The sequence below is a fragment of the Myotis nattereri genome (assembly GCF_964212035.1).
Source record: "Myotis nattereri genome assembly, chromosome: X".
In the NCBI taxonomy this organism is placed as follows: domain Eukaryota; kingdom Metazoa; phylum Chordata; class Mammalia; order Chiroptera; family Vespertilionidae; genus Myotis; species Myotis nattereri.
In genome coordinates this window covers 30,356,825-30,501,003 of record NC_138078.1, presented here as the reverse complement: position 1 = coordinate 30,501,003, position 144,179 = coordinate 30,356,825, and the positions used below count along the sequence as shown (strand labels likewise).

Sequence of the window (144,179 nt, the reverse complement as noted above, 5' to 3'; positions counted from 1 at the left end):
TCTCCATAGCTCCTTCTGGGTAGCCTCAGGAAAAGGCTAAATTAGCACCTCCTTAGAGATCCAAGAGCCAGTGTACCCAGTGGTCAGAGTGGGACCATCCAGATTACAACTCCTCAGATCCATAAGGGACACATTCAGGAGGCAGACTCAGTGAGCACCAAAGCCCCACTGCAGCAAGTCTTGCCCCATAAGGGTGTCTTCAGCACAGAAGTTCTCCCACTGTAGACAAAGCTGATTCTCACAGCAAATCAGTCTGGAGGTCAATTCCTCCCAGGGATACCTACAACAATCAAGGCCTAACTACAACAAGACTGTGCACAAAGCCCACAAAGGGTGCACCAAGAGTGTCCACCTCAGGTAATTGGGGAGGCTAAGCCACTGGGCCCTATAGGACACCTAACACAGAAAGCCACTCTATCAACAGAGGGAAGCAGCCAAAATGTGGAGACAAAGAAGAAAGTGACAAATGACAAAAATGGAGGAAAACAAACTACTGGATATAGAGTTCAAAACCACAGTTATAAGGTTTTTCAAGAATTTTCTAGAAACTGCTGATAAATTTAGTGAGACCCTCGATAAATCTAGTGAGACCCTCAAGGATATGAAAAAGGACCAACTAGAAATTAAGCATACACGGACTGAAATAAAGAATATTATACAGAGATCCAACAGCAGACTAGAGGATCGAAAGAATCAAGTCAAAGATTTGAAATACAAAAAAGCAGAAAACACCCAACTGTAAAAGCAAAAAGAAAAACGAATCCAAAAATATGAAGATAGTGTAAGAAGCCTTTGGGACAACTTCAAGCGTACCAACATCCGAATTATGGGGGTGCCAGAAGAAGAGAGGAATCAAGATATTTAAAACCTATTTGAAGAAATAATGACAGAAAACTTCCCCTACCTGGTGAAAGAAATAGACTTATAAGTCCAGGATGCACAGAGAACCCCAAATAAAAAGAACCCAAAGAGGACCACACCAAGACACATCATAATTAAAATGCCAAGAGCAAAAGACAAAGAGAGAATCTTAAAAGCAGCAAGAGAAAAATAGTTAGTTACTTACAAGGGAGTACCCATACGACTGTCAGTTGACTTCTCAATAGAAACAATGCAGGCCAGAAGGGAGTGGCAAGAAATATTCAAAATTATGAATAGCAAGAACCTACAACCAAGATTACTTTATCCAGCAAAGCTATCATTCAGAATTGACAGTCAGATAAAGAGTTTCACAGATAAGAAAAAGCTAAAGGAGTTCATCACCATCAAACCAGTATTATATGAAATGCTGAAAGATATCCTTTAAGAAGAGGAAGAAGAAGGAAAAGGTGAAGATAAAAATTATGAACAACAAATATATATCTATCAACAAGTGACTCTAAAAATCAAGTGAATAAATAATCTGATGAACAGAATAAACTGGTGAATATAATAGAATAAGGGCCATAGAAGGGGAGTGGACTGACAATTCTTGGGGGGAAAGGGGTGTGGGGGTGCGGGAAGAGACTGGAAGAAAATTGTACACCTATGGATGAGGACAGTGGTGGGGGTAAGGGCAGAGGGTGGGGTGGGAACCGGGTAGAGGAGAGCTATGGGGGGGGGGGAAGAGGAACAACTGTAATAATCTGAACAATAAAGATTTAATTTAAAAAAATAGTTCACTTTCTAAATTCAGGTCTATCTGCTCTCTCCTCTATTCTCCTTTTCAAAAATGAAATAAATATATAAATAAAATTTTAATTTTTATTTTTTAGTTTTATCCACTCATTCTCTTTCTCTCTCCTCTATACTAAACCTTGGTCCTTAACCTATTCACCCAGTTCCTTAACCTTATTTTATGTGTTAAGCTCTGCCTCTATATATTCTGTCCTTTTTCTGGGTGTTTTTTGTTTGTGTTTTTGGTTTAGTTTTTTTCCCCTCAAATTATTTTTTCTTTTTTTCTTTTTCTTCTTTTCTTCCTATCTTTTCTCACTATCATTTTTGCACTCTTTTCTCTCCTAATTCTCTTTTCTCAGTGGTCACTTTTATTGGGGTTATAGGTGTTTTGTGTACATTCTTGTTTTGCTCCTTTTGTGTCCTGTCTTATTGGGTTGTATTTTGTGCTGTTTGAGTCCACCTCCACAATGGTTGACACGATGAGATAGAGAGCAAGCCACATAACAAGACACTCTGAGAGGAGACACCTTCCACAAACAGGACAATAACATTCAAGACACAACTACATCAAGAGAACTCAAATATCTCAAGTAGGGGTCATCCCTAGAATACCCAGCCCAGAAGACCTGATGACTGCACCACTGAGTCCCACTGAACATCTACTACATAAGAGCAATTAAAAAAATCTGGGTTGCATAGCAGTTTGATCTATTACATAGAAACAAACACAAAGGAATAGCAAGTATGGGGAGACAAAGAAACAACCCCCATATGTTGGCTTCATAAAAATAGCTTGGAAGTGATCCTTCCTCTTGGATTTTTTGGAATAGTTTGAGGAGGCTAGGTATTAGTTCTTTGAATGTTTGGTAAAACTCCCCTGTGGAGCCATCCACATCAGGGCTTTTGTTTGCAGGAAGTTTTTTCATTATTGCTTCAATTTCATCAGAAACTAGAGGCCTATTCAGGTTTTCTGATTCTTCCAGATTGAGTTTTAGAAGACTGTATTTTTCCAGGAATATGTCCATTTCATCCATGTTGCCCACCTTTTTGAAATAGTTGTCCATAGTATTCTTTTTACAATCTTTTATATTTCTATGGGGTCAGTTGTTACTTCACCTCTTTCATTTCTGATTTTATTTATTTGGGTCCTCTCTCTTTGTTTCTTGGTGAGTCTGGCTAAAGGTTCATAAATCTTGTTTAACTTTTCAAAGAACCAGCTCTTGGTTTTATTGATCTTTTGTAAGTTTTTTTAGTCTCTGTGCCATTTATTTCCACTCTGATCTTTATTATTTTATTCCTTCTACTTACTCTGGGCTTTTCTTGTTGTTCTCTTTCTAATTCTTTAAGTTATAGGGTTAGATAGTTTCTTAGAAGTTTTTCTGTTTTTTTGATGTAGGCCTGTAGTGCTATGAACTTGCCTCTCAGGACTGCTTTCTCTGTGGCCCATAGTTTTTGGATTGTTGTACATTCATTTTCATTTGTTTTTAGGAATTTTTAAATTTCTTTATTAATCTTTGTTAAACCATTCATTGTTTAATAACATGCTATTTAGCTACCATGTGTCTGAATGTTTCTGAGTGTTTTTATTATAGCTGATTTCTAATTTCAGGCCATTATGACCTGAAAATATGCTTAATATAATTTCAATCTTCTTGAAATTATAGAGACTTAGTTTATGTCCTAACATGTGGTCTATCATTGAAAATATCCCATGTGCATTTGAGTAGAATCTATATTCTGTAGCTTTGGGCTGAAGTGTTCTGAAATGATCGATTCCTTTTGATCAAGCGTGTCATTTAGGATCTCTGTTTCCTTGTTGATTTTTTCTCTAGAAAATCTATCCATTGATCTCAGTGGGGTGTTAACATTCCCTACTATTATTTTATTGTTGTCTATCTCCCCATTAAAATAATCCAGAAGTTTTTTTTTAAATACATATATTTGGATGCTCCTGTATTGTGTTCATATAGGTTTATTAGAGTTATATTCTCTTGTTGTATTGATACCTTTAGTATTATTACATGGCATTCCTTATCTCTTGTGATGGCTTTCATTTTGAAGTCTATTTTGTCAGATATTAGTATTTCTATCCCATCTTTTTTTTGTTATTATTTACATTTACTTGGAAAGAATTTTCCCTATCCCTTCATTTTCATTCTGTGTGAGTCCTTTCTTCTGAGGTGGGTCTCTTATAGATAACCTATACATAGATCATGATTTCTTATCCATTCAGCTTCTCTATGTCTTTTGTTTGGAGCTATAATGCCATTTGTATGTAATGTTATTATTAGTAGGTACTTATTTGTTGCCATTCTTACTCTTTATGCCTATGTTCTCTTTCTATTTCTTCTTCTTACTCCAGTCCCTTTAGCATTTCTTGCATTGCTGGTTTGGTGGTAATAAATTCTTTTAGACTCTTTTGGTTTGTGAAGATCTTTATTTCACCATTGAATTTTAATGATAGCTGTGCTGGATTGAGTAATCTTGGATTCAGTCCCTTGGTTTTCATTACTTCTTATACTTCATGCCACATCCTACTGGCTGAAATGTTTCTATTGAGAAATCAGCTATGAATCTAATGGTAGCTCCCTTGTTGTTAACTTTCTGTCTTGCTCTTGCATCATGTAAGATTTTTTCTTTGCCTTTAATGTTTGCCATTTTAATTATTATGTGCCTAGGTGTGGGTACTTTGGGGTTCATCTTGATTTGGACTTTCTGTTTCCTGACCTTGAGTGACCTTTTCCTTCACCCGGTTAAGGAACTTTTCTGCCATTATTTCTTCATTCTGGTTCTCTTTTCCTTGCTTGGATTCTTCTCCTTCTGGCATCCTTACAATGCAAATGTTGTTATGTACCATGCTGTCCCAAAGCTCCCTTAATTTCTTCTCCTGCTTTTTATTTTTTTCCCATTTGCTGCTGTGGATGGGTGTCTTTTCTACTTTGTCTTATATTTGCTGATTTGGTCCTCAGCTTTTTCTAGTCAACTGCTAAATCCTTCCAGAGTATTCTTTTTTTAAGCTATGTCATTCCTCATTTCTAATTGATATTTATTTTCTCAACCTGTTTTTTTTTCAAGTTGTTGTAGATCTCATTAAGTCCCTTTATAATTTTTCATAAGTTCCTTATAACTCCCATTCAGTTGCTTGTAGTTCTCACTGAATTATTTGAGCACCTTTATTACCATTACTCTGAATTCTTTATTTGATAAATCACTTGCCTCCATTTCACTTATGTCCTTTGTGGGTGAATTCTCCTTTTCTCTCATTCGGGAGTTGTATCTTTGTCTCCCCATTTTTTATGTCCCTTTATATTTATTTCTATGTATTAGATCAAACTGCTTTGCCTCCCAGATTTTTTGGAGTGGTCTTATGTAGTAGGAGTTTTGTGGGACCCAGTGGTGCAGTCTCTTAAATCTCCTGAGCTGAGTGCTCTAGGAAATTCTGTTGCTTGACTTATTTGTGTTCTCCTGTTGTAGTTGGGTCTTGAATGTTATTGTCTAACTTGTTGATGGAATCTCCTCTTCTTCTGGCTGACTATGTGGCTCACCCCCAACCATGTCAGGTGAGCTGTTGTGGAGGTGGTGACAGAGCAGAATAAAGCATAAAACAACAAAATTTGACATAAAAGAAGCAAAACTAAAACATACAAAAGACCCCTTCAGCAACAACAAAAGTAACCACAAAAGAAGAGAGAATTAGGAAAGCAAAAAGAGAGCAAGAATGATAGAAGAAAAGAAAGAAAAAAAAATATGAGAAGAAATTAACAGAACAACCAAACAAACAAAAGGAACCCACACAAAGAAACAAAACAAAACGAAACAAAATAAAAAGTCAATAAACAAACAAACAAAATGCAAAAAAAGGGGTGTATAAAATGAAATATGTAGGTGGAGAGCTGAAAAAAAAGAAATGAAAATAAATAATTAGTGGAATAGGGGAAAGAAAACAGTTTAAAATAGAGGAAGAAGAAAATAAATTAAAAAAATTAAAAGGAAAATAGAGAAAGCATATAGACTCAAATAAGAAAGAAGAAGAAGAAGAAAAGCTAAGATAGCAGGGTAAAGGAAAAGAGAAAAATATAAATGGGGGGAAAAGGATTGTGTAGGAAAAGGAAAGAGGAAAAATAAATACATGAACAAAACTATAGAGACTAGAATTATAACAAAGCCATAAATCAGATAGATAAATAAGATAAACTGAAAAAATCGAAAAAAGGGAAGAGTTAAAAATAACAAAGGAAAAGAAAAAAAAAGAGAAGAAAAAGAAAAAAGGGAAGTTGCATTCTTTTCTGCTGAGTTTAGTGTCCCATGGGAACTCCCTTTGGAACCTATTTTTCTGATGACTGTGGCTGATTCTGTGTCTACCAATTCTGGGCTTTCCGTAAGATATTTAGGTGCTAACCAGTATCAGAAACTGTTCTCCTTTGGCTTTCAGCAACTGCTGGGAGCGCCAACTGATCCACAGTTTGTGTCTGCCTCCCCAGGATCTGACTGCCAGCAGGAGGGGCAATCTGCCCTCTAAAGCAGGTTTGTTAGCAGCATGAGGCCCAGAGCTGGGTCAGCAAACTTCCCCTGGTTCTCTGGGCTCCTCCTCTGCCCACCTTTGCCTGCTAATCAGCTGTCAATTTTAGTTAATCAAAAGTCTGTTTCTAGCCCTAACCGGTTTGGCTCAGTGGATAGAGCGTCGGCCTGCGGACTGAAAGGTCCCAGGTTCGATTCCGGTCAAGGGCATGTACCTGGGTTGCAGGCACATCCCCAGTGGGGAGTGTGCAGGAGGCAGCTGATCGATGTTTCTCTCTCATCGATGTTTCTAACTCTCTATCCCTCTCCCTTCCTCTCTGTAAAAAAATCAATAAAATATTAAAAAAAAAAAGTCTGTTTCTAAAAGGGCTTCAGGTGGGGGAGGTGTTGTTTAGATTCCAGGGAATGTGGTGGGTGTGTTTCCCTGTTACAGAGCTACTCCTATGCAAGTGGCCCAAAATATTACTCTGCCCTTGGCTGGGCAGAGATCCTTGTATGCAATCCAGTGGGATCAGCTGGAAACCTGGAGTTTCTAACAGCTCTCCTTTGCTGGGAATGTACCATTCAGGTTCGTGGGATAGGAGGGCAGACAACCGGTCTCCTAATCCAGTTACTGAGGACTCCTGCAGCTATTCAAACCCACAGGCTTGGTCTCTGCTTTGTTTCCTCCGAAAAGGTCAAAATGCATGGTGTGGCAATCAGTGCTCCTGAGGGTGGGGTGGGCTGCATCACCTAGGGCAGGCTTTTCTTTTTCTTTACCTACACTGTGGCTACTGGGCGCAGCTAGCTCCTCTCAGCAAAAATGGCCTTTTTGGTTTGGGGGCCTTTGACCAAATGCTCCTGGCTGCTGATTTTCCACGTCTCCCTGCTATGCTTCCCTCCCCACTGTCTCCTTAGGCACCTCAATTCTGCGCCTCCCTCCCTGCATCAAAGCCTCAAGTGAATAGCTAAAAATGAAAACTCCTATGCTCCGGGTTTAAAGAGGAAAAAACAAACAAACAAACAAACAAAAACAAAAACAAAAAAACAGAAAAAGAAACTGCAGCTTTCTCTCCAACCAGCTCTGGTCTCCTGGCTCCAGATTCCGCTGCAGCCAGCAGTCCTGCTGCCTTTCATGGCTGGATTTTAGTGGGTCTCAGCTATGGTGCTCAGGGCTATGGAGCCTAGACTGGGTTCCAGGCCTCTATCTTCTGAGGGAGCGGACTCTCCCTTAGCCCAGAGCTTCCACCTCACTCTCAGCCTGCAGGCTTGCCAGCTCTGGAGCTGGGTCAGCTCCTCTCATTACCTCGCCCTTTCTACAAATTTGAGATGTTTTTCTGTCCTTCCTTGATATGTCTCCTCCTCAGCTGGACCTCAGTTGGTAAGTAATTAGGTGAAAGTTCTCCAATTCAGTCTGGCCCTTAGAGGAGGTGCACAAAAGGTCTGTCTATTGGGCCGCTATTTTTCCTCTCTCTGACTGCTCTGACATTTCATTTCAAATCACCCCTTATACTATATATAGTTAGAGCTTTGGAAAAAAATCTAAAGCTAGTGAATTTCCAGGGTCTGCTTTCTGTTGTTGTCCATGCAAATATTCGCTCCAGAATGTTGCAAGGATTAGCTCTGGAACCCTGTCTCCCTTCAGATAGGTTCTATCCTTGATATGCACTTAAAATGTATCACCTTTTCTGACTAATGGACCAGTCCGGGCTTCGAGGTTGCCTTATCTTTACAGCCCTGTGTTTCTTCTTGCAACATGTCTTCTAGTTCCCAAGGGTCTGTATGAAAATCATTTTTCTATTTCATGTCCCTTCCCTGTCAGTTTCACAAAAATAAGGTACATGTAACAAATAAGCAGAAACTTCGAGTTAGAAAATAGGCCACCATTAGGCAACAGAGACTGCTCCAGAACTTTTTAAAAAAAATGGTGATGATTAATAGATAGCACATTTTCACTGAGGAGTTATAATGATCCACACAGTTCTGTGTGTCCATTGATGTTCTGCAGGGGTAGAGCAATGCTTCCTAAGAAGTTATTCTATTCTTGGTTTTATGAATGAATCAAAGCAGTGGTCTACATATCATGTGTATAGGCATAAAGGTATACTAAAACTGATTATTTGATAATATCAAAACCATAAAATCCTTTTTAAAATTTCCAAACACATTGCTTTGTCCTATGTCTTTGTATAGAGGCAGTCTCAGAGAAAGTATTCTTGTTTACAGTTATATGTAGGTTACCAGATATAGTTCATAGTTTTCTTCTCCAACCCCACATAGTCACAGTTTGGAGAAAGGAAAAGAGTAAGAGAAGGAGGAGGGAAGTTTTTTCACTTTACCAAGCACATGGTAGGTAATTTGAATATCTGGAAATTTTCCTCCACACATTTTTTCTTGAATTAAGACTAATGCCTCTGAATATTAAAGCTTGTTATTGAGATTCCTTAATGTATGTTATTTGTCATTTTTATGGGAATTAAAAATATTTGTTTAATGCTCTCATTTTGCCAACATTTAATAAAGTTGAAGATGTACATACCCAATACCCCTGGGATTCCACTTCCTAATATATGACCAAGAGAAACTGTCACACATGTCCATGAGAAGGCATGTACCAAAATATTCCTTACAAAATTATATTCAATAGAATAAAATTAGAACAAAAACAAAATTTTATTGATGGAACAGGAAAAGGTTTGATATACAACAAAACACTACTCAAAAGGAAGCTAAACAAAGTGATAAAAATCATTACAGAGATAAATTTAAAATTATAATAAAAGGAGAATAATGTGCTTATTCACAATAAAGTGTGTACAAATTTAATGCACTGGGAAGAATTTTCCTTTAAGACAGCACAGTGACTGTGATACAGTACGATTTTTGAGAGCCAGAGAGGGAGGACAAGACTGGACAGTGAGATATGAAGGTTACATTTATTAAGACTTACCACCATAGCTGTATAAAGCAGGAAAAATTTGTGTGTGTCTCATAAACACACACACACAAACAAAGGTTTAATGAAATGCTGATTCAACTCTAGCAAAGATTTTTGTAAACATAAACATATTTCTTGTAAAATTTAAAAGGAAAATCACATCCCCTATAATAGCTATTATGGACTGAATGTTTATGTCTCCCCAAATCAAGTGTAGAATCTCTAGCCTCCCATGTGATTATATTTGGAGGTGAAGCCTTTGGAAAGTAATTAAGTTTAGGTCTGGTAATGAAAAATTTGTACTCTAGAAGAGGAAGACGTACCAGTGCCCCCTCTTTCTCCACAATGTGAAGACACAGTGAAAATATTTTCTGTATGCCAGGAAGAGTGCTGTCACCAAAACCTGACCTTGCTGGCAAACTAATATTAGACTTCCTGGACTCCTGAACTTTGAGAAATAAATGTCTGTTGTTTAAACCACTAATTTTGCAGTATGCATTTTGTTATAGCAGCCCACACAGATTAACACATAGCTAAAATAATCTTGAAGAAGAATCATACTACCCAATACCAGATAGTGAAGTCTTCTATAAAGCTATAGCAATCAAGATTTTGTGGTATTGGCAGAGAGAGAGCTATACATAAATCAGTGAAACAAAATATATCACATAGAAGTAGACACGCAAAACCATGCCCAACTGATTATTGACAAAGTTGCATAAGCAGTTAAATGAGGAAAGGATAATTCTTTCAACAAATAGTGTGAGAGCAACTAGACACCCATAGTTTATAAAAAAAGAAACCGTGACCTAAATCTCAAATCTCACAGCTTATACACAAAGTAACTAAAAATAAATCATGGACTTAAATATATAATGTAAAACTATAGAAGTTTTAGGAAAAAAAACATAGAAGAAATTTTGAGATCTAGTGTTAGATAGAGTTTTTAGATTTGACACTAAAAGCTTGATCTATAAAAGGAAAATTTTATGAACTACACTTGGTGGAAGTTACAAATTTCTGTTGTGAAAGAAACTATTAAGAAGATGGAAGAACAACCTACAGAGAAAATATTTAAAACCAAATATCTGACAAAGGATTAGAACCTATATAAATAACTCAACCATATAAAAACAAAAAAGCAATTAAAAATGGAAAGAAAACATTAACATACATTTCAATAAAATAGATATAAATATGTCAAATAAAAATAATGAAAAAGATGTTTAATATAATTAGCCACTGGGAAAATTCAATTTAAGAGATATGACTACACACCTATCAAAATGTCAAAATGACTAAAATAAGAAATAGTAACAACACCAAGAAAGAAGATCACTCATATACAGCTTGTGGGAATGCAAAAATGGTATGGCTGTCCTGGAAAACAATTTGAGAGTTTCTTGTAAAACAAAATATGTGACTATCATATTATGCACCAATTTCACTACTAGTCATTTTCCCAGAGAAAATAAAACTTATTTTCACACAAAACTGTACACACATATTTAGGAAAGATTTATTTATAATGGCCTAAAACTGAAAACAACCAAGATATATTTTAACAGGTGAATGGTTAAACTTACTGTGAAATATCCATACCATGGAATTCTACTCAGCAACAAAGGTACTGAATTACCGATACACACAACTTGGTTGAATCTCAAGGGAATTGTGGTGAGTATAAAAAGCCACTCCCAAAAGGTTACATAATGCATCATTATATTTATACTAGAGGCCCAGTGCACAAAATTTGTGCACTGGGGCAGGGGGTGTCCCTCAGCCCAGCCTGCACCCTCTCCAATCTGGGACCTGTCTGGGGATGTCCAACTACCGGTATTCTGCCCCCACCCTCTTTACTGGGTATTTGGTGTTTGTATGTTTTGGTTTATCTATTTGTTCTCTGGTGTTTTCTCCACCTTTTTCTTCCTTTTTCTTCTTTTTCCTTTCTCTCACACTATTTTTTTCTCTCTTCCATATCATTTGTGCTCTCTTTTCTCTCCCCTAATTCTCTTTTCTCTGGTGGTCACTTTTATTGGGGTTATTGGTGTCATGAGTACATTTGTGTTTTATTCCCTTTAGGTTGTGTCTTGTCGAGGTGAGTTTTATCCTGTTTGGCCAATGTGGTAGAGAGTGAGCCACATACCAGACATCCGGAGAGGAGACTCCATCCACAAATGGGTTAATAACACTCCAGACCCAACTACAGAGGCAGGAAGAAGGCAGCAGTGAGGGAGGGAGCAAAAGAGTGTGTGGACATGTAGTGTGTGTGTGTGTGTGTGTGTGTGTGTGTGTGTGTGTGTGTGTGAGAGAGAGAGAGAGAGAGAGAGAGAGAGAGAGAGAGAGACAGAGAGAGAGACAGAGAGAGAGACAGAGAGAGAGAGAGAGGCACAGTTAGATCCTGCAGGACCTTTGGGGGCAGGCTGATTGGGCTCTCCTAACCAGGCAGCCTCTGCTACCATTGCAAACAGTCCTGGGGCATCCGGCTCTTCCACAGAGACTGTGACTTTTTGAAGGGAAGAGCAGCTATGATTGGGAGCCTAGACTCACCTCCACCCAGGGTGACCTCAGATAATACCCAGTACTCTACAACCACCACCACCAGGAACCTGCTGCCTCATTTGTGGTCCCACGATCTCCAAGACTCTAGCCAACCCTGGAACAGGCTCCTGTGAGTTCTGAAGCATGCTTCCCTGTGGCTGGCACAACTCTTTAGCCCAGGCAATGCGACCATGTGAGCAGAAGTCATGTGAACAACCTGACCAATCTGAGGAGCAGCAGCCCCACAAGCAGCCCACCCTCATCTGAGGAGTAGCACCCGTGTGAACAGCTCACCCTATCCAAAAAGCAGCAGCACCATGAGCAGCCCGCCCCTGTCTGAGGAGCAGCAGCTGTGTGAGCAGCCCACCCTGGTCCAAGGCACAGCAGTCGTGCACAGCCCATCCACGCCCGAGGAGCAGCAGCCTTGTGAGCAGCCTGACTGACCCCTTACGAAAAGTAGCAGCTGCGAGAGCAGCCTCCCCTCACCATCCAGAGGAGCCACCACTGCTGCGAGCAGCGCCCACCAGAGGAGCCACCACCGAGGAGCAGCCACTGCCACAACTGCTCGAGGAGCAGCTGCTGCTTGAGTAGCTGCTGCTGCCCAAGGAGCAGCCCCTGCATGACTAGACACCTAAATGCTTCGGTGAAAGCAAAAATAGGGAGACAAAGAAACCCCCAAAGGAAAAAAAAAAAGAATCGAAAGAAAAGCAGCTAAGTGAAACAGAGGCATGCATTATGTCAGAAAAAGAATTCAGACTAAGGGTCATACAGTGCATAAATTAGATGGATGAAAAAAATCGACTTAGGTAAGAATCAAGAAGAAATAGTGATACAGCTGCAATAATAATAATAATAATAATAATAATAATAATAATAAAACACCAGGGAAATTTTCTACAGTAGATTAGGAGAAGCGGAGCACCAAATTAGCGAATTAGAAAACAGGGAAGCAAAAACTCCCAAACTGAACTGCAATTGGAGAAAAAAAATTAAGACAGGAGGAGAGCCTAAGGGAGCTTTGGGACAACATGAAACAAAGCAACATATGAATAAGAGAGTGCCATAATGACAGGAAGAGGAACAGGGTTAGAAAGCCTATTTGAAGAAATAATGTCAGAAAACTTCCCTGATGTGGGGAAGAAAAAAGTCACACAAGCACAGAGAGTCCAAAACAAGATGAACCCGAAAAGACCCACATCAAAACAAGTCATAATTATGATGGCAAATGTTCAGGACAAAGAGAGAATCTTAAAGGCTGCAAGAGACAGAAAGTTACGTACAAGGGATCTCCCATTAGATTATCAAATGATTTCACAACAGAAACACATTAGGCCAGAAAGGAATGGAAAAAAAATTTACAAAGTATTGCAAAGCAAGGGGCTGGATCCAAGAATACTCTATTGAGCAAGGCTATCATTCAAAATTGAAGGGGAAATAAGGAGCTTCACAGACAAAAAAAAAAAAAAAAAAAGCTAAGGGAGTTTATTGCTATCAAACCACCAATGCAAGAAATGCTAAATGGACTGGTGTAAAAGAAGAAATAAAAAGGGAAGAAAGGATACAGGAACAAAAAATAAATAAAAATAGCTACAAACAAGTCCCTATCAATAATAACTTTAAATGTAAATGGACTAAATGCTCCAATCAAAAGACATTGAGTAGCTGAATGGAGGAAAAAAAAACATGACCCATATATATGCTGTGTACAAGAGACTCACCTCAGAAGAAGGGACTCTCACAGACTGAAAGTGAAGGGATGGAAAAATATCTTTCAAGCAAATGGAAATGATTTTAAAAAAATGTTGGGGTAGCAATACTTATATCTGACAAAATAGACCTCAAAGTGAAGGCCATAACAAGATATAAGGAAGGCCACTTCGTAACACTAAAGGGATCAATACATCAAGAGGATATAATCCTGATAAACATATATGCACCTAATGCAGGAGCAAACAAATACATAAAAAAAACTCCTGGAAGATATCAAGAGAGAGATCGACAACAATGCAATCCTAGTAAGGAACTTTAATACCCCACTTACATCACTGGATAAATCCTCTAGATAATAAATTAGCAAAAAAAAAAAAAAGCAAAAAGCAATACTAAATGACTCACTAGATAAGATGGACTTCATTGTTATCTTCAGAATATTTCTCCCCAAAGCCATGGAATATATGTTCTTCTCAAGTGCACACAGGATATTTTCAAAGATAAACCACATATTGGGTCACAGGCAAAGTCTCTCCAAATTCAAAAAGATTGAAATCATATCAAGCATCATCTCAGACCATAATGGCATAATATTAGAAATAAACTAAAATAAAAACAATCAAAGAAATTCAAACACTTGGAAGCTGATACCATGCTATTAAACAATGACTGGATTACCAAAGAGATCAAAGAAGAAATGAAAAACACCCTGGAAATGAATGAAAAACCACAACAATCCAAAATCTATGGGACACAATGAAAGCAGTCCTGAGAGGGAAGTTTATAGGTCTACAGGCATACTTAAAAAAAAAAGAGAGAGAGAGAAAGAAAGACAAAGAAAAAAATGGTAGTAAATTATCTAACTCTGAAACTTAAAAAATTAGAAAGAGATCAACAAGAAAATCCCAGAGTGAGCAGAAGGAAGGAGATAATAAAGATCAGAGCAGAAATAAATTACATAGAGGCACCCCCCCAAAAAAAAATATAAAAGATCAATGAAATGAAGAGCTGGTTCTTTCAAGGGATAAACAAGATTGATGAACCTCTAGCCAGGCTCACCAAGAAGCAAAGAGAGAGGGTACAAATAAACAAAATCAGAAATGAAAGAGGCAAAATAACCACAAACCCCACAGAAATACAAAGATTGTTAAAAAAATATTTTGAACAACTCTATTCCAACAAACTAGACAACCTAGAGGAAATGGACATATTTCTAGAAAAATACAACCTTCCAAAACTCAGGAATAATCTAAAAATCTCAATAGTCCGATAACTATGGAAGAAATTGAAGCAGTCATCAAAAAGCTTCCAGCAAACAAAAGCCCAGGACTGGATGGCTTCACAGGGGAGTTTTACCAAACATTCAAGGAAGAACTAAAACCTATCTTCCTCAGACTATTCCATAATATTCAAGAGGAAGAAACACTTCCAAGATCATTCTATGAAATCAGCATCACCCTAATACCAAAACCAGATAAAGACAACACAATGAAAAAGAATTATAAGCCAATATCCCTCATGAACATAGATGCCAAAATACTCAACAAAATTCTAGCAAATCGGATCCAGCATCACATTAGAAAGGTCATACACCATGACCAAGTAGGATTTATCCCAGGGATTCAAGGATGGTACAATATCCGCAAATCAATAAACGTGATACATCACATAAACAAATTGAGAGAAAAATCACAGTCATATCAATTGATGTAAAAAAAATTGACAAAATCCAACATAGTTTCTTGATAAAAATCCGTCAGCAAAATGGGAATAGAGGGGTCATACCTCAACATAATAAAACTAAGGAGAAAACAAATAAATGGGGCTACATCAAAATCCAAAGCTTCTGTACAGCAAAAGAAACCATCAACAAAACAACAAGAAAACCCATTGCATGGGAGAACATATTTGCCAATGCTATTTTAGATAAGGGTTTAAACTCCAAAAAATAAAACATATTTTAAAAAACTTTAAACTTACTACAGTGTTACCAAAAAAAGCAGAAACTGAAGATAAGTCTATATTTTTGAAAAAGTATAGCACTAAGTGTTTTTTTTTTCTTTTTATGTCATTGATCCTGAGGCCAAGACACATATGTGGGATAGCTACAACTCAGATATAAACCTATAGTCTTATTGAAGAACCAGGGTATGTTCAGGGTTACTTCAAAAGGATAAGAAGGGAGAAAATCCCATCAAGAGAGAGTCAAAGATGGTCCCACACATTTTAAGTATAACTCTACCAATGTTTTTGCTGAATTATTCATGTATGTTGCTGATTACAGCAAACTTGCTAAGGCTAAAATTATTGAACGAAGATTTAAGTTGTTTACAACTGCAAGTGAGATAGAGTTTAAAGTTTGATTTCAGCCAATAATGACTATTAAACAAAAGGGGGAAATGGTACTCTCTGAAGGACTATAATAATCCAGAATCTATATGGATGTATAATCACAAGGTTCACGATAAATTCCAATTTACTAGTCATGAGTAAACAAGTAAATGTGATCCATATTGAAGTAAAAAGGTAGCCAATAATGATCCACCCCAACATGAAGTAGACATATAAACAATTAGCAGATAATAATTTTAAATAGATATTATAACTATGGGGGACGAGGAGAGAATGAGAGAAATAGAAGCCATAAAATAGAACTAAATGAAAAGTTTGGACCTGAAAACAATACAATATCTGAAATTCACAATTCACTAGATGGATTTAAAAACAGAAAAGGATAACAGAACAAACGGTTAGAGCCGTGGTCGGCAAACTGCGGCTCGCGAGCCACATGCAGCTCTTTGGCCCCTTGAGTGTGGCTCTTCCTAAGCCTTAGGAGTACCCTAATTAAGTTAATAACAATGTATCTACTTATATAGTTTAAGTTTAAAAAATTTGGCTCTCAAAAGAAATTTCAATCGTTGTACTGTTGATATTTGGCTCTGTTGATTAATGAGTTTGCCGACCACTGGTGAAGATAGAAATCTAAGAAGTGTCCAATCTAAAAAACTTAAAGCAGAAGGAATTGAAAAGAGCTACATTGATCTGTGTGACAATATGAAAATGTTTAGTATGTGTGTAATTAAAATCTTAGAAGAATAGAAGAGATTAAGTGGACCAACAGAAACATTGAAGAAACAATGTCAAAAATTTCCTAAAATTGATGAAAGACACTGTTACAGATTCAAGATCAGCAAACCTCAAAAACAAAGATAAATACAAAGATAACCACATTTTAAGCATATCATAATTAAATTTCTGAAAGTAGACAGAAAATCATGACCACTGAATTCTCATCAGGAAAAAAAAGTAGAGGCCCAAAGAAAATGGGATATTTAAAATGCTGGAAAAAGACAACATAGAAGTCTATATTTAGAGAAAATATCCTACCAGAATGAAGACCAGAAAAATATAGAGTATTGTTTATTCTCCAGTAGAACTGTACTACCAACAAACAAACAAACAAACAAATAAAAACTAGAGAACATCTCCTGGCTAAAGGAATATGATATCAGACAGGAGCTAAAATCTTCAGGAGGAATGAAGAGCAGCAAGAATGGTAAATATTTCAATTAAATTTAATAGCTCTATGTTACATATGACTGAAAAAAAACAATTCTATGTAACATTCTATTGTGGTATTTATAATGTATGTAGTGGCAAGATATATGACAACTATAAAATGGATGGGATTGGTAAATTAACATATATTGTTCAGGGTCTTTGTATTTTAATTAAAGTGGCAAGATTAACACAAACTAAGTGGTAAAAAAGTAAGGATATATATTACACTACCTAGAGAAACTACTAAAATTATCCTAAAAGTATAACTAAAACTTTAATAAATGTAGTAAAATTAATTTCTAAAAAAATATATGTTAGATTAACCCCAAACAAGAGAGGAGCAACAGAAGAACAAAGAGACAGAGAAGCATCGATCAGATGCTCAAAACTCAGAGGGAAGATAGGGGAAGGTGGGGGTGAGGGGGAGAGATCAACCAAAGGACTTGTATGCATGCATATAAGCATAAGCGATGGATGTGGACAACAGGGGGTGAAAGTGAGGGCAGGATTGGGGAGATGAGGGGACATTGGGGGGATAAGGACACATTTGTAATATCTTAATCAATAAAGGAAAAAAAAATAAAAAAGGGTAAAAATAAAGATAAAATGATCTAAATTCAATAATTTAAATAATTACTTTAGAGTAAATGTACTAAATATTCCAATGAAAAATAACTCTATGAGGTTGGTGACATCTTTCTTTTTTTGAGAAACTAAAGCATAGAAAGAATAATCATTTCTAAGTTCATACAAGTGGAAGAGCCAGGATTTAAATCCAGTTAGAACCCATGTTCTTTTTCAAAACCTTTTTATTTTTATTTTTTTTGAGAGGGAGAGAAAATCAATTTTCTGTTCCACTTGGTTGTACATTCATTGGTTGCTTCTTGTATGTGCCCTGACCAGAGATCAGAGCCCACATTCTTAATGTCAAAACGATGAAATGATGTCATTTAACATTTAAATGTTAAGTGACATTAACATTTAATGTCTAGCTCTGACCCACTACAAATTAATTTCCAAATAAAAATAGATTTTAGTTGTGAGATAATAATTGTAATGCAAGGCTAGTGAACTCAGTGCTATGATAAAAGTTAGGGATACAATACTTACATGAAATGTTTAGAGAAAGACAAAAGACAGAATACAAATATGCATTGAGTACTACAGTGCAGCCTAGAGATGGAAAAGAAGAGATTTCCCTTAAAAAAAGAACTGGGGATTGAAGTTTGGGGCTATTTAAGGATAACAAACTTTTTATAGATGATGAAGTTATTCCAAGCTAAGCAAATGGAATGTTCAATCACACCGTGCGGAAGGTACTGTCTTATGGAATACAATAAAGAGATTAGCCTGCTTAGTGGTATAACATGCACACTGTTAAATCAATAAAGCTGATAAGTAACTGTAACTAGTTGAGTAACTAGACCAAGAATTAATGTTGCAAGGCCTCACTAGAAGAATATATTTTATGGTGTGGCTAAGGGGTATCTTTTGCCCTATTCTGATTTATAGTTCTTGTGAAAGACTTCATTGGGGAAAAGGGTCATCCACATATGCAGTGGAGTTGAGAAGGTTGTCAAACACATTGTTTGATATATTTAACATGCCAAATTGTATTAATAGGCTGAAAAAGTAGCCAAATCTATCAAGAAGTGATTTAATAGGTAATTCAAATTGAGTAAGTACAACATATAATGAGATGTTTTATAAGTTAGTATGAAAATTACTTCAGGATTTTATTATAAACTTATTCTCTGAGTTCCAATTACTTCATCTACAAACTGATGCGATTAAATTAAACTATTTCAATGATTCTATGAAATTCTTGCCCAACCGGTGTGGCTCAGTGGTTGAGCATTGACCTATGAACCAGAAGGTCATGATTCAATTCCCAGTCAGGGCGTATGCCCAAGTTGTGGACTCAATCCCCAGTGTGGGGTGTGCAGGAGGCAGCCAATCAATGATTCTCTCTCATTATTGATGTTTCTATGTCTCTCTCCCTCTCCCTTCCTCTCTAAAATCAATAAAAATACATTTAAAACAACAACTCATAGACACAGACAATAGCATGATTACAAGAGAGAAAGGGTTTGGGGGGAGGTAGAAGAAGGTTAAAGGTGGATGAATGATGATGAAAGAAGACTTGACTTGGGGTGGTGAACACACAATATAATATACAGATGATGTATTATAGAATTGTTCACCTGGAAACATATATACTTTTATTAACTAATGTCACCCCAATGAATTCAATTAAAAAATACTTATTCAATGTAATAAGTATTTCTACTTAGTAGAATTAACTTTTTTCCATTTATTGAAAAAAAAATAAACTACATTTTTATTTGTTTCTTAATGTAATATATTTTTGCTTAAAATATCATATTGATTGCTTGGTCATAATTTCTGTAAAAAATACATATATAAATTGAATTTTCGTGTTTTAAATATTCTTTGACTGTAAATTTTTCAATGAGGGATCATTATAATTATTAGTATAGTAATTAAATAGAAGGACATTCACATTTTTTATTTGTAAAATATATTAAACAAATATTAACATGTTATTGAGAATTAGTTACTAGTAGAGTCATATGGGGCTGTTTTTGTACTAAGTTCATGTATTTACAATGAATATTAATTTTTGCTAGAATGAGACCGGAGTCAGCATCATTTATTTTTGTCCACTTGTTTTTGCAGAGGTGAGCAATGAAAAAAATCTATTCACTTAAATAAATGGATTCAAATGGAGGGAGTTTGGTTATAACACTGTCATTCAATTATTTGATATCCTTTGGCAGGATTCAGAAAACTTACCAAGGAAAATAGAGACTGACTCATAGAGAGCAGGTAGATAGCTCTGGCAGGGAGTGGGGAGATGGGAGTGGGCAGTGGTGTTGGGTGGGTGGAAGGATTGAGCAAAAAAAGAAAAATAAAGAAAACTTACTGGGGCTATGAATCAATGTTAATGTTTTTTTAACCTCTTTCATTTGGTAGTGATTTGGGGTGCAGTTACTTAGGACAAGGGTTGGTTTAAAGTCATCTGTTTAGTAGCCAAAAATCTCTAAATAAGATGCCGCCATACCTCGTTTTATTTTGCTTTGCTTTATTGTGCTTCATAGATATTGTGAATTTCACAAATTGAAGGTTTGTGGAAACTCTGTATTGAGCAAGTCTACTTGTGGCAGTTTTCCAAGAACTTTTGCTCACTTTGTGAATCTATGTCACATTTTGGTAATTCTCACAATTTTCAAACTTTTTTATTATTATTACTAGAGGCCGAGTGCATGAAATTCATGTATAGGACGGGGGTCCCTTCAGCCCAGCCTGAACCCTCTCCAGTCTGGGACCCCTCGGGGGATGTCCCACTGCCGGTTTAGGCAGTGGGACATCCCTCTCACAATCCTGGACCGCTGGCTCCTAATCACTCACCTGCCTGCCTGCCTGATCACCCCTAACTGCCCCCCCCCCTGCCTGCCTGGTTGCCCCTTACTGCCTCCCGCTCCCAGCCAGGTCACCCCCAACTGCCCACTCCCTGCCAGTCTGGTCACTCTTAACTGCCCCCCCCCAACGCCAGCTTGGTCACCCCTTACTGCCTCTTCTGCCAACCTTGTTGCCCCCAACTGCACCCCCCTGCTGGCCTGGTCACCCCTTACTTCCCCTCCTGCCAGCCTGTTTGCCCCCAACTGCCCCCCTCTGCTGGCCTGGTTGCCCTTAACTGCCCTCCCACCGGCCTAGTTGCCCCTCACTGGTCCCCCTGCCAGCCTAATCACCCCAACTGCCCCCCCCTGCTGGCCTGGTCACCCCCAACTTTCCCCCCACTGCTGACCTGGTCACCCCACGCAGCCTGCTTGTTCAGTTGTTTGGTTGTCCCTCACTAACCTCCCCACCAGCCTGGTCATAGGCAGCCATATTGTGAGGGCATGAGGGTTAATTTGCATATTACCTCTTTATTATATAGGATACTTAGCATGGTGATCTGTGATTATTATACTTGTCATGGTGATCTGTGATCAGTGAACTTTGATGTTACTATGTAATTGTTTCTGGCTGCCAACAACTATGCTCATATGACAGCGGATTTAATCAATATATGTTATGTGTGTTCTGACTGCTCCACTGAGGGCCAATCTCCCCATCTCTCTCACTCTCCTTAGGCTTCACTATTCCCTGAGATAAAACAATATTAAAATGAGACCAATTGATAACCCTACAATGGCCTCTAAATATTCAGTTGAAAGGAAGAGTTGCATGTCTCTGAATTTAAATCAAAAGCTGTAATTGATTTAGTGAGGAAGGCATGTCAAAAGCTGAGATAGGCCAAAAGCTAGGCTTCTTGTGTCAGTTAGCCATGTTGTAGCTGCAAAAGAAAGTTCTTAAAGGACATGAAAAGTGCTACTTCAGTGAACACACAAATGATAAGAAAATGAAACAGATATTGTTCATGTGGAAAAGGTTTTAGCAACCTGGATGAAATATCAAACTCTCCACAATATTACCATAAACCAATGTCCAATCCAGAGCCACATCCCGAAATCTGTTCAATTCTTTAAAGGTTCAGAAAGGGAAGGAAGCTGCAAAAGAAAAGCTTAAAGCCAGCAGAGGTTGGTTTTTGAGGTTTTAGGAAAGAAGTCATCTTCAGAACGTAATAAAAGTGCAACGTGAGGAAACAAGTGCTGATATAGAAGCTGCAGCAAGTTATTGAGAAGAACAAAATCCACAATATCTCTGAGGTATGCCTGTACTGCTTTTTTTAAAAAAAATAATTTTAGCGCTGCCCAATGTGGCTTGTGCCAAGTGACTAGTTCCATCTCCAGACTAGGATAAGTTATTGCTGTGCAGCTTTTAATGCACAGATGTCTATGACTGCATTATTTTTCTTTAAGTCATGTAATCAGATAATTATAGGGAAAAAAAGTATTCCTAGGTACATTTGAAAAATGTTAAATTTTGAGGTGTCCTTGTAGTGACTAATTTAATCTTCTGGTCAACATTTGACTCAGAATACATCAAGAGAACACACGGCTGCTAAGTTGCCAGGATTTTTCAACTGGTTTACAGGTTTGTTTCCCAATTGTATAATCATTAATTATCTAGAAGGGCATTTTAGCCCATAACCATTTTGCAGTTTCATTTAAAAATAGAAATAGACTCATAAATACAGAGAACAAACTAATGGTTACTGAATAATAGGGTAGTGGGAGGATGCGTGAAAAAGGTAAAGGGAAATGAGAGGTACACACTTTCAGTTATAAAATAAATTACAAGGATGTAATGTACAGCATATGAAAAATAGTCAATAATATCATAATAACTTTGTATGGTGACATATGTTGGTTACTAGACTTTTTGTGGTTATAATATAGTAAGTTATACAAATGTCAAATCATTATGTTGTACACCTGAAACTAATATAATTTTATGTCCATTGTACTTTAATAAAAAATGTAAAAAAAATCCTAGCACATATTGAGACAATAAACTTATGTGACAATAAATTCTTTTAGAATTTGTTATTCATTAATTCTACATATATTAGTTACTTGATTTCAAGTAGATAATAAGGTAAAGGAAAAGAAAAGATAAATAAGATATTGTTCTACCCACACAGACACCGTCTTTATTTCTGTTTGAATATGTTTGAATCTTTTTTTCATAGACAAAAATTTAAGAGAAACCCTTATGCTTCATAAAATATTATTCTCTTCAATAATTTTCTAGATATATATACTTTCTTAGTCACTCCACAATTCTGTGTCCAAGATCCAAGAAAATGTCCATAACATGGATATTTTTATGTTTTTTATTTTTATTTTTAAGTTATTTTTATTGATTTCAAAGAGGAAGGGAGAGGGAGAGAGAGATAGAAACATCAATGATGACAGAATCATTGATTGATTGCCTCTTGCATGCCCCCTACTGGGGATTGAGCCCACAACCCGGGCATGTGCCCTGACTGAGAATCAAACCCTGATCTCCTGGTCCATAGGTCAATGCTCAATCACTGAGCCACGGGAGCTTGGCCATAATCTGCATATTTTTAAAAAGCACATTCTCGATAGAATCATATATTGTTCTATCGATGTTTAGATAATGACAAGTGTCAGTTACCATTCATCTTACTGTAAAAGGTACACAGGGAAATACGCAATTTTATCTCAATCATAATAATCTCAGGGAAATGTAATAGAAAAATAATTCAGACTCTTGGTGGCCCAGAATATATTATTTTGAGCTACTTAGATGGCCAATTTAGTTATTATGCTTGTGCCTAGGACACATTATTTTCAATCTATTATAACATTGCATTTATTCCGACTGCTCGCAGTTTGCTTACTCAATGGCCAACACTGTGTTTTGGGCACAGTGGGAACACAAACGTCTAAAACACAGATATGAACTTCAAGGAGTTTACTTGGAATCTTCCCTCCCCAGATAATAGAAAGGCAATTGATGTTTTGTTATCAGGACTCATTGATATGCCTGGGGCTCATCAATTTGAGAACTATTTGAGATCCTTTCCAATTATTTACAAGCTAAATACTATGAAGGGAAAACACACTCACCAAGAAATGATGATAATAGATGCTAACACTGAGGCTTAAGAAACCTGTTGGTAAATAGGTTGGAAAGTTGGAGATGACAATAAATTGTTTGCAAGTGGTATAAAAATCAACTATATGTTTATCAACGTTTATTAATTTTTAGTACTAGAAAAAACCTACTGTATCAGTGAGGGTCCTCCAGGGAAATAGAAACAATAGGATGTGTGTGTAGTGTAGAGAGCGAGAGGAAAGAAAGAGATTGTTTTATTATAGTGAATTGGATCACATAATTATGGAGGCGGGCAAGTCTCATGATCTGCTATCAGCGAGTTGAAGACCTAGAAGAGCTGATGGTATAATTCAACTCCAAAAGCCAGGAGGCTTGAAACCCAGGAAGAACCAATATTTCGATTAGAGTCTGAAGTCAGGAAAAAAAAAGATGATATCTCAGATTGAAGGTAATCAGGCAGGAAGAATTCCCTCTTATTGGGAGAGGGGTCAGCCTTCTGTTTATTCAAGCCTTCAATTGCTTGGCTAAGGCCTACCCACACTAGGGAGGACTATCTACTTTACTCAGTCTATTTATTGAGATGTTAAATGCATCCAAAAACACTCACACAGAAACAACCAAAATAATGTTTGATCAAATATCTGAACACCCGTAGCCCAGTCATGTTGGTTGACATATTAATTTTCCATTACACCTACAAAACAAGTGGGGATATAAGAGAAAGATATAATTGCATTTATAGAAACCTGCAGGTAAAACACCTACCAATATAGAAAAAGATACTCATTTCATTCTCTATTTCCAAGTTTTAAAAATGCATTGCAAGTTAACACTTTGGAAATCTATTCAGGCTCTCCATATTATGTATGAAGGAACTGTGATGCAATGAAGTAAGTGACTTGTCCAAGATTATACATCTCATTAACCCTAAAGCCAGAATTAAAACCAAAACCGTATAGCTTCAATATTCTTTCTAAGGATACACTGATATAATTGCCCCATTAGCACCTGCATGCAAGACGGGAAATCTGGATAAAATTCAAACTAAATTTCAAGATGGGATTGATGCATTTCATGTTGTAAAACATCTACCTCTGTGCTACTAGTAATTCTGATTCAGATCTCAAAGTACTTTGTGCACAGCTATTACTGAGTTATGTGTCAATTTGGAGTTAATTCAAAACATGTTGTTTTGCATCCTCTCATAAGAACTTAAAAAAATAGACCTTTAACACTGCCTATGAAAATGAACACCGTGATAAGGAGATGTTTTTTACAGGCATGGAATCAGAATGGACTATTTATTTTCAAGTTTTGGTCACTGAGAAAATACATCTCTTCTAAGATAACAAGATTAGAAAACACTTTCTTATATTTTTAAAACTCTTCAGGTTTTCAAGCAAATATTTATGTAAAGATATTCACATTTTCAGGTGCATTGTAAAAATAATGGCAAACCTGAATGAGGGGACTGATGGCAAGATACTTTCCCTTAATAAACCACCTTCAAAATTTCTGTAAGATCCCCAAAATAGATCATAATGAATTCGCTGTTACAAATTCTCCCAGGACAAAGTGGCACAGTTTTAGAAGTGAGCTACTGGGAAAAGAATCTGGCAGGGGGTGGGGTGAGTGAAGGGACTCTAGAAGGAAGTGAGTTTAAACACTTTGCTTTTGCTCACATGCTTGGTTTTAAGCCTCGGCTACTGTAACTCGGGAAGGAAGAAGCTGGGTTCAATATTTGCAAGTCCAGGAGGGAAGGGCTGTGAGTGAGCATGCACATTAGCAGCTGGAGTGTGTTGTGGTAGCTGCTTTCCTGTGCTAAGCTGATTTACTTGTTTAAGGTCTGACCTCATCATCCTGTCAGTATGGGTTCCCACCTACACTGTTAGCTGCAGCTTTGCAGCTAGAAAGCTAGAAGTATTCTCTGTGTAGCACAGGCAGCAGGCAGCGGGGGAGGAGGGGAAACAAGAAAAGGCTGCTCTAGGCACTTGTGCTTTTGTTAGTTCAACAGAAGAGGCAGAGAAACCAGAGATAACAAAGGCTCCGTTTCCTTTCTGTGAGAGAAGGCTTTTGTCTTTCCTCCTGCAACAATGTCAATGTCTGGCAAGAAAGAGTTTGATGTGAAACAGATCCTACGGCTACGCTGGAGGTGGTTTAGTCATCCTTCTCAAGGTTCTTCCAACCCTGGAAACTGCCTTCAGCAGGAAGGATATGAGCATAGAGGGACCCAGGTTCAGGGCAGGTTGAAGAACCACTCTCGGGACAGAAACGGACTGAAGAAAAGCAATAGTCCTGTCCACCACAACATATTGCCACCAGTGCCAGGACTGGCCCCTGCCCATCAAAGAGTGCTTCAGAATTGGCACCCACAGAACCTGATAGAACATCTTCGAGCAAATGAAGATACTCCTAAAGCAGTTCCAGAGGAGAATTTGTTCAAAAGAGCTTGTGAGAAACACTCACAAGATTTGGAGATGATGGCTGATGAAAGTACAGGCGAGTCTACTGCCAGGTAGGAGTTTTCGTTAGCGTAATTGAAAGTCCTAGCCTAGGTTATCTTATCCTCTAAAATTCTCACTTAGTGTTTCAATAAAAGGGTTATAATAATCTCTGATTTATATATAGTCAATCAGGATCTCCAAGAAACATCCCCCCTTCTAAGTCTATGAAGAAAACAGTAATAACACCTTTTCACAATTGATAAGGGAATATATTTTAGGGTTGTGATTTTACTTCTGCTATGTTGTTCTGATTCCATTAAGAATTCTGTTTCAGTTCTAAGAGATGTTTACTATAAGTATTAATTTTTTGAAAATATCCTTTGCAGCTTGGATGTTCAAATAGTGATTATTTACAAAAGTGTAGTGAATCACATAGAACTCTTTTTACTTTGTGAGTTAAGCCAACTCTGACAAAATAAAACCTCATACTGCTCAGCACATTCTTATCGGCTCTGTAGTGCATAGTTGCTACATTGACGATTTATAAATGTTATCTATGTGAGAACACGGGACAGCTTCCTTTGGCATTTGAGATTTACCTCAAGTTGTATTAGTTTCATAGCTAGTTTGTAACCATAAAAAACATTTTACATAAAGCAGGTAATAAAATGTTGCTCAGAGCAGAGAGATGTTAAAGTAGGAAATGCAATTATGTTATTTCAGGACACTGAATGGAACAGGAAATGATTTTAAAAAGTATAATTTCAGGATAAGTTACAAAATATTTAACTTTATCTTTACTGTTTGAGTGGGAGAAAATTGTTCCCTCTTCATCTTGGCAACATAATGAAATTGTAAAAGAGCTTTCGAAAAATAAGTTTTTGGGGTATGTTTTAATATGTATAACAGTTTGGCATGAAACTATATTTATTTGGAAATCTGGATATTTGATAAATGTGTCTCTACATAAGTATATAAGAAATGGCTTATTTGCTTCTAGATATAATTTTTTCCAATATATCTGCCTGACAATTTCTTTCTTTTATAAATTCAAAACATAACACCGATAGAAAAAGCAACACTGCAATATATGGCAAAGGACAAATCAAGTGAGTGAAATGATGCCTTTATAGGAACTCGGTCTTCTTGTTGAAATGTAAACATGCAAATGACAAAGTGTGAAATGACAAAGTGTGTATTAACGAATTGTCCTAAATATTTTTGTGATTACCCCCCAAAATGCTATATAATTGTTGGGGTTGCAGATTGTATTGAGTACAACTAATTGGACTTTCAAAGTAAGATATAATCCACATTTTTAGATTCAGCAGATCTTCAAATTATCTCTCCTCACCATGAATATCCATTTTAAAAACTGCAGAATTTGGAGGTTAATATTTAATACATTTGACTCTCTTGTAGAAAAATTTAAATTATCCACTCTGGTCTAACAAAATTTTTTGAGGATTCCTGATTTCATTTTCCAGCATGAAAATATATTTATAATAAATGAGTTGCTAAAATTAAATGCTGGATAAAATATCAAATATAAAGTGTTACCAAATAATAATTTTAAAAATATTTCTTTTTATTTTATTTCTGATAGTTTCCATGTTCTAAATAAATGTCTGTTAATTATCCTATGGTTAAAGTGGAAAGTTAATATTTTCTTAAAATAAACAGGAAGTGCTTTTACTGATGTGCCAGGTATATTTTAAGCAGAAGAGAAGGGTAAATTGAGTATCTTATTAACTGAAATATAATGGCTTATTAATTTATCATTGGCCATTCTAAATTATGTCTTGGTTAAGGAAGATTTGAAAAGGAGTTCTCTTATGTCCAGCTTTTCTAATGCCTGTCTTCAACAAGATACGGGCGCAGGAGGAAAGGATTCTGATTAGTTGGCAACAGCCTTCCATCCCCAAAATAGAACTCTTGTAGTAGTTAAAAACAAACAAACAAACAAAAATGGCAGTCAGTGTGAATTACCACACTGGTACAATATGGGCTCTGAAACTCAGGGCAAAGTGATGGTCTTTAAGCCATCCTGCTTTCTACAAATATTGCATGAAATAGAGAATGGACTAAATTTATAACATGCAATATAACTGGATAATCTGCAGTTATTCCTAAAATAGATATTAAAGCCATGTTATTACAGTTATATTAATATACAAGTTTAGAGATTTAAAAACCCAAATACATTCTTATGTAATTGAATTATAAGTATATGTACTTCATTTAAGAACATCTCTCTATCATGACCCCACACTGTGAGTATGCATATATCAGTATCCCTGGAATCAGAGACCTGAACTCAATTGTCATTTTCTTTGTGTCTTTCTCATCTACTAACTACATTTTTGCTTCCCCCTAACTAACCTTACTCAGTGTCCTTTGTTTTATTTTTTTACTATATGCATACTTTATGTATTAATGTGTTTTACTCAACACTCTTTAAAGACCATTCCATATTACTCTTTGTGTGTGTATATATATTTTTTATTTTGGCATTCCAAAACCTTCCCTAAATTTTACAACCATTCATTTTTATAAAAGAGAAAGCCTTAATTTTATAACATAAAATTCAACAATTTTCACTTTTAATTTTAATATTGTTTTCTTGCAAAAAAACCCCATGAATTTTATACAGTTTGTGGTACAGAGGGAACAATATGCAAAACAGTAGAACAGTTTGTGCTGCTTGCCCATAACCTGGATATGCCCATTTCTGTCCTCCAAAGGGTAGAAAAAAACAGGAACCCTGCCTGGCAGGGCCTGACTTAGTGACAGACCCTTGGGTTGGGCCAAGACCTTAGAAGTCAAGTCTCTCTCTCTCTCTCTCTCTCTCTCTCTCTCTCTCTCTCTCTCTTTCTCTCTCTCTCTCTCTCTCTCTCTCTCTCTCCATATACGTGTGTGTGTGTGTGTGTGTGTATATATATATATATATATATATATATATATATATATATATATATATGTGTGTGTGTGTGTGTATCCCACGTTCAAAGGCTGTTAAATCGCATTGTTTACCCGTATCTTCAGAAAAAAAATCACTTCTGTCGTGGTAAACAACCTGCTTCCCTATTTATAATGGTCTGGCCCTCTAGCAACTTCAGCCCGAAATTATAGCTAATTTGCCTACAAACATCAGGTGGTCGTAATAATCTGGCCACTCAGTGTATACTATATATAATACTTAAAACAATAAAGAATTAAAAAAAAGAAAAAGTAGAAAAATAAAGTCTAGCAACAGTGACACAAAAAAAACCAAAGAAGTCAAGTCTTGTGCATGGAGAATGGGGGACCAACCCCCCATAGTGCATTTCTAAATAAGATTCTAGAGCTTTTAATATGGGAATTTAGTTTAAGAAATAATTTCTTGCTAGTAGGTCATAAAGGTATCTTTATATATTATATGCTACTAACTTTTAGTATTAACTTTTGCATTCAGGACTTTATTCTGTTGTAAATAAACTTTTGCTCTCTTAAAAATGTTTTAGAGATATGTAAATATTTATGTAATATTTTTAAAAGTTTACTAATTTTCTCCAAAAATCCACCTGAATTTCATTAGAAATATATGGAAGTTATAGAATAATTTAAAGAGACGTGCTTTTATAATAACTCCTCTCATAAAATCCAATTAATAAAAATACTTTTGTAATTTTTAATAGTTTTTATAATTTCTTTATAGAATTCTTATATATTCTTTCTTTTGCTAATTTTTAGTGATTTTATAGATTTATTGCTATTACATATGATGTCTTTTTATTTAGTTTGTTTCTTGTATAAAAAAAGTGACTCAGTTGGATTTGTGTCCTCCTGTGCATTAAAAAGTTGCCATTTGAATTCCCTGACAGGGAACATGGCCAGGTTGCAGACTTGATCCCCAGTGGGGGGCGTGCACTAGGCAGCCATCTATGTTTCACTCTCAGATCTCTCTCTCTCTCTCTCTCTCTCTCTCTCTCTCTCTCTCTCTCTCTCTTTCTCTCTCTCTTTCCCTCTCTTCGTTCCTCTCTCTCTCTCAACTAATTCAGATTAAAGAAAAAAAGTGTTGTTGACTTTGGTTGCAGGTTCTATCCCAGGTCAGGTCAGGGCACATACCTAAGTTGTGGGTTTGATCCCCTGTCGCAGTGCATATGGGAGACAACTGGTCCATGTTTCTCTCACATTGATGTATCTATCTCTCTCTCTCCCTTCTTTTATGTCAAAAAATCAATGGACATTTCCTTGCTCGAGGACTAAGAAAAAGAAATTAAAAAAAAAATCCAAAATATTATAGTTAAGTAGTAGTGAGAAGGAAAAAAAAAAAAAACAGAGGGAAGAGAGTTAAGAAGGGATACTCCTTCAGATAGGGAAGGTCTTTCTGATGAGATAACATTTGAGCACAGATCTAAATGAAGGGGAAAGACATAAGGATGTCTGACTCAATTCGAAGCAAGTGAGAAGTTAATACTGCTGTGCCAAAAAGAAGCCCAAGACCACCATCCATTTTTTCTTTGCAAATCAATGCTGCATGCCCCCCACCCTCCCACAGTCCATTTATTAATGTCTAAAACATCCTAAACTGGTGAACTAAAATATATGCCATTATAGTGATTTTAAAATCACATGCAGGTCCCATGGCCATTCAGTAACCACAGTACCATTTTGTCCTTTCAGGATCTGGCTATTCATCAAAGAGACCATATGCCTCAGGTACAGAAGCCTGTGCCTTTTCTGAAAACAGACACTTGATGGTGTATTTGCTTTCTTAACAACACTGTTTAGACAGGGCCAAATGTATTGTGCTTCTTTATCCTCCACACAAATCTATGATATGGAATATGATTGAGAAATATTTACGCATAAGGGAAATCCTAGATTTTAAACCGTGAAACTTATTGTAAGCATTATTTCTCACAGAATAGGAAGTAAGCTGAGTGGGTATTTACAGGAAGAGTTTTCCAGAAGGACACAAGAGCAATTTCAAGAGTCCTGAGATAGAAGGGTGTTTGATATTTTCAAATGCAAAGCCAGTGCAGCTGGAGTAGAGTCCTCAATGGGAAGAGAGGTAGGAAATGATTTTAGAAAGGTAACAATAATAAAACAATAGTAATACAACAGTGAATATATTCCTAGAAGTGAGATCACTGGGTCAAATGGTAGCTCCATTTTTAATTTTTTGAGGAATCTCCAAACTGTTTTTCACAGTGGCTGCACTAGTTTGCATTCCCATCAGGGTTCCCTTTTCTCCACACCCTCGCCAGGACTGGTTTATGGATTTGTTAATGATAGCCATTCTAACAGGTGTGAGGTGGTACCTCACTGTTCTTTTGATTTGCATCTCCTGGGTGATTAGTGACTTTGAGCATTTTTTCATATGCCTTTTGGCCTTCTGTATGTCCATTTTGGAGAAGTGTCTGTTTAGGTCCTTTGCCCATTTTAAATTAGATTGTTTATCTTCTTTTTGTTAAGTTGTATGAGTTCCTTATAAATTTTGGAGGTTAATCCCTTATTGGATGTGTCATAGGCAAATAAGTTCTCCCATGGAGTGGGCTCTCTTGTTATTTTGTTGATGGTTTCTTTTGCTGAGTAGAAGCTCTTTATTTTAATGTAGTCCCCTTTGTTTATTTTCTCCTTAATTTCCATTATCCTAAGAGATGTATCTATAAATATATTGCTATGAGAGATGTCTGAGATTTTGATGCCAATGGTTTCTTCTAAGATTTTTATGGTTTCACATCTTACATTTAAGTCTTTTATCCATTTTGAGTTTATTTTTGTGTATGGTGTAAGTTGGTGGTCCAATTTCATTTTTTTTTGCACGTATCTGTCCAATTTTTCCAACGCCATTTATTGAAGAGACTGTGTTGACTCCATTATATGTTCTTTCCTCCTTTGTCAAATATTAATTAAGCATAATGGGTTGGGTCGATTTCTGGGTTCTCTGTTCTGTTCCATTGGTCTATATGTCTGTTCTTGTGCCAGTACCAGACCGTTTTGAAAACAGTGACTTTGTAGTATAGCTTGATATCTGGTACTGTGATCCTTCCAACTTTGTTCTTCTTTCTGAAGATTGCTGCAGCTATTTGAGGTCTTTTTTATTCCAGATGAATTTTTGGAGAGTTTGTTCTAGGCGTTTGAAGTATGCTGTTGGTATTTTAATGGGGAGTGCATTGAGTCTATCGATTGCTTTGGGTAGTATGACCATTTTAATGATGTTGATTCTACCAATCCATAAACATGGTCTATTCTTCCACTTGCGTATATCTTCCTCTATCTCTTTTTTCAATGTCATGTAGCTTTCCATGTAGTGATCCCACTTCTAGGAATATATCATAAGAATACAGAAACAGCCATTAGAAAGAATATATGCACCCCAATGTTCATAGCAATGCAATTTACAATAGCTAAGATTTGGAAACAGCCTAAGTGCCCATCAACAGATGAATGAATTAAAAAACTGTGGTACATCTATTCAATGGAATACTATGCAGCTGTAAAAAAGGAAAGAACTCTGACCATTTGCAATAGCATGGATAGACCTGGAGAGCATTATGCTAAACAAAATAGCCAGTCAGAGAATAAGTATCACATGATCTCACTCATATGTGGAATCTAATGAACAACATAAACTGATGAACAAAAATAGACCCAGAGACATACAAACATGGAATAGACTATCAAACCTCAGAAGGAAGGCAGGGAAAGCAGGGGGTGGGGAAGAAATCAACCAATGAACTTATATGTGTATATGCATATCCCATAGACACAGACAATTGAGTGGGAAGGCTTGGGGGGGGGGCGTTGAAGGGGTGGGAGAGGGCAATGGGGGAAAAAGGGCTATATGTAATACTTTCAACAATAAAGATTTATTAAAAAAATACAACAGTGAAAATAATGTTTTTTTGTAGGCACTATGTGCTTGCTAAATACCTTACATATATTTTCTCATATTTATAAGAAAAATATTTTGAATGTGAATATAGTGTTCATATATATAAATGATATTTCTCTGGGTATTATTTTATAGGATTTCTGTTGTTGTTGCTTATCTTCATACAGGGCAAAAATAATGTGCTTTTCTCACATTTATTGCTAGACCAGCTTTATTTAATTTTACACTGCATTATTCAGTAGAAACTATTAGTTCAAAGGAAAGAATAAAGAAGAATCTACAATTATATTGTTGTTTATAGAAGTTTAAGGTTAAATTCCTTTGCCTATACTTTAAAATATACCATATAAAAATACATAGGCTATTCAACTGCTTTACTAAGTTTAGAGCATTTGAACAAATAATTTAATCTTAATACGATGATTCCTTTTTAGTTTTTTTCTATATTACATGTTTTTTATTGAATTTATTGGGATGCCATTGGTTAATAAAATTTTTACCCTCTTCTACCTACCCCAAACCCCCTTTTCCTCTGGTATTCACCATCTTATTTTTGTCTGTGTCTATGAGTTTTGATTTTTTTGTTTAATCCCTTCACCTTTTTCATCCAGCCCCCCCAACTCTCCTCCCCTCTGACAGCTGTCAGTATGTTCTCTGAAGTTATGCGTCTGTTTTTATTTTGTTTGCTAGTCTATTTTGTTAATTAAATTCCACATATAAGTGAAATCACATGCTACTTATCTTTCTCTGACTGGATTATTTCACTTAACATAATACTCTCCAGGTCCATCCATGCTGTCACAAAAGGTAAGAGTTCTTTTCCTTTTTTTTAATCCCTCATTCAAGTATATGTTTTCATTATTTTTTTTTTTTGAGAGAGAGAGAGGAAAGGAGAGAGAGAGAAAGATACAGGGAAAGACAGACAGAAATGTGAGAGAGAAAGATTAATCAGTTGTCTCTCGTACATGCCCATACTAGGGATTGAACCCCATAGCCTTTTGCTGTTCAGGATGAGTCTCCAACCAGCTGAGCCACCCAGCCAGGGCAGATTTCCTTCTTTCTTATAGCTGAATAGTATTCCATTGTGTAAATGTACCACAACTTTTTTATCCACTCATCTAATGGGCTGTTTCCAGATCTTGACTACTGTAAATAATTCTGCAATGAACATAGGAGTGCATGTATTCTTTCCAATTAGTGTTTCAGGTTTTTTTCAAATATGTTCCCTGAAGTGGAATCGCTAAAGATGAAACTTCGATTGGTTGGTTTGAAACCCTTGTTAGTCAGAGCCTCAGTCCTGAAAGTGAGGTAGCATGGGCCTCGTGTCTCATTCCTCAAATATACCATACAAAAATTCACAGGTCATTCAACTGCTTTACTAAGTTTAGAGCATTTGAACAAATAATTAGTGTGACATTGCCTATATATTTAAGTGAATATTAATTAAAATATATTTATTATTTTTAAAATGTGTGACTTTTTTATCTAGGAATCTGGTAATATATTAGGGTCATATTCCTTTAAATGTTGTGATTAAGCATGTATAATTGTCATTTCCAATATTTGAAAGGCAAGTATCATTTTATTTCTGCATTTAGAAATAAAGGACTCAAAATGAATGGTACTATTTAATATGTGACTTCAAGAACATGTTAATTATATTGGCATATTACACATTGCGTAAGTGTTCAGTCACTTAGTACTTTAAGACTATTTCATAAACTTGTATGTCTTGTTTCTTGAAGACACAATGAATAAATGAGCTGTGGAACAGAAAAAGGACCTTAGGTAAAAACTAAAGAAATATGAATAAATATAATGGACTGTAGTTAGCAATAATGTATCAATATTGGTTAATTAATTGTAACAAATGTGCTGTGATAATATAAGATTCTAATAATAGATGAAACTAGTTGTGGGATTTATGAGGACTCTCTATACTATTGCTATACTATCACATTTTTTTTTCTGTAAAAAAGTACAATATTTTTAGCAAATGATATCCTAGTAAATAGATTTCATAAATCTATATTAAAAGACCATCCAGTTTTTTTAAAATATGTTCTTATTGATTTCAGAGAGAGGAAGGGAGGGGGAGAGAGAGATAGAAACATCAATGATGACAGAGAATCATCAACCAGCTGCCTCCTGCACCCCTGCCAGGGATTGAGCCCGAAGCCCAGGCATGTGCCCTGACTGGGAATCTAACCATGACCTCCTGGTTCATAGGTCATTGCTCAACCACTGAACCATATCAGCTGGGCAAGACCAATCAGTTTTAAAAACTGAGAACTTGCTGTTTGTTTCTTTTGTTTATATTTGTTCTTTGGCAATTGATTTAAAGGATACTAAATCAAAATCAGTGATTATTACATTCTCCATGCAAAAATCTTACATATTGGCAACAAGATAATATCCTACAGGCAATTCACAGGAAAGTCAACTACAATTCAGACAACATCTGAAAATTACATGCAATTTCAAGTCTTGTCACACTGATATCGATTGTGGTTGTCATTTAGTATGGACCTACTTATAAGGGCATAGCAACTAATAAGATCATAAATGGGTATAATAAAAAATCATTCTATTTAATCACTGAAAACACCTTGGATACTAATGAAGTGGCATATATTTATTGGTGTTTTCAAATGAAAACATGCCCTAACACTTCTTTCTATGTATTTACATTGCGAATTATGGCTTACGTTTCAGGAGGAAAGTAATGACACATATAAATCAATCAAGATTCCTTATATATGCCGAAACCGGTTTGACTCAGTGGATGGAGCGTCGGCTTGCGGACTGAAAGGTCCCAGGTTCGATTCCGGTCAAGGGCATGTACCTGGGTTGCGGGCACATCCCCAGTGGGAGATGTGCAGGAGGCAGCTGATCGATGTTTCTCTCTCATCGATGTTTCTAACTCTCTATCTTTCTCCCTTCCTCTCTGTAAAAAATCAATAAAATATATATATATATTAAAAAAAGATTCCTTATATACAAATCTTTATCTTTCTATGCTAAAATGAAAAATATAGTCATTGGGTATATTTTATTATTGGTGACCTTAGTCAGATTATAATTTCACTAAAGAGAATGGAAACTGTGCAGCCCTAGTGGTTGACAAATACTATTTTGTGAACATATTTAAATAGAAATAGCTAGCCCAGAGGCAAGGCTCAGTGATTGAGCATCAACCTCTGAAACAGGAAGTCATGGTTCCATTCCTGGTCAGAACACATGCCTGGGTTGCAGGCTCAACCCCTAATGTGGGGCATGCAGGAGGCAGACCAGTCAATGATTCTCTCTCATCATTGATGTTTCTATCTCTCCTTCTCTCTTCCTCTCTGAAATCAATATAGATATATTTTTAAAAATAAAATAAAAAGAACTGGCTAAAAAAAGATAACTAAAAGTGAGAAAATTGAAATCAAATAGTTCCCAGTTATATAATGTTTTAGGATGGGACAAGTATTACTGAAATTTTAAATAAAAATCACTACATAAGTTTTTATTCTGAGATATGGATTTCCCAAAACAACATATAAATATAATACTTATATATCACTAGCATTTGCTCTGGAAGAAAACAATACCAATGATGATGTTTACTTGAACTACCAGAAGTGAATTCGTTGTTACTGCTGGCAAGCTTTTCTTAGCCTGTTAATATTGGAACTTGTCGCCCTAACAGGTTTGGCTCAGTGGATAGAGCACCGGCCTGTGGACTGAGGGATCCCAGGTTTGATTTCTGCCAAGGGCATGTACCTTGGTTGCGGGCACATCCCCAGTAGGGGGTGTGCAAGAGGCAGCTGATCAATGTTTCTCTCTCATTGATGTTTCTAACTCTCTATCCCTCTCCCTTCCTCTCTGTAAAAAATCAATAAAATATATTTTAAAAAAATATTGGAACTTGTCTCTTGCATGAATTAGATGTTACTGTATATAATGGAGACCTCTTGACCTCTTCACACCCTATCTATTGCTGCTGCTTCTTCAGTAACTGCACTAAACACCTTGCAATTTTTTTCAGTAGGTCTTTAATATAAATGATTACTTTCTGGTCATTCTGCTGCTGGCTCACTCAATAGAAGCCATCTGTTAAATCTTTTGACTACTGTTACTGTTTTTCTGTAAAACTATTCTGTATTCTGCTGTCAGCATTTAGTTTTCCTTTTCTGGCTAATGTTGATTACGCTAGCTATTACAGCAATAAGCAACTGTATGTGTAAAAAACTGTCACAACTTTCTGAAGTCTGTTGTAACATCCACCAAGCCAGTTGCTTAACTCAGAAGTTGCTATTAATGTTGGATTTCACCTTTCACCAAGTGTTTATTGAACTCCTACTGTGTGCATTGTGTTTTCTTAGGCATTCTAAAGATGAAAAGATAATAATACATACTGATTCTCACTGGAGGTTTGCAATATTATTGGGGAGGTAAAGTGCATTCACTTGAAAGGTTTCATGGCAATAAGAATTAGTATATTACAAGAACAGTTTAAGTTGCTTGGTCATGGAGCCCTACAGGCATTCAAAGATAAATCATTCTGAACAGAGCAACCTTAGAATGTTTCATGGAGGAAATATGCTTTAAGATGAATCTTAAGTATTGCATAGCAGTTTTATCTTTACTTTTCTTGTTGACACTATTACACATGTCTCAACTTTCCCTTTGACCACCTCTACCCAGCCCTAGGGCCCCTTCCCTCTGGCCATCACCACGTTACTGTCTGTGTCCATGGGCTATGCATACATGCTCTTTAGCTAATTTCTATACTTTGATACAGCTATGGGGAAGAATAAATTCTGGATAGGAGGAAAAGCACAGAGTGCCTTTAAAAATACACTAAGGAATGGATAAAGTAGATATATTGCTCATCAATAAAAAAGAATGAAATCTTGCTATTTGAAACAGCATAGATGGACCTAGAGAATATTATACTAAGTTAAATAAGTCAGAAAGACATGTATTATATGGTTTCACTTATAGGTGGACTCTAAAAACGCACACAAATGAAAAAACGAAACACAACAAAAACAGATTCATAGAAACAGATCAAATTGATGGTTTCCAGAGGGGAAGAAAACAAGGGGATAGGTAAAAAAGGCAAAGGGGACTATGTATAGTCAATAATATTGTGATAAGCTTGCATGGTGACTGATGCTTCCTAAACTTAATGTGGTGATCACATTATGAGGTATATAAATTTTGAATCACTTTCCTGTACACCTGAAATTAATAAGATATCATATAACAACTATACTTAAATGAAAAATAAATGCACTGAAGCGTGGAATTTTAAAGTCTGTTCAGATGGCAGATTTAAGTTTGGTTGTACTAAATAATATACATTGGAGAATAGTACAAAATTAAGCAAGAAAAAAATGTTAGTCATAAGTTAAGGAGGGTTTAAAAACACAAGATAAGGACTGTTTAGACTTTATCTTACAGGTCAAAGCTTAATAATCCCCAAGAATTTGCTGAAATATTTTTTGTGCCTGTGGATAATTTTAGGGAGAAGTTCCTCTTGAATAGCTAACATTCTCAAACAGTTTCATTCCACAGGATGAACAAAGTATGAATGCATGAATGAAGTGTAAAAGTATGTTAATCTATATAGTAGTATATTAAAGTAACAAAAATGAAGTGAGGAAAATAGAAAACACAGGACATAACACAAGGAATATTCATTCATAATATTTGTATCTATAAAAAGTATGATATATAATCATATCAATAGATACAGAAAAAACATTCGACAAAATCCAACACCCATTTTTGATTAAAAAAAAAAAAACAACTCTCAGCAAAGTGGGAATAGAGGGATCATAGCTCAACATAATAAAAGCCATATATAACAAACCTACAGCCAACATCATACTCATTGGGAAAAACTAAAACTATTTCTCCTAAGAACAGGAATAAGATGTCTGCTTTCACCACTCCTATTCAACATAGCAGTGGAAGTCCTAGCCACAACAATCAGACAAGAAGAACACATAAAAGGCATCCAAATTGGAAAAGAGGAAGTAAAATTGTCATTATTTGCCAATGACATAATATTATACATAGAAAATCCTAAAGACGCCATGAAAAACTACTAGATTTAGTAAATGAATTAGGCAATGTAGCAGGATAAAAGAATCACACCCAGAAATTGATGGCATTTTTATAAGCCGATAATGAGCTCTCAGAAAGAGAAACTAAAAAAAAATTCCCATTCAGCACTGCAACAAAAAAATTAAGATACTTAGGAATAAACTTAACCAAGGCGGTAAAAGATTTGTACTTGAAAAACTACAAGACATTGAAAAAAGAGATAGAGGAAAACATAAACAAGTGGAAGAATATACTGTGTTCATGGATTGGGAGAATCAACACCATAAAAAATGTCCATACTACCCAAAGCAATCTTTAGATTCAATGCAATCCATAGTAAAATACCAATACTCCAAAAATTTATATGGAACCAAAAAAGACCCCAAATTGCTATAACAATTTTCAGAAAAAAAGAACAAAGTTGGAGGAATCACAATACCAGATATCAAGTTATACTACAAAGCCACTGTACACCAAACAACCTGGTACTGGCACAAGAATAGGCATATAGATCAATGGAACAGAACAGAGACCCCAGAAATCAACCCAAGACATTATGCTCAATTAATATTTGACAAAGGATGCAAGGGCATACAATGGAGTCAAGACAGTCTCTTCAATAAATGGTGTTGGGGAAATTGGACAGATACACGCAAAATATGAAACTACACTGCACACACCATACACAAGAATAAACTCAAAGTGGATAAAATATTTAAATGTAAATCATGAAACCATAACAATCTTAGCAGAAACCATAAGCAGCAAAATCTCAGAAATCTCTCATTGCGATATGTCTGCAGATATATCCCTCCTAGGGCACGATAAACAAAAGAGAAAATAAAGAAATGGGACTACATTAAAAAAAAAAGGCTTTGCACAGAAAAGAAACCATCAACGAAATGAAAATGGAGCCCACTGTATAGAATATATTTGCCAATGATACATTTGATAAAGGATTAATATCCAAAATATATAATGAACTCATATGACTTAAAAAAAAAGGAAGACAAAAAACCCAATTTAAAAAGTGGGCAAAGGACCTAAATAGACAAGAAGGGACATACATACATATGGCCAAGAGACGTATGAAAAAATGCTCAAAGTCATTAGTCATCTGAGAGATGCAAATTAAAATGACAATGAGGTATCACCTCACACCTGTCAGAATGGCTACTGGCAAGGACGTGGAGAAAAGGGAACCCATGTACACTGCTAGTGGGAATGCAGACTGGTACAGCCACTGTGGAAAACAGTATGAAGTTTTCTCAAAAAATTAAATATGGAACTGCTATTTGACCCATTGATTCTACTTCCAGGAATATATCCTAAGAAACCCAAAACACCAGTAAGAAAGAATATATTCACTCCTATCTTCATAGCAGCACAATTTGCAATAGCTAAGATCTGGAAACAGCCCAAATGCCCATCAGTAGATGAGTGGATAAAGAAGCTGTGGTACATTTATAGTATGGAATACTATGCTGCAGTAAAAAATAAGTCTCTTACCCTTTGAGACAGCATTGAGGGACCTGGACAGTATTATTAAATGACATAAGCTAGTCAGAGGAAGACAAGTATCTCATTTTCTCACTCCTGTGTGGTATCTAATGAAGAAAATAAACTGGTGAACAAAATAGACCCAGAGACATAGAAACATGGAAAAGACTGTTGAATCTCAGAGGGAAGGTGAAGGTGAATAGGTGAGTGGGAAGAAATCAACTAAAGAACTTATATGTATAACCCATGGACACAGACAATAGTGTGCTGAAGGCCTAGGGCATGGGGCAGGGGTGGGATCAAGGGGAAAAAAGGGAACATATGTAATACTTGCAACAATAAAGATTTTTTAAAATTAAATGAAAATATGATATTTTCATCAAGATCTGGGTGAGTTGGATTCCAAGACTCTGGATTATTTAAATTAGTAATATTTAATTAAAAAAATTTCAGCTTTCATTATATTTTTATTGTGGTAAGAATTAATATGACATCTAACCAATCAACAAAATATTAAGTGCACAAAAGAATATTTTTAACTACAAGCTCAATTTTGTACCATTATGCTGCAGTGTAAAACACTTATCAGTTACAATATCTACAAATTACAATAGATTAATTTTTTAAAATGATTTTATCCCTGCCCGGTGTGGCTAAGTTGGTTGAGCATTGTCCAGTGCACTGAGAAGTTACTGGTAAAATTCCTGGTCAGGGCACATGCTTGATCCCCAGTAGGGAGCAGCTGATGCAGCTGATGCGTCTTTCTCATGGATGTTTTCCCCTCTCCCTTTCTCTCTCTCTCAAATCAATAAAAGCATATTTAAAAAAAATATTATTGCAGAGTAGAATTAGTTAACACTGTCAAAGGGTTAGTTAGAAAGAATACCAAATGCAAAGAGATTTCAGGCTCAAGTGCAGTATTGGAACAGAATGTAATAAAGTTCCAACACTACATTTAAATGCTCAGATTTCTTATTGTCTTTTTTTGGTTGACAAATATGTGCTCTACATTATAATAGCAGCAGAACAGCTAGATGGCCATACCAACCACAAAAGGAAGCAACAACACATGCTGTTAAGTGTCGTTCTGATTGCCTAGAAATGTCAGCCCATGCAGATTTATTTCCTGTTATAAATTAGAACAATTATTTCTCTAGAGTTTACATTTTCTTCACAAAAGAGTCAAAGTTCCTGCAGGTTGAAAAAGAGAACTTTCAAAAATGATATCTTCCCTTTCTTTGATGATCAGTTCATTCTGTCCTTCCCTGCCTGATCTTCTCCAGTGATTCCTGCTCAGCTTTGAATCTTTCTGTCTTTTCCTTTTCTTCACTTATCTGGCCACTTCTTTAAAGAAATTTGCAATGCATCTTTTGTCTACAGCCTTCATTGATGCACTCTTTATTCTTTCTTTGCAGAAATTCTGTTCATTTACAGAATCTTCTGCACCTTTTAAGTACTCAATGGAGATTAAAGCAGCAGTCACCCTGTAAGTCTTTTTTTTTTTAATATATTTTATTGATTTTTTACAGAGAGGAAGGGAGAGAGATAGAGAGTCAGAGACATCGATGAGAGAGAAACATCGACCAGCCGCCTCCTGCACATCCCCCACCGGGGATGCGCCCGCAACCCAGGTACATGCCCTTGACCGGAATCGAACCCGGGACCCTTCAGTACGCAGGGCGACGCTCTATCCACTGAGCCAAACCGGTTTCGGCTGCACCCTGTAAGTCTTAAGTTTAACATTAGCTTTCAGACTCATCAACCTGTGTCTAGCTCTGATATTTCCTTCTGTAGAAGTTCTTGGAACATAAACTATTGATTGTCCTTCATCAGAAAATCCCTGGCTCCACAATGCCTCAGTGCCCAGGCAGGAGGGGCCTGCCATGTTCACCCCAGGTCAATATAATTTAAATACCATAATCCTGAAACACTTTCTAGTCTAGGTTAATTAAGCAACCAGGATACTACATGAAAAATTTCACGAAGTATAAGCAAATAATTATCACAAGTGCCAGCCCAGTGTGATAATAATGATCTCCTTAAAAATCCAACTTAGAACGTAGAATTAATTTTCCTATTACTAGTGATAAACCCTTATTATTTTCATCTCCAAAATGTATCAGCAAAAGCTTTTCATGAGTGAAAGTAACTCAAGAGCTTTTTTTCATGAGTCACGATAAATTAATTAACTACAATCCGAATATAGTCAAAGGAATAAAAACATTAAAACCAGGTCATTAAATAAAGGAGTTTCAATTAGGAGCTATTGTCAGTGGAGGTCTGAGTCTGAAATAAAGGTGACACAAAACACAAGAATGTGAAGCCAAGATTAGAAATTTAACAGGAATAGGAGGAAAAATATCCTTGTTAAGTCACTAAGGTTATAAAGGTTGTTACAAAGTGAGGAAAGCAGATCGTTTTCAGATGTGCTAGTTGAATGAGCTACTCTTGGGGCAATTCTCTTTTCTGATAGTGATAAGTAAGATCTTGGACTTCAGTGTTCCCAAGAACCACCCAGAGAGCTTATTAAAAATGTCGTAATCTAGTACTCACCACTAGAGAATTTAATTCATTAGTTTTGAGGTGGGATTTACATATGTGAATTTTTAACAAACTTCTGAACCAAACTTTAAACGAGCAGTTGATCAACTTCCTCAAGCCTGATTTGTCAGGATCACTACAGGATCCCAATATTTGAAAAAGATATATTGGAAAAGATAAGCATGCAATAAATAAAATACCAAGACTGTATCCTATCTGATAAAAGAGAAACATGGTAATTAGCTACCCTTCCCATTGGCTAATCAGGGCGATATGCAAATTAACTCCCAGCCAAGATGGCTGCCGGCAGCCAGGCAGCTTGAAGAGAACATGAGGCTTGCTTGCTTCAGTGACGGAGGAAGCCAACGTTCCCCGCCGGCCGCTGCCGGCCTCTGAGCTTGCACTTTGAAACATTGTTACAAATATAGAAGCTAAACAAAACCCCAGAAACCTGCTTTCAGCCAGCCGGGATCGCAGAGCTGGAGTTGAAACAGTGTTTCAATTATAGAACCCAAACAAACCAGATACCTGATTTCAACAGCCGAGGCCTAAGAGCTGGAGCCAAGCCTCAGAGCTAAAGCTGACCCAGAATAAAAAAAAAGAAAAGAAAAAAAGGAGCGGTTGGGAGCTTCAGTCACCTGCCAGCCTGAAAACAACCCTCAGCCCCTCACCCAGACTGTCCAGGCACCCCATTGGGGACCCCCACACTGAAGGGTGTGTGACCAGCTGCAAACAGTCATCATCCCCTCATCCAGGCTGACCAGGCACCCCAGTGGGGACCCCAACCCTGATCCAGGACACCCTTCAGGGCAAACCAGACAGCCCCCACCCATGCACCAGGCCTCTATCCTATATAGTTAAAGGGTAATATGCCTCCCAGCACCAGGATCAGTGTGACAGGGTGCGGCGCCCAATCCCTCCCTCCCCACTGGCCCTGCTCTGTGTGTGACGGGGTAGAGCCATAACCTCCCCATCAGCCCTGCCCTGAGTGTGACAGCAGCGGCGCCCCAACCCCCTGATCCGCCCTGCTCTGTGTGTGACAGGGGGCGGTGCCCCAACTCCCCTATTCGCCCTACTCTGTGAGTGACAGGGGGGAGCTCCCCAACCCCCTGATGGGCCCTGCTCTGTGCGTGACGGGGGAGCTCCCCAACCCCCTGATTGCCCTGTGGCTCTGTGTGTTACAGGGGGCAGGGCCACTCCCTCCCTATTCGCCCTGCTCTGTTCGTGACAAGGGAAGGCGCCCCAACCCCCTGATCAGTCCTGCTTTGTGCCTGATAGGGGGGAGCTCCCCAACCCCCTGATCACCCTGCGGCTCTGTGTGTGACAGGGTGCTGTGCCCCAACCCCCTGATTGGCCTTGCTCTATGCATGACAGGGGGTGGCGCCCCAACCTTCCCTTCTACCCTGCCTTGAGTGTGACAGGGGGCGGTGCCCCAACCCCCAATCGGCCCTACCCTGAGCGTGACTGAGGGTGGCATCGCAACCTCCCTATCCGCCCTGCTCTGTGCATGACAGGGGGCAGTGCCCCAACTCCCCAATCAGCCCTGCTCTGAGCCCGACCAGGGGCTGCACCTAGGCATTGGGCCTGCCCTCTGCCACCCGGGAACAGGCCTAAGCTAGCAGGTCGTTATCTCCCCAGGGGTCCCAGACTGCGAGAGGGCACAGGCCGGGCTGAGGGACTCCGCTCGCCCCCGAGTGCACAAATTTTTGTGCACCGGGCCTCTAGTATAAAGAATAAGTGATAATAAAATATAATAACCGATTGTATTTTATATAAAGAGTTTAAAATACTTTTTAATCTGTTATTTAATTTAAGTTCTCAAATGTTGATAAGGAAAATTAATAAAAAACGTGTCAGTAGTAATTTAGTCTCATACTCCATCCCCATGTGTGAAAGTATGACAAGGGAATAAAAACACAGATCCTATCCTTAAGAAGCTCATAATTTTGTTGAAAAGAACAAACAACTCCAATAAAAAATTTAAGAGCAATTACAGGGGGGCAACTCAGTTCAGATCTCTTAGAGTTTAACATAGAACCATGGAACAGAATGAGGAATTTCAGAGGGAAGGTGGGAGTGGGGGATTCCTTTGCTAAGGGAGGATGAACAGGAGAAGGATAGATGTAGGGGGGGAATATCTGCTGTATTTTGCTTCAACAAAGTTACTTGAAAAAACACACAATACTGTATAGATAGTTGATTAACACATTCTTAAATAGCTTGGTCATCACATACTGTGATTTTATATTTACCTTTAGTTCTTTAATATTTAAGATGAAAATATTTTATTCTCTTTTAATTAAATTTATTGGGGTGACATTGGTTAATAAGATTATATCAATTTCAAGTGTACATTTCTATGATATATGATCTGTATATTGCATTGTGTGCCCACCACCCAAAGTCAAATCATCTTTAATTACTGTATATTTGGCTCTATTTACATCTTTACTAGTCCCTTACCCTCTTCCCTCTGGTAACCACCAATAACTGCTGTCTGTGTCTCCGAGTTTTAAAACATAATATACAGGTGTTTGTAAAAGTTCGAATTTAAACCTGTTTGTCTACTTTTTAAACATTACCCTAAATTAAAATACTTATTTATTAATAGATAAAATGAGTAGAATTGCTATTGTTTGTTGAATGTGAACTGCTTAATTCTGAAAGTGTACCTAAGAAGCATTTGTAAGCTAATGGACTATTAAGTATTTTCAATGATTACACCAATTTCATTGCTAGTATTTTTAAGTCTGTCCTTATTTTTCACTGATCCATGCAGTACCATGAGTGAAATACGCTGAGGGCTCTAAAGCACAGAATACATAAAATGGTTTATTAATAGTAGTGAGAGCAAATGCATTGAAACATTGGGACATAGCCTATTTAATTCAACCCTCTTATTTAATTTATAAAATATATTTATGTTGAAAACCATCTTAATCATTCATCTGTGTTACCACTATATTATAGTGCTTTTTTTGAAGCATGCTTTGACAGTTGTGTGTAATTGAAAAAATAAAACAATATAATTAAGTGACTATATGTGTAAAAGAGTAAACTGAAGATATCTAGATATGTCCCTAACTTTTTTTATTTTAGTTGATATGTGAGAACCAAGAGATCATTGACTTGAAGCAACGTATCCTTTAAAAACATCTTTCTTTGACTACATCAATGAGCTATAAGACACAAGATGGTTTTTGTTTATAATATTAATTTGAATTCTAAAGTGTTTTATTCAAATTATTTTATATCTTATGTGATTTTCTAGCTTTTCAACTCTAAATGGAAATTAAAAGCATGTCTCTATGACTTTCATCTTAAAGACTCCATAATGTTATATACCTACATACACACAGAGACACACACACACACTTCCTAGAAAAGGTCAAGTTTTCAAAAATCATGTCCTCTTAACTAAGTATGATTTGTTTTACTGATGAATAACTTAAAGATAACTAACTCGAATATCATGCATGCCCTTCAGATTTCACTTAAGTATTTTTTAATTGTTCAATATTTATATGATTATTTTTGTCAATAACTAAATTATTTTTGTCAATAATATTATTCTTGTCATTTAATGAAAACTAATAGCACATCCCAGAGAGAGACATGGGAAACCCTCATACTGATTGGGTTCTTGTAATAAATGTCAGGTATTCTAAAAATTGAATTGGAGACTACCCCGAATCAGTTATTTGATATTTCATTAAGAAATGTTGCCGAAACCGGTTTGGCTCAGTGGATAGAGCGTCAGCCTGCGGACTGAGAGGTCCCAGGTCCGATTCCGGTCGGGGGCATGTACCTGGGTTGCGGGCACAGGATGTGCAAGAGGCAGCTGATCGAAGTTTCTCTCTCATCGATGTTTCTAACTCTCTCTGTCTCTCTCCCTTCCTCTCTGTGAAAAATCAATAAAATATATTTTAAAAAAATGTTTATTGGGGAGACACTTAACTGTAGGTGAGTCTTGTGTGTTGTAAAGTCACAGTCCTGTACTTAACACCAAATAATAATATAGGAAATAAAAGGTTAGGAGTCTCACTACAGTTCTCCATTGTACATCAGTTATAGATTACATCTCAACTCTTGTGGTTTTCTAATGTTTGAGCTTTTCTCTTTCTTCCTTTTCTGTTTTCTTTTCCTTTCATTACTATTTTGATTCCTTTCCTAAAGGAGGATGAACAGAAGGATAGATATATGGAGAGTAATATCTGTGGTAGTTTGCTTCAATGAAGTTACTTGAGGTGCTACAGAAGTCAACACTAATTAAAATAAGATTCTAGCCCTAGCCTGTTTGGCTCAGTGGATAGAGTGTCAGCCTACTAACTGAAGGATCCTGGGTTCAATTTTGGTCAAGGGCATGTACCTCGGTTGCAGGCTCCTCCCCGGCCCAGGCCCTGGTCGAAGCTCATGCAGGAGGCAACCAATCAATGTGTTTCTCTCATATCAATATTTCTCTCTGTTTTGCCCTCTCTTCCACTCTCTCTAAAATTCAATGGAAAAATATCCTTGGGTGGAGGATTAAAAAATTAAACAAAATTAGATTCTAATCTCAGCACAAAACATGTTCTGGTTGATTATATTATAAGGTCAGATTTGCACAGGCACCAACTATGTCATAAAGATCATGCCAGCATAACTGGGTATGAAGATTATTGATATTTATATCTGGAAATATATATCACACTAACTTTGTGTGATTTAATGAGAAAAATCTTAAACTAAGATGACAATTAACCTCGACAAAAATGGCAACTAATTTTTTGGAGGACTATTATTATAGTTAGAATATAGAACACCTAATTAAAAGAGAAAATTATTTTTAAGGTTTCTATTTAATAAATTCAATTCATACTGATCACCTTTGAGGTCAAACTTTGAATGCACTTTATTTTATTTCTTTAAAGAAGAGGTTCATTTTGTGGTATCTTGCTGGAGACCCTTGGCAAAATAAATAAAAGGGAAACCCCAGATTCTGCCATAGTATATCACTCACATTGTTTTGAGTATGAGCTTCACCTAGTTCTACATCCTTCACCCCCATTCTTTTGTCTTTATCTTCTTAAATTACAAGGATTTGTGTGAGAAAACTTGGAAAGAAGAAAGACAACACCGCATACCTCAAAGCTGCATCTTATCTTGTTGAGTTGCTTCTCTTACTGTTTATTGTTGCCAAAAACTGACTTTCTGAGAGTTCATTAAAGAGCATAGGCACTTCAAGTGCTAAATTAAAACAAATCACATGAGATTTTTCATTTTATTTTTCTATTTTATAAATAATTATGGTTAAAATATACATTAACATTTGAGAAGAAAGTATTACCCAGTAGATACAAGAAATTGCTATTTTAATAAGATTAACATTAAAAACAAAAATATTCAGATTCATATATAGTAAAGTATATAGAATATATAAAATATACAGAATATATATACTACATAAGTATAGATATTCTTAGATACATATATTCATGTATATTCTTAGTGATACCACTACTTTGAGTCATTTTAGTCTTTTTTTTTAAATATATTTTTATTTATTTCAGAGAGGAAGGGAGAGAAACATCAATGATGAGAGAGAAACATTGATTGGCTGCCTCCTGTACGCCCTCTCCTGGGGATCAAGCTTACAACCGGGCATGTGCCCTTGACTGGAATTGACCTTGGGACCCTTCAGTTTGCAGGCTGATTGATGCTCTATCCATTGACCCAAACCAGCTAGGGCCATTTTAGTCATTTTTAATTTATGCTGGTTTCATACTTGTTTCTGTTGAATCTATTCCTGAGGGCTTCTCTTTATTGTCCAGTATCTGCTGCATTTAATGGAGTGTAGTAAGGAGGACATAAAAATGCAAACTTTTTATCATCATTTTTGTTTAAATATAACTATGCTTTGTTTCTGCTCCTCACCCCTCAGAGTCTCCAGTTTTTGTGTGTGTGTGTTTCTTGTCTATGTCTGTCTGGAAAGTAGCTTTATCTCTTCTGTCAAAATATTATATTCAGGGAAATTTCTTTATCTTTGTTTTGATGGCTGTATCTGATTTTTACACTCTTTTATTTTTTTTGGTTCAGCACTACTAGACGCTCTGATGTTAACATTTTTTGTAATTGAGCATTTATCTACAAAACACCTAAAATAACATGACATTAGGGAAATATCCCTAAGTGATTTTCAGAGTAAGTTGTGACCGCAAAGCAGCAATGGAAATTTGGCAATATTAATTTCATGAATCAATATTTATGAATTTTAAACAGGCATCCCTTAAAGGTCAGAATGGAGCTTGTACATAACAGTACTCTCTTGCTGTTGTTCCAAATACAAACCAGTTTTCCTCCTGTCCCTTGATCTGCTCTATGCTGCTGCCTGCAAACATAGAGAATAATTGGTAATTGTTATGGACAGCAGACAAAGTGTGATTGTAGATTATGTTTTCTTTTCCCCTAGAAAAATTATTATTTTCATATTCTATCTCAGTTTGTATTCAGTTTTCTTAAAATATCAGGCATCATATATTTTATAAAACTAATGGGAATGAAAAACATCCATACAGATGGATAATATGCTAAGAAAAAGTAATGAATAAATATGAGCAATATAATTTATCTTCCAGTCATGCTAACCACCTAAAATACCCATTGTGTTCTGGGGAGAGTGGGAAGCTACTTATGGCTCCTCAACCAACACAAGTAAAGTGTGTTTGTGTCTTGGGCATTTTTCTTCCACATCCTGTATAAAATGTCACAAGAGAGTGCACTCTGGAGTCAGATTATCAGAATTAAAGGTCAGTTATACTACTTACTTGTTTTATGACTTCAGGTGAGCTATTTAACCTCTTTGTGTCTCACTTTCTTTCTTTTTAATTAATTAACTTTTGATTGAAGTGACATTGGCTAATAACATTTTATAAATTTCAGGGGTACAACATTATAATTCAATATCTGCATACTATTGTATTCTCCCACCAAAAGTCTAGTTCAGCCGTGGGCAAACTACGGCCCGCGGGCCGGATCCGGCCCATTTGAAATGAATAAAACTAAAAAAAAAAAAAGACCGTACCCTTTTATGTAATGATGTTTACTTTGAATTTATATTAGTTCACACAAACACTCCATCCATGCTTTTGTTCGGGCCCTCCGGTCCAGTTTAAGAACCCATTGTGGCCCTCGAGTCAAAAAGTTTGCCCACCCCTGGTCTAGTTTCAATGTGTTACCATATATTTGACTCCCTTTACCCATTTCACCTTCCCCCTCATAGCCCTTCCCCTTTGGTAACCACCATTTTGTTGTCTGCATCTGAGTGGGTTTTTTTTTAATTGTTTTATTGCTTAAAGTATTACAAAGAGAATTATATATGTCTCCTTTTTTTTCTCCCCTTGACCTTCCCCTAGCCTCCCATACCCCCCAGTGTCTTGTGTCCATTGGTTATGCTTATATACATGCATACACGTCCTTCGGTTGATCTCTTATCCACCACCACAACCCTCCCAGCCTTCCTGCTGTAGTTTCAACAGTCTGTTCAATGTTGCTCTGCCTCTGTATCTAATTTTGTTCATCAGTTTATAATGGTCTTAATTATTTTTGTTTTGTTTTGTTTGTTTGTTTTGTATTCCACATATGAGTGAAATCATACAATTCTTGCCCTTTTCCATCTGACTTATTTCACCTAGCATAATATTCTCAAGATGCACCCATATTGTCGCAAATGGCAGTATTTCATATTTTACATGGACAAGTAGTATTGCATTGTGTGTGTGTGTGCATATGTATATGTACCACATCTTCTTTATCATTCATCAATTGATGGACACAAATTGTTTCCATATCTCTACATATTTGTGATGATTTTTCCCAGCTTGCTTTTTTGTAGTAGCGATTGGAAGTAGTGAACACTCTTTTTATTTTGGTATCATTTTGATTTTAACATTTCAGCAGGTTGATAAATAGGGGTCTTTCTTTTGTTTTCTGCTACATGGTGCTATAGCACAAGTTTTTCTTTCTCCTTACATGCACTACTCGTGTCTCCAGTGCCATGGTGTGGGAGGGTGGTTGTGGGCATCACTGTAGTTGTTCAAGTTGCTCCATCTTTATCAGATGGGTTGGGTCACAGCCACTGTGGTGAGGGGTTGTGACAGTTTGGGGAGAGAAGTGTTTGCAAGCATGCAGCACTGCTGCCTGATTTTCTATGGCTGCCCTGGGAGGCCATAGATATGTCTCTGTTGCTGCTACCAGGCTTCACAGCAATTGGAGGAGAAATCCAGATTCCGGGGTGCTATTGCTGCTTCTGTCCCTCTTTTCCTTCACCCGCCATGGTATGGGGGCTGAACTTCAACTCCTCCACTCCTAACATATTTTTGGGATTGCAGCCTCAGCCAGTGTCTGGAGAACCATGTCTGGGGCACTGTCTCTGTTCTTCACCCCATTCTGCCTCCTCAATGTGTTTCAATACGCTCACCTTCATTTGTATTGATGTTTGGATCTCTCAGGCATCCAAGGGTGTTGAGCTGAGGAATCTTTGTTGGGTTATAGTTGTCCAGCTAGTTGTAGATGTGTGGGGAGATTCCAAAGTGATATTTGTCTCCACCATGATGGTCAATAGGTCTTTTCCTCTTGTTTTTAAGAAAAGGAAAGTATATGCATCTATCTCATATGGCTGTGTGGAACAATAAAGGGAACAATAAATATAAAGTCACTTGGACCAGCGGTTCTCAACCTGTGGGTCGCGACCCCTATGGCAGTTGAACGACCCTTTCACAGGGGTTGCTTAAGACCATCCTGCATATCAGATATTTACATTATGATTCATAACAGTAGCAACATTACAGTTATGAAGTAACAACAAAAATAATTTTATGGCTGGGTCACAACATGAGGAACTGTATTTAAAGGGCCAGAAGGTTGAGAACCACTGAATCTTGGACAATACCTAACATGTAAGTGTTCAATAAATGTTAATATTTATGAACAATTGTTGTCATATACACTCATCATGTGGAATAAACTAGAGTTTCTGATAGGTCAGTGATAAAAATTGCCATCTAATTACCATTGCATAATCATTCAGTTAATTATTTTATAACTAGAAGCCCAGTGCACAGATTCATGCACCAGTGGGGTCCTTCAGCCTGGCCTGTGGGGATCAGGCCGAAACTGGCTCTCTGACATCCCCTGAGGGGTTCCAGATTGCAAGAAGGCACAGGCCAGGCCAAGGGACTCCACCAGTGCATGATGGGGGCCAGAGAGGGACCACAGGAGGGCTCCAGGGCATGTCCAGCCCATCTTGCCCAGTCCTGATCTTCTGGACTCCAACAGCAAGCTAACCTACTGGTCAGAGCGTCTGCCCCCTAGTGGTCAGTGTGCATCATAGCAACTGGTGGAATGGTAGAATGGTCAGACATTTAGCATATTAGGTTTTTATTATATAGGATAGGTATAAGTCATTGTTATTTTACCATTTCATTTACTTAATTTATTATTTGAGGAGATTTCCACATATCTTCATAATCTGGTCTATTACAAACATCCTTTCTATATTTTCTAAAGTGGATATCTAAAATGGTAATGTTTAGTAGGTAACATTTTCTAGTAATTCAAACAGAGATTTGAATGTGAGGAATTTAAGGACCCATTTTAATACATCATTATGTTATTTGGATTGTGGTGAAATCAAACTAATAAAATATAGCATCTAAAATAATACTAACATTTAAATCCTTGTTAAATGGTCTACAAGCACATTGTAGGACATGAATGCAATGAACATTTTAAAACAAAGGTAGGTTTATTTTTTCTTTAGAGGAACAGAGTAAGTATTTTAGGCTTTTCAAGCCGTCCAATTTCTGTAGCAACTACTCAACTCTGACTTCAGTGCTAAAACAGGTATAGATAATATGTAAATGAATGAGTCTTACGGTAGTCCAATAAGACCATATTTATGGATATTGATTTTTGGAATTTCAGATAATTTTACTTTCTCCTTTTGATTTTGTTAGCCATTTAAAAATTTAAAGTCCATTTTTAGCTCACTAACCATACAAAACAGATGGCTAGTTGGATTTTTCCCATGGGCAAAAATTTGTCAAATCTTGCCCTAGAAGCACTTTGTGAGGCATAAAGAGAATATTTTCTCCAACAGACAACCATAAAAATTCTGTGATGTTGATAGCCTTAGCTGAGATACTTTGAGCTCTAGACCTTCCCACTAGCTGAGTCTTGCTCATTTTTCAGAGGTGCTTTGATTTGACAATCTTTTTAAAATCAATTTTGCATGTCAAAATGCTCTTGCTACTGTTAAAAAAGCTAAAATAATTCTGACTGAATGTTTTTTACCTGATACAAAGCAGTAAATGAAAGTCAAGAAAATGTATTACTGTAGATTACTCCGATGTCTGGAAAAAAATCACAGAAAAGTGAAAATCCCCTAACACTACTATTTTATTCATACATTCAATAAATATTTAGAATGCATAACATATCCAAAGTAGCTTTATAGAGAAAACTAGAGGCCCAGTGCATGAAATTTATGTGGGGGGGGTCCCCTCAGCCCGACCTGCACCCTCTCGCAATTCAGGACTGCTGGCTCCTAACTGCTCTCCTGCCTGCCTGCCTGCCTGATCACCCCTAACCACTCTGCCTGCCTGCCTGATCGCCCCTAACTGCTCGCCTGCCTGCCTGATCACCCCTAACCACTCTGCCTGCCTGCCTGATCGCCCCTAACTGCTCGCCTGCCTGCCTGATCACCCCTAACCACTCTGCCTGCCTGCCTGATCGCCCCTAACTGCTCACCTGCCTGCATGATCACCCTTAAGTGCCTCTGCCTTGCCCCTGCCACCATGGCTTTGTCCAGAAGTTCCAGAAGGACTTCCAGAATGACGTCCGAAAGGTCGTTTGGCTGTCTGGTCTAATTAGCATATTACACTTTTATTATTATAGATGATGTATAAAACAGCTGCTTTCCAGTTGCTTATTCATACGAATAAAAGGGTAATATGCTAATTAGACCAGGAGACCTTCTGGGAGACCTTCCGGACATCCTTCTGGACAAAGCCGTCATGGTGGGGCCAAGGCAGAGGCGATTAGGGGCAATCAGGCAGGCAGGGGAAGGCAATTGGGGGTAAGCAGGCCAAAAGGGGTGCAGGGGAAGTTGGGGGCGAGCAAGCCAATGGAGGGGCAGTTGGAGGTGAGCAGGCCATCAGCAGGGGGCAGTTGGGGGCAATCAGGCCAGCAGGCAGAGTGATTAGGGGTGATCAAGCAGGCAGGCAGGTGAGTGGTTAGGAGCCAGTGGTCCTGGATTGTGAGAGGGTGCAGGCCGGGCTGAGGGCCTCTCCATGCACAAATTTCATGCACTGGGCCTCTAGTCATCCTATCTAATAAAAGTGAAACATGGTAATTACCTGGACCTCCACTACCCTTCCCATTGGATAATCAGGGAGGTATGCAAATTAACTGCCAGCCAAGATGGCAGCCGGCAGCCAGGCACCTTGAAGCAAACATGAGGCTTACTCGCTCCAGTGACGGAGGAAGCCAACATTCCCTGCCTGCCACTGCCAGCCTCTGAGCTTGCAGTTTGAAACATTACTACAAATATAGAAGCTAAACAAAACTCCAGAAACCTGCTTTCAGCCAGCCGGGATCTCAGAGCTGGAGTTGAAACAGTGTTTCGATTATAGAAACCAAACAAACCAGATACCTGATTTCAACAGCCGAGGCCTAAGAGCTGGAGCCAAGTCTCAGAGCTAAAGCTGTCCCAGAATAAAAGAAAAAAGAAAAAAAGGAGTGGCTGGGAGCTTCAGTCACCCGCGCCTGAAAACAGCCCTCAGCCCTTCACCCAGACTGTCCAGGCACCCCAGTGGGGACCCCCACCCTGAAGGGGGTGTGACCAGCTGCAAACAGCCATCATCCCCTCACCCAGGCTGGCCAGGCACCCCAGTGGGGACCCCCACCCTGATCCAGGACACCCTTCAGGGCAAACCAGCCAGCCCCCACCTGTGCACCAGGCCTCTCTCTTATATAGTAAAAGGGTAATATGCCTCCCAGCACCGGAATCAGTGGAGCAGCGAGGCCTCCCTGCACCGGGATCAGTGGAGCCACGAGGCCTCCCGCCACCGGGTTCAGCGTGACAGGGGGCAGCGCCCAAACACCCTGATCGCCCTGCGGCTCTGTGTGTGACGGGGTTGGGGCCACAACCTCCCTATCTGCCCTGCTCTGTTCATGACAGGGGAAGGTGCCCCAACCCCCTGCTCAGCCCTGCTCTGTGCCTGATAGGGGGGACTTCCCCAATCCCCTGATCGGCCTTGCTCTGTGTGTGACAGGGTGTGGTGCCCCAACCCCCCCCCACCCATGGGCCCTGCTCTGTGTGTGACGGGGTGGAGCCATAACCTCCCTATCGGCCCTGCCCTGAGTGTGACAGGGGGCGGTGCCCCAACCCCCTGATCCGCTCTGCTCTGTGTGTGACAGGGGGAGGTGCCCCAACTCCCCTATTGGCCCTACTCTGTGAGTGACGGGGGGAGCTCCCCGACCCCCTGATCGACCTTGCTCTGTGCATGACAGGGTACGGAGCCCCAACCCCCATGATGGGCCCTACTCTGTGAGTGACAGGGGGCAGCGCCCCAACCTCCTGATTGGCCCTGCTCTGTGCCTGACAGGGGGTGGCGCTGCAACCTCCCCATCGACCCTGCCTTGAGTGTGACAGGGGGCGGTGCCCCACCCCCCAATCGGCTCTATGCTGAGAGTGACTGAGGGTGGCATTGCAACCTCCCGATCTGCACTGCTCTGTGCATGACAGGGGGGGCCGCCCCAACTCCCCAATCAGCCCTGCTCTGAGCCCGACCAGGGGCTGCACCTAGGGATTGGGCCTGCCCTCTGCCACCCGGGAGCAGGCCTAAGCTAGCAGGTCGTTATCTCCTGAGGGGTCCCAGACTGCAAGAGGGCACAGGTTGGGCTGAGGACCCCCCCTTCTCCCCCATGTGCACAAATTTTTGTGCACCAGGCCTCTAGTATATAATAAAAGGACAGGGACCATAAGCGTAATGACTGGAACTACTGCTTGACCAGTCATCATGAGGTACATTGACCACCTCTTGGTCCCTCCACTCCCCTCCTTCCCCCACCCCCTCACCCCTGCCTGCAGGTGAACAGGGAACCACGGTGAAGCACGTGGGTGGTGGCGGGGACAGACTGGGGACTGGCGAGTGGGTGGAACGGCTGACCTCTTGGTCCCTCCCCCTGGCCTGCAGGCTCTGATGGTGAACGGGGTATCTGGAGTGGGTGGCTGGAGGACCGGGCTGGCTGTCAGGCTGTTGGGATCCCCAGCTCTTCCCCTGCTGCTTGTAGGCTCAGGTTGGAGGGAAAATGGGCACAGTGGACTTCACTTCCATGTACATGCGGATGTTCGGGGGCTCAGGCCAGTGGGAAAGTGGGCACCAGCGACTTCACCTCCATGCGCATGCACTGGGCCGGCCACTGATGGAATGTGCTGCCCACTCGGGGATGCTCATGTGGGAGCCACTGCCGCCGCCACCACCACTGCCATTGTTGCTGGGGCTTGCAGGGATGACAGAAGCTGTGGGGCATGCCCTCGACCTACCTGCCCCGGCGGTGGAGGAGATGTTCAGCCTGGGGACTGGCAAATGGGCAGAAGATGGCCCTAATCACAGGCTAGGCCTAGGGACCCTACCTGCACATTTCATGTGCTGGGCCTCTAGTAAGACATAAAATATATATATGAATAACTTTAATGCAAGATGGAATGCAATAGTAGTATATCAAATAGGCCATAGAAGTTGTTAGCATTTGGTGAATTAGAAGAAAAAATGCTTATAAAAACTGTACCCTTAGTATTAAAAAACTATACTCTTAATCCCAGTATGTCCACTACTGATTTTATATATATATACTAGAGGCCCAGTGCACAAAAATTAGTGCACTCAGGGGGGAGAGGGGGTCCCTCACCCCGGCCTGTGCCCTCTCACAGTCTGGGACCCCTCAGGAGATAACGACCTGCTGGCTTAGGCCCGCTCCCGGGTGGCAGAGGGCAGGCCCAATCCCTAGGTGCAGCCCCTGGCCTGACTCAGAGCAGGGCTGATTTGGGAGTTGGGGCGCCGCCCCCTGTCATGCACAGAGCAGGGCGGGTCAGGAAGTTGCGATGCGACCCTCAGTCACGCTCAGGGTAGGGCCGATTGAGGGGTTGGGGCACCGCCCCCTGTCACACGCAAGGCAGAGTCAATGGGGAGGTTGTGGCGCCACCCCCTGTCAGGCACAGAGCAGGGCCGATCAGGGGGTTGGGGAGCTCCCCCCTGTCACGCACAGAGCAGGGCCCATCAGGGGGTTGAGGAGCTCCCCCCTGTCACTCACAGAGTAGGGCCAATAGGGGAGTTGGCACACTGCCCCCTGTCACCCACAGAGCAAGGCCGATCAGGGGGTTGGGGCGCCGCCACTGTCACACTCAGGGCAGGGCCGATGGGGAGGTTATGGCTCTACCACATCACACACAGAGCAGAGCCCGTGGCGGGCAGGGGGGCGGGGGTTGGGGCACCACTCTCTATCACCCACAGAGCAGGGCCAATCAGGGGGTTGGGGCGCCTTCACCTGTCATGAACAGAACAGGGCGGATAGGGAGGTTGTGGGCCCGCCCCCTGTCACACACAGAGCCGCAGGGCAATCAGGGGGTTTGGCGCTGCCCCCTGTCACACTGATCCCGGTGCCGGGAGGCCTCTCAGCTCCGCTGATACCAGTGCTGGGAGGCATATTACCCTTTTACTATATAGGATAGAGGCCTGGTGCATGGGTGAGGGCCGACTGGTTTGCCCTGAAGGGTGTCCTGGATCAGGGTTGGGGTCCCCACTGGGGTGCCTGGCCAGCCTGGATGAGGGGATGATGGCTGTTTGCAGCTGGTCACACCCCCTTCAGGGTGGGGGTCCCCACTGGGGTACCTGGACAGTCTGGGTGAGGGGCTGAGGGCTGTTTTCAGGCTGGTGGGTGACGGAAGCTCCCAACCGCTCCTTTTTTTCTTTTTTTCTTTTTTATTCTGGGCCAGCTTTAGCTCTGAGGCTCCAGCTCTTAGGCCTCCGCTGCTGAAAGTAGGTAATCGAAACAATGTATAACTCCAGCTCTGACTCCAGCTCTGAGATCCCAGCTCGCTGAAAGCTGGTTTCTGGGAGTCTATATTTGTTACAATGTTTGAAACTGCAGGCTCAGAGACCTGCAGCAGCCAGCGGGGAACGTTGGAGTCCTCCGTCACTGAAGCAAGCAAGCCTCATGTTAGTTTCAAGCTGCCTGGCTGCCGGCCGCCATCTTGGCTGACAGTTAATTTGCATATCTCGCTGATTAGCCAATGGGAAGGGTAGCAGTCGTATGCCAATTACCATGTTTCTCTTTTATTAGTGTAGATATAAATATAGATAGATATAGATAGATATAGATATAGATATAGATATAATATATATATAAATGACATGTTCATTCCCTTGGTCAATAATTATGTGCCTCTTAGTTTCATAAACAGCTAGCTGTTTCTGTATGCCAAGGCATTTTTTTATGTTAAGATGAAGTCCAGATACCTAAAGGGAGTGTTGTTGACCAGCATTTGCTTTTAGAGCCCAGTGACAATATTGCTTCTAGACATCTCATAGTAGCCCTTAAAGTAAAAAAAATAAAAAAGTATAACTTGAGGAATACTAATAGAACACCTCATGGCCCAAATATTCCACCCTTATCCATCTAGCTAATTTTCACATTTATTTTTGGAAATTACTTCATTGTCCCCTGTTAAATTGTAAGTAGGCCTAGCTTCTAGAGGCTGTTGGTTTCAGTTAGGATGATGTTTATTTGCAGGCCTCTTATTCTACTTTTTATATGTTATGTTAATTTTATCATAATGCAAATAAAGCTAGGATGTATCAGAATAGGTTCCCAAATTTATCATAGTCCATCAAACAGCTTAAATTACTAGAATGTGTTATCAAATTTATTTAGTTGTAATTTATGGACAACCAAACTACACAGATATGAGTATACATATTTTTGTAGGATTATTATAACATAAGTTTTTGTAGCACATCATCAAAGTAAGACCAATTTGGTTTTTGGTTAAAACCCATGTAACTATCATATCATCTAGCAATCCAATCTTTGGGTATATATACTAGGAAAATTAAACCAGTATCTTGAAGAAATATCACACTCCCATGTTCATTGCAGTATTATCCATTAGCCGAGGCATGGAAACAACCTAAGTGTCCATTTATAGATGAATGGTTAAAGAAGGAATCCTACCATGTGTAAATATCGATGAACCTGAGGACATTATGCTAAGTGAAATAAGTCAGACAAAGTCAAATACTATATGATCTAACTTAAATGTGGAATCTTAAAAAGCCAACTCATAGATTCAGATAGTAGATTGATAGATTGACGGTTGCTGGTGAGAGAAACACATTGATTGGTTGCCTCTTGCACATGCCAGACCAGGGCCATGGATTGAGGGTGCCAGTGAAGTATGTGCCCATCACTGGAATCAAACCTGGGACCCTTTAGTTTGCAGACTGATACTCTAACCACTGAGAAAACTGGCTAGGGCTTCCAAGCTCCATTTTTTAAAAATGTTATCTTTATTGTTGAAAGTATTACAGATGTCCTCTCCCCCACCCCCCTCCCCTCCCCCCGCATTAATTCCCCCCCCCCCTCTATTCTGCTCCAAGAACCCTCAGGCCTTCACCACATTATTGTCTGTGCACATGGGTGATGCATATACCATATGTATATAAGTTCTTTGGTTAAGCTCTTCCCACCCCTGCCCCTTCCCCCTGAGATTCATCAATCTGTTCCATGCATCTATGTCTCTTGATCTATTTTGTTCATCAATTTATTTTGTTCATTAGATTCTACATATAAGTGAGATCATCTGATACTTGTCTTTCTTTGATGGGCTTATTTCGCTTAGCACAATACTCCCCAGGTCCCTCCATGCCGTCTCAAAGGGTAATATTTCTTTCTTTTTTACAGCTTAATAATATTCCATTGTGCAAATATACCACAACATTTTTATCCACTCACCAACTAATGGGCATTTGGGCTGTTTCCAGATCTTATCTATCTATATAAACTCCTAATATGCAAATTGTCCCCTTGAGCAAATTGTCTCAGTTTCCTGGGAGTTTGATTGCTCGCTATGACATGCGCTGACCAGTAGGGGGTGGCGCAGAACAAAGGAAGGCCCCAGCTGACAGCTGGAAGGCCCCAATCAGCCCTGACCACTGGCCAGGCCTAGGGACCCTACCCATGTATGAATTTTGTGCACCTGGCCTCTAATTGTAAATAACAATGCTGTGAACATATGGGTGCATGTATTCTTTCTGGTTCATGCTTCAGGATTCTTAGGATATATTTCTAGAAGAGGGACCAGTGGGTCAAATGGTAGTTCCACGTTTAATTTTTTGAGGAAACTCCATACTAATTTCCATAATGGCTGCACCAGTCTGCATTCCTAGCAGTAGTGTACTAGTGCAGGCCAACACTTTATCTGGTGAGCCAAACCAGCTAAGGCTCTAGTTCTTTATGATGTAATGTTAGGTTGTTTACTTGAGATTTTTCTTGTTTCTTGAGATAGGCCTGTAATGATATAAACTTGCTTCTTATTACTGTTTTTGCTATATCCAAGAAGTTTCTAAAAAAATATTTTTATTGATTTTAGAGAGGAAGGGAGAGGGAGAGCTAGAGATAGAAACATCAATGATAAGAGAGAATCATGACTGGCTGCCTCCTGCATGCCCCGCACTGGGGATTGAGCCCACAACCTGGGCATGTGCCCTGACCAGGAATCGAACAGTGACCTCCTGGTTTATAGGTCAATGCTCAACCACTGAGCAACACCGGCTGGGCATCAGAAGTTTTGATACGACCTATTGTAATTTATTCTATTCATTTGTCTCTATTTTATTTCTTCTTTGACTCACTCTTAGTAGTATATTATTTAATACCCACATGTTTGTAGGGTGTTTACTTCCTTTTTGCAGTCAATTTCTAATTCCAAAACATTGTGGTCAAAGAATTTGCTTGGCAGAATATAAATCTTTTTAAATTTGTTGAGGCTAGTTTTGTGATCCAACATATGGTCTATGCTTAAGAATGTTCCATGTGTACTGTGGAAGAATGTGTAATCTGATGTCCTGGGATAAAATGTTTCATAAATGTCAATTACGTTCATTTTCTCTAATGTGTCATTTAAGGTCGATATTTCTTCATTGACTTTCTATTTAAATGATCTATCTACAGCTGTCAATGGAGTATTTAGGTCCCCTATTATGAGTGTGTTTTGCCAGTTTCTCCCATTATTTCTGTTAGTAGTTATTTTATGTATTCCGGTGCTCCCTGATTGGGTGCATGTATATTGAGAAGTGTTATGTCTTCTTGATGTAGTGTTCCCTTTATCAATATAAAATGTCCATTTTTGTCTCTTTTTAACTTTGTTATCTTAAAATCTATTTTGTCAGATATAAGTATAGATACACCTGTTTTTCTATGGATGCTATTTGCCTGGAGAACCATTTTCCACCCTTTCACTTAGAATCTATGTCTGTCTCTGCAGGTCAGATGCATCTCCTAAAGGCAGCATGTGTTTGGATTTTATTTTGATCCAGTCTGCTACTCTGTGCCTTTTTATTGCTGAATTCAGTCCATTTAAATTTATGGTACTTATTAATGTATGAGGATATTCTATAGTCATTTTATCTTTTGTTTTCTGGAACACTGTGTCTCCATTGGTTATTTTCCTTGTGTTTCTGTCTGTTGTTTTTGTTTGGTGGTATTTCATACTTTTCTCCTCTCTTTCCTCTTTTTTAGTTATGTGTCTCAGTTTTTGTTTTTTTATGGGTGGTTGCCATTAGGTTTATGAAAAAGAAAGTTTCATATATACAGTCGTCCTTTTTCTTTTGAATGCATCTAATCTCAATCCTCCTTTGCAAATTCAGACCTTTATGCCTTACCCATTTATGTTTTTGTTGTCACAAAGTATCCCTGTTTATGCATTAAGTTTATTGGTGATCTTACTCACAGTTCTGTGACCCTTTGTTCTTGTTTCAGGTAACCTCCTTGAGTGTTTCCTGCAATGGTTCTTCTGGTGATAAATCCCTTTAGCTTCTGCACGTATGGAAAAGTCTTTATTTCTCCTCCATATCTAAAGCATAACTTTTTGAATTCATTATTATTGGCTGGTAATTTCTCCCTCAGTAGTTTGAATATTTGGTTCCCCTTTCTTCTAGCTTTTTGAGTTTCAGCTGAAAGTCTAATAATAGCCTAGTTGACTTTCCTATATAAGTTATTTTCTTCTTTTCTCTAGCTGCCTTAAGGATTCTTGTTTTTGTCATTGTTTTTTGACAGTTTTAATATAATGTGCATTGGCAAAGGCCTTTTTGAATTGAGGTAATTATGTGTTCTGTTTGCTTCTTGGACTTGAGGATGTAGCTCTTTTTATAGGTTTGGGAAGTTCTTGTCAATTAATTGTTTGAATAGCTCTTTGTTCCTTTCTTTCTCTTCTTACTCTGGTATGCCTATTTTACTTATATTACTCTTTCTGATTGAATGAGATAGTTCTTTTAGAATGCTTTCTTTTTTTTATGCTGAAGTCTCACTCTTCTTTCCTCTGCAGCATTTCTAGATTTCTATCTTTGACATCACTAATTCTATCCTCCACCTTGTTGGCTCTATTTTCTGTTTGTTAGTCATTTTTTTTTAATTTTTTTACAGAGAGAGAAGAAGAGAGAGAGAGAGAGAGAGGGAGAGAGAGAGAGAGAGAGAGAGATCAACCTACTGTTCCACCCACCTACGCAATTCGTAGGTGTATTTCTGCATCTTCCCTGACCAGGGATCAAACCTGAAACCCTGGCACATTGGGTCAATATTCCAATCAACTGAGATATCCAGACAGGGCTCATTCTTGATCTCTTTTAATGAGTTATTCATCTCCACAATTTACATTTGGGTTTTTTTCAGTTTCAGTCTCTTTGATTGTAGGGAGCAGCTCTAGAGTTAAGCCTCGGATTGACCTGTGGCAGAGCCATAAACAAGCCCCAGCTTAGAAGGCACAGCTTTCTTAGCATAATTAAGCTTGACCTTATGGCTGCCCCCTAGATCCTTCCTAGGTTAGCTAATGGGCTGTGCAAGGTGCAGCAAATGCTGCCAAAACAAGTGAAACGCACAAGAACATTGTAACTATGGTGATCACTACCTTGTTTACCTCTGGCTATAAAATAAAGTCTCAGCTTGCTGGCTGGATCCTTCTCTGTGGCCTCATCCAGGCATAGGAGATCCACTTAGCCATTCATGCTCTTTATTCTCTTTGTCTTTTCTTTAATCCTTCACCGCCCCTCCTCAGGCTCACCGAACCATTGGCTGTGCTGGCACGGCACATTTGATAAAGTACTTGTTCTGTTCATTGATTTTGTTTCTGAGTTCATTGAACTGCCTATTTGAGTTTTCTTGCATCTTGATTTTTTTTCAGAATTTCAATCTTGAATTCTCCATCATTTAAATCACATATTTACATGTTTCTAAGTTTATTTTCTAGATATTATTCATTTTCTCTTTGAGCTGCCTCATGGTATTTGATGGATTTGGTTTTTCATGGTATTTGATGGATTCCTTCTCTGCCTCGGCATCTGTGTATGAGTGCCATTTCTCTAGTAGATTGATAAGAAGTCTTTATGTTGTTTTCCAGTAGGAGGTGCTGAATCACAAGTTTTTAAATTATTTTTCACATCTTTGCGTAGTGATAGGAAATGGCCTCTGTTCCCTTAGAACAGTGGTTCTCAACCTTCCTAATGCTGCGACCCTTTAATACAGTTCCTCATGTTGTGGTGACCCCAATTTCATTGTTACAAATTGAACATAATTAAAGCATAGTGATTAATCACAAAAACAATATATAATTATATATGTGTTTTCCGATGGTCTTAGGCGACCCCTGTGAAAGGGTCATTCAACTCCAAAAGGTGTCTCGACCCACAGGTTGACAACCGCAGCGGTAGGAGGTGGGCGCTTCCCCTGTGATCTGCTCATCAGAGTCACAGAAGACCAACTGCTCAGGGTTCCAAACCCGTGAAATCCCAGTGCTGTCCTTTGCAGCCAGATGCCGCCAGAAGTTCAGCCTCAATGTGAGATGGGGATACCTGGTCACCTCCTTTGTTGCTTTGCCCTCACAACAATGGTAACCAGCAGATGCTGTTGCATCCCCCCCTTCATTTCCACCAGACCCTGGGAGAGTCTCAGAGTGTACCTTTCAACTCAGAGAAAAAGTGTTTCTGTAATACTAGTCCTGCAGTTTGCAGATAAGGTATTTGCCAACTGACCCTAAGGATGAGGGGAGGCTAGTTCTGGGAGATTAAGGAAGGCTGTCAGGCTCTGTGGATTCATTTCTCTGCCTGGAATGCTGATTGCCAGAAAACCATGGCCGCACCTCTGTTCTTCATCCCTGCCCAAGTCACTGGACTCAGCTGTAGCTCATACCGCCCATTCCCGCATGAATGTTTACTAAATCTCTTTGCTTCTCCTTTCTGAAGGTAGTGACAGCCATAACCTGATTTCTCCGCTCTTTGGGCTGAGCTCTGCAGTGAGCTATGGGCTTCAGGGATGAGTCCATGACTTCTTTGATCTCTTCTCCCTTCTCACCTCCCGGTTCACTCCCACTTGCCCAGGTTTAGATGTTTCACTGTGCGAATCTCTCAGATGTGTTTGTGCGCTGAACTGGGAATCATTTGTTGAATAATAGCTATTCAAATTGTTGAAACTTCAAGGGGAGAGACCAAGAGGATCTCTCACACTGGTGTCCCTCTCTCTCATGGCACTTAAAGCATAGTGTTCTGAATATTAATAACAGTTATAATTGCATAGATGGCCATATGCTTTTAATTCAATGAAAACATTGTATGCTCTTGCTTTATATTATTCATATATATTTCCTTTCAAATAACAATTTCAGTCTTTTAAAATAGCATCTTAAAATAAAATCACATCTGATATATTACAATAGTTATTTAACAAAAAGGGATGCATCAGTTATTTGGAGAAAATTATCTATTTACTGTAAGTTTAGAAAGGTTTAGAATAATGGCTTAATTTATGTCACTCAGAATCAAAATATTATGTACACGAAATCAATTTTTTAATATGTAATACATACAGCTATCATAGAAAGAGAACTTTAAGTTTGCGATCTGTTTCTGAGATTTAAATCATTCGTTTCCATGACTCCAAATATAATAAAAAGCTTAAACTACAATAGTATTATTAAATTGTGTGCATAAATTAATACATTCATTGGACATTTACAGAATGCCTTCTCTTTTTCAGAAAAAGCATATGAATTAATCTTAAACAGCCCTCCAAAAGAGAGTCAAGTATAAAAATTTTATTTAAGCAATAAAGTTCTCCCCTGGATTTCAGAAAACAATATTTATATAGTCAAGCAAAAAAAATATAGAAATTAATTTTGAGAGTAACTTTACATTCCCTCGATAAGAATATAACCTTTGCTGTAATGAATTTTGGGAACTTAGGCAGCACCATTAAAAGAATTTGGAGTTTCTATTTAATCTTTCATGGCTCACTTGAAAGATGGAACAAATGGCTGACAAAAGAAAACCAGAAAATAATATTATGAAGCTACTTGAGAACATAAATGCCTAAATATAAATGTATGCACTCTATATTATCAACATCTGTTCTAGGCCTTTACATTTGAACTTTGTTCAAAGGCATGCTCTCTAATATAACTGGTTTCAAATTGTCAACTTCGTATTTGAAAGTATTTCTGAGGATCTCCAAGAATATAAAGTATGTACATATTTTTATTGTAAATTTTATTTATTTATTTATTTATTTTGTTTTTTATCTTTTTGTTGAAAGTATTCCAGATATCTTCCTTTCATTTTCCCCCATTGACTCCCTCCTCCCCACTCCTGGAGGCATAGAAGAAGCATGCAACAGACTGAGGAATCTTAGAGGGAAGGGGGAGAGATTAACTAAAGAATTTATTTGTATGTATGCATAACCCAGTATTATATTGCCAACTAGCCTTCCAAAGAGGCTGTTAAAATTAATAATCTCACCAATTTATTGCGATAATGCCTTCTATTCTTTCTCAAATTAAAATTGTTACAAAATAGTTTTGCAGCAAAACTACTACTCAGAAAAACACAGGAACCTCAAATATTTTATTTAAAATTAAATAAATCCAGACAACAGTAGCTTCTGCTGTGTCAGCACAAGGGCAGATTAAGATGCTCCAGACCCTCATTCCTTCATGGGAACATCAAATAAACAACTACAGACTGATTAAAATAACTTTGTGAGAGTTCTGGAAACATATACAACAACAACCAAGCAAATGACCAACCAAGAAAAAGCCACATTCAAATTGGGAGGAAATTTCATAGCATTTATGCTTGCTCTTGTACCATCCCCATCCAAGGGTGACATGGCATATTGGGTGGAAGGCAACTTACTTTTTAGTTTCTCTTCAGGATACAAGGAAAAAAGTGGAGCTTGTTTGAAACATTTTCTGGTCTCACTGTGGGTTAGTCAAGAAACTGATTTCAGTACAGTAGCCTTCCTTATCCATAGGTTTGCTTTCTGTGGTTTCAGTTACCCACAGTCAACTACGGTCCAAAAATAATAAATGGGAAAATTCCCAAAATAAAGTTAAGTAGTTTTAAATTGCACACTATTCTGAGCAGTGTTTTGAAATCTCATGTCATTCCACTCCAGAACATGAATTGTCCCTTTGTCTAATGAATCCACGCTGTATACACTGCCTGCCCATTAGTCACTTAGTAACCTGTTCAGTTATCAGATTGACTGTTGTGGTATTGCAGTGCTTGTGACCAAGGTACTCTTATTTTACTTAATAATGGCCTCAAAGAGCAAGAGTAATGATGCTGGTAGTTTAGATATGCTAAAGAGAAGCCACATAGTGTTTCTTTAAGTAAAAATGTGAAAATTCTCAACTTATTGAGAAAAGGACAAATAGTATGATGAGGTTGCTAAGATCTAAAAGAACAAATGTTCTATCAATGAAATTGTTAAAAAAGAAAAATAAGGTTATGCTAGTTGGCTATTATACCTCTAACTACAAAAGGTAAGGGCACAGACACTGCAAGATAAGTACTAAGTTAAAATGGAAAATGCATTAAATGGGTGGAAGACATGAACAGAAAATGTGTTGTGATTGACAGCAGCCTATGATGGCAGGAAGCATTGATCCTATGCAAAGAATTCAGCAGAGGATCCCTTAAAACAGTGGTCGGCAAACTGCGGCTCGCTAGCCACATGCGGCTCTTTGGCCCCTTGAGTGTGGCTCTTCCACAAAATACCACGTGCGGGCGTGCATGTTCAGTGCGACTGAAACTTCCTGGCCCATGCGCAGAAGTCGGTATTTTGTGGAAGAGCCACACTCAAGGGGCCAAAGAGCTGCATGTGGCTCGCGAGCTGCAGTTTGCCAACCACTGCCTTAAAACAAGGGATATCAAGCCATTTACTGTAAGTAAGGAAAGGCTATGCAGATTCATGAATAAGTTTGGCATTTTACCATCTCATATCAGCACAAGAAGAAGAAGGATGAGTGCAGTACAATAATATATTTTGGGACACAGAGTTCATATTCACATAACTTTTATTAAAGTTTACTGTTATAATTTACTATTATTTTTGTTGTTTATTTCTTACTGTACCTAGCTTAAAATTAAATTTATCAGAGGTATGTATGTATGTATGTATGTATGTATAGGAAAAATAGTATGTATAGGTTTTGCTACTATCCACAGTTTCTGGCATCCACTGGGGATGTTGGACTGCATCCCCTGCTGATAAGGGAGGGGCACCATTGATTTACTTAACTTATAGCTCAGATGAGAATGATAGTATAGTTTGTATCTCAGATTGGAAGCCACAGAATCCAATGGCAGGCATCAAACACATGAAAATTGCAATGGGAATGCAGACTTGTAAACATCTGGAGACAAAATAGTATGGATAAAGGAATATAATAGAATATCTAGGGATCACAGGAGAAATAGAAGTGAGATTTAAAGAAATTAAGAGATATTATATATGTAATATATATATATCTATATCTATATCTATATCTATATCTATATCTATATATATATATATATATATATATATATATATATATATATAATTTCCAGCCATGTATATGAAAGATAGTGGGGTAAAGCACACATGTAAGCCCACAGAAGATCCATACCCAGAAAAGGCCCGAGAAGACCTCAAATCTTTATGCTGAGCTTTTTTTCAAAGACTTGTTCCATATTTCTATGACTGGCTTATTTCACTTAGCATAATGCTCTCAAGGTCTCTCCATGCTGTGTCAAAGGGTAAGTGATCCTTCTTTTGGACAGCTGCATAGTATTCCATTGTGTAAATGTACCACAGCTTTTTATATGCTCATCTACTGATGGGCACTTGGGCTGTAAGATCTGGAGTCCATTCAGTTTTTAAGAAAGGAAAACCTATGCTCATAGAAAATAAGTGACTTGTACAAAATCACATAGTCAACTAGCAGCAGAGCCTGCACTAGGACTCATGTTTTTATTTTAAGTTATTTGGCTTTTTTTTCTCAGTCTTTCGGACTTTTATTTTTTTCTTTATTGATTAAGGTATTACATATGTGTCCTTATCCCCCCATTGCCCCCCACACCCCTACTCATGCCCTCACCCTTCTGGTGTCTTGTGTGCATTGGTTATGCTTATATGCATGCATACAAGTCCTTTGGTTGACCTCTCTCCTTACCCCCACCCCTCCCTACCTTCCCTCTGAGGTTTGTCGGTCTGATTGATGCTTCTCTTCTCTGTCTCTGGATCTGTTTTTGTTCATCAGTTTATGTTGTTCATTATATTCCACTAATGAGTGAAATCATGTGATATTTATCTTTCTCTGACTGGCTTATTTCGCTTAGCATAATGCTCTCCAGTTCCATCCATGCTGTTGAAAATGGTAAAAACTTCTTTTTTACTGCAGCATAGTATTCCATTGTATAGATGTACCACAGTTTTTCAATCCACTCATTTGCTGATGGGCACTGAGGCTGTTTCCAAATCTTAGCTATTGTAAATTGTGCTGCTATGAACATAGGGGTGCATATGTCCTTTCTGATTGGGGTTTCTAGTTTCTTGGGATATATTCCTAGAAGTAGGGTCACTGAGTCAAATGGGAGTTCCATCTTTTAGTTTTTTGAGGAAACGCCATACTGTTCTCCACAGTGGCTGCACCAGTCTGCATTCCCACCAGCAGTGCACGAGGGTTCCTTTTGCTCCACATCCTCACCAGCACTTCTCTTTTGTTGATTTAAGTTATTTGGCTTTAAAATGGAAAATCCCCTCCCTAGCTTTCTGGTGTGCCTGACAAATCTAACACCATTAGAGGTACAAACTTTTGGATTTAGTTAATTAGTTAATTTTTGTTAAAATACTGAACTTCTTACAAGAGGTAACTAATTCATGCTGTTGTAAGTTCTTAACCTCTCCAGTGTACTTCCAGATCCATGGAACCATTTGAGAGCTGAGTATTATGATGATCAGGAGAGAGAGCAGGACAAATTTTAGTTCATAGGGAAGTCCAGGGCCCTTCTTATTTGACAGAGAGGGTCAAAGTAGGGGATCTCGGGTCACCATGGAGCAGTGTGAAGCCATAGGGCATTTGGGGAACTGGAAATAAGGGACAGATAGCACAAAAAGAGAGAGGCATAGAAAATAAACAAGTGCATTTTGTAGCAGGTAATTTTAAAGGAAATTTATATCATCCTACCCTGATTAGCCAACCAATATTGTGGCTGAATATCTCAGAGTCTTTAAAGGTTAAGAAGATTCAGAGGTGAATTTTTTATTTGAATTAAAAAGTAAAAAAGAATAATGCTACCCTGGACTAATTGTCTTAAAAAAAAACAACAACCAACAACACAGGCCAAGTTGTTGGAGAAAGTACCTAAAACTAATCCTGTCTGGTCGTTGGAAAATGATGCATGGAAGCCAGAAAGGTGACAAGCAAAGTATGTAAGCATGCTCACCCAACCGTCAAATTTCTAAGATTCCACTGGTTGTAAATTTCTATGTGCTTGTGTTAGTATTTAAATCTACCATTTTGTGATGTTGAAAAGACACATCAACATATTTCAATGTTGTAAAATCAACAGTTATCATATTGTTCTCAATAGTCAAAGGTTACAAAGTTCCAGTTAGAAGATGAATAACTTAATTTGGGGGATTCCAATATACAGAATTGTGACTAGTTAATAGTACTGTATTATATACTTGAAAATTGCTATGAGTTGAATTTAAATGCTCTTACCATGTGTACACAAAATGGTAATTATGTGAGGTTATGGATATTTTAATCTCATTGTGGTAATCATTTCACACTATCTAGGCATATGAAATCATCATGTTGTATACCTTAAACTTACACAGTGTTGCCCAGCCAGAGTGGCTGAGTTGGCTGACCATCATCTTGTACACCAATAGGTTGTTGGTTCGATTTCTGGTCAGGGCACATATCTGGCATTGGATTCGATTCCCAGTTGGGGCACCTATAGAAGACAACCAGTCGATGTTTCTATCACATCAGTCTCTCTCTCTCTCTCTCTCTCTCTCTCTCTCTCTCTCTCTCTCTCTCTCTCTCTCAGCATGTCCTCACATGAGGATTAAAAAGGGTATATAAAAAGTAAAATAAACTTACATGCTGTTATATATTAATCATATATCAATAAAGCTGGTAAAGAAATATAAAAGATGGAAATATGTATATTTTGTTGAGAGGTTTGACATTATAAAGAATGTCATGGAACTCTAAAGCTTAAGATTATACAAGAAATACTTCTAATTTTTAATGAGTACACCATGAAGAAGCTTCAGGTGATAATCGAATCTGAAAAATATTGTGAATCCTGCCTACAATATCATACCTAATGTCATTATTGTAATACCAACAAAAATTAAAGATATATGCTAGCATTTTGAAGTTTATGCTTGTGTGTATGACAATTAATACTAGCCCTGCAGCTGCACCATACATAGTATGGTTCAATTCCTGATATAAACACCATCACTTTACTTGAATGGAACATTAGGCAACAATAATAGTAAATTATTGAGAATCAGAGTGAAAAGTTTAGTTTACTGTACTCCAAAATGTTTCTTTTAGAAGTTGATGTGCCTAAATTTCCACTGTACATTAGCACACTCACTAGGAGAATAAACCATATTCTCACTCTTATCCCCCTTTCAGATTACATACACAACATCCTGAAGAAATGAACCTCAGCATACCTGAGGAGGAGTTCCATGCTGTAAACCATGCAGAGAAAACTCTCCATAAAATGCAGAACTACCTGAAAGAGAAACAACTCTGTGATGTGTTCCTCATTGTTGGACACCTCCGAATCCCAGCTCATCGGTAAGTATCCTTATGCAGACAGAACATTTGGTGATTAGAGTATGAATGAACAAGCACGAATGGAAAAGAATCAGTTCATTGATTACAAATTGGAACACAGGAAAATAGATTTTTATCATCCTATAAATCCGACCATTTGCAACAGCATGGAAGGAGCTGGAGAGCATTATGCTAAGTGAAATAAATCAGTCAGAGAAAGAGAAATATCACATGATCTCACTCATTTGTGGATTATAATGAACAACATAAACCAATGAACAAAAACAGATCTAGAGACAGGGAAGCATTGATCTGATGCTCAAATCTTAGAGGGAAGGTAGGGGAGGGTGGAGGTAAGGGGAAGAGATCAACCAAAGGACTTGTATGCATGCAGGTAAGCATAAGCGATGGACGCAGACAACAGGGGGTGAGGGGGAGGGCAAGACTGGGGGGATGAGGGGACAATGGGGGGATAAAGACACATTTGTAATGGCTTAATAAAAAATTTTAAAAAAATATGAAAAAATAAAAAATAAAATAAAAAACATTACCGTATGTCTTTTGGCCTTCTGTATATCCCACTGGGGAAAGTGTCTATTTAGGTCCTTTACCCATTTTTTATTGGATTGTTGGTCTTCCTTTTGTTAAGTTGTATGAGTCCCTTATATATTTTGGAAATTAACCCCTTATCAAATATATCATTGGAAAATATGTTCTCCCGTACAGTGGACTCACTTTTCATTTTGTTGGTGGTTTCTTTTGCTGTGAAGAAGCTTTTTATTTTGATGTAGTCACATTTGTTCATTTTCTCCTTAGTTTCCCTTGCCCTAGGACAGTGGTCAGCAAACTGCGGCTCGTGAGCCACATGTGGCTCTTTGGCCCCTTGAGTGTGGCTCTTCCACAAAATACCACGTGCGGGCGCACACGTACAGTGCTGTTGAAACTTTGTGGCCCATGCGCAGAAGTCGGTGTTTTGTGGAAGGGCCACACTTAAGGGGCCAAAGAGCCACATGTGGCTCTCGAGCCACAGTTTGCCAACCATGGCCCTAGGAAATGTAGTGGCAAATATATTGCTATGAGAGATGTCCAAGCTTTTGCTGCCTATGGTTTCTTCTAAGATTTTTTGGTTTTATGAATTACATTTAAGTCATTTTATCAATTTTAAATTTATTCTTATGTATGGTGTAAATTAGTGGTTTAGTTTCATTTTTTGCACATATCTATTCAATTCCCTCAACACCGTTTATTGAAAAGGCTATCTTTACTCCATTTTATGTTCTTGCCTCCTTTGTCAAATATTAATTGAGCAGAATGGTTTGGGTCAAGTTCTGGGGTCTTTGTTCTGTTCCATTGATCTATATGCCTGTTCCTGTGACAGTACCAGGCTGTTTTGATTGCAGTGGCCCTGTAGTATAAATTGATATCTGGTATTGCAATCCCTCCAACTATGTTCTTTCTCAGGAATGCTGCAGCTATTTAGCGTTTTTTTGCATTCCATACAGATTTTTGGAGTGTGTATTCTAGATCTGTGAAATATGCCATTGGTATTTTAATGGGGATTGCATTGAACCTATAGATTGCTTTGGGTAGTATGAACATTTTAATGATGTTGATTCTATCAACCCATGACCACTGGTTTATTTTTTCCTTTCTCTCTTTTTTCAACACCCTATAAATTTCCAAGTATAGGTCTTTTGCCTCCTTAGTTAATTTTATTCCTAAATGTCTTATTTTTTTGTTGCAATGGTAAATGGAATTGCTTTCTTTTTAGTTTCTCTTTCTGAGAGTTCATTATTGGTGTATAAAAATGACAATTTCTGGGTGTTAATATTGTATACTGCTACTTTTGCATTGTATCCTGCTACATTGCGGGACTCATTTATTAAATCCAGTAGTTTTTTGGCTGACTCTTTAGGATTTTCTATGTACAGTATCATCTCATCTGCGATAATGACAGCTTTACTTCCTCCTTTTAAATTTGGATGCTTGTTATTTTTTCTTCTTGTCTGATCACTGTGGCTAAGATTTCCAGTACTATGTTGAATGAGAGGGTTGCTTGTGGGATTGAAGACTGGTGTAGCCACTGTGGAAAACAGTATGGAGTTTCATCAAAAAGTTAAAAAAGGGCCCTAGTTGGTTTGGCTCAGTGGATAGAGCGTTGGCCTGCGAACTGAAGGGTCCTGGGATTGATTCCAGTCAAGGACACATGCCCCAGTCATGGGCTTGATCCCCAGTAGGGGGCATGCAGGAGGCAGCCGATCAATGATTCTCTCTCATCTATGATGTTTCTATCTCTCTCTCCTCTCCCTTCCTCTATGAAATAAAAAAAAAAGTTAAAAAAGGAACTGCTATTTGACCTAGTAATCCCACTTCTAGGAATATATCCTAAGAAACCCAAAACACCAATGAGAAAGAATATATGCACCCCTATGTTCATAGCAGCACAATTTACAATAGCTAAGATTTGGGAACAGCCTAAGTGCCTATCAGTATATGAGTGGATAAAAAATCTGTGGTACATCTACAGCATGTAATATTATGCAGCTGTCCAAAAGAAGAATCCCTTACCCTTTGAGACAGCATGGAGGGATCTGGAGACTATTATGCTAAGTGAAATAAACCAGTCAGAGAAAGATAAGCATCACATGGTCTCACTCATATGTAGAATCTAATGAACAACCTTAACTGATGAACAAAATAGATCCAGAGACAGAAGCATGAAACAGGTTGAGGCATCTCAGAGGGAAGGTATGGGTGGGTGTGGGTGGGGAGAGATTACCTGGGGAACTTAATATGCATTTATACATAGCTCATGGACACAGGCAATAGTGTGGTGAAGGCCTGGGAGGGGTAGGTGCTAGGTGGAGGGGGTCAATGAAAAAAAAGGGGCACATCTGTAATACTTTCAACAATAAAGATACATTTTTTTTTTCAAAAGCTTTACCGTATATTATTCATTTCTCTGTGGGATATTTAGAAGATCCAAACTTGAAAAATTGATGAAGAAAAACATCACAAATCCTTTAAAAGAATATCAAGTTACTATTTGCCTTTCTAATTTCACTAGCTTTCTGAGCTGTGAAAGTTTTATAGGAAAAAAAAGAGTCTCACCAGTGTTAAAAACTTTCTGACTGCATTTCATGTTTTTCAATAAGATCATGGACTGATTTATTTTCTTACGAAAACTTCTTATTTCCAGGTTGGTTCTCAGTGCCATGTCTGATTATTTTGCTGCAATGTTTACTAATGATTTGCTTGAAGCCAAACAAGAAGAGGTCAAGATGGAAGGAGTTGATCCTAATGCACTTAATTCCTTGGTGCAGTATGCTTACACAGGTAAATACTTGGCATATATTAACTCAATTAATCCTTACAATAGTACCGTATTATATAACACATTATTATTATTCCTATTCTACAAGTTAAAAATTAAGAATAGACTACTTAAGTAACTTTTCTAAAGTAATAAGGGGCAGAATCAGGATTTAAATTCAATATATTAATAAAAGAGCAAGAGGTAAGAAATATGATATTAAAAAATATGACCATAAGAGAATAGAGTGCTCTCTCTCTCTCTCTCTCTCTCTCTCTCTCTCTATATATATATATATATATATATATATATATATATATATTCTCATTTATAAAAATGAGACTATAAGTCAGACATTTTAACTGTACATTTGAAATATGTACAATCTCTTCATTTGAAATATTTAAGTTATGTTTACTCAAATTATAAAACAGATATAACAGGATGTGTTTTGGGGCCAAATAGTATGTATGTATATATGTATGTGTGTTTATCTATGTATATAGTCATTCATTCATTCATTCATTCTAACTTTATTGAGGAATAATTGACAAATTGTATATATTTAAATTTTTCACTTTACAGTGTGATGATTTGAGGTATATATGATTATGAAGATCGAGATATTTAATGCATACATCATCTCAAATAGTTAACTCTTTTTGTGTGCAGTGAAGACACCTAAGATTCACTCTCAGCATGAACTACAGTCACCATGCTGTGCATTAGATCCCCAGAACTTTTATAACTGAAAGTTTGTATAATTTAACCTACATTTACCTTGTCTAACTCTCACCCCTTGGCACCAACCAATTTACTTGCTTTTTCTATGAAATCAGCATTTTTTTATTCCACATACAAGTGATACTATGCTTTTTGTGTCTGGCTAATTTCACTTAACATAATGTCCTCCAGTTCATCCATATTGTCACAGATGGCAATTTCCATATTTCTCATAGATGAATAATATTCCATTATATATAAACCTATTTACATATATACACATTTTCTTTATCAATTCATCTGTCAAAAGATGGGTTGTTTCCATACCTTGGCTCTTGTGAACAATGTTGCAATGAACATCAGAGTGCAGATACGTCTTCAAGATCCAATTTCCTTTCCTTTAGATATTTACCTAGGAGTGAGGTTTCTGGATCATACATAGGTCTATTTTTTAAAATATTTTAGGAACCTTCTTACTGTTTTCAATAATGGATGTATCAATTTAAATTCCCAGAAACAATACATGATTCCCTTTTATCCAGAGCCTCACCAATGTTGATATCCCTTCTGTTTTTAATATTAGTCACCCTAACAGGTGTGAGGTGATATCTCATTGTAGTTTTGATTTGCATTTCCCTGATAACTAGTGATGTCCAGCACTTTTTCATGTTCGTATTGGCAATGTGTATGTCTTCTTTGAAAAAAAAAATGTCAATTCATGTCTTTTGCCCATTTTTAGTTGGATTTATTTTGTGTTATAGAAATGTATAAGTCTTTTACATATTTTGGACATTAACTCCATCTCATGTATATGTTTTGCAAACAGTTTACCTCATTCTATTGGTTGTTTTTTCCGTTTATTTTTTGTTTTCTTTGCTGTGTAGTTCCTTTTGTTTATGTTAGCTTTTTTTGCTTATGCTTTGGTGTCTTATCTAATAAATTATTGCCAACACCACTGTCAAGGAGCTTTTTTGTTATGCTTTCTTCTAAGAGTTTCACTTATTTAGAAATCAATATCCTAATATCTAGGCCAGATTTCAATGTCTATAGCAGGTGAATGTTTGGTTTGAAACAGAATAGTTCATACTTCTCTGAGTCTCATGAAATATAGGCAGGGCTCTTCCTTTAAAATCCAGGACAAGAAACAACACAAGACAATCTGCTGATGGACTGGACCCCTTTGTAACATATTTTAGAGGGTAACCCAAATATAAAGCATCTCATGGTATGTATTACTCTTTTCTTTATAGTTTTGCAACATATAGAAACAATATTAAAGTATTTTACAAGGCCAGTTTATACAATTTATAAAATCCACATGAAATATCATTATTTATTACTTACCTATAACTTGGTTTAAGAAAAAAAGTGAAATTTAACTTATCAAAATAACATAACATGTGTAATAATTCATATAATATTTGCTCCAAAATAATACAGATATATCAATATAAATGAAATAGTTTAATTTCTCTGATTTCATTTTTAAAGATTATTTATAGATATTTTTAAAATAGAGCCTATTTCTTATGCCTAACGAAATAATAATATAAGCAAAACAATTCTTATTTTAAGGATTGTTGGCAACATTTTTTCTTTTTTTTTTTTGAGACAGTATCAGATATCAATCCCAGGCATAATATTTAGGCCAACTTATCCTTCTTAGCTAATAAATACATATGACAAAATGGCACATAAGCTCAATGTTCTTATGTACCAAGATGTTTTTTCACACAAGTGACAGAAACCTATAATGGCCAATTGTATTACCCCTATACAAGATTGCATTATACAACTTAAGTCATAATATCAACAGTTTTTTATTTAAGATTTAGATGCAGGACTAAGATAAAGAAATAAGTTGCTCTTCTTTGCAATGATAGTATTCACTGTTCATTTGCTACAGTGGTTTTTGACAATCTAACCTAGCCTCTGTCAGCCATCTTATTAGAGTTTATACAAACTCTCTTGTATATGTTGGCTTTAAATGATGGTTGCTGTACTCTTGAAAATATAGCCTCACCAATGAGAGAAAGTGAAAATTTCAACTAGCTAGCTTATTTGTGTCCTACTTTATGAGACATATAATCATTCTTTACTTTTTCAAACCATCTAGGTGTCCTGCAACTGAAAGAAGATACTATCGAAAGTTTGCTGGCTGCAGCTTGTCTCCTGCAACTGACTCAAGTTATTGACGTCTGCTCCAATTTTCTCATAAAGCAGCTCCATCCTTCAAACTGCTTAGGGATTCGATCATTTGGAGATGCCCAGGGTTGTACAGAGCTCCTGAGTGTGGCACATAAATACACGATGGTAAAATCAACTGATTCAAACTAATTTATAGTAATGTATTAACCCAATATCTAAGTTACTGATTTTTGCTGATATGTTTATGTATGTGTGTACATAAATATATATACCTATGTGTTTATAAAACTTTTCACATAAATATTTTAGTGTGGGATAAAATTAAAAGGCAATATAAATTCATATAATTTACAAGTGACTTGCAAATAATAGACATTAGATTAAAATATGTGTCTGGTTGAGCTGTACTCAATCAAGTTTCTCGTTTTTGAAACTAAAAAAGGTTTACTTGAATCTCAAAGCCTGAAGAAATGAAAATATTGCCCCAAATTAAATTATACAAGTATATATTTCAAGTCAAATCCACACTATTAAGAAAATATAATTTTCCTAATATTTTTCCCTATTAGAACTTTAATTTTTAAGTTCGTGCAAATTATGATTTATAATGAAAATATTCAATAAAGAAAAAATTAATGGAGTAATACTGACTGGAATGCTTAAGAACTATAAAATAAGTAAATCAGACAATTCTATTGTATGGACTTTTTATGTTTTAATGAAAACATATTTTGGTTAAAAGCAATTTGTAGTCCAATCCCTTAACTTAATTAATTTAAACCACCTCTCAATTCTATTAGTAATTATAATAAATTGAATAAACACATTCTTATATGCTAATTCTTTGAAAGTTGCATGGGATAAGACTATGTTTATTCAGACAAGTGAAAGTGACATGAAAGATTGATCATCTGTAGTGAGGCAAGAAAAAGTAGACATATGGTAAACATACTCTTACCATTATCAGGATACCAATTGCCTAATGTAAAGAAGAAAATCAACTTTTTAACCTCTGAAGCAGGAAACAACATAAGAGATGGGTCTTTCTGTGACAATCAAACAATCAAAAAATAAATATTTACAGATAAGAAAATTGCCACAGTAAAAAAAAAAAATAAACAAAGATTCAATACTAAAAGGCAAGTACATAAAAGTGAACAGTGGAGAAAGATATGCCTAAGAATAAGATAAAATTAACATTAAAATTTAGGATTGAGATGCATATAAATGAAGATTATTTTTCTAGAGTTTTATACTGACCTTAAAAATTTCCAAAGTTCTAAGATTTGAATTGTCTAAAAAATTATTGTAAAATTTCCCCCCTTGTCTTTCCATCTCTGGTCAACTTTGAAATATGAAGTTTCAAACATATTCCTGAAGCAATGGCATTATGTGGAAAATTATATTATAATGGATTGGTGTTTTAACATATATCATTTAGTTATGCTATTTATATTACTATATCCTAAATATAGATACCACATAATTTATCAGAACAGCAATTATATAGTTTAAAGGTTAATCCTACCTTAAAAACCAAACATGGAAAACTTCCTGTTAAATTACTTAAATTCTTGAATTAAGTATTAGCAGCTTCCTGATTGGTATCTTACTTTTGCAGACAAAACACGTGCTGATAAACAGCTTGAATTATTTTTGTTGCTCAAAATCAACTTCTCTTCCTTTTCCTATTATGTGATTTTTAAAGCAGGATGTGCATAAAAACAATATTGTTCTCTTCTTTAAACCCTCTTCTTTAGCTATTTTAGTATATATTATAAATGGAGTAAAATTGGTAAAGCTCTTGTTATAATAATGCTTTTATAATACTGTATTAATAGTATAAAAACACAAGTGATTTTAATGATTCAATTACAATTGTTTGAATCACAGAATATGTAAAACAAATTAATCTCCCTAATGTGTATAGGCCCAACCCAGAAACGTCATCATAGACACATCCAGAATGTTCAGCCAAAAGTCTAGACATTCCCTGGTTCAGTCAAGTTGATGCATAAAATTAACCACCATAATTATATAAACAGTAGTCTACATTGATGAAACATTCAGCAAGTATGCTAAATTTAGAACAATGTAAATGTAGATTTTAAAAAAAATGAATACTAAACCAAAGGTACAAAAAATATTCTTAAGAATGAGCATTGAAGAAAGTTTTACCTTGAAATTAGGAGCAAATAATTCCAAAATAAAACAACATAAAATTAATATTTAAGCTTAACTAAATGTTCTCTATAGTACTGTATATTCCAATGCCACATATAGATAATTCAAACCAGTAAATTTATTTTTTATTTACACTAATTACCTATATCACCAGGCTATTTTCAATGATCGCATCAGGCAGCCACTCTGAAACTATAACAAAGTCTACCAAAAAAATCTAATTTCTAGATATATTTAAATATGACCATCATATAAACCATTTTAATCATTTCTTAACTTTCTCAGAGGCATAATTCAATTTTATTGACTGTATCTGACCCATATTAACCATTGAGTGGGTTTAACCATTGTTTAAACCATTAACAATGAGCCAATTCATGGGAAGAAGTCAAATTATCAAATTAAGAGTTTGGAAGAAGTTGATTCCAACCCTCATTGAATAACTTTGAGGGGTTCAAGACTTCATTGGAGTAAGTAGCTAGGGAAGTGGTGAAAAAGCAAGAGAACTAGAATTAGAAGTGGAGCCTGAAGATGTGATTGCTGCAGTCCTATGACAAGACTTCAATGAATAAGGAGTTGCTTCTTGTGAATGAGAAAAGAAAAGTGGTTTTGTGAGATGGAATCTACTCCTGGTGAAGATGCTGTGAAGACTAAAAATATTGAAGTGACAACAAATGATTTAGAATAGTACATAAACTTAGTGGATGAAGCAGCAGCAGGGATTGAGAGAAATTATTCTAATTTTGAAGGAAGGTCTGTGGGTAAACTGCTAGCAAATAGTATTGCACGCTACAGAAAAACCATTTGTAAAAAGAAGAATCAATTAATTCATAAAACTTCAGTGTTTTCTTATTTTAAGAAATTTCTGTAGCCACTTAACCTTTAATAGTTATCAGCCTGATCAATCAGCAGCCATCAACATCAAGGCAAGATCCTGTACCAGCAAACATATTATTTCTCAAGGAAGGCTCAGGTGATGATTAGCATCTTTTAGCAATGAACTATTTTTAATTAAGGTATGTACACTGTTTTTATAGACATAATGCTATTGCATACTTAATAGACTACAGTGTGGTTTAATATAACTTTTATATGCACTGAAAAACCAAAAAGTTTTTAATGACTCGCTTTATTGTGATATTCAGCTCTTTGTGGTGGTCTGTAACTGAACCTGCAATATCTCCAAGATATGCCTATACTTTGACATTTACTGCACAGGAGACCAAACAATTCACACAGCCTGTTTTCTTATCAGAATAATTTGACTCCTCACAAGACCACATTGGTGATGACAATATTTTTTAAAGAAATCCGTTAAGTTTGAAATGTTATACGTGTGTAATGTATTAGTTGTAGGACTAGCTCCATAATTTTGCTATAGGTAAGACTTTTCAAACAAGGTCATCTGCTACATGTAAGGACCTGAGTCTCTGAATTGCTTGCCTTAGTCACAAGAGGGAAGTTTGTCTAAATAGGCAAGTTAACTTGCATTTATGGTGTCAGAGATTCTTGATGGGTCTGTCAAACTTTATGGTTGTTGTATGGATAAGTTTGTTATTAGGCTAACTCAGTTCCACAGTGACTAAAATCAGAATGGAGCTGAAGAAGTGATAGATTTATGCAGTTCTCCCAGTTGCTCAGAAGCTGTCTTAAACTGCTTCCAGAATAATATTTATTTATTGTAAAATGTAAATTACCAACTAGGCATGTTTATCTTCATTTCAGAAGCATTTTTCATTGCATTTAAAAATTGAGATATTTATATATAATGTTAAAACCAATCATTGTGTTGTTAAAGAAAAATACATAACATTATAAATCAGAAAAATATATAGTGGTGTTTCAATAAAAGAATATTGAAACACAGTTGCCTGAAATTTGATGCTTGACAAAATACAAGACAACACACTGAGAGAAGAGAAAATTGAGGCATCCTACCTAATAATAGAGAAACATGGTAATTAACCGTAACTTCGCTACCCTTCCCATTGGCTAATCAGCAAGATATGCAAAATAACTGCCAACCAAGATGGCGGCCGGCAGCCAGGCAGCTGAAGGGAACAGGAGGCTTGCTTGCTCCAGTGAAGGAGGAAGCCAAGGTTCCCCGCCTGTCGCTGCTGGGCTCTGAGCTGCAGTCTAAGAAACAATGTTGCAATTATAAAAGTTAAACAATGCCCATGCTTTCAGCCAGCCAGCAGGGCTGGAGTTGCAACAGTGTTACAATTATAGAACCCAAACAAACCAGATACCTGCTTTCAGCAGCCGAGATCTCAGAGCTGGAATCCAGCCTCAGAGCTAAAGCAGGCTCTCAGTTCCAGTGACAGCCATAGAAGGTAAATAAATCCCAGAATAAAAAAAAGAAAAAAAAGAAAAAAAGGAGAGGTTGAGAGCTTCAGTCGCCCGCCAGCCTGAAAACGGCCCTCAGTCCCTCACCCAGACTGTCCAGGCACCCCAGTGGGGACCCCCACCCTGAAGGGGGTGTGACCAGCTGCAAACAGCCATCATCCCCTCATCCAGGCTGGCCAGGCACCGAAGCGGGACCCTCACCCTGAAGGGGGTGCGACCAGCTGCAAACAGCCGTCAGCCCCTCATCCAGGTTGGCCAGGCACCCAAGCGGGACCCCCCACCCTGATCTGGGACACCCTTCAGGGCAAACCAGCCACCCCCCACCCATGCACCAGGCCTCTATTCTATATAGTAAAAGGTAATATGCCTCCCAACACTGGGATCAGCAGAGCCACGAGGCCTCATGCCCAGGGATCAGCGGAGCCATGAGACCTCCCGGCCTGGGATCAGCAGAGCCTCCCAGCACCGGGATCAGCGGAGCCATGAGGCCTCCTGGCCCCTGGAGCAGCGTGACAGGGGGCAGCGCCCAAACCCCCTGATTGCCCAGTGGCTCTGTGTGTGACAGGGGGTGGTACCCCAACTTCCCTATCAGCCCTATTCTGTGCATGATGGAGGAGGTCCCCAACCTCCTGATTGGCCCTGCTCTGTGCATGACAGGGGGGAGGTCCCCAGCCCCCTGATCAGCCCTGCTCTGTGGGTGACAGGGGGGAGCTCCCCAACCCCCTGATTGGCCCTGCTCTGTGCATGACAGGGGGGAGCTCCCCAACCCCTGATGGCCCTGCTCTGTTGGTGACAGGGGGCAGCTCCCCAACCTCTGATGGGCCCTGCTCTGTTGGTGACAGGGGGGAGCTCCCCAGCTCCCCTGATGGGCCCTGCACTGTTGGTGACAGGGGGGAGCTCCCCAGCTCCCCTGATGGGCCCTGCTCTGTGCATGACAGGGGGTGATGCCGCAACCTCCCCATCGACCCTACCTTGAGTGTGACGGGGGCGGCGCCCCAACCCCCCAATCGGCCCTACCCTGAGCGTGACTGGGGGTGGCATCGCAACCTCCCGATCCGCCCTGCTCTGTGCATGACAGGGGGTGGTGCCCCAACTCCCCAATCAGCCCTGCTCTGAGCCCGACCAGGGTCTGCACCTAGGGATTGGGCCTGCCCTCTGCCACCCGGGAGCAAGCCTAAGCCAGCAGGTCGTTATCTCCTGAGGGGTCCCAGAATGTGAGAGGGCACAAGTGGGGCTTAGGGACACCATCCCCCCCCCCCGCCAGTGCACAAATTTTTGTGCACCGGGCCTCTAGTATTATATAAAAATTGAAAGATAATTTCATCCCCCTTCCCCTCCCCCCTAAAAAAACATGGGAGACCCTTTTTTATTATTTGGAAACTGCATATTGTTATCCATTCTAAAAGATACCTTTGCCTTGGTAAATATATGACCATGCTTTTCCATAGGAGAAAATATTTTTTCATCAATCTTTTGTTTCACCTCAAAGAAATTCAGTGGGTTGTTTTCTGTGTTGACAGACAGACCTACCTCTCCCAAGCATCCAAAAAGCCTCCAACTTGAAAATTTGCAGCCTTTCTTTTAAGGTTTTTGGCTAAAGACCAATAGACCAGTGTGACATCAGTCATTTCTGGAGTTATAAGCTGTTGTGACCTACAACAGCTGAAAGAGAAAAGCACTCTTATCAACTTGGATACTGTCTATATGAACTCTGAAGTGGTTAGGGCCTTTCCTGGGTTCTTAAATAATTTCAAGTAGAAGCATTTGGCTTCTCAACTTCAGAAGCCTCCTGCATGCCCCTTACCATAGGCAGCAATAGCACCTGTTAGTTTTAAATGTCTCTCTCTCTCTCTCTCTCTCTCTCTCTCTCTCTCTCTCTCTCTCTCTCTCTCCACACACACACACGCACACACACACACACACACGGGCATGCACGCCTTTTGTGAAGTTTCGAAAAGTGAAATTCTTTGATATGCTTATTTTGTTAAGAAGTTTCTAAAGAGCCTTAGCTGGTTGATCTCTTACCCCCCCCCAACCCTCCCTGGCCTTCCCGCTATAGTTTGACAATCTGTTCAGTGCTGCTTTGCCTCTGTATCTATTTTTGTTCATCAGTTTATAATGGTCTTTACAAAATTAAAAAAAGAAAAAGAGCCTTAGCTGGTTTGGCTCATGGACAGAGCACCAGCCTGCGGACTAAAGGGTCCCAGGTTTGATTCTGGCCAAGGGCACATAGCCAGGTTGCAGGCTCAAACCCCAGTAGGGGGCGTGCAGGAGGCAGCCGATCAATGATTCTCTCTCATCATTGATGTTTCTGTCTCTCCCTGTCTCTTCCCCTCTGAAATCAATAAATTTAAAAAAATATTTAAAAAAAGAAGTTTCTAAAGAACAAAGTTTCAGTAGATGACCTCTCTTTTCTAGGAACACTTCATCGATGTAATAAAGAACCAAGAATTCCTCCTGCTTCCAGCTAATGAAATCTCCAAACTTCTGTGCAGTGATGATATTAACGTGCCTGATGAAGAAACCATTTTCCATGCTCTGATGGACTGGGTGGGGCATGATGTGCAGGCTAGGCAACAAGAACTATCCAGGCTGCTTACTTACATCAGACTGCCATTACTTCCACCACAGGTATGAACATTTACCAGTAATATAATTATAGTTCAAACTACCAATTGTCATTAATCCATTCCTGATTTTTCCCTTTTATTTTATTCAGAGGAATTTGGGTAATTGTAATGTACAGGATTTGTTTGGCGGAAGGACATACCCAGTCTTCAATCAGCAATATTAATGATAAGAGCAAGGAAACAAAGATTTTTGAAAACTACATATAATCCCCATTATCTAATGAGCATCCTCATTAGTCTTAGTTTCCTCTCACCAAACAGAACTTATAACAAGCAGGAAAAGTGACTAGGCTAACTTTTTCTTTCCCTGCCTACCTTGTAGGCAAGGTGATAATAATCAGTACAAGAGCATACCAGAGGGGATTGTAGAAAGGAGTTAGATTCTACTAACATGGATAATTAGCTACAAGGATCGAAAGAGTACTACTGTATAGTAGTATCAGATGCACTAAAGCAATATTATACTAATGACATCTCCACATTCGTGCTAAAGGCTTATAGTAGAAATCATTCTAAAAATAAACACCCTTCGATAAGATTCAGGATTGAACCACTCATACTGAATTTTAGTATGTGAAATCTAATGAGGTTAGAGTACAGTTCTCTCTACATAATTCTACCATTGGTGATAATCACAATTATTTCTGTGTAGCAAATTGACCGATAGTATATATCATTTATATATTATATATTCATGAATATGTTACACATATACACACTTCATTTACTCTATAGACTGTGGCTAAAGTCCTCAAATATCATCCACTTTGGAAGGAGAGACCTTATCTGTACTAAGTGAGGCAGTAGTTTCATAAACATTAAAATTAATTTATTTTCAAAAAATTACTAATTAAATGTTAATGTTGAACTTATGGTTTCTCTAGCTTGTTAACTTGTAGTTGTTAATTGAATCTCATGGAACTACATATTTATTCTTAGGAGTCTGTCTGTATTTAATGAAAAAACACTGACTACCCTCTTGGGTATAGTGACATTATCCAAAGGGCAAGGCAATAGTAACATCAAAAAGAGAAACATTAAAATATATATGTCATGTTAGACCCAAGGTTCAGAAACTATAGAAATTTTATGTATTCTTGTGAATGTATATATACTTGTGTGTGTGTTATTCTCATGATATGGTCTATTTGATTCTCTAAAGCAGTGCTGCTCAAAATGTCCCTGGATCAGAAACATAACCTTGCCCGGGAGCTTGTTAGAAACTCAGTCACTCACGTACCTACAACAGACCTACCGAAATAATTTCTGGGGGGTGATGCCCAGAAATCTGTTTTAACAAGTTCTCCAGATGGTTTTAAAACATGCAAAAATTTAAGATGCACTGGTATAAAGTATCAGAACCCTCTAACTGTACAATGCTGTAAGTCTATATGATATTCTTTCAGCAAGATGCTTAGTTTGAACTTCCCTTACTTTATTGGAGTGGGGAAATTTCCAGCCCAAACACAAAACCAGCGGTGCCTTGGCCTCCCGCCCCTGAGTAGGCTTTATGCCTAAAATGTGGTCATTGGAAACATTTCCTGATGATGGTAGTGGTGGGCAATAGCACACAGAATATAAACTTCCAAAACAAGTTTAATAGTGTCCTTAAACAAATGCCCTAGAAATTAGATATATTTTTAAATGGTCATAAATCTCTGAAGAATATTTTTTTGAAAGCAACAACTATATAGCCCAGTTTTCAAACATATTTTCAGAAGTGTATGAATTGAGGAAATGCCTAGGGTTTCACTAGCTAAGTCAAAACAGGCATCTATCAGTGATGACAGGTGGAGCAAGAACAGAGCTAGGGTTAACCAGTGCAGAACAGGAAACTTCTGTGAAATTTTATGGAGTGATGTTAGCACCTCCACTCCAACAATCTGCTTGTTATTCCTCCCTATGACACTGTGGACCCAAAACTCAAAGAAATTAATCTAAATAACCCTTGGCAAAATTCTGAAACAAAGCTTAACTTCTCAACTCATTTCAGGAAAATAATTTACCTAGCTCTTATCCCATTCAATAAATGTTTTATTGACTGCCAGGGAGTAATGTTTAGAAGTATTACTTACCTAATAGTGCTAATGTATTAGCTATTACTAACTCAAGTTCCTTACTGATGTTATAAATATACATGTAAATGATTTTTTAAAAAGACCTACTTTCAGAATACTTTACAAAAGTAATTTAATGATAAAGATGCAACCTCCTATGGGTAATATTTTATTTTAACTGGACATGTTTGTACCACCTCCCCTAAATCCACCAAAAACATGACTGCTTCTCTAGCTATGTGCCATAGACCAGCGGTTCTCAACCTGTGGGTCGCTACTCTTTCACAGGGGTCGCCTAAGACTGTCCTGCATATCAGATATTTACATTATGATTCATAACAGTAGCAACATTACAGTTATGAAGTAGCAACGAAAATAATTTTATGGTTGGGTCACAACATGAGGAACTGTATTTAAAGAGCCAGAAGGTTGAGAAAGAACCACTGCCATAGACTGAAAGATGCTTCCTTTGTGCATACAAAGCCATTCTCTTTGATTGCTTTTCAATAACACATTTTATAAATGTTCTTTCACTCCTTGAGATTACATGCATATATACTTAAAAGATGAATATGTCAAATAAATCTTCATAGATAATTAGCTAATACCATGAGGCTTTAAATCATTTTAAATAATAAATGGACATAAACTATGTTACTAAATAAGTTAAAATGTTAAATAATAACAGATATACATTTGAATTAGCTTGAGTTTTCTCCAAAGTTATATAAACAAAAATATGCCCTTTCTAATGGGGGGCTCTTCACCTCACATACCATGTGTTATTACTTTTCAGTTACTGGCAGATCTTGAAAATAGTTCCATACTTACTGGTGATCTTGAATGTCAGAAACTTCTGATAGAAGCTATGAAGTATCATCTCTTACCTGAAAGAAGACCTATGTTGCAAAGCCCTCGGACAAAGCCTAGAAAATCAACTGTGGGGGCACTTTATGCTGTGGGAGGCATGGATGCTATGAAAGGTAACAGAAACAAATCAATTAATTTAGAAAGTATCATTCAAAAAAGCAGATATATCTGCAACACCCTTCAAATTATGAGGGTAATATTAAAGTCACATTTAAATGTATGCATCTAAAGCTAATTTTCATAAATAGGGTACTTTATGTAACTTTGTAACTTTTTTTTCTTATGGGATAAAACCCTTTAATTAGTGTTGGCTAAATTCTTAATAGAAACTTTGATGGCAGAAAATTTTTAATTTAAGTACTCACTTTGCAATATAAGACATTGTCATGGAAAACTTGTTTACAGTGTACTATAAAAGGGTCGAGTTACTCCAAATTTTTTTTCTGAAAGAAATAGAAGATTGGTCCCTAACTCCTTGCTGTCAATTTCTTTTTTTTTTTCTTTTCTTCTTTTTTTTTATTGCTTAAAGTATTACAAAGAGTATTACATATGTCTCCTTTTCTTTTCCCCGCCCTTGACAATCCCCTGGCCTCCCCTACCCCCCAGTGCCTTATGTCCATTGGTTATGCTTATATGCATGCATACAAGTCCTTCGGTTAATCTCACACCCCTCCTGCCCTCCCACCCTACCCGGCCTTCCTGCTGTAGTTTGACAGTCTGTTCGAGGCAGCTCTGCCTCTGTATCTATTTTTGTTCATAAGTTTATAATGGTCTTTATTATCCAGAAATGAGTGAGATCATGTGGTATTTTTCCTTCATTGACTGGCTTATTTCACTTAGCATAATGCTCTCCAGTTCCATCCATGCTGTTGCAAATGGTAAGAGTTCCTTCTTTTTTACAGCAGCATAGTATTCCATCATGTAGATGTACCACAGCTTTCTAATCCATTCATCTACAGATGGGCACTTAGGCTGTTTCCAGATCTTAGCTATGGTGAATTGTGCTGCTATGAATATAGGGGTGCATATATCCTTTCTGACTGGTGTTTCTGGTTTCTTGGGATATATTCCTAGAAGTGGGATCACAGGGTCAAATGAGAGTTCCATTTGTAGTTTTTTGAGGAAACTCCATACTGTCTTCCATAGTGGCTGCACCAGTCTGCATTCCCACCAGCAGTGCACAAGTGTTCCTTTTTCTCCACATCCTCTCCAGCACTTGTCGTTTGTTGATTTGTTGATGATAGCCATTCTGACAGGTGTGAGATGGTACCTCATTGTTGTTTCGATTTGCATCTCTCGGATGATTAGCGACTTTGAGCATGTTTTCATATGTCTTTTGGCTTTCTGAATGTCCTCTTTTGAAAGGTTTCTATTTAGGTCCTTTGCCCATTTTTTGATTGGATTGTTTATCTTCCTTTTGTTGAGTTGTATGAGTTCCCTATAAATGTTGGAGGTTAAACCCTTATCAGTGATAGCATTGGCAAATATATTCTCCCATGTAGTGGGCTTTCTTGTTTTGTTGATGGTTTCTTTTGCTGTGCAGAAACTTTTTATTTTGATGTAGTCCCATTTGTTTATTTTCTCTTTAGTTTCCAATGCCCTAGGAGCTGCATCGGTGAAAAAATTGCTTCGGCATATGTCTGAGATTTTGTTGCCTTTGGATTCTTCTAGTATTTGTATGGTTTCCCGTCGTATATTTAAGTCCTTTATCCATTTTGAGTTTATTTTTGTGTATGGTGTAAGTTGGTGGTCTAGTTTCATTTTCTTGCATGTATCTGTCCAATTTTCCCAACACCATTTATTGAAGAGACTATCTTGACTCCATTGTATGTTCTTGCCTCCTTTGTCAAATATTAATTGAGCGTATTGGTTGGGGCTTATTTCTGGGCTCTCTATTCTATTCCATTGATCTATATGTCTGTTCTTGTGCCAGTACCAGGCAGTTTTGAGAACAGTGGCTTTGTAATACAGCTTGATATCTGGTATTGAGATCCCACCTACTTTGTTCTTTCTCAGGATCGCTGCAGCTATTCGGGGTCTTTTTTTATTCCAGATGAATTTTTGGAGAGTTCATTCTAGGTCTATGAAATATGCCATTGGTAATTTAATGGGCAGTGCGTTGAATTTATAGATTGCTTTGGGCAGTATAGACATTTTAATGATGTTGATTCTACCAATCCAAGAACATGGTATGTTCTTCGATCTCTTTATGTCTTCCTCTATCTCTTTTTTCAACGTCCTGTAGTTTTCTGAGTAGAGGTCTTTTACCTCTTTAGTTAAGTTTATTCCTAGGTAGCTTAATTTTTTTGGTGCGATGGTAAATGGGATTGCTTTTTTATTCTCTCTTTCTGCACATTCACTGTTGGTGTATAGAAATGGCATAGATTTCTTGGCGTTAATTTTGTATCCTGCTACATTGCCGAGTTCTTTTATTAAGTCTAATAGTTTTTTGATGGAGTCTTTAGGGTTTTTTAAGTATAATATCATGTCATCTGCAAATAAGGACAGTTTTACTTCTTCTTTTCCAATTTGGATGTGTTTTATTTCTTCTTCTTGTCTAATTGCAATGGCTAATACATCCAGTACTATGTCAAACAGGAGTGGTGAGAGTGGGCATCCCTGTCTTGTTCCTGTTCTTAGGGGAAATGGTGTTAGTTTTTGTCCACTGAGTATGATGTTGGCTGTGGGTTTGTCATATATGGCTTTTATTATGTTGAGGTATGATTCTTAAATTCCCACCTTGCTGAGAGTTTTCATCAAAAATGGGTGTTGAATTTTGTCAAATGCTTTTTCTGCATCAGTTGATGTGACTATGTGGTTTTTTCCTTTCAATTTGTTTATGTGATGTATCATGTTTATTGATTTGTGGATATTGTACCATCCTTGCATCCCTGGGATAAATCCTACTTGGTCATGGTGTATGATCTTTCTGATGTACTGCTGGATCCGATTTGCTAAGATTTTGTTGAGGATTTTGGCATCTATGTTCATGAGGGATATTGGCCTGTAATTCTCTTTCATTGTGTTGTCTTTACCGGGTTTGGGTATTAGGGTGATGCTGGCTTCATAGAATGAGCTTGGAAGTGTTCCTTCCTCTAGGATTTTTTGTAGTAGTCTGAGGAGGATAGGTTTTAGTTCTTCCTTGAATGTTTGGTAAAACTCCCCTGTGAAGCCGTCTGTTCCTGGGCTTTTGTTTGCTGGGAGCTTTTTGATGACTGCTTCAATTTCTTCCATAGTTATTGTCCTATTGAGATTTTTAGATTCTTCCTGATTAAGTTTTGGAATGTTGTATTTTTCTAGGAATATGTCCATTTCCTCCAGGTTGTCCAGTTTGTTGGAGTAGAGTTGTCCATAGTATTTTTAAACAATCATTTGTATTTCTGTGGGATCTTCTGTTATTTTGCCGCTATCATTTCTGATTTTGTTTATTTGGGTCCTTTCTCTTTGCTTCTTGGTGAGCCTGGCTAGAGGTTTGTCAATCTTGTTTATCCTTTCAAAGAACCAGCTCTTTGTTTCATTGATTTTCTGTATTGTTTTTTTGGTCTCTATGTCATTTATTTCTGCTCTAATCTTTATTATCTCCTTCCTTCTGCTCACTCTGGGCTTTTCTTGTTGCTCTCTTTCTAATTCTTTGAGCTGTAGATTTAGATGATTTACTACCATTTTTTCTTGTTTCTTGAAATAGGCCAGTAGAGCTATAAACTTCCCTCTCGGGACTGCTTTCATTGTGTCCCAAAGGTTTTGGATTGTTGTGTTTTCATTGTCATTAGTTTCTAGGATGCTTTTAATTTCTTCTTTGATCTCATTGGTAACCCAATCAATATTTAATAACATGCTATTCAGCTTCCAAGTGTTTGAGAATTTTGAGTTGTTTTTATTGTAGTTTATTTCTAATATTATGCTCTTGTGGTCTGAGAAGATGCTTGGAATGATTTCAATCTTCTTGAATTTGGGGAGACTTTGTTTGTGACCCAATATGTGGTCTATTTTTGAAGATGTCCCATGAGCACTTGAGAAGAACGTATATTTTGTGGCTTTGGGGTGAAGTGTTCTGAAGATGTCAATTAAGTCCATCTGATCTAGTGAGTCATTAAGGATTGCTCTTTCTTTGCTCCGTTTTTGTCTAGTGGATTTATCCAGTGATGTCAGTGGTGTATTAAAGTCCCCTACTATGATTGTATTGTTGTTGACCGCTCCCCTGATATCTTCCAGGAGTTTTCTTATGTATGTGGGTGCTCCTGCATTGGGTGCATATATGTTTATCAGGGTTATATCCTCTTGTTGTATTGATCCCTTTAGTATTATGAAGTGGCCTTCCTTATCTCTTGCTATGGCCTTCACTTTGAGATCTATTTTGTCCAATATAAGTATTGCTTCCCCAGCTTTTTTTTTCATTTCCATTTGCCTGAAGTATATTTTTCCATCCCTTCACTTTCAGTCTGTGTGAGTCCCTTCTAATGAGGTGGGTCTCTTGTAGACAGCAAATATATGGGTCATGTTTTTTTATCCATTCAGCCATTCGATGTCTTTTGATTGGACCATTTAGTCCATTTACGTTTAAAGTTATTATTGAAAGGTACTTGTTTGTAGCCATTTCTATATTTTTTTTGTGTGTGGCTATTTTCTTTCTGGGCTTTTTAGTTCTTTTTACACAAGTCCCTTTAGCATTTCTTGCATTGCTGGCTTGGTGGTGATAAACTCCCTTAGCCTTTTTTGTCTGTGAAGCTTCTTATTTCCCCTTCAATTTTGAATGATAGCCTTGCTGGATAGAGTATTCTTGGATTCAGTCCTTTGCTTTGCATCACTTTGTAAATTTCTGTCCATTCTTTTCTGGCCTGATGTGTTTCTGTTGAGAAATCATTTGATAATCTGATGGGGGATCCTTTGTAGGTAAACTCTCTGTTTCTCTCTTCCAGCCTTTAAGATTCTCTCTTTGTCTTGTACATTTGCCATCGTTATTATGACGTGTCTTGGTGTGGGTCTTTTGGGGTTCATCTTGCCTGGGACTCTCTGTACTTGTGTAACTTTTTTCTTCCCCATATCTGGGAAGTTTTCTGACATTATTTCTTCAAATAGATTTTCTAATCCTTGCTACTCTTCTTGTCCTTCTTGCAGCCCTATTATGTGTATGTTACTTCATTTCATGTTGTCCCGAAGCTCCCATAGGCTCTCCTCCTGCTTTTTAATTTTTTTCTCCAGTTGCTGTTCAGATTGAGCTTGTTTCTCTGCTTTATCTTCTAACTCACTAATTCGGTCCTCTGCTTCTTCTAGTCTGCTCTTGAAGCTTTCCATGGTGTTTTTGATTGTAGCTATATCACTTTTCATTTCTTCCTGATTCTTGCATAGGTTGTTGATTTTCTCATCCATCCGGTGAATGAATTGTACAACCATTATTCTGAGTTCTTTTTTGTCATATTTCATGCTTCAACTTCATTAATTTCCTTTCTTGGTGATTCCTCATTGTCTTTCCTCTGGGTGTTGTGTTGTCTCTTCATTCTGATTTTCTCCCGATGGTTCAAACGTCGAGTTGCGTGGGCCTGGGCCGTGTGCAGTGGGAGCCTCCCACCACCCTAGTGTCATTGAAGAGCTCTGACACTGAGATGTGTGGTTGTTGTGTGTTGGTGGGAACCAGGCTCACTCAGAGTCAGTGTTGTCAGCGCTCAATGTGGCCTCGTACGCGCCCTTAGAATCAGGGACCCTGCCTGCACCGTGCTGAAACAGAGACCCCCCCCCCCTGAAGCGTGTTGAAAACCAGAGCCCCCTAGCGTGTGCCAGGAGTCAGAGTTCCCCAAGAATCCAGTATCAGAGTCTCTGTTGCTTCGCGCGACCTTGCCTTGAGAATCAGGGTCTCTGTGTGCCCTTGCACCAGGAATTAGAGTCACTGGCTCTTAGTATGAATGCACAGGGAATCAGGATCTCAGGCTCAGGTGATAAGAAACACAGTCAAGTCACTGGTGCTTGGTGCTGCCTCCTGCCCAGAGAATCGGGGTCCCTGGGCCTGTGCTACGTGGGACAAATTCCCAGTGTTCGCGCATTTGCTCCCAGCCCATGGCTCCTGGAGCAGGCAATGCGAGCAGGACCAGATTCTGGTGTTGGTGCGATTGCTCCCAGCCCAGGACTCCTGAACCCGGCCCTATGCCAGATCAGTTCCAAGGTGCTTGCGCACTTCCAGGCTAAAGTTCCTGGAGCTCTGAGGCCCTGGCAAGGGGTGGGTCTATCAGTTAGTTATCTCTGGTGCTGCCTGCGAGCCTGTGGGAAGGGGGGATGGGCTCTGTTACTCACGGATCTGCCGCGGGGATTTCTGAACTTTTGGTGTCCGCAGGTCTGTAGCTGTGGTCACAGGTCTGTGTCCCCAGTGGCTGCTGGGTCCTGGTATGCGTCTGAGATCAGACTGGGTGGTGCTGAGGCCAGGATCCTAGTCTCAAGCAGCTCTGTTTCCCAAGATGGCGTGGTCACTGTGCCTGTGCTGGCCGCCCAGGAGTGTCCGCACAGGGAGCGGGACTCTGCCGCCTAAGACTGCCCGGTTTAGCAGCCCCTTAGAAGACCTGCAGAATCTAACTGTCCCTAGCTCATACACACACACCACACAAGTCCACACACTCCTCTATCACTTCCTTCTGCTGTCAATTTCTTGTTATATGCTCAAAGGTAAGTTAAAAAGAACCTTGATGTAATGATAGCAAGCTCAAAAATTCAAACCTGGATAAAGGAATGGTTTTACATAAGAATTTTATCAAACAGAATAGGGAAGTTTCTGAAGCCAACATATCTACCATGAACCCTTCTTAGAACCAATTTTTCTATAGTCCTACCTTTTTACACTTTATTTTTCAGTCTATAGTAGCCCCATGTTGCCAAAACAATGAGGCAAGGGTTTTGTAATTAAGAGTTGACTGTAGAGCGTTGGCCTGCAGACTGAAGGGTCCCAGGTTCGATTCTGGTCAAGGGCATGTACTTTGGTTGCGGGCACATCCTCAGTGCGGAGTGTACAGGAGGCAGCTGATCGATGTTTCTCTCTCATTGATGTTTCTAACTCTCTATCCCTCTCCCTTTCTCTCTGTAAAAAAATCAATAAAATTAAAAAAAGAGTTGATTGTGTAGGAAATAAAACCAATCCACCTAAAATTTTTCAAATCACACATATAAATGTTCTGATGCCTGTAGGAAATGATGCAAGAGTCAAAATTCTGTGTTATATATTCACACACACAACTGGAAATTGGAAGACTCTATAGGAAATACAACAGTTAATCATAAAACTATAAAACAAGAGCTTGCAATTATTTCCAAAGTAGTACAATATCTTCACAGAACTAATGTTCTTCAGAAAATAACAAATATAATGAGATCCTATATTTAATTTCAAGTCTGACAACTTGATATTTTATTGCATTTTGTTGAGTAGAATGAATAATAGCCACCTTTTAAAATGTGTCTTGTTTCATGTTTAAATTAAAAGGGTACTAAATATAAAATGCAAGCATAATTATCCTTAGTTTCTGATTTAGAAAAACAAAACAAAACTAACCTGCAAAGTGAGAAATGGAAAATTTGGGGTTTATTTGTATGTTTGTTTTTTGTTTATTTTCTATTTTTGTTACTTTTTCAGGCTCCTGTTTCAGTTAACATTGCATAAGTGAATGTGTTATAAAAATGGTAATAAATCAGACAGAGAATGAAAAATACGATATGATTTCATTTACATGTGGAATCTAAAACAAATTAACAAACAAAGCAAAACAAAAACAGACTCATAGAAACAGAGACCAAAAGGATTCTTTCCAGAAAGGAGGGAGTGGGGTGATAGGTAAAGAAGTTGAAGGGAAAAATAGTCAATAATGTTGTGATAAGTTTACAGGGTGACAGATGGTAACTAGAATTAGTGAATGTTCACACTTTAAGGTATAAAAATGTCAAATCACTATATTGTGCACCTGAAACTAACATAACAAATATAATATTGTATACAAACTATACTGAAATTTAAAAAATAAATAGTAGTATCTATAATTCCTTCTTAGTTTCTAAAAATGAGTGAAATTGGCCCTGACCAGGTAGCTCAGTTGTTTAGAGCATCCTTCCAATACACCAAGCTTTCAGGTTCCATTCTAGTCAGGGCACATAATAGAATCAATCAATAAGTGCATAAATAAGTGGAACAGCAAATAAATGTTTCTCTCCCTCTTTCCCTCTAAAATAAATTTTTAAAAGGCCAGTCCAAAAAGCCACATATTATGTTACTTTTCATATTGAATGTCCAAAATAAGGAAATACATTGAAACAGAAAATATATTAGTGGTTTCTTAGCTCTAATGGGCTGGGAGTTCATGGGGAAGTGATAGCTAAAAGATACAGGGTTTCTTTTCAAAGTGATGAAGTGTTCTAAATTGACTGTTGTAATTGCTTCACTTGTCTGTAAATATATTAAACACCATTTACTTGCATGTTTTAAATAGGTGAATTGTATGGTGTATGAATTCTATCTCAATAAAACTGTTTTTATAAGAATTATGGAGAGACCCTGGCTGGGAAATTCAGTTGGTTAAGAGTCTCATTCCATTATGCCAAGGTTGTTAGTTCAATGAGGGCACATACAAGAATCAACCAATGAATGCATAAATAAGTGGAACAACAAATACATATTTCTCTCTCTCTCTATCTCTCTCTCAACTCAATAAACTAAGAAAAAAATTAAAAATGAGTGAAATGTATGCCTATAATCCCATGACTCCATTAACATGTTTTCATATGGAAGGAAGTAAGGTCATCATTTTGAGATTCTCTGAGTACCTAGTGTATGGAGATATAACAGGCTTTATGTATGTGAAGTCGCAGACAACTATAACTATAGTAAAACTACTATTTTTGAGTACCTGATCCTTGATTAAGATTTTGTAAACATCATTTCTAATCCTCACAACAATGCTACAACATAGATTATTACCCAAATTTTGCAGATGATGAAACTAAGGCTCTTTAAGGTTAGACAGCCAACTCAAGGACAAATATTTAGGAATATTGGAAATGAAATTCTTACTCAAATTCTATGTCCCTATTTGCCATACTGCCACTATTTTAGAAGAAAGAATAATGACAACAACGAAATTGACCCCTCTCTTTGCAGGTCTTAGAATCTATTGGAAAACCAGGGTGAGCACTTAAGGGGAAAAATTAAAGAAAGAAAGGAAAAAAAATTAAGTATAGCAAAAACATTAAGGGGTAGCATTTATCTATGTAAATCAGCATTACATCTAGAAAATGTACCTGTTCACATTATTTCATATAACTATAAAATAATTTTTATATTATGTTTTTTTTTTTCTCTTACAATGTCGTGTTTCATTTATCTTTGTTTAAAGATACTTTTTGAACTTTCACCTTTTGATGTTTAGGAAATACAGTACTTCCTCAGTCTTTAATTTCCTCTCTGACTCCTACAATTGACTTAGAATTAGTTGTTAAAAATAGATATCACACAAGTGGCTCAGGTTAACTATAACTCCTACCATGTATATCAAAAGAATCATCAAAAAGTTGTATGAGCAGAGAATAAATATTTAAAAATTGTCAAATGGTAAACCTTGGGTTTTTGTAAATACAAGGTATTCAGTAATATTTTGTTTATTAAAACAATGAGTTCTGAGTGTATAACAGGGAACACATTAAAGTCTACTACAGTCATTTTTAGATTATTTTAAAAATAGATGGAGGAAATTACTACATGGGATATATTCACAACTACAGGAACCATCCTGTTCCCAAGAATACTACAAAGTTTGATTGGTTTGTTCCCTTTTGAATGAATCATAATGAGGGTTGACTAGGAGCTTAGAAATAAAATGAGAAACAATACTTGTAATATTTTAGGGTAGAAACTTAATTTACACAGAAAAATTATAAAATGCTTCCTTAAGAGAGAAATCAATAAAAAAAATCTTAGTGCTCGCATTAGATATAGACCTGCCATACTAAGCTAGCTAGAGGACTTACATTTTGATTAGTTAGAGCAATAGTGGAGGTGGGGAAATGGGCTGAAGAAATCTTCAGAATTCAAAATACAGAATTACCAGTCATATATGTTTTCAAATGCAAATAGAGATGTGGGATAAATATATCTGCTATATTTAAACTAATGCTGAAAAGATTACCCTGGCATATAGCAGATTTTTCTATACCATTCAATTTAAATATTCTATGTACAGCTGATTAATGTAGCTTGTACAATGTTCTGACTAATTACTTCACTATTATAATCATATATATAATATTAACAATTAGTGTAGCCTAGTCTTCATTTTATAATTTAAATTGGCTCTTTAGTAAATGCCAATGATAAAGTTTGAAATAAAAAGCTAAAATAGGAGGAAGAAGATTGGAAGACAGATTTAGGAAAATTAGAATGAGGAAGTGGAAAGATAAAAATATTCAGATAAAATTCGTTGACAGAGTGAAAGTAGTTGTGAGTTTGTAGATATTCCCATGTTTACAGTATAATCCAGGGACATTTAGTGTAAAATGATAGTCTGTTAGGTGGTGTTGAGTTCTCAGCATTCTGTGTAGTCAATAGAGCAATTGCTGATCTGTAAATCAGCATTTAGCCAAATAATCTGTTTTCAGTAAAAGATGCAGGGATTAAAGTGAAAGAGTAAATCAGTACCTGTATATTCATAAGCTTTTATTATAAAAATTAAAACTCTTCAGGTAGCCCAAGCTGGTTTGGCTCAGTGGATAGAGCACCGGCCTACAGACTGAAGGGTCCCAGGTTCGATTCCAGTCAGAGGCACATGCCCAGGTTATGGGCTCGATCCCCAGTAAGGAGCATGCAGGAGGCAGCTGATCAATTATCCTCTCTCATTGTTGATGTTTCTGTCTCTCTCTCTTTCTTCCTTCCTCTCTGAAATCAATAAAAATATACTTTAAAAAAACTCTTCAGGCAGAAATATTTACCATGTACTATTCACCAGAAAATATTTAGAATTAGAGAAAAGAAATAAATACTGTTTCCACGAATGCAATATACACAGAAAAACTCTGCTTACATTTTGACATGATATGACCTCATGACATCTATATTATAAAAGTCCTGTGGCCCTAATGCCGTAACGACCAAAGACTGGCGTGGATGGGTGTGGCCTTGCGATTTCACATGCTGGGCTTCTAGTCTATATATATAAAAGCCTAAGTGACTGAATGACTGAATGACTGGTTGACCGGTTGCTATGATGTGCACTGACCACCAGGGGCCAGATGCTTAATGTGGGAGCTGTCCCCTGGTGGTCAGTGTGCTCCCACAGCCAACCTCCCGTGGCCGGCCAACCTCTTGTGGTCCCTACCTCTGGCCATCCAGCCCTGATTGGGGCCAACCGGCCAATCTCCCACTATCCCTCACCCCACTGGCCAGCCATGATCAGCCCAGATTGCCGGCCAGGCCAAGGAACCCCAACCGTGCATGAATTCATGCACCGGGCCTCTAGTAGACTTATAATAGGCCACTGAATGCTTCATGTGCTAACTATATTTTCAGTGTACCTAATTTATTTTATTTTCTCCACAAATCTCTCATTAGAAGACCAAAACTGAAAAGTGTTTGTTTTTATATTTATTCTTATGGTTGACTTTGTAAAATTGGGATGAAATCTCCTAAACCTGTTATAAGCTGTTTTATAACAGGTATACCACATATGTAAATAATAATTATTTTATTTAGCATCTTGGTTTTTAGTCAAAAACTTCCCTGTTGTACAACATCAATTTTTACTAAAAAATAGCAGCAGCTATTGTGAATGACTGGTAAAACACATTGCTCACAAAAATGACACTTTATTATGAAATAGTGACAATTTATTATGGTAATAGTGACAGTATACTATGGTAGTAATTTTGATATTCCAGTAATTGAGTAGAAAATGAACATATATTAATGCATTAAGGAGACAGTGCATCAGAATTATATTTAATTATAATAAATAATAATCCTATCTAATAATAGACAAACATGGTAATTAACGGTACCTCCGACACGCTTGCCATTGGTTAATCAGGGCGATATGCAAATTAACTGCCAACCAAGATGGCAGCCGGCAGCCAGGCAGCTGAAGGGAACAGGAGGCTTGCTTGCTCCAGTGAAGGAGGAAGCCAAGGTTCCCCGCCTGCTGCTGCCGGCCTCTGAGCTGCACTCTAAGAAACAATGTTGCAATTATAGAACTTAATCAACCCCCATGCTTTCAGCCAGCCGGGAGAGTTGGAGTTGCAACAGTCTTTCAATTATAGAATCCAAACAAACCAGATACCTGCTTTCAGAAGCGGAGGTCTCAGAGCTGGAGCTGAGGCTCAGAGCTAAAGCTAACTCTCAGTTCCAGTGAGAGCCATAGAAGGTAAAAAAATCCCAGAATAAAAAAAAAGAAAAAAAGGAGAGGTTGGGAGCTTCAGTCACCCGCCAGCCTGAAAACGGCCCTCAGCCTCTCACCCAGACTGGCCAGGCACCCCAGTGGGGACCCCCATCCTAAAGGGGATGTGACCAACAGCAAACAGCCATCATCCCCTCATCCAGGCTGGCCAGGCACCCAAGTGGGACCCCCACCCTGATCCGGGACACGCTTCAAGACAAACCAGCTGGCCCCCACCCGTGCACCAGGCCTCTATACTATATAGTAAAAGGGTAATATGCCTCCCAGCACAGGGATCAGCGGAGCAGCGAGGCCTACCATCACCGGGATCAGTGGAGCAGCGAGGCCTCACTGCCCCGGTGTCAAGCAGAGCCGCGAGGCCTCCTGGCCCCTGGAGCAGTGTGACAGGGGGCAGCGCCCAAACCCCCTGATCATCCTGCGGCTCTGTGTGTGACAGGGGGCGGGGCCACAACCTCCCTATCCGACCTGCTCTGTTCCTGAAAAGGGAAGGCACCCCAACCCCCTGATCGGCCCTGCTCTGTGCCTGATAGGGGAGAGCTCCCCAACCCCCTGATCAGCCCTGCTCTGTGTGTGACAAGAGGTGGTGCCCCAACTCCCCTATCGGCCCTACTCTGTGTGTGACAGGGGGGAGCTCCCCAACCCCCTGATCGGCCCTGCTCTCTGTGTGACAGGGTACAGAGCCCCAACCCCCCTGATGGGCCCTGCTCTGTGCATGACAGGGGGCAGCGCCTCAACTCCCTGATAGGCCCTGTTCTGTGTGTGACAGGGTGTGGCGCCGCAACCTCCCCATCGACCCTGCCTTGAGTGTGACAGGGGATGGCGCCCCAACCCCCCAATCGGCCCTACCCTGAGCATGACTGGGGGTGGCATTGCAACCTCCCGATCTACCCTGCTCTGTGCGTGACAGGGGGCGACACCCCAACTCCCAAATCAGCCCTGCTCTGAGCCCGACCAGGGGCTGCACCTAGGGATTGGGCCTGCCTTCTGCCACCAGGGAGCGGGCCTAAGCCAGCAGGTCGTTATCTCCCAAGGGGTCCCAGACTGTGAGAGGGCACAAGTGGGGCTGAGGGACTCAACCCCGCCAGTGCACAAATTTTTGTGCACCGGGCCTCTAGTATTCTTATAATCCTTTGTGTTAATACCATGAAAATTGTGTGAATGAACAACAAAGACCCATTTAAAAGAATTTTTTATTCCTATTTCTTTAGTCATTTCTACTTTAAATCAGCATACAGAAACACACACACCAAACTGAATAAAGGACATAAATTAATATACTGAATGGTCATAGGTAGTTAAAATTATAATGTATGTGTAGACCATCAATAATAGACTCCAAATTAATTTTTTAACATAAAGCTTTATTCTGAAATATCATGTACCAGGAAATAAGAGAAAAATAAAATTTATATTAAATGAATAAGTTAAATGTTAATTACCATAACTTCATTGATATGGAAGCACAATTACTAATTACCATACCTGCCACTTTCTCTTACTGTAACATCCTCACTCTAAATCTCCCACTAGTCATTTTTTTAAGTCTAAACTATTCTTTTTAAAAATATATTTTTATTGATTTCAGGGAGGAAAGGAGAGGGAGAGAGAGATAGAAACATCAATGATGAGAGAGAATCATTGATCGTCTGCCTCCTGTACGCCCCACGCCAGGGATCAAGCCCTTAACCTGGGCATGTGCCCTGACTGGGAATTGAACCGTGACTTTCTGGTTCATAAGCTGAAGCTCAACCACTGAGCCAGTATGACTGGGCTAAAGTATTCTTCAAAGCATTGTTCAAAATGCAACTTCCCTGAAGTCCTTGGATTTCTCCACCTATATATAAAACTTCCCTTCTCTAAATTCTCTCAGTAGATGACAGGCATTCTACTGTGTATTAACTGATATAAGCAGGTCTCCTTTCCTGCAAGGCTGCAAGCACCTCCAGAAGATGCCTGCATCTTGTTTATTTTTTTAATTTACCTTTTGTGTTGAAAGAATTATAGATGTCCCCTTTGATTTTTTTTTCCAATTTAACCCTTCCACCAAGCAACCATCCCTTCCAGGCCTTCACCACACTATTGTCTGTATCCATGGGCTATGCTATATGCATATAAGTTCCCTGGTTAATCTGTCTTCACCCACCCACCCTCACCTTCCCTCTGAAATTCTTCAGTGTATTCCATGCTTCGATGTCTATGGATCTAGTTTGTTCATCAGTTTATTTTGTTCATTAGATTCCACATATGAGTGAGATCATGTGATACTTGTCTTTCTCTGACTGGCTTATTTCACCTAGCATAATACTTTCCAGGTCCATCCATGCTGTTGCCAATGGTAAGAGTTCCTTCTTTTTTATAGCTGTGTAATATTCCATTGTGTGGATGTACCACAGATTTGTATCCACTCATCTGCTGATGGGCACTTGCACTGTTTCTAAATCTTAGCTATTGTAAATTATGTTGCTATGAACATAGGGCTGCATTTTTACTTTTTAATTGGAGTTTCTGGATTCTTTGGATATATTATTAGAAGTGGGATCACTAGGTCAAATGGAAGTTCTGTTTTTAACTTTTTGAGGAAACTCCATACTGTATTCCACAGTGACTGCACTAGCCTGCATTCCCACCAGCAGTGCAAGAGAATTCCTTTTTCTCCACATCTTTGCCAGCACTTGTTATTTGTTGATTTGTTGATGATAGCCATTCTGACAAGTGTGAGGTGATACATCATTGTCCTTTTAATTATTTGCATCTCTCTGATGATTAGTGACCTTGATAATTTTTTCATATGTCTATTGTGTATCTGTATGTCCTCTTTGGAGAAGTGTCTATTTAGGTCCTTCACTGATTTTTAAATTGGATTGTCTTTCTGGTGTTGAATTGTGTAAGTTCTTTATATATTTTGGAAATTAACCTCTTATCAGATATATCATTGGTGAATATGTTCTTCCATATAGTGCGTTCTCTTTTCATTTTGTTGATGGTTTCTTTGCTGGTCAGAAGCTTTTTAGCTGTATGTACTCCCAATTGTTTATCTTTTCCTGAGTTTCCCTTGCTCTCTGAGATATTTCAGCAAATATATTGCTGCCAGAGATGTCTAAGATTTTGCTGTCATGTTTTCTTCTAGAATTTTTGTGGCTTCACAACTTACATTTAAATCTTTTGTCCATTTTCATTTTATTCTTGTGTATGGTGTTGGTTGGTGATCTAGTTTCTTTTTCTTTTTTTTTTTTTTTGCATGTATGTGTCCAATTTTCCCTGCACCACATATTGAATAAACTGCCTTTATTCCAGTGTACTCTATTTCCTCCTTTGTCAAATATTTCTTTTTTCTTCACTGGGAAGAGAGGGGGAGAAAAGGGGGAGGAGAGGAGAAGGAGAGGGAGAGGAGACTGTCAAATATTTATTGACTGTAAAGATGTGGGTTGATTTCCGGGTTCTCTGTTGTTTCACTGTTTATATAATTGTTCTTATGTCAGAACTCGGCTATTTTCATTACAATGGCTTGCAGTATAGTTTGATACTTGGTACTGTAATACTTCCAACTTTGTTCTTCTCTCTCAAGATTGCAAAGGCTATTTGGGTCTATTTTGGTTCCATATAAATTTTTGGAATGTTTTTCTATGTCTTTGAAATATGTCCTTGATATTTTAATAGGAGTTGCATTGAATCTATGGATTGCTTTGGGTAGTATGGACATTTTAATAAGGTTAATTCTTTTTTTAAAATTTCTTTTAAAAAATGTTTATTGTTGAAAGTATTACATAGGTTCTCCTTTTCCCCCCATTAACCTCTTCCAGTCCACTTCCATTTCCCCCTGCCCAGGCCCTTACCACCCCATTGTCTGTGTTCATGGATTATGCATATACACATACAAGTTAATTGGTTGATCTCTTCCCATCCACTCTCCCCTGACTTCCCTCTGAGGTTCAACAGTCTGTTCATGCTTTTATGACTCTGGGAATGATGTTAATTCTTCTACTTTGTGAACGTGAATATCCTTCCACTTATTTGTATATGTCTTAATTTTTTATTGTGAATAATGCATATCTATATATTTTATTCTTATTATCTGTTGTTGTTGACAGTATTATAGATATCCCCCAATTTCCTTGCCAACTTTAATCTGCCTCCTCCCAGCCCCTGTTCTATCCCAGGCTTTAATATGCTATTGTCTATGTCTGTTGGTTATTCATATCTGCATATAAGTTCTTTGGTTAAGCTCTTCCCATCTGCCTCCCTCCCCTCTGAGATATGTCAGTCTGTTCCATACTTCCATGCCTCTGGACCTATTTTGTTTGTTAATTTATTATTTCATTAGATTCCATTTTAAGTGAGATCATGTGATATTCATCTTTCTCTGACTGATATTCCTAAATTTATTTCTTCAATATCAAATAATTTTCCCAGTACAGGTCTTTTACCTCCTTGGATAAATTTATTCCCAGGTACCCTATTATTGCAATAGTAAATGGGGTTGATTTTTTTAGTTTATCTTTCTGATAGTTTATTATCTGTGTATAAAAATGCCATTAATATCTGGATGTTGATTTTGTATCCTGCATCTTTGTGGACTTCATTTATTAGATCTAGTAATTTTCTATATACAATATCATATCATGTGCAAATAATGTCAATTTTATTTCCTCCTTTCTGATTTGTATGCCTTTTATTTCTTCTTCTTGCCTGACCACTAAGACTAGAACTTCCAGCACTATGTTGAATAAGTGTTGTGAGAGCAGACATCCCTGTCTTGTTCCTGATCTTAGGGGAAACACTTTTAGTTTTTGCCCATTGAATATGATGTTGGCTGTTTTTCACATGTGGCCTTTATTATGTTGAGGTATGATCCTTTTATTCCCACTTTGCTGAGAGTTTTTATCATAAACTGGTGCTGGATTTTACTGAATGATTTTTATGCATCTATTGATATGGTCATGTGATTTTTATCTTTCATTTTATTTATGTAATATATCACATTTATTGATTTGCAAATATTGTACCAAACTTGATCCCCAGAATAAATTCTACTTGACCATGGTATTTCAATCTTTTTAATTTATTGCTGGATTTGATTTGCTAATATTTTGTTGAGGGTTTTAGCATCTATGTCCAGCAGGGATATTGGAGTATAATTCTCTTTCTTTGTAGTGTCTTTATCTTGTTTTGGTATTAGGATAATTTTGGCCTTGTAAAGGAGCTTGGAAGGCTTCCCTCTTGTTGAATTTTTTGGAGTAATTTGAAAAGGATATGTGTTTATATAATTGGTTTTTACCATTGTTCAATATCCCTCTAACAGGTACCACTACAATAGAAAAATATGACCTCAGGACCAATGCCTGGTTACATATTGGCACCATGAATGGCCGTAGGCTTCAGTTTGGAGTTTCAGTTATTGATAATAAGCTCTATATTGTGGGAGGAAGAGATGGTTTAAAGACTTTGAATACTGTGGAATGTTTTAATCCAGTTGGCAAAATCTGGAGTGTGATGCCTCCCATGTCAACACATAGGCATGGCTTAGGTAAGAATTTAATGTTATATGGTTTATAAAGAATGTATAGTTCACAGAACTATTTAAAAATTAAATTCAGCTGCACATTATTGGGATGTAGCAAATCCTGTAGTCAAAATGTCTCCAAAATGCTGAAAAGCTTAAACAAATAGTCAAAACCTTTGAAACTTTTTTTCTTGTTTCAGATGTCATACTTGTTACAATGGATAAAAACTTTGAGAAGGATTACATTATTGAGGAACACAAAACTACAATAGTTTTGTTCCAAACTCAATTTAGAGGAAAGAGCACTTGATAATGGAGAGACGTGTTTCTAGTTAGAGGAATCATGTTCCTTTCTATAATAGGCAAATCTATATTTAAGCAAAAAGCCTATGATGCAGATCCAAGTCAGGGAAAAACCACTTCAGTTGAGAGCAGCTCTAAGTTATATGTAATCCAGAGTTTATAAAAAACGTTTAAGAAAGATGCAGTGGAGACATCTAGAACAGTGGAGAACTTTGATTCTCCTAAATATCTGTTAGGGTACATCTTTGTTCTTACTAGTCTTCATACATTTTCAATATCATAGTCTTTTGAAAAAAAATAAACATAATAATTTCCTTGTTACTTTTTTTATTGATTAAGGTATTACATATGTGCTTCTATCCCCCCAGGGCCCCCCAACCCCCGCTCATGCCCTCACCCCCTGGTGTCCATGTCCATTGGTTATGCTCATATGCATGCATACAAGTCCTTTGGTTGATCTCTCCCCCTTACCTCCACCCTCCCCTACCTTCCAGAACTAGTTTTACACAGCTGAAAAGTGGCAGGCCCAGGTCTGGTGTCATTTGCCCCCAAATTATCTGATAAATAGTCTATTTCAAATGTATGATTATATTAATTATATTCAGCTCAGTTGTGTCAGTGATTCAAAGACATAGCTTAGAAAATATATCTTACAGAGAAATCAGAGCAAGTTTTAAAATATATTGATGTTACTAAAGAGATAGGATAGGTGATGAGGATATATCTGAGAGCTCATTGAGATGGTAAAGAAGGTGAGGGCAGAGGGGACTCATGTATTCCCAGAGCAGGTGAGAAGCAGTTAGAAAGGGGGTATTTATAGTATTTAATATAATACATTTCTAAATACTCCTCAAAAACCCTGTCTATTTAGTTATCTGATGAGAACCTTTTTTTATCCCTATAATCTTAACAGTCATTAAAAGGTCAACAGTTAGCCTGCATTTCTAAGATTTATCTAAGATTCAGTGTCATATCTCATCTACTTCCTACTTTAAAAATAGCATTGAAATTATGCCAGAAAAATCAATTTCCCTTATCTACCACATCCTCAGAAATGGTGTGTTCCACTACCTCCTTTGGCTTCAGTATGACAACAATGATACATTTCCATGATAATGGTAATTATGCCTGAAAATTTTCTTGGATTAAAATACCATATTTAGTTTCATATCAAGATCAGTAAATTATTCATGTGTACACAAAATCATTTAAGAAACTAAAACAAATTTTTAGTCAGTTTGTTGTTTGCATATAATAGCCATTATATGTATTATACCTAGGTGAGCCCTCATGCTGTTTTTATTCTTTAGGTGTAGCCACACTTGAAGGACCAATGTATGCTGTTGGTGGTCATGATGGATGGAGTTATCTAAATACTGTAGAAAGATGGGACCCTGAGGGACGTCAGTGGAATTACGTGGCTAGTATGTCAATTCCTAGAAGCACAGTTGCTGTCGCTGCATTAAACAACAAGTGAGTAAGCTAAAATGTGCATGGTCTTTGCTCCTAGGTCATGTGCTACAGCACTTCATTGATGTGATCCATCAATCAAAAAGAATTCCCAGGCTCTAGCCAGTTTTGATCAGTGGATAGAGTGTTGGCCTGTAGACTGAAGGGTCCTGGATTCAATTCTGGTCGAGGGCACGTATCTCGGTTGCAGGCTTCTGGCCTTTGTTGGGGGCATACGGAAGGCAACCAATTGATGTGTCTCTCTTATATCAGTGTTTCTGTCTCTCCCTCTCCCTTCCATTCTCTAAAAATCAATGGAAAAAATATCCTTAGGTGAGGATTTAAAAAAAAAAAGCATTCCAAATGACCAGAATATCCTAGTTATCCTATATAATAAAAGCCTAGGTGGTATCACACCCTTGCGCGATGCCCTTGATTGACATCATCACAAGATGGCCACCACAAGATGCCCGGCAGGGGAGGGCATTTGTGGGTGATCAGGGTGGCAGGAGAGGACAGTTGGGGGCAAACAGGCCAGCATGGTAGGGCAGTTGGGGGCAACAAGGCCTGCAGGGTAGGGCAGTTGAGGGCAATCGGGCCAGCAGAGGAGGGCAGTTGGGGGCGATTGGGCTGCCAGGGGAGGGCAGTTGAGGGTGATCGGGCCAGCAGAGGAGGGCAGTTGGAGGTGATCAGGTTGCCAGGGGAGGGCAGTAGGGGGCTATCGGGCTGGCAGGGGAGCAGTTAGGTGTCAATCAGGCCAGCAGGGGAGTGGTTAGGGGGCAATCAGGCTGGCAGGCAGGTGAGCGGTTAGGAGCCAGAAGCTCCAGATTGTGAGAGGGATGTCCAACATCCCCCAGGGGGTCTCAGATTGGATAGGGTGCAGGCTGGGTTGAGGGACAACCCCACCCCCCCTGCATGAATTTCATGCACTGGGCCTCTAGTCAATTATAACAGGCTTTTCCAAGAGACGCATGAGAAAATGCTCAAAGTCCCTAATCATCCAAGAGATGGAAATTAAAATGAAAATGAGGTATTACCTCACACCTGTCAGAATGGCTACCATCAATAAATCAACAAATGACAAGTGCTAGCAAAGATGTGGAGAAAAGAGAGCCATGGTACATTGCTGGTGGGAAGGCAGACTGGTGCAGCCACTGTTCAAAACAGTATAGAGTTTCCACAAAAGGAACTCCCATTTGACCGAGTGATCCCACTTCTAGAAATATACCCTAAGAAATAAGAAACATCAATCAGAAAGAATATATGCACCCCAAGTTCATAGCAGCACAATTTACAATAGCTAATATTTGGAAACAGCCCAAGTGCCCATCAGCACATAAGTGGATAAAAGCTATGGTACATTTATACCAGTGATGACGAACCTTTTGAACTCGGCGTGTCAGCATTTTGAAAAACCCTAAGTTAACTCTGGTGCGGTGTCACATATAGAAATTTTTTGATATTTGCAACCATAGTAAAACAAAGATTTATATTTTTGATATTTATTTTATATATTTAAATGCCATTTAACAAAGAAAAATCAACCAAAAAAATGAGTTCGAGTGTCACCTCTGACACGCGTGTCATAGGTTCGCCATCACTGATTTACACAGTGGAATACTATGCAGCTATAAAAAAAGAACTTTTACCATTGGCAACAGCTTTGATGGACCTGGAGAGTATTATGCTAAGTGAAAGAAGCCCATCAGAGGAAGACAAGTATCACATGATCTCACTCATATGTGGAATGTAATGAACTGATGAACAAAATAGATCCCGAGATATAGAAGCATTGAACAGACTGACGAATTTCAGAGGGAAGGTGGGGTAGGGGATGGGTTGGGAGTGATTAACCAGGGAACTTATATGCATATATGGACACAGACAATAGAGTGGCAAAGGCCTGGGAGGGGCAGGTGGGGGGTGGATCAATGGGAAAAAAAAAACAAAACTAAGTAGACATCTGTAATACTTTCAACAATAAAAAGAAAAAGAATAATAACAGGCCTTTGTTGGAATTCTCCCTTCATTATGATGGAAATACTTGTCTAAAATGAACATTTAATTAAATATTCTATAGTCCCTTGCTATTCAAATGTGGTCCTGGGACTAGGAGTGTCAGCATCACCTAAAATCTACTATTTAGAAATGCTGAATCCTAATCCCACTCTGAACCTTTCGAATCATAATAGGCATTTTAACAAGATCATCAAGTGACTCTGTGTGCTCATTAAATTTGAGAACCACTTCTGCGTTCAAACCAATCACAGCTTTACATTCAAGAAGCCTCCATTTATTACATAATAACTTATTTTTGACTTATCAAGACTTTGGCTGTCTTTGTAATAGGGCAAGTTTGTTTGTTTGGTTTTTTTTTCTTTACCATATACTGTCTTGAGTATTTAGGGTTCCCAACTCTAGAATTACATTTGGTCCCATCTTTCTAAATCTTTCCTACTTCCTGATCACTTGGCTATAAGAACAAGCTAATATATTAAAACCCAATGATGTTAGAGGTTGCTAGAACTTGAATTTATTATTTATTTCAATTAATTGTATGTGCTTTCTGACAAGGGACCTTTGGAGACAAGGACCAACCAGCATATAGGAGGGACTTGAATGAAGAGAAACTCAGGCATGAGGATGGAACAGTGGCAGAAGACAGCCTTGTGTGTCTGTACTGACTATGCATCAGGCCAATATGCACATAAATGGGCTCAGTAGATGGATTTAGCGCCTTATGCAAGAAAACGTAGGGAATGTCTATAGTTAAGGGGAGACCTAGCCTTAGAGCTTAAAATACTCTGAAATCTGTTTATACTGGTCTCAACTGAATGATTATCAGGTGACTCAGTAACAATCTCCTACCTATTACCACTTATCACAACTGAACATGAATGGCAGTTATAGACATAGGGCTTAATAAAGTTTATGGGAGAAATGTTATAGCTACTATATCTTATGGGGAAAAAATATTTTCTTTCTTGGTTCTATTCTATTCCCTTAGTCATTTATCAAGCTAACATATTCCTAGTGACAATTATATTTTTTTTTACTAAATAAAGTAGTTCATAAAAACAACAGGGATTCTAATGCTAGGCAATTGAACTTAGGTAAAATTGTAAGGTTGTTTTTTAATGAGGTATAATTAACAAATATTAAGAATGTTTTCACTATCAGCCTTCTTTCTCTGTACATAACTTCCCATGGGATCTTTTAATCTATTATGTCTAAGTAACCTTCACAAGTTTGGAGTAGAGCAGATCTATTATTTCAAAGTAACTTCCACAGGTTTGGAGTAGGGTATACCTTATTGTGACTTCCATTCAAAACCTCAGACTGTCTGCTAGAAAATCTTAGGATAGCAGAATACACAAAATGGGGGAAAAGTAGGTTTACAGTTGTGAGTATGCAAAACAGAGTTTACAAAACAGAGTTTATTCTTGTATTGTTATTTATTATTGTATTATTGTTATTTTCCATATGAGCAACTGTAAACCTACTTTTGCCTACCCTGTATAGTCAGAAACTTAAAATGCTTTGTGCAAGGTTCTTTCACTTTCATTCTATGCATGAATTGGAAAAACACATTTCTGTGTTTTTTTTCTTTCTAGGCTGTATGCTATTGGTGGACGTGATGGAAGTTCCTGCCTGAAATCAGTGGAATACTTTGATCCACACACTAACAAGTGGAGTCCATGTGCTCCAATGTCCAAAAGACGTGGAGGTGTGGGAGTTACAACATACAATGGATACTTATATGCTGTTGGGGGTCATGATGCCCCTGCTTCTAACCATTGCTCCAGGCTTTCTGACTGTGTGGAACGGTAAAATATTTATATTTATTTATATATGTATTTATTTGGTTATTTTTTTTTAGAAAAAAATAGGCTGCCAGAATATAGTTTTCTAAATAAGTGTTAATCATTTCAGAGGATCAGCCCATTTTAAAATTGCATGCTAGTACTTACTTTTAGGCTTAAAATATTTTGAAGAAATCCTCTTCGTTATGTATTTTAGACCCATCAAAAGAAATATATAAAGAGAATATGCTGTTTTATTGTTTGATAGTCACCCTATAAAATAGTGAGACAAAAGAGATGTAAGAATAAATTAATTTTACACCAAGCTATATCACTCAAATTACTTACCAGCTCAAATCAAAATACCTTTACTGTTTAAAAAATCAATCGTCAAAAGAGAAAGACTTACCACCAGTGGTTCTCAACCTTCTGGCCCTTTAAATACAGTTCCTTATGTTGTGACCCAACCATAAAATTATTTTCGTTGCTACTTCATAACTGTAATGTTGCTACTGTTATGAATCATAATGTAAATATCTGATATGCAGGATGGTCTTAGGCCACCCCTATGAAAGGGTCGTTCGACCATCAAAGGGGTTGCGACCCACAGGTTGAGAACCGTTGCTTACCACCATATAACATACAGAAAGAATTTCCCAAGGGAGTTGTTAATAATGTTCTGAACAATGAGTACCTAAGTATTTAGTTTCCCAAAGGTATTCTTTGAATGGGAGACATTTATTTAAATGAATAAAATGTGATATGTTTGTTAAAATCAGTCACATGACTGTAGTTATATCATTTACATTTCCCTTAAAGACAGAATATGTATATGCAAACATAATAGTAAAATAATCTATAATAATAAAATTGTAATATGCTAATCAGACCGGATGTCCTTCCTGATGACCTTCCAGACGAAGTTGGGGCTTCGAGGGAAGCCCAGGTCCCAGGTGCCTGCTGGCAGCCAGAGGAGGGAAGCCTGGGTTCTGGGTGCCAGAGGGAAGCCAGTGCTGGCAGCTGGGGAAGGAAGGCCTACTCTTGCATGAATTTCAAGGGCCTCTAGTATTAACATAAGACCAAATGAAAAATTTACAGTCAGTAAAATTATCATAATTCACAAGACAGAGATCAGTATGGGATGGTGTCCTCAAAAGAAATTCATGGAGTAATTAGAATTTATAATTTGTAAGCATACAAAAGAATGGATGGGATTGCAAGTATAGGCAAAAATACAACCAAAACTATCGGTTGTTTAAATATGTGTTATATCCTTTACATATATTTGTAGATATTCCAGTCTTCCTCTGCTGTTGATTTATAGTTTAATTTCACATTACATGTTTTCAATCTCTTTTAAATTTATTCATAGGTACTTGTTTTCTGACCCAACATGTGGTCTCTCCTGGATAATTTTCCTTGTTTACTTGAGAAAAATGTGTATTCTGTTTTTTGGGATTAGAATATTTATATCTATACTAGAGGCCCAGTGTGCAATATCACGCGAGACCCAGACCCTCCACGCTGGCGGGACCCAGACTGACTCCCTCCATGCCAGGCGGGAAATGGGACCCAGACTGACTCCTGCTGAATCAGGCGGGATGCAGGACCCAGAATCAAGTCCCCGCCCACTTGCACGTGTCTTGCCATGCATGCAGCCCCACCCACCCGCACGCGCTTTGCCGTGCACGCAGCTTCCTGGTGACCAGTCTTTGGTCATTCCACATTATGGCGTCATGGTCACAGGCCTTTTATTAGTATAGATTTTTAGGTTCAATTGGTCTATAACGTTGTTCAAGTCTCCCATGTACTTATTGATCTGTCTGTTTATTCTATCCATTATTAAAGGTAGGGAATTGAGTACTTTCCCTGCTACTATAAGCACTTTCTCCCTCCAATTCTGTCAATGTTTGCTTCATATATTTAGGAGCTGTGGTGTTTGGTATTCTTATGTCTATAATTGTTATATATGCTTTATCAATTGACCTTTTTATCATTATACTAGAGGCCCGGTGCACAAAAATTTGTGCACTCGGGGGGGAAGAGGGTCCCTCAGCCTGGCCTGTGCCCTCTCGCAGTCTGGGACCCCTTGGGAGATAACGACCTGCTGGCTTAGGCCTGCTCCTGGGTGGCAGAGGGCAGGCCCAATCCCTAGGTGCAGCCCCTGGTCGGGCTCAGAGAAGGGCTGATTGGGGAGTTGGGGCGCTGCCCCCTGTCATGCACAGAGCAGGGCGGATCGGGAGGTTGTGATGCCACCCTCAGTCACGCTCAGGGTAGAGCCAATTGGGGGGTTGGGGCACCGCCCCCTGTCACACTCAAGGCAGGGTCGATGGGGAGGTTGCAGCGCCACCCCCTGTCACTCACAGAGCAGGGCCCATCAGGAGGGTTGGGGCTCCGTAGCCTGTCATGCACAGAGCAGGGCCCTTCAGGGAGTTGAGGAGCTCCCCCCTGTCACTCACAGAGTAGGGCTGATAGGGGAGTTGGGGCACCGCCCCCTGTCACACAAAGAGCAGGGCGGATCAGGGGGTTGGGGCGTCGCACCCTGTCACACTCAGGGCAGGGCCGATGGGGAGGTTATGGCTCTACCCCGTCACACACAGAGCAGGGCCCATGGGGTAAAGAGGGGTTGGGGTGCCGCACCCTGCCACACACAGAGCAGGGCTGATCAGGGGGTTGGGGCACCACAGCCTGTCACACACAGAGCTGCAGGGCGATCAGGGGGTTGGGGAGCTCCCCCCTATCAGGCACAGAGCAGGGCTGATAAGGGGGTTAGGGTGCCTCCCCCTGTCCTGAACAGAGCAGGGCAGATAGGGAGGTTGTGGCCCTGCCCCCGTCACACACAGAGCCGCAGAGCGATCAGGGGGTTTGGGCACTGCCCCCTGTCACCCTGATCCCGGTGCTGGGAGGCATATTACCCTTTTTCTATATAGGATAGAGGCCTGGTGCACAGGTGGGGGCTGGCTGGTTTGCCCTGAAGGGTGTCCTGGATCAGGGTAGGGGTCCCCACTGGGGTGCCTGGCCAGCCTGGATGAGGGGATGATGGCTGTTTGCAGCTCGTCACATATCCTTCAGGGTGGGGGTCCCCACTTGGGTGCCTGGCCAGTCTGGGTGAGGGGCTGAGGGCTGTTTTCAGGCTGGCGGATGACTGAAACTCCCAACTGCTCCTTTTTTTCTTTTTGTTTTTAATTCTGGGCCAGCTTTAGCTCTGGCTCCTGCTCTGAGGCCTCTGCTGCTGAAAGCAGGTATCTGGTTTGTTTGCATTCTAAATCGAAACACTGTATCAACTCCAGCTCTGAGATCCTGGCTGCCTGAAAGCAGGTTTCTGGGGTTTTGTTTAGCTTCTATAGTTGTAACATAGTTGCTTAGAGTTGCACCTCAGAGTCCGGCAGCGGCAGGCGGGGAACTTTGGAGTCCTCTGTCACTGAAGCAAGCAAGCCCCATGTTAACTTCAAGCTGCCTGGCTGCCGGCCGCCATCTTGGCTAGCAGTTAATTTGCATATTGCCCTGATTAGCCAATGGGAAGGGTAGCGGAGGTATGCTAATTACCATGTTTCTCTTTTATTAGATAGGTTGATGTGTTTCTTTTCTGTTACAACAGTTTTTATTTTAAAGCCTATCTATATATATATAAAAGCCTTAGTGACCGAAAGACCAGAACGACTGGTCAACCAGTCACTATGATGTGCACTGACCACCAGGGGGCAAATGCTCAACACAGGAGCTGCCTCCTGGTGGTCAGTGCACTCCCACAGCCAACCTTCCATGCTGGCCAACCTCCTGTAGTCCCTCCCCCTGGCAGCCAGCCAACCTCTCACAGTCCCTCCCCCCTGGTTAGTCCCTCCCCACAGCTAAGGCTCCAGGCACTGGAGAATCTGGGTCTGGGAAGCGTGTAGGAGGAGAGAGACCCTGACACTGATTAGACAGAGTAGCAGCTTGGAGGGGGCAGAAGGGGCAAGGCAGCAGCCTAACTGCAAAGATATAAAGTACGCACCACTGCCATATTACCTGTGCTACTGCACTGTGCTGCTTGCCGTTCTGCTCCCATCAGCCACTTCTAGCTTGACCCCATGCCTTTCCAGGCTCCCAACTGCTGATTGGCTAGTTCTCCTATGGCGGTGTGCCACCATTGGCCAAAGTCAGCTACTTATCATGCTTGGGGGTGGAGCCCCAAGAAAATGTGCTGCTGAAGTAGGAGAGAAGGCCTGTCTGTCAGCAGCTCCACCCTGGGGAGAGTGAGGTGGCCCGAGCGGTGGTAGCGAAGTGGAGCTGTATTTCCACCTCAGAGCGTAGCTGGTGTTCAGGCCATTTTGAGGTGTTCTGTCTGTGGTCTTTGCTTGCCACTACCTCAGCACATCTACACAACTAGATTGGGGCCTACCAGGCAACCTCCCATGGTCCCTTCTCTGTCCCCATGCATGAATTCGTGCACCAGGCCTTTAGTTTTGTATAATATCAATAGAGTCACTCCTGCTTACATTTGATTACAATTTGTGTGGACATCTTTTTCATCCATTTACTTTTTTACCTATACATTTCCTTATATAAAAAGTGAGTCTCTTGTAAAAAGAAAGAGTCTTCTGCCAAGGTATGCCTTTTGATAGGGGAGGTTAATCCATTTACATTTAAAGAAATTATTTAGAAGGACTTATATTGCCATTTTTTTTTTCTATTCACATGTCATACCTATTTTGTATTTTAGTCCTCTCTTCTTGCCTTCATTGGGTTTAGTTTATTTTTATTTGTGATAAGCTTTGGTTCCTTTCTCAATTTATTTTTCATGTATTCTATAATTATTTCTTTTGTGGTTACCATTAGGATTACATATAACATCCTAAAAGTTTACCAATATATTTTAAATTAGTATCAACTTAATTTAATTGCATAAAATCATTCTATTCTTACGGCTCTGCCTTCTCCCCTTGTTTATGTTATTGACACCACAAATTAAGTTTTTATATATTCTGTAACCATTTGCATGCTTTTATAATTATTTTCATGTTTTTGTTTTTTAAGATCTTGGAAGAATAAAAAATGTAAATGCAAACCCAAATTAACTAGTTCATTTTATATTTGTCTATGTATTTATCTTTAGCAGAGAAATGTATTGTATTTGTATGACTTTGGGTTAATGTCTAATATTTGTATATTACAACTTAAAGGACTTCTTTTAGAATATCTTGTATGACAGATCTACTAGTAATGAACTCTTTTGACTGTTGTTCACCTGGGAATGCTTTAATTTTTCCCTCCTTTTTTGAAGAACAGATTGCTGGTTATAGAATTCTCAGCTGACAGAATTTTTCTTTCAGGAATTTAAATATATATATTATCCCATTGCCTTCTGCCCTCTCATGATAAATTTGCTAATTACCTTTTTTAATTTAATTATATATTTTATTATTATTTAAAGTATTACATATGTTCTTTTTTTCCTCCATTGGCCCTTTCTAGCCCTCCCCTCACCCCAGGCATTCAGCACACTATTGTCTGTGTTCATGGGTTATATATATATATATATATATATATATATATATATATATATATACATATATATATATATATATATATATACAAGTTCCTTGGATGATCTCTTCCCACCCATTTACTCTCCACCACCTTCCAGCTGAGATTCCAGTCTGTTCTATGCTTCTATGTCTCTAGATATATTTTGTTCATCAGTTTATTTTGTACATTATATTCCACATATAAGTAAGATCATGAGATACTTGTCTTTCTCTGACTGGCTTATTTTGCTTAGCATAACACTCTGTAGGTCCCTCCATGTGTCTAAAAGGGTAACAGATCCTTCTGTTTTACTGCTGGATAGTATTCCATGGTGTAAATGTGCCATGGCTTTTTCACCCACTCATCTGCAGAAGGGCACTTGGACTGTTTCCAGATTTTAGCTATTATAAATTTTGCTGCTATGATCATAGGGGTGCATACGTTCTTTCTGATTGGTGTTTTGGGTTTCTTAGTATATATTCTTAGAAGTGGGATCACTGGGTCAAATGGCAGTTTCATTTTTAATATTTTGAAGAAACTCCAGACTGTTTTCCATAGTGGCTGCACCAGTCTACATTTCTACATGCAATATACTAGGACTCCCTTTTCTCTACATCCTCACTGGCACATGTCATTTGTTGATGTATCAATGATAGCCATTCTGACAGGTGTGAGGTGTTGTTTTAATTTGCATCTCTCTGATGATTAGTGACTTTGAACATTTTTTTCATATTCCTCTTGGCCATCTGTATGTCCACTTTGGAGAAGTGTTTTTTTAGGTTCTTTGCCCATTTTTTAATTGGATTATTTGTCTTCCTTTTGTTAAGTTGTATGAGTTTCTTATATATTTTGGAAATTAACCCCTTATCAGATATATCATTGGAAAATATGTTCTCCCATGCAGTGGGCTTTCTTGTTGTTTTGTTGATGGTTTCTTTTGCTGTGCAGAAGCTTTTTACTTTGGTGTTGCCCCATTTGTTTATTTTCTCCTTAGTTTTCTTTGCCCTAGATCAGTGGTCGGCAAACTGCTGCCCCTTGAGTGTGGCTCTTCCACAAAATACCACGTGAGGGCATGCACATACAGTGCGATTGAAACTTCGTGGCCACACTCAAGGGGCCAAAGAGCCACATGTGGCTCATGAGCCGCAGTTTGCCTACCACTGCCCTAGATGTACTCCCAAACATGTTGCTATGAGAGATGTCTGAGATTTTGCTGCCTGTAGTTTCTTCTAAAATTTTTATGGTTTCACATCTTACATTTAACTCTTTTATTCATTTTGAGTTTATTCTTGTGTATGGTGTAAGTTCGTGATCTAGTTTCATTTTTTGCATGTATCTGTCCAACTTTCCCAACACCATTTCTCTTAGTGGAGAAATAAGTTTATAACTATTTCTCTTCACTTCAGAATCGATTTTAGTTCCACTAATAAATATATATATATATATTAAAGTAAGGAGAGGTGGAAAGCAAGACAAACAAAGGGAAAGACATTATGCTATTTTAATTTGAAAGAGATGTTATGACTAAGTTTATCCTACATAATATAAGGCTAATGCGCAAATCTACCAAACGGCTGAACGACCAGTTGCTGTGATGCTCACTGACCACCAAGGGGAAGCTCCTGCATTGAGCTCCTCCGTGGCAGCACTAAGGATGTGGGGAGTGGGCCTACGCCATCAGTCAGACATCCCTCGAGGGCTCCCAAACTGCGAGAGGGTGCAGGCTGGGGTGAGGGATCCCCAAGTGCACGAATTTCATGCACTGGGCCTCTAGTGTTTAATAATATCTCCTTGTGTCTTTACAGATAGTAACCATATTACAAATATTTTTTTTCAAAAGATTCAACATTCCCCAGATTCCTGTATTTAAGCAGTATCCAAATAATATTAACATTAGCCATGTTTTTAGTATTAATTATTATGCATATGCATGACACTCTTGGGTTTTGGTTGCAAATCTCTAAGGAAATCTTTTTATGATCCCTGGTTCACCATTCATACATGTGTGACTGCAGCCTCAGAGTATAACAATAGCAACTGTGTTGAAGATGCAGCTTAGCTAAAGCACACAGCTATGGATTATCTGGTTCTGGATTTATAATACCAGAATTTACGGTAATATGCTACGTGATACTAAAAAATATGCACTGGATATTGAGGTGATCTTAATTATTGAAAATATCAGACATTATTAAAAATATTATTGGACATAAATAAGGTCAGATCAAATAAAAGCTGGAATAAGATGATTTAAATATGATTAAAGAGATTAAAAACATAAATAAGAGGGGTAATAGAAATATAAGGAAATTAGGAGAGGCTAATAAATCAACGTCTCTTTGTAAAATACATCTTTATCATTAAATTTTACAAATAAGCCAATATAAAATCAAAGACCATTTCCATGTATAATTATAGGAGTTTTCTTTCACTATTCATTTTTTTCAGATTTTTGTATTATGTATTTTTAAAATATAGACTTCAAATTTTAGGAGAGAATTCTTGGATGAAGATTTTAATTGATATTACTTACTGAATTATCTTTCATTTTGCTTAGAGGAAGGTTTGGGGATAAAAAGTAAACTTCAAATTAAAATGGAAATAATCCTAGGCTCTTGCAAAGATAAACAGGAACTCTCAAAGGGGAAAAATATAGAATAAAGCTATGGCCACTGTAGCCAAAAGTAGCATTAAAACCATGGTACGACATTCTATGAAACTAAAAAACAATTATATTCAGTTCGTCCAGTGTGACTCAGTGGTTGAGCATCAACCTATGAACCAGGAGGTCATGAGTTCAATTCCAGGTCAGGGCTCATGCCTGGGGATGCTGGCTTGATCTCCAGTAGGGGGCATGCAGGAGGCTGCTGGTCAATGATTAGCATTATTGATGTTTCTATCTCTCCCTCTCCTTTCCTCTCTGAAATCAATAAAAATATATTTAAATTTTAAAAATTATATTAAGATTTACTTAAAATGTGAATTCTCATATAAGCAAGATCAGGCATCTCATTTATAACTTTGATATACAGAGAATAAGAGAAAAATGAGACCAGCATAATAAATGAGAGAGGGAACATTTTTCACGTTAAGACACTAATAAGTGAAATTTCCTCATAGAAAATCTAAGTACCAATGAAAGAAATGCATGATCTTTTTGGAAAGAAGATACATTTTTATATGCTTTGAGTGTCCTCTAGTGGCTGAAGAGAGTTTTGTCATGTACTTATCGTTCACATTTGCTAGTTAGACCACACTTGATATTTATAAGGTACTTTAATTTCTTATATTAGATAAGTATACTTTTTATTAAAGCCTATTATTTTTAGTTTTAATACTATATCAGACTTTCCTTCTCTATTGTATTCCTAAACCTCTTAAGGTATGATCCAAAACATGATTCATGGTCAACTGTGGCGCCCCTGAGTGTTCCTCGAGATGCTGTTGCTGTGTGTACTCTAGGAGACAAACTCTTTGTGGTTGGAGGATATGATGGACATTCTTATTTGAATACTGTTGAGTCATATGATGCGCAGAAAGATGAATGGAAACAGGTACTCTTATTAAAAGTATTCAAATTGGGATATTTCAGGTTTTAATAAAATATATTTTAAAATATGTTTGAAATTAGTTTCATTCTCTTCATCTTTAGAGTCTAACCAGATTTATTTCATGAAATTTGTAAAACATGCTTTATCTATGCTATAGAAAACTACTAGATGATCTAATTGATCATTAGCAGGATTCATCAGTATTTATATGAAAGTCAGTCACTTGACATTATATAATCATTTCTTTCACATTATAGTGAATCAGATTCAACCACACAGGACTATTATCTGGGCTACATTTTTCCTTGTCTTTATGCAAGGTGAAGGTTAGCCCAGAATAGCTAAGGATTTTATCAACTCTAATATGCTATATTATGCTAAATACAGAATTCAAGAGCTTTACTATTTGGCCAATTTACTATGTATATATTATGACTTGAGAACCAAAGAGCAACATCCTCATCCATAAATATCTGCCCCTTCTTATCACTGGTGCCCAAGAAGGAAAATATTTTAATCCCCTCCTTATAGATATTTATAAACTGCAATAGTCATAACTTTTAATCAGTCATTCAAAAAGTTTAGACTGGAATTAAATCCTCTCAAAAGTTCTGGACATCTAACAAAAGAAATTATAAGGACAGTATATAAGCTAGGGGCACTGAAAGGACATCTCAAGGATGCTCAAGGCAAACTTAATGCTTGTGACAGTTTTTCCAGTGATAGCTCTAGATTTATTCCAAAATATCTAATGGTGGTTTGTTAATTAAATAATTGGTTAATAAAAATGAAATATGGTTAACTCTTCACCATTTCCACAAACACGCCAACCTTGTATTTGGTATCTAACTTCATCTTTCCTTATACTGACTTCCTGCTGCTCTGTATTCTACATAGTGTGTTGGTTACTGTTCTAAATATATGTTAATGTAATGATACCTGATAATGGGTCTCTATGTCATTCCTTCAACAACTTGATTCATTAAGACCCTTGAAATCATTCAAATTATTCCATGTTGGTTGTATCAATCCTTAAGACCAACTAGAAATGGAAAAAAACATATTAGCAAACAAGTTAGGTCAAATACAATAATCAAAATGATTGTCTAAACCAGTGGTCGGCAAACTCATTAGTCAACAGAGCCAAATATCAATAGTACAATGATTGAAATTTCTTTTGAGAGCCAAATTTTTTAAACTGAAATTATATAGGTAGGTACATTGTTATTAACTTAATTAGGGTACTCCTAAGGCTTAGGAAGAGCCACACTCAAGGGGCCAAAGAGCCGCATGTGGCTCGCAAGCTGCAGTTTGCCGACCATGGGTCTAAACTGATGGAATTTACTTTTCTGAAAATTGTATGCCATTACCTAAGATGCGTAGATTCTGTTCCTGGGTTTTCATTCTTTCATTGTGTGATGTTAGAAAGAGTGAAAGAGAACAAATAATGGAGTTATAACTTCTATATGACAAATTATTTTCATTTATTATCTCACTTAATTCTAACAAAAACCTTAAGGATAAGTATTATTAGCTGTAATCTTTCAAGTGAGAAAATTACCAGAGATGTGAAATTTACTCATGATCCCGTGCTCCTCAATCTCATATGTACATCTTTTTAAACACTGGTGTTTTTTTTCTACCATACTGGACTGTTATCTGGGCTACATTTCCCCTTATCTTTATGCAAGGTGAAGGTTAGACCAGAATAGCTAAGGACTTTATCAACTCTCGTATGCTATATTATGCTAAATACAGAATTCACTTAAACATTAGTTCTTTTCCTGTTTTTGTTTCCTGTGTTAGGAAGTTCCTGTTAACATTGGAAGAGCTGGTGCATGTGTTGTGGTGGTGAAGCTACCATAAAGCGATCTCATCAAATGGAGGAAAACTGGAGTATTTTAAGAAATGAAGTAGAAACAAGAGAGGAGGAAGAAACATATTCTTTCTTTCAATTAGTAATTAAACATGAAAATTCTTGCATCATTTTAATATGTAGTTATGATTGCTCTCACTTGCGAAACCAAATCAACTTTTAAACATGAATTACAAGTAGGTGTTAAGATTGTGTGGTGTTACAGCTGATAATATACATGGAAATCTCTCATCTAGGTTTAGCCTCATTACTTTAAGATGTTTAAAGGAAATTGATAGTGGCCAAAATATGAAAGCCTTTAAAAGCATTGTTAATTTTTAAGTTAAGAGTCTGAGAAATTAAAAATGTTTTCTATTTCAAATAAAGGTACTCTATTATCTGGACCACAACTAATATAAAAGAGAACCTCTAAAGCTTAAAATATAGTCTGATTTTCAGTAAGACATCATTCTGTTATTCAAACAATACACCCAAATAAATAAATAATACCTTAAATGTATTAATGGGAAGGTTTTACTATGTTGACAAGGAAAAAATCATGAAAAACTCATTGGCATAATTTGTTATGATGATCGCAATATATTAAAATGTTCACAAATTTACTCTTTTACAGTACCATCTTCCAGAACATACATATACATTTGGCATTACTTAACATGTTGGATTTGTTACCAGTGAAATATTACAGTAATTTCATATACAAAATCTATACAATAAAATAGTGAATATTTATCACATGGACATTACCTGTGACCTCTGCTGTAAAATGTCAGGGTCTCACTTGTATAGAAAGTAATATTCCCCTCAAACATTTCTGTGAACTCTGCCAACACCTACTATTAATTTTAACAAGTTTTTAAAAACAATTTTGAAGTACAATAAAATTAAGAAAATGTTCTACAATATTAACACATGGATACACAAAAATGTTTGATATCCATGGCAAATTCTGTATTTATCTTTTATGTAGCAATACATGCTTTTCTGATAATGTTATATTAATCCTGTAGAAAATGTTAAGGATATGCATACTACAATAAACATTTTTAAATTTAAAAAAAAAAACACGAAAAGGTGATTTACTTTACCTTTAAATTTTTATTTGCGTTTATCCCATTATAAAAATATTTAAGATAAAATGTTGAAAAACTTCTTGATGAAAGCAACTTTTCAAGTAAATGTATAATTTTAGAATTTCTGCAATATATTATTTTTTTTTTACAGTTTTATTTTATTGTCTAAAGTTTTACATATGTCTCCTTTTTCCCCAATTGACCCGCCCCCACCACCAGCCATTCCCACCCCGGACAAGCCCCCACCGCCCCAGTGGCAATATATTCTTTTAAACGGGTTTTGAATTGTAGTATCAAAGCCAACGAGACAACTGGAAAAAGAAGGTGAAGTGACTTGTCTTAAACCACACAGCTACGATGTGGCAAAGCCACATTTGTTTGAATCCAAAGCACATAAACGTGATACATGAATATCATAATCCTCTTCCTGAAAGAGATTCATTATCTTAATGTGACTGTGGAGAAATAGAGAATGAGACACAAGCATTACTTAGCAAAGCTCATGACTGGTCACATATTATTGTTTCTTCTGGAGGTTTTTAATTTATTATCCAGCATCATAATAATGTTCTGGACCAAAAAAGGTAGTATGCCCAAGGAATTTGCAGAATCTGGCTCATCAGCCACTGAAAGATGAAATTGTAACAATATTCACAGTCATCAATATAGGCTGAAACAAGGTTGGGCCAATAAAGAAACTGTTGAGTAAGACTCCCTCCACGTTCTGCGTGGAGTAGGGTTCGGTATCTGAAAGAGGAGCCGCACAACAAATGAGAGAAAAAGACACGGGATAATTTTGCAATATTGGGGGACCAGGCGGCCAAGTCCCGAAGGACTTCCTCTGTGCTCAGGCCTCACCAAGCTTTTATTGATCTGGGATGCACCCATAGCATAGCCCTTAGGCAGGTGACCCCCTAGTAACAAGCAGACTAGCCCATCAGCAAGGATTTACATAATAATAAATGGGGGAGTAGTTTCAGCTACCACTGTCTGGACAAACAGAGGTGGCGCCTAGCTCCGAGCTTTGCTAGGGCTTCAAAGGCACCCAGCCTTCGGGGGGTTTCGGGGAGTTCTCTGTCTATGCTTATCTAGTGAAGACAATGAATGGACTCTGGCAAGAAACCTCAAATTTTATTGACTTAGCATAGCAAATGTTTATCACTCATGTAAAGTCTGATTCAGGGTGTGTGTGTGTGTGGGGGGCGGTTAGCATGGGTTGAAGATAGAAATGGACTTTCCTTTATATTGTGACTTAGAGATTTGAGTTCTCTACATCTTGTGACACCAATATCCCAAAATGTGACCTCCAAGACCACTAAGACAGGAGAGGAGAAAGTGTGGAGCAACATAGTGGCTTTCAAATTCCTTAGCCCAGAAGAAACATACACTCACATTTCATAGAATGCAACCAGTCATGTTTCACCCATTAATGAGAAAGTGGTAAGGGAGAATGGTCTTCATGTTTATACAGGAAGGAAATGGGAACTGGATATGAGTAAGTACAGTTATTTTCCAGTTATCCAGTGGTTCGTAGATCAACATATTTTAAGTTATGATTATGTATCTACATTGAAGTGTTAATAATCCAGGAATAACCAGGCAGAATGTTTTAGCCATAAAAAACAATTAGAAACGATATACATCAACAGTATGCGTAAAATAAACCACAGTTCAGAATTAAGCTGAATAACCAAACCATGTAAAATTACCCCAACTACTACTTGCTAACATCTAGAACATTGCATATATTATCTATATCTTAAAATTGATTATCGACTCTTCTCATCTCCCACCCTTCCTCAGGTAATACAACTTTTTAAAACTGATTTAAATAATAAATCCAACTATTTACTCATAGTAGGAGATTTGGAACTAACTGTAGCTATGTTTACCAGAAATTTTTAAAAATCATAAAGATTTCTTAAGTATTTAAAAATGACCACTTAGAGCAATTCATTAGAATCCCCAGATGAGAAGAGCAGTTCTCCACTTTCTAATAACACCTAAGGTTTATGCTGCATAATGTAATTCAACAGAACAGCATTCTGACCATGATGAACTGTTGTAATGTACCCCGCGAATCACAGAAGGACGCCTCAAAAAGTCGAATTAAAGAGTCACATTTATTGCAATCGGGGACTATGAGGGGGCATATCCAAATCTCATAGCAATAAGATGGTGGCAAAACCAGACTTATATAGGCAAAACTCACAAAGGTATTGATTACATCTCAGGGTTTGGAATGTGGCACCTGGCTCCCAAAAAAGCAGATTACAGAAGCAGAATTAAGCATGTTAATTACAGTTTCGGGTCTCGGGGTCACTGAATTGACAGAAATACATTATCTAGAGTCCTTGGGTAACCTGGGTTAAACTTAGGCATGTTATCTAAATTACAGTTTTGGGTCTCCGGATCACTGAGTTGATAGAAACACATTATCTAGAGCCCTCGGGTCTCCCGACCACTGAGTTGTCAGGACAATTTAGAGTAATTGTGCTGTCCTGGTCTCGGGACCACTGAGTCAGCTGGAACGCACCACCTGTGGCCACTAAAACAATTTAGGGTAATTGTGCTGTCCTGTTTCCAGGTACAGTAGAATGTGCTCTCTAAGACCAGTATGATAACAATCAATGGAATAGTCATTCAATCGATAAGGCATTCAATTGAATGGGATGACTTATACAATTTAGAAAATCAAAGTAACTTTTATATTGTTAAGCCAAACAACAGGGTTAGAGTTAAACTACAGTTTCCACCTGAAATGGTTGCTACCATACTTCAGAACAACTTATAGGAAATTATTTTGCCTATTCAGTGTTCCATTATAAAGCTAGTAATTTGTCCAGTATTAAAAAAATTTAAACTCATTATGCCAACAATTTCTAGAAGTATTAACTTATCAACATGTCATCTTTATAATGCCATTTATTAAACTGAAAGGAAACCTACATCGTACATTCTGGTTTTCACTTAAAAAGAGATTTAAATCTATAATTTGAGTCTTCCCTATTTGCAAACTACATTTTCTTCCTGGGCACTAGATAACTCTGAGGTGAAAGCAGCTTTCATGATCCTTGACTGTCCTTTTTAAAGGAAAGCATTACAGAATCTCAGCAGTGAGCATTTTTCAGTTCCTACTCAAACCCCATCTCAATGAAAATGTGAGAGAAAATCTAAAAGTTCTATTCAAGGTGAGAAGACTCCAATCTCAATTCACTCCAAAGAACTGTTATGCCAGCTCTTCCATCAATGACTAGTAAATGATCAGTGAAAACAAATGATAACAGTACCTCATTATGTAATTTACATAAGCTGCTTTATATCTAAATATATCTCAGAGAACATTTATACAGATAAATTAGTGTTAACAAAAATTACATCTATAAATGTCCCTTCTTCATTCTGAAATGTAAATAATTGTTTTCAAGATGGGAAACCTAAAGATCCTGACTACACATTAAAAACATGATATGTCAGCCTGGCTGCAGTGGTTCAGTGGTGGACCATCAACCTATGAACCTACTGATTCCCTATTGGGACACTTGCCCCAGGTTGTAGGCTCGATCCCTGGGAGGGGGTGCGCAGGAGGTGGCCAATCGATAAATCTTTCATCATTGATGTTTCTATCTCTCCCTTCCTCTCTGAAATCAATAAAAATATGTTTGTTTGTTTTTTAAATAAACATGGTGTGTCAGAATACATGTGAGTTCTGGAAAACTTCAGAACTGAACTTCTCATAAAAGCAAATACAAACTTAGAGTGCTTTTGCTATTGCTTAACCCTCAAAGGAGAGTTAACAGGAGGCTAATGAATACTAAATTCAGGTATTTGCTAATAGTGTGATTTCTACTAGTCAAACAGTCCTAACAAACCAACAGCTGAACTAGGATAGTCTTTCTCAGCTCCTTGTCCATTAGGAATTTGAAACATTTCCAATTAAAGCTTGTATTTTTTTCTGTGGATTTCAACATGTGTAGGCCAAACAACAGTTTCTGAAGTGGCCTCTGATGCAGACTTTGGAATTCCTTTTTCAGCCTTACCTTGGTTATCACTTCAATACTTGTAAGCAAATTTATTTTTCAAAGCCTCTTCTATGAGGGCAATAGTGTCAGTAGCATCCACAGGCTTGGGCTTTATATATTGTTCTGAACATTTTTTAGAGAGAGAGAATGGAAGGGAGAGATGGGGGAGAGAGAGAGAGAGACACATACACACACGGGTAGGTTTCCTCCTATATGCACCCCTACCCAGCCAGGGAGCTAACCCACAACCCTTTGGTTCTTCGGTCTATGCTCTAACCACTGAGCACACTGGCCAGGGCTTGTTCTGACTTTTTACTGACTGAAGTTTTACCAGTACATTGTTCATATTTTTAAGGATCGCTAGCATATTTAACATATGAGGTTTCTTTGGGCTGTTCTAATATGAATACACTAGAGGCCCAGTGAATGAAAATTCATGCACTGGAGGGGGGCATCCCTCAGCCCTTCCTGCCCCCTTTCACAGTCTGGGAGCCCTCAGGGGCAGGAGGCGACCTGGCAATCCAGGGAAGGCGACGCCCCCATCACATCTCTGCTGCTGCCATGGTCAGCAGCATAAGCCACGGCCGGCCCTGGTTACCTGAGCCTCAGGTGGCCCTGAGCAGCTGGGCAGCCGCCATCTGAGGCTTGCCTATGCCTCGGGCCGGCCCTGGGCAGCTAGGGGGTTGAGGAGACTGGGGGACTCTGGAGGCAGGCATGCGTCGGGGCTGAGGGGACTGGGCACTGCCATCTTGTGGCTGTGGGCACCACCATCTTTGAGGGCGAGGCAGTCAATTAGCATATACCCTCATTGGCTGTGGGTGCCGCCATTTTTGTGATGGCGTGAGGGCCAATTAGCATATTCGCTCTTTATTAGATAGGATGCACAACCCATGGACACAGACAATAGTAATGTGAAGGCTTGGGGTGGGGGGTGTGCAGGGTGGAGGGGCCAATAGGGGGCAAAAGGGACATCTGTAATACTTTTAACAATAAAAATAAATGTAAACAACAAAAATAAAATGAAATATAAAACATTTATGGTCTTTTAAACCAGGGGTGGGGAACCTTTTTCTGCCAAGGGCCATTTAGATACTCATAATATGATTCACAGGCCATACAAAACTATCAACTTAAAAATTAGCCTGCTATATTTGGTCAAACATTTAATTAACTCACCCCTAATGCCTTGACAGGGCCAGACCAAATGATTATACAGCCCACAGGCTGGATGTTCCCCACCCCTGTAAGGGACATAATACAAATTTTCAATAAATAAAAAGTAAATAAATAAAGTCTTTCCAGCCCAGTTTTTCCTCTCTTGGCTCTCTGATCAGATCAATGGCTAATGTACTTCAGTGGAATGCTGAGGAAGGGGAGGTGGTGGGACAGAGGGTGGCACTATAGTAACAGATGTGGTAGAATCTAAATCAACTGCATTGAACTTAAAATCTATCAGTTTTTTAAATGTATTTATTGATTTTAGAGAGACAGATAGAGAGAGAAACGTTAATTTATTGTTCCACTTATTTATGCATTTATTGGTTGATTCTTGTATGTGTTCTGACTCCAGATCAAACCTGCAACCTTGGTGTATGGGGACCACACTCTATCCAAATGAGTACCCAGCTAGGCTGAAACCTATATGACCTGATTAACCAATGTCACCCCAATAAATTTAATTTAAAAAATTAAAAATATATCAACTACAGTGAGATTTTGCCCCTTCTTGCAGGGTCAATATTTTGGCAATCTGAGAGCCCCGAGAGCAACAGGTTCATTTTCAAGAGCACTTATTTTCTGTAGTACTTCCTCATTTGCCAGCAGTGTCTTCAGTTGAAGCTCTTCTAGAGATAGGTTTGGTAAGTAAAACTTCTTGCTTAGGAACGTCTCAAAGAAAGAAAGGTCATCCTAAAGGGGTTGCCTTGACCTGACCTCTGTCCTTCATTTTATTGAGCACACTCCTTCTTTGGCTACCCAGCCAACAATCCAACAACAGCAAAAGATGTTACTATAGCTTCTCCTTGGTTACTGGGGCTCCATTCAGTTATAGGGCTGGTAATCTGAAACTGAACTCTTGGACTAGGTCAGAGATAAATTAATACCGAGTTTCCTTAGGATACTTTGAGATGAGCCATATGGCCTCCCAGAACAAAGTACCAATTGCTTACTCTAACCTATTGTCAAACCATCCTAATTTCATGCTTAATTCAGCCAACCATTGAGATAGCAATTTCTCCAGATTTGCATTTCATTTGCTTCAGGCATACATAGCAGCACATGATCCTTGAAGCATACTCAGCTATGAGGCAGCAAGCATCTTCCTCACCTACTCCAGCTTCTAGCTTACTGCCCTAATAATTTACAATTTGAGAATCCCAAGATCAGAAAATAATTCAATCTGTATCTGCTTCGTTCCCTGCCACATCTTTCTCTTAAGGCAATGAAAGCCAAGTTGCTTTCATGTATTAGGAGAAGGGAAGGAAGGATATTGAATGATAAAGGATCAGTTAACAAATCAAAATCTTACCAAGTCACACTAATATGTCTCCTCATTTGGGGAGCAGTAGAACCAATTCTGATTTATATCAGGGCACTTTTGGATGATTCATGTGAGTCTAGGCAGACTTAATATAGAAGAAACAACTTACCTAAATTACATGAAGACCTATAACACTCAAGTGGTAGATAATATATGTTTTGTAGCTGGGAGTGGAAGAGATTTTTCACTTGGACAGAGTGGGGGCAGGGGGTATTGGCTGGGCTTTAAGGAGGGGAGTGAATGGGTTGAAAAAGTCGATATTCCAAACTCAGCATTTTGGATGATTCTATGTTCTGAATGATTAGTTCCTTTCAAATGTATGTGTTGAAATCCTAATGCTCAATGTGATGATATTATTATATTATTATTATAATATTGTTATGCTTTTTGAAGGTTATTATGTTACATAATTTACCAGGAGACCAGAAAATACACACAGGAGTACTCGGAGATGCAGGAAAAACCCATTTATTTCCAGATGTACTAGTACCGTGACTCAGAGGAGCCTGTTTTCAAATCCTGAGAAAGCCAATATGGAAGAAGCTTTATCTTTATACCCTTTGGTTTCTTTGTTCCCAAAATATAGATCAGACTTCCGGAACTTTTGTGGGCTTTGCAAAAAGCCCCGTGTGTTGGCTCTCTGATCAGGTGTGAGACCACATCTAAAGGTCTGGCCTGGTGCCAGCGCTGATAACTCAGTCCGGGGGTTGTTTATCGTTCATGGTTTATGGCCTCTGTAAAATGTGAGTATTTAGGTAAATAGGTCTTGCAAGACCAGATAATTAAGGAAGGGGCAGTGAGTTAATTATCAGCTAGCAAGAATGTGCATTAGGGATACTGATTAACTAGGTATAGAGTCAGATTACTAGTCCCCTCCCCAAAATTTATTTTTATGTTCCCTATCAATTAGATCATGAAAGCAGAGATTAATAACTTTGTAAGAGAAAACCCAGAAAGCTCCCTTGCCCAACTCTGCCACGTGAGGATACAACAAGATATCTGTGATCTGGAAGACAGCCCTTACCTAACTATGCTGGCAACCTGACATCTGACTTCCTAGCTTTCAAAACTGTGAAAACTAAATTTTTGTTTCTTAGATGCTACTCAGTTTGTGGTATTTTGTTATAACAGCATGAGTGGAGCCACACCATAAGACAGATGGAGTTCAACTCACTGTGTTTAAAGGGATACAGGTTAAAAGCTTATAGAAGAAATAAAAAATCAAAAAGACTTTGAGATACTTTGGGCATAAACTGAGCTGCTTTGCCATCCATGGATAAGGGATTGCTCAGTTGTAGGCCAATGTGAGCACTTGGTGGGGGCATCAGCACATGAAAAGCTCAGGGGTTTGCAAACATGTGAGTGACTGAAGAAAATAAATTACAGACAGAGGAATACAACAGAACATCTAAGGCCCCAAGAAGAAGCAAGAGTGAAACTCCTAGGAAATTAAGATATTTCAAAATACCCATGATTTTGAGAATTAGAAAAGGCCTCAAACTACCTTGAGCCTTTATAATGGGCTAGTTAGTGAAGCTCTTCCCCTGAACAGAGCCAGTCTGAAAAGACTGGGAAAAGTGGATATTTTTTCAAATACGCAATTTTTAACAAAACAGGGATGTTTGTTTTCACCACTTTGATTCAACACAGTATATTAGCATTACATCCTAATGGAGCAATTAGACAAGAAATAAAATTCATCCAAAATGAAAATAAAGAAATAAAATTATGCTTTTGACAGGTAATATGATCTTATAGGTAGACAACTTAAAGATCAATAAAAAACCGTTAGAATTAATTAACATTCAACAAAGTGGCAGGATAAAAATAATCAGCATAAATATATCAGCTGCATTTCTATACATTAATAATTTATAAGCCAAAAAGGAAATTAGAAAAACAATTCCATTTTCAATAGCATCAAAAGGAATAAACTACTTAGGAATAAACACAATCAAGGAGGGAAAAGATTTGTACAATGAATATTATAAAATGTTGAAAGAAATGAAAGAAGACATACATAAGTGGAAGGATGTGCAGTGCATATGGATTGGAAGACTTAATATTGTTAAAATGACACTAACCAAAGTTATCTACAGATTCAATGGAATTTCTAATACCAGTGACAACTATTTTTAATTGATTTCAGAGAGGAAGGGAGAGGAAGAGAGAGAGAAACATCAATGATGAGAGAGAATCATTAATTGGCTGCCTCCTTCATGCCCCACACTGGGGATCGAGCCTCCAACCCAGGCATATGCCCCAACCGGGAATTGAACCGTGACCTCTGTTATGCCCAGAGTTCTGGGTCCCCAAGAATCAAAATCAACCACCAGGGAGCCTCCTCCGATGCAAAAGCAGGGAGTCTTTATTCAAACTAGTCTAGTGTCCCCCCCCCCATCAGCCACATTCGCCAACGCAGAGGCAAGAGGCCGAGGGAGCGCGCGATTCCCAGGACAGGAGAACAAAGGTTATATAGGGCTAGTCATTTGGGTGGGTTTAGGTAAGTGACGTGGGGTACAGAGATTGGTCACTTTGGTCAGGGTTTTTCAGCAGGGTCTTACAGCACAGTGGTCAGGAAGTGACCAACACAATCTAAGGTTTGAGCCATCCTTCACTGCTTCCTGATTGGTCAACAGCGACGCATAGGGAACATTTTATGGTATAGCCTTGTTAGGACCTTATCTGAGTTCCTTGAGCTTCATTAGTCCACGCAGGCGGTGGTTGGGGGAGTTAGGACATTTCTGGCATTCCCGTGGTCACTCCCTGGCGGGGGGGGGGGGGGGTGTCAGGCTGAAGACCCAGCTCTACAAGTATGGGGATAGTCAGTTCTGCTTTGTTCTTTCAACCTCCTGGTTCATAGGTTGACACTCAAATACTGAGCCATGCCAGCCGGGTCAATGACAACTTTTTAAGAAATAGAAAAATCCATTCTAAATTTTATATGGAATCACAAGAGATATCAAATAGCCAAAACAGTCTTTAAAATAACAACTTTGAAGTACTCACATTTCCTGATTCAAAACTTATTACAAAGATACAGTTACCAAAATAGTGTGGTACTATCATAAAGGCAGACATATAGACCAGCCGTGGGCAAACTACGGCCCGTGGGCCGGATCCGGCCCTTTTGAAATGAATAAAACTAAAAAAAAAAAAAGACCGTACCCTTTTATGTAATGATGTTTACTTTGAATTTATATTAGTTCACACAAACACTCCATCCATGCTTTTGTTCCGGCCCTCCAGTCCAGTTTAAGAACCCATTGTGGCCCTTGAGTCAAAAAGTTTGCCCACCCCTGCATATAGACTGATAGAATATAATAGACAGTCAAAAAATAACCCTTCATATAAATGGTCAGATTATTTCAACAAGGGTTCCAAGTCCATTCAAATTGGAAAAGACAATCTTTTCAACAAATGGTGCTGGAGAAACTAAATATCTACATTCAAAATAGTGAAGTCAGATGATTACTCTTTCCACAAAAATTAACTTAAAATTAATGAAAGAACTAAACGTAAGTGATAAAACTATAAAATTCTTAGACGATGGGGGGGAAGAAAATGGCGGAGGTTTAGACAGACGTGTCGGTGCCTTGTCCCGGAGCAGATAAGGGCGGGCAGCTGAAACGGGTAGCATACAGCCCGAATAAGCAGAGGAGATTCAGCTGAGACAGTCTGCAGCCAGGAAAGACAGAGAAATCCTAGATAAAGGGAACGGTTAGAGGCTGAGGCTGAAACCTCTCCAGGTGCGCCGGCACAGCCGCGGAGACCGTGCCATCTTGGGTGACTGTCGCCGGCATCCAGAGACCAGCTACTAACCCGGCAACAACGGCTCTCAAGCAGCGCGACTACGTGAACTCAGAGGAACTCTGCTTCTCCCCACAGGAAGGTTAGACTTTCCCCAAAGGTGCGGTTTGCAGTTTAGGTTGGAGAGTGGAACGCGCGCAGGGGGGTGGGGGCTCTGCGCCCCACAAAGACCGCGGCCGTTGGAGCCAGCGTGACCCACGAGTGTGGAAGGGCACCCCCAGGGCTGCTGGCAGAAGGGAACGCTATAAATAAGCACACAGTTGGACGGGTCACAAACGGGCAGCCTCAGATTACGCCAGTTTGCCGGCTACTCGGTGCCAGGAGCCAGAGCGCGCACAGAGACTTCGCGCAGATTTGGAAGGTGAAGCGTTGCGAGTTCGCACAACTTCCCAGGCTCTTAAATCTGTGCGTTTGATTGTTGAACCCAGTGCAAGGGACTACCCAGTTGGGGTCAGTCACAGAGCTTGTAAGGGAAGGCTGTTTTGGGGGAGCCTGGGAAACAGAGCGGGGAGTGACTACTGGAAAACCAGCTCTGGGCGGAGGACATTCCCAAACCAGCTTCCGGTACAATAGAGAACACCTGGTCAGAGAGGTCTTATACCCTCGGAGGTCAATCCCGACGCACTGCCACCCAGAGGCAGAGCCATGAACTGACTCTTCTGTAAATACAGATAAGGGCTGTCTGGGAAACCAATGTAGCCTGCCTTAAAATCAGGACTGTGGCTTACAACACAGAGGAACAGTGTATCAGAGGAAAATTCAACATTCTCCTGAATACCTGGTGTGCCAAAAAGAGGAACAGATGATCTGAAGCACCTTCATTACAGCCCATTTTTTTTAATTATTTTTTTAAATTATTGTTTCACCTTTTAACTAAGAAACCATTTATTTTCTTTTTTCATCACCTGATTTTACCCTTTTAATTAATACATTTTTATTTTTAACCAGTATTATTACTGCTGCCATTTTACCATTTTTTTTTAAAGTGTCATTTTATTTTCTCTTTATTTTATTTTGGGACTAAGGTTCTCCATTCTATTTTCATCGTTCCTTTAGCATCATTTTCCTCTACCTCAATTGTGCTGCTGTGCTAAAACTCTCTTCCCCACTTTTCCCCTTTTGCTGTCCTGTTTCTCTTACCCTATTCCTGCTTTAGATTTTCCCTATTCTTCATATGCCCTGTCTAAACTTCACCCTACTTATATATCCCTTTTCCAATCACCTGCTCTAAATCCTTATCCACCTCTCCCTTATCTTTCTTCACTATCCAAATTTTTTATTCTCTCCTTTTCTCTATTGTTCTGTTGTTGCTTGCTCGATTGTTGAGTATATTGTGTTTTTTTTTTCTTTTATTTTCTTTAAGGATTGTATGTGAGGTTGTTCTGCTTTTTCTTTTTCTTTTTCTGTCTCCCATTCCCCCTCCCCCCCCCCAGCCAGTTATTTTTGTGCTTCTGCTTTCCCTTGCCTCACTTGATATTATTGGCTGTTTGTAGTTTGTATTCACTCCAGAGATCCGTTGCTGGAATTTGTTGGGATTAGTGGCGGTTCTATCGGAGTTTTCTCCTCATATAAATAGTCTCCTCCCCTCTTCTACTTCATTCTATTTTTCTTTTTTTTTTTGCTTTTTCTTCTTTTTTTTTCCCTCTTTTTTCTGTTTTTCTCTCTATCTTTTTGTCTTCTTTCTTCCTTACCCCCCAACTCTCTTAGCTCGGGTGGCCATCTTTATTTGGGGTTATTAATACCGTAATTCATTTGTGTTCAGTGCCTGGTACGTTGTGCCTTGTTGTGTTGTATTTTGTGCCTTTAAATCAACGCAGCAGATCCAAGCAACAGCGGCCTCCTGATCTCCACACGCTCTGTCTGAGGAACAGCTGCTGTGGGTGAAGCCTCCCTCCACCAGCCAGAAGAGCCACAACAGCTGTGAACAGCACCCATCAGAAGACCCGCTAACAACAGAGGAGCAGCTGATACCACAATCGCCCAAGGAGCAACCACAGCCCGAGGAGCCACTGCCACCTAGGGAGCAGCCACTGAACGACTCAATATCTATATACGTCAGTGAGATCAAACATGGGTAGACAAAGAAATCCCCAAAGGAAAGAAAAGGAGGCCTCACCAGAAAAGCAGCTAAGTGATACAGAGGCATACAACATGACAGAAAAAGAATTCAGAATAAGGGTCCTAGAGTGCATACACCGGATGGAGGAAAAAATCGACAACTTATCCAAGAAGCAAGAAGAAACAGATGAAAAAATCGACAACTTAACTAAGACCCAAGAAGAAATGAAGAGCGATATAGCTGCAATAAAGAACACCATTGAAAGTATCAACAGTAGACTAGGAGAAGCGGAAGACCGAATTAGTGAATTAGAAGACAGGGAAGCAAAACACGCCCAAACTGTACTTCAGTTGGAGAAAAAAATTAAAAGACAGGAGGAGAGCCTAAGGGAGCTTTGGGACAACATGAAACGAAACAACATACGAATAATAGGGGTGCCAGAACAACAGAAAGAGGAACAAGGATTAGAAAACCTATTGGAAGAAATAATATCAGAAAACTTCCCTGAGGTGGGGAAGAAAAAAGTCACACAAGCCCAGAGAGTCCCAAGCAAGGTGAACCCGAAAAGACCCACACCAAGACACATCATAATTACCATGGCAAATGTTCAGGACAAAGAGAGAATCTTACAGGCTGCAAGAGAGAGACGGAAAGTTACATACAAGGGATCTCCCATTAGATTATCAAATGATTTCTCAACAGAAACACATCAGGCCAGAAAAGAATGGACGGAAATTTACAAAGTGATGCAAAGCAAAGGACTGAATCCAAGAATACTCTATCCAGCAAGGCTATCATTCAAAATTGAAGGGGAAATAAGAAGCTTCACAGACAAAAAAAGGCTAAGGGAGTTTATCACCACCAAGCCAGCAATGCAAGAAATGCTAAAGGGACTGGTGTAAAAAGAAGAAATAAAAATCCCAGAAAGAAAACAGCCACACACACAAAAAAAAGAAATGGCTACAAACAAGTACCTTTCAATAATAACTTTAAATGTAAATGGGCTAAATGCTCCAACCAAAAGATATCGAGTGGCTGAATGGATAAAAAATCATGACCCATACATCTGCTGTCTACAAGAGACCCACCTCATTAGAAAGGACTCACACAGACTGAAAGTGAAGGGATGGAAAAATATCTTTCAGGCTAATGGAAAAGAAAAGAAAGCTGGGGTAGCAATACTTATATCGGACAAAATAGACCTCAAAGTGAAGGCCATAACAAGAGATACGGAAGGCCACTTCATAATACTAAAAGGATCAATACAACAAGAAGATATAACCCTGATAAACATATATGCACCCAATGCAGGAGCACCCAAATACATAAAAAATCTTCTGGAAGATATCAAAGGAGAGATCGACAACAATACAATCATAGTAGGGGACTTTAATACACCACTGTCATCACTGGATAAGTCCTCTAGACAAACAATCAGCAAAGATACAGCAATACTAAATGACTCACTAGATCAGATGGACTTAATAGATATCTTCAGAACACTTCACCCCAGTGCCATGGAATATACATTCTACTCAAGTGCTCATGACACATATTCAAAAATAGACCATATATTGGGTCACAAGCAAAGTATCCCCAAATTCAAGAAGATTGAAATCATAAAAAGCGTCTTCGCAGACCACGATGGCATAATATTAGAAATAAACTGCAATAAAAACAACCCAAAATACTCAAACACCTGGAAGCTGAATAGCATGCTATTAAATATTGATTGGGTTACCAATGAAATCAAAGAAGAAATTAAAAACATCCTGGAAACTAATGACAATGAAAACACAACAATCCAAAACCTATGGGACACAATGAAAGCAGTCCTGAGAGGGAAGTTTATAGCTCTACAGGCCTATCTCAAAAAACAAGAAAAAATGGTAGTAAATCAGCTAACTCTACAACTCAAAGAATTAGAAAGAGAGCAACAAGAAAACCCCAGAGTGAGCAGAAGGAAGGAGATAATAAAGATTAGAGCAGAAATAAATAACATAGAGACCAAAAAAATAATACAGAAAATCAATGAAACCAAGAGCTGGTTCTTCGAAAGGATAAACAAGATTGACAAACCTCTAGCCATACTCACCAAGAAGCAAAGAGAGAGGACCCAAATAAACAAAATCAGAAATGAAAGAGGCGAAATAACAACAGACCCCACAGAAATACAAATGATTGTTAAAAAATACTATGGACAGCTCTACTCCAGCAAACTAGACAACCTGGAGGAAATGGACAAATTCCTAGAAAAATACAACATTCCAAAACTCAATCAGGAAGAATCTAAAAATCTCAACAGGCCAATAACTATGGAAGAAATTGAAGCAGTCATCAAAAAGCTTCCAGCAAACAAAAGCCCAGGACCAGACGGCTTCACAGGGGAGTTTTACCAAACATTCAAGGAAGAACTAAAACCTATCCTCCTCAGACTACTACAAAAAATTCAAGAGGAAGGAACACTTCCAAGCTCATTCTATGAAGCCAGCATCACCCTAATACCAAAACCAGGTAAAGACAACACAATGAAAGAGAATTACAGGCCAATATCCCTCATGAACATAGATGCCAAAATCCTCAACAAAATCTTAGCAAATCGGATCCAGCAGTACATCAGAAAGATCATACACCATGACCAAGTAGGATTTATCCCAGGGATGCAAGGATGGTACAATATCCACAAATCAATAAACGTGATACATCACATAAACAAATTGAAAGAAAAAAACCACATGGTCATATCAATTGATGCAGAAAAAGCATTTGACAAAATTCAACACCCATTTTTGATAAAAACTCTCAGCAAGGTGGGAGTAGAAGGATCATACCTTAACATAATAAAAGCCATATATGACAGGCCCACAGCCAACATCATACTCAATGGACAAAAACTTACACCATTTCCCCTAAGAACAGGAACAAGACAGGGATGCCCCCTCTCACCACTCCTGTTCAACATAGTACTGGAAGTGTTAGCCATTGCAATTCGGCAAGAAGAAGAAATAAAAGGCATCCAAATTGGAAAAGAGGAAGTAAAACTGTCCTTATTTGCAGATGACATGATATTATACATACAAAACCCTAGAGACTCCATCAAAAAGCTACTAGACTTAATACATGAATTTGGCAATGTAGCAGGATACAAAATTAACCCCAAGAAATCTGAGGCATTTCTATACACCAATAGTGAACTTTCAGAAAGAGAGATTATAAAAACAATCCCGTTTACCATCGCACCAAAAAAACTAAGCTACCTAGGAATAATCTTAACTAAAGAGGTAAAAGACCTCTACTCAGAAAACTACAGGACGTTGAAAAAAGATATAGAGGAAGACATAAACAGATGGAAGAACATACCGTGTTCATGGATTGGTAGAATCAACATCATTAAAATGTCCATACTACCCAAAGCAATCTATAAATTCAATGCACTTCCCATTAAAATACCAACGGCATACTTCAGAGATATAGAACGAACTCTCCAAAAATTCATCTGGAATAAAAAAAGACCCCGAATAGCTGCAGCAATCCTGAAAAAGAACAAAGTAGGTGGGATCTCAATACCAGATATCAAGTTGTATTACAAAGCCACTGTTCTCAAAACTGCCTGGTACTGGCACAAGAATAGGCATATAGATCAATGGAATAGAATAGAGAGCCCAGAAATCGGCCCGAACCAATATGCTCAATTAATATTTGACAAAGGAGGCAAGAACATACAATGGAGCCAAGATAGTCTCTTCAATAAATGGTGTTGGGAAAATTGGACAGATATATGCAAGAAAATGAAACTAGACCACCAACTTACACCATACACAAAAATAAACTCAAAATGGATAAAGGACTTAAATGTACGACAGGAAACCATAAAAATTCTAGAAGAATCCAAAGGCAACAAAATCTCAGACATATGCCGAAGCAATTTCTTCACTGATACAGCTCCTAGGGCACTTGAAACTAAAGAGAAAATGAACAAATGGGACTACATCAAAATAAAAAGCTTCTGCACAGCAAAAGAAACCATCAACAAAACAACAAGAAAACCCACTGTGTGGGAAAACATATTTGCCAATGTCATATCTGATAAGGGCCTAATCTCCAAAATCTATAGGGAACTCATACAACTTAACAAAAGGAAGATAAACAATCCAATCAAAAAATGGGCAAAGGACCTAAATAGACACCTTTCAAAAGAGGACATTCAGAAAGCCAAGAGACATATGAAAAAATGCTCAAAGTCACTAATCATCCGAGAGATGCAAATCAAAACAACAATGAGGTACCATCTCACACCTGTCAGACTGGCTATCATCAACAAATCAGCAAACGACAAGTGCTGGAGAGGATGTGGAGAAAAAGGAACACTTGTGCACTGCTGGTGGGAATGCAGACTGGTGCAGCCACTATGGAAGACAGTATGGAGTTTCCTTAAAAAACTGAAAATGGAACTCCCATTTGACCCTGTGATCCCACTTCTAGGAATATATCCCAAGAAACCAGAAACACCAATCAGAAAAGATATATGCACCCCTATGTTCATAGCAGCACAATTCACCATAGCTAAGATCTGGAAACAGCCTAAGTGTCCATCAGTAGATGAATGGATTAGAAAGCTGTGGTACATCTACACGATGGAATACTATGCTGCTCTAAAAAGGAAGGAACTCTTACCATTTGCAACGTCATGAATAGAACTGGAGAGCATTATGCTAAGTGAAATAAGCCAGTCAATGAAGAAAAAATACCACATGATCTCACTCATTCATGGATAATAGAGACCATTATAAACTTTTGAACAATAATAGATACAGAGGCAGAGCTGCCTCAAACAGATTGTCAAACTGCAGTGGGAAGGCCGGGGAGGGTTGGGTGGCAGGAGGTAGGGGGGTAAGAGATCAACTAAAGGACTTGTATGCATGCGTATAAGCATAACCAATGGACATAAGACACTGGGGGATAGGGGAGGCTGGGGGACTGTCTAGGGCGGGGGGATAAAATGGACACATATGTAATACCCTTTGTAATACTTTAAGCAATTAAAAAAAAAAATTCTTAGACGATAACATAGGAGAAAAGTGTTATGACATTGGATTTGGAAATGATTTCTTGGATATGATACAAAAAGCTGTTGTAACGTACCCCGCGAATCACAGAAGGACGCCTCAAGAAGTCGAATTAAAGAGTCACATTTATTGCAATCTGGGACTATGAGGGGGCATACCCAAATCTCATAGCCCTAAGATGGTTGCAAAACCAGACTTATATAGGCAAAACTCACAAAGGTATTGATTACATCCCAGGGTTTGGAATGTGGCACCTGGCTCCCAAAAAAGCAGATTATAGAAGCAGAATTAAGCATGTTAATTACAGTTTCAGGTCTCGGGGTCACTGAATTGACAGAAATACATTATCTAGAGTCCTTGGGTAACCTGGGTTAAACTTAGGCATGTTATCTAAATTACAGTTTTGGGTCTCCGGATCACTGAGTTGATAGAAACACATTATCTATAGCCCTCGGATCTCCCGACCACTGAGTTGTCAGGACAATTTAGAGTAATTGTGCTGTCCTGGTCTCGGGACCACTGAGTCAGCTGGAACGCACCACCTGTGGCCACTAAAACAATTTAGGGTAATTGTGCTGTCCTGTTTCCAGGTCCAGGAGAATGTGCTCTCTAAGACCAGTATGATAACAATCAATGGAATAGTCATTCAATCGATAAGGCATTCAATTGAAAGGGATGACTTATACAATTTAGAAAATCAAAGTAACCTGTCCATTGTTAAACAAAGCAAATAGGTACCATACTTCAAAGCTTACATAAGAAAATAAAGAAGAAAATAATTTTGACTGTATCAAAGTAAAAACAAAACACTTCTGTGCATCAAAGGAAACAATCAAGAGTAAAAGGCAACCTATTGAATAGGAGAAAATATTGCAAATAATATATCTAACAAGGGATTAATGCCCATTATATATAAAAACTCCTACAACTCAACAACAAAAAGACAAACAAGTTAAATAATGTAAGAAGGGCTTGAATAGACATATGGCAAAGAAAATACACAAATGGACAGTAAACACATGAAAAGATAACCAATATCACTAATTATTTAAAAATGCAAATCAAAATTACCATGAGATACAAATTCACTTCCATTAAGATGTTTATTATTTAAAAACAAAATTCAAATGTTGGTTTTGGTATAGAGAAATTAGAACACTTATGCAGTACTGATGAGAATGTAAAATGGTATACCTGCTATGAAAAACAGTATAACATGTCCTCAAAAAAATTAAATGTAAAAGTTCTGTATGATCCAGAGTTCCACTTCTGGGTATATACCCTCAATAATTGAATATAGATTTTTGAAAAGATATTTGTACATCAATGTTTGTGATAGTGAAAACATGGGAATAATCCAAGTGTACATCTATGGATGAATGGATAAACAAAATATGGCATATATGTGAATATTATTAAGCTTAAAAATATTTTGCTTTTGGGGTGAAATAGGAATTTTAGGGGTGAAATAGGCAGGTTTAGGAAATTTTAAACATTAAAAGGTCCATGGAAAAAAACAGGGCTATAGAGTTGCAAAAGAGTGTATTTCCATAAGACAAGGGAGCCAGGAGCAGTTACATTTCCATAAAACAAGGGAGTGGCAACAGTTAAATTTACATAAGATAAGGGAACTGGGAGTAACAGAAAGTCTAATTTACAAAACAAAGAAGGAAGAAGAAAGCCCAGAGGGAATAGGAGAACAATAAGGAATGATAGCCTCAGGTGAGTCATGTGAGATTTAACCTTTGAGTTCAGGAGTTACTATAATAACCAATTCTAAGGGGAATAGCAACCAATCAGAGGGGATATTAAGGCACCAAGAACTGCAGCCTTTATAAACTATAGGGAAAAGGGACTCAGTGGGACTCTTTCCCCTTCCCCAGGTGCTATTCTGTACTTGTTCTTAAATAAATTTCCACCTTTGCTATAAAAACAAAACTTGAAACATGCTACAACATGGATACATACTAAAGATATTATGCTAAGTGAAATAAACCAGTCACAAAAAGATAACAGTGTCTGATTCTACTTATTTGAGATACTTAAAGTAGTCAAATACATAAAGATAGGTAGTAGAATAGAGCTTGCTAGACACTGGGAAATGGTAAAATGGAGATTTGCTATTTAATAGATATAAAGGCTTTAATTTTGCAAGATGAAAATAGTTCTAGAGATTGTTTGCAAACTGATGTGAATCTATTAATTAACACTGTTGAACTATACACCGAAAAATGAATGATTAACACATAGATACAAACAACAAGGTGGTGGTAGCCAGAGGGAAAGGGGGTGAGGGCTAGGTGGAGGTGGGAAAGGGGGCAAAAATGGGGAATGAAAGAGACTGCTTGGAAAGATGGGTGTAGTGAGCATATTAAGTTTTATTGAGTTGTACACTTGAAAACTGTATGGTTTTGTGAACCAATGTCACACCAATAAATTCAAATTAAAAATAAATAATAAAATAAATGAATGAATAGAAGAGTAAATTTTATGCTATGTGAATTTTATCATAATTTTTAAAAAGCTAATATGAGGACTTTTGTTGGTTCTCCAACCATTCTATCAAAGACACTTCTGTTTGTAATTGTGGTTTTCTTATTATGGGAAGATGCACAATTCTCTCTCTAAATGGATGCCCAAAGTCTTCTGGAGTGTCTACATACTTGAATGTATGTTCCAATAGTTACTGGCACAAAGCAAAAGTGTTTAAAAAGCATGAAATCTAGAATTAGTCTACCTGTATTTCAGTTCTGGTTCTACCATCTAGGCATGTATCTCTATGTAACTGTATACTTCTTTCAACTGAAAAAAAAAAAGCATGACATGTCAGATAAATTGAGTGTCAAGCAAATCCAACATATAGCTATAACAAAGTAAATGTATAAATATACATTCTATAAATCTTGAACTGCCTCAGCCACCTTGAGAATATAAAAATAGGATTACAGTGGAAGAATGCTTAAAATGTTAAAATAGGATTACAGTAGAAGAACACTGATGAAGAAATTTATTTGAAAAATGGGGAAGCCTGACTTTAAGAAAACTTTGAAATATGTTTTCTACAACTGGGAAACACAACAACTAAAGGCTGACTCACATCTAAAAAAAACTAACCTATGTCAGCAAAATAATGGTGGCTGTATTGCTTTAGACCTGCATGCCTCTTACCCATACAGATGTTAAATCCTGTATTCATCTGAAGTTAAAATATTCTAATTCAATGTCTTTGGATGCTTATTCTTATGACAGAACCACTTTATCTTGAATACCATAACTTTTAGTTAGCCTTGAAATCAGGATGGATGAGGACTTCAAATTTATTCTTATTTTCAAGATTGTTTTGGTTATTCTGGGTTTGTTGTATTTCTGTTGTAAAGAACTGGACTGGGATTTTTGTAGCAATTATATTGAATCTACAGGTCCATTTGGAGAGAATTGCCATCTTAACACGATTAAATTTTCTGATTCATATATACAGATGTCTTTCCATTTATATATGTCTTTAATTTCTTTCAATTATCTTATACTAGTAACCTGGTGCATGAATTTGTGCACATGGAAAGGAAATTAATTAGAAGA

The 144,179-nt window shown here is 38.3% G+C and overlaps 1 protein-coding gene across 1 annotated transcript; it reads left to right on the top strand.

Annotated features, from left to right (window-relative positions):
• Positions 1 to 25,551: 25,551 nt before the first annotated feature.
• KLHL4 (kelch like family member 4) lies at positions 25,552 to 123,085 on the top strand (the record flags this gene model as incomplete). The annotated part of the gene is made up of 11 exons (XM_081081382.1): positions 25,552 to 25,973; positions 71,220 to 71,387; positions 74,566 to 74,702; positions 77,519 to 77,715; positions 84,499 to 84,711; positions 87,564 to 87,750; positions 105,344 to 105,568; positions 107,158 to 107,320; positions 110,911 to 111,123; positions 119,987 to 120,158; positions 121,962 to 123,085. The coding sequence occupies 11 exons, from the start codon at positions 25,552 to 25,554 to the stop codon at positions 122,019 to 122,021; spliced, it is 2,157 nt and encodes a 718-aa protein (XP_080937508.1). The 3' UTR covers positions 122,022 to 123,085.
• Between the last annotated feature and the right edge of the window lie 21,094 nt (positions 123,086 to 144,179).